The 144,179-nt window shown below is 37.5% G+C and overlaps 3 protein-coding genes and 1 pseudogene across 12 annotated transcripts; 2 read left to right on the top strand and 2 right to left on the bottom strand.

Annotated features, from left to right (window-relative positions):
• The first annotated feature begins 8,687 nt into the window (after positions 1–8,687).
• Positions 8,688–9,230, top strand: LOC145822130 (uncharacterized). Its single transcript, XM_082918729.1, has one exon. It carries the CDS (start codon positions 8,688–8,690, stop codon positions 9,228–9,230), a length of 543 nt encoding a protein of 180 aa, XP_082774855.1.
• A 33,478-nt stretch (positions 9,231–42,708) lies between these two features.
• On the bottom strand, positions 42,709–140,988 carry LOC114261624 (vesicle-fusing ATPase). Of its 10 annotated transcripts, none has more exons than XM_028201914.2 (12): positions 51,493–51,762; positions 51,049–51,224; positions 48,789–48,897; positions 48,604–48,703; positions 48,464–48,519; positions 45,986–46,051; positions 45,813–45,895; positions 45,431–45,564; positions 45,146–45,344; positions 43,347–43,371; positions 43,052–43,195; positions 42,709–42,963 (listed from the first exon to the last, which is right to left on the bottom strand). In XM_028201914.2, the coding sequence occupies exons 2-12, from the start codon at positions 51,165–51,167 to the stop codon at positions 42,931–42,933; spliced, it is 1,068 nt and encodes a 355-aa protein (XP_028057715.2). In that variant the 5' UTR covers positions 51,168–51,224; positions 51,493–51,762; the 3' UTR covers positions 42,709–42,930. The 10 variants fall into 10 exon arrangements, with proteins under 10 accessions (XP_028057715.2, XP_082777909.1, XP_028057716.2 ...); XM_082921783.1 differs by having other exon boundaries at positions 43,347–43,365; XM_028201915.2 differs by having other exon boundaries at positions 51,456–51,707.
• Positions 59,501–61,114, bottom strand: LOC145821234 (uncharacterized). The gene is made up of 5 exons (XM_082917754.1): positions 60,615–61,114; positions 60,418–60,513; positions 60,247–60,334; positions 59,888–59,938; positions 59,501–59,793 (listed from the first exon to the last, which is right to left on the bottom strand). The coding sequence occupies exons 1-5, from the start codon at positions 60,947–60,949 to the stop codon at positions 59,599–59,601; spliced, it is 765 nt and encodes a 254-aa protein (XP_082773880.1). The 5' UTR covers positions 60,950–61,114; the 3' UTR covers positions 59,501–59,598.
• On the top strand, positions 111,258–127,014 carry LOC114289799 (CBL-interacting serine/threonine-protein kinase 8-like; annotated as a pseudogene).
• Positions 140,989–144,179: the final 3,191 nt, after the last annotated feature.

Genomic DNA, 144,179 nt, shown 5'->3' with positions numbered 1-144,179 from the left:
AACAGACAAGTTAAGAGATCCGAAGGCGAGACCCTCCACCAAGACCTTCAGGTACTCAAAACGAACACGAATATGGATAATCATCGAGTGTTCAAACGATGACATCCAAGTCTTGAGGACGGTCAAAAATGGGGTGTCTACAGTCACCCTGTTGGAGAATAGGGAAAGTTACAAACATTGTTAGGGAGAAAAGTAGTACCCGTGGTTTTCGCGTGAAGATTATACCTTTGTTGAGCATTTAGATGTTTTCATTGTGCTATATTTATTTCGAATGTGAAATAAAGGTAGAAATGGTTTGAAATGTTTTGGGTGGTACTCATGTTAAGAAATGGTTTAATTTCTAGGGGAAAAAAAAAATCCCACACGTGTGGCGCAACCCGCCGCACGTGCGGAACAATTTTCAGTCCACAACTTGGACACTACTTTATATGCAAGTGCGTGGGGTGGTGTGGCCCAGTCACCGCACATGCGGCCTGGGTCCCGCACGTGCAGGAATTTTGCCTAATAGCATTGCATTGCTTGCTTTATATGCAAGTGCGTGACCTAGTGCGGGTGTTCCACCGCACGTGCGGGGCACTATCCCACACGTGCAGAATGAGGTTAAAAATTAAATTTAAAAAAAAAAAATCAGATTTCAAAAAAAAAAAAAAAAGAATCATATTTCTTTGTTCATTTTTTTTTATTATTTTTGTTTTTGAAAACAAAAAGGGGGTTATACAACCCTAGACCCACTTCAATCACTCTCACAGATTCTCTCTCTCTCTCTCTCTCTCTCTCTCTCATTTTCTTCCCTCACTGTCTTTCTTTCTCTCTCTCTCTACACTCCATAACCCCACAAACCTATCACACCCCACCATCACTAACCCTTCAAGTCACAACCTTTCCTCTTTCTTCCTCACCACCATCAGCCCTTTTCTTTCCGTCCATCGAATCTCTGGCGACCACAATTTTTTCCGGCAGAGCTTTTTTTATTCTCTCTTTCTCTTTCACTAATTCAAGGTAAATCCTTATTTTTGTTTAAACTTTATATTTCTTCTTTCAATCTTCCATTGTAGTGAGGTTTAGGGATAGTTTAATAGAGATCTATTGTTCATCCTTCAAAAATAAATAAATAAATAAATCTGGGTAGTAAGAAGATGACCATCGCACGTGCAGCCATCTCCGGTGCACGTGCAGTCCTTCAAAAAAAAAAAAAAACCAATGCTTAGCTTTTCTAATTCTTTTTATTTCATAGGTTGTTTATTTATTTATTTAGTTGTTTATTTTATTATTATTATTTTTATTTATTTAGTTTAATTCATTCCTTGTTAGTGTAGTTTGTTTTTATTTGTTTAGTCATTAGTTATTTAAATAAAATGTTAATGTGTTTAATTATACCATAGTTAAGTAAATTTACATGCATATGTCTAGTTTAGTTCGTTTTTTTATTTTATTTTAGGTTACCTTTATAACAAAAAAAAAAAAAGGAAAAGGAAAGAGGACAAGAAAAAGAAAAATGATGAGACTTGCATGTGGTACATCAATGGGCAGACTTGTGCTTTAATATCTTACTTTATTCTCATACTGGTTCTACAGGTATATGTGTATGTTTTTGGTGTGTGTAGGATATGAGTCGACGAATATCCACTCGGACCTCCAAAAAGACCAGAGGTTCGTTCCACCGCCACCACCGTCACCATCATCGTTGCCACCACCACCGGTTGAGTTGCCACGACCGGAGTGGGCTTCACGCCCTCTTCACAAGCTTACACAATTGAACATCAACTATTTTCAAAATGACCCAGTCACCTCTTGGACCATTGAGCAGCTCCACCTCTGGCAACAATTGGGTCTTTACATTGTTACGGCGCCCACTTATCCTCATCTAGTACGGCTCTTCTACCAGAACATGTACGACTCGCTCACTGATGTAGGACTTCTGTCCATTATTGATGGCCACATCGTCAGTATCCATGATTGCCCAAATGTTAGGGTTCTTTTCCAAGCCGGACCACTAGCCCTTCCCAGAAGTTGAGGGTCGACAACCCATACACCACCTCATCCAAGAGTACTTCCCGGGGGCCTACGGTGATGTAAGTTACACATGCTTGTGATAAAGTAAGTTGCCTGGCCGTTTGTTATTCATTGACTCGGTGATACATAAGAATGCCCTTCCACTTGGGCATAAAGCTGAGCGCCGCATGGAGTTTGTCTAGGTCCTACATGGTTATCAACATGGCTATCAGGTACCGCTTGTGCACATGATTTGGATACATATGCGCAAATTTCTATAGGAGGTCGTTCAACCTCAACCTATGCAGAACCTGACTTGGCCCCTACCATTTGCCAACTTGCTCACACTTCTCTTCGAGCTGAATAGCCTCCCAATTTATCTGACTGAGGAGATTGACACTACTTGTCTAAATTTCAGGCAGCAGGAATGGAAACATAGCCTATCTCGCATCCCACAACAAGTTGGCGCCCCGATTAATGAGGCTAATGATCCCATGCCCGACCAACCACATCTTCCTGCCTCTCTTGTGCCTCCCTAAGGGGATCCATTATACATGACTCACGAGGAGTATTTAGAGCTTCAGCACTCTGTGAATCAGGTCCACAGTACTCTTCACGATCACCACTAGATCCTTATAAGGTTGTGCACAAATTTTCAAGCGCATTGGGACTATGCTCAGGCGGCTTTCAACTAGCTCAACGCCCGCCCGCTCGACATTTAGTAGTCAGTTACCTCACTGCACACTGAATTTTATACATATCAAGAGTCGAGCCAGCAGCGTTTTGACTAGCTCGGCGCCTGGGTTCAGGATGAAGCATTTGAGACGCGGTCATTGATGAATGCCTTGTTTGCCCAGCATTTCCCCCACCGTCGCCACCAGATTCTCAATAGTCCCAGACTATCTTTTTCTCTGTCTCTTTTATTTCGGTATGTACTTTTCTTTTTTTCTCTTTCTCTTTTCAAAAAAAAAAAAAAAGTGTGTGTGCATGTGTTACTCTATGCCTACCTGGATGTGCACCTACAATCTCAAGTAATATTCTCTCTGTTCTATTTACTTAGCATTTGGTTCCATTGAGGACAATGCCATATTCAAGTTGGGGAATGCGGATATTTTCTTTTGTGCATTTCTATTTGGCTCATAATTTATGCTTATACCTGCTTCATTTGATTGCACTACTTCACTTGATGTTGACTTGTGTGTAGTAGGGTGATGATATTTGCATATGTTAATTGGGGAGTATAGTAGACTTGTATGAAAAGGGTTTATTGGGTAAACACTCGCATGTGATGTTTGCACTAGGATAATTATTTTTGGTTGTGGTATTAGTACACTTATCATAAGTATGCCTTGATTCCCATGAACACACTATCATCGCGGTGACCTCTTTATTATAATCCCTAGTATACATCATTGATAATTGCTAGTGTTGCAGAAAAGAATAAATGACTAGCCTTAATTCTCAAAATAAAAAAAAATAAAAAACGCTTGACTTGTTTGGGTTCGTAACCTCTTTAACTTGAGTTATTAAGCCTGTAGGGGTGTCTCTACACCTAGTGTCCTAAAACCATTTGGTTTGGGAGTCATTGGCCCAATACTTGCTACATAAGTAAATTAGAAAATTTAAGGGACCTAGACGTTGCACAGTTAAGGAAAAATAAGGAAAATGACTTGCTCAGATTCGTAGCCTTTTCAGCTCGAGTTATTAAGCCCGTAAGGATGTCTTCACACCTAGTGTCCTAAAACTGTCTAGTTTAGGAGTCATTGGCCCAATTCTTGTTACATGGGTTGATTAGAAAACTTAATGGATTAGGACATTGCACAGTCTTTTCATCTGAAGAAAAAAAAAAAAAAAACATTTTGAGAATCTTGGTTACAAAAGTTTAATCTTGTCTGTATATGTTTGAGGTGGTTAGTTAACTAGTTATGGAGATTGCATGTTACACCGAGGTTATTGATGATGTGTTCTACTAGCATTCACAAGTACATAGAACTTTATTTGTGTAATACTAATATGCGGTCTCTACTCAATAGATTTCTTCATGCTTGTCTACTGTGCCTTCAATGACTTATCGTGTCTTAATATTGCACTATAGTGGAACATAAGTTAATTCTTGAGTGGTGTGGTGTGATTGATTATTGCTGGATAGATATGAATATGTTAATGTTTGTGAGTATCATTTCTGGAAACCCTCACGAGACTTTACTCGTCCACTTGGGGCAATTTTGTGGTTTAAAAGCTTGTTGCATATGTTAAATGCAACTATTCTTGTAACAACCCCGACCTGTGATTAGTTGATAATCTATGATTAAGTATGCTTAATACGTAATTAAGAAGAAATTTAGGGGTAATTACATGTGCATAGCGTTATTTGTGTTTATATCTGTCTGTTGTAGGAATATCTGTATGTGTTTTTGTTTTGTTCTACAAATTAACAACCTTATTGGCATCCGATTACGAAATTGACTTGATTTTTGTGTTAGAATTTTTAGAATTTTAAGGCAGGTTTAATTGAAATTCAATTTGGAACTGAATAATTAGACTAATTAAAGCTCATTTGTTTAGTGGTAAACTTAATTAATTAAGTTTCTTAATCAAGCCTATAAAAGGCTTATACACCACTTGAATCACTTTTCCTTCATCATTTTTGAGCTCAAAACATGAGAGAGAAAAAGAGAGCTAGAGATTGAGATCAAGGAGGAAGAGTAAGGAATTAGCTTGGATTTGGCTATAAATTGAGGAATTGACTTGAAAGCTCAAAGACATAGCAATTTAGAACTCAGTCAAGGATCTTAGGTGAGTAATTGATTCCTAATCTTTGTATTCAATACATAAATGGTTGAACTTAATAGGGTTAAGTGTTTAAGTTTGAGAATGAAGCTTATGTAGATGAATTTCATGCATGCAAGCATGTATCATAGCATTTTGAGTTTGCATTTCAAACTAATCCCACATGCATGTGTCTATCTTGACTTTGTTTTAAGAATCCATCACATTTCCTATCAATTGACCTTAATTGATTATGTTTTGGAAGGTTAGAATACATATCAATGTATACATGTTACGTTCTTTACACTTTAAGCTTGAATTTGCACAAATGACTTACTCTTAGACCTTGATTTTGCGAAATGGTTTTGAATTCATGGTATTTTCCAAGTTTACACAAGTTTCCTTGAGCATAAAATTCATGCTCCCAAAAGTTGACACATTTTGCAGGCCGCTCGAGCGACAAGAGTTGCACTTGAGCGGAGACCTCAGTTACGCGCTCGAGCAACCGTCGAGCGACCATAAAATGGAAAATTCACACAACTACTACTTTTGTAGAATTTACAGACTGCTCGAGCGAAGGAAGTTACGCTCAAGCGACCACTCACATTTTGACCCTTTGCTCGAGCGAAGGAAGTTACGCTCGAGCGAGGCCCTGTTTTCAACATTAATGCCTAAGTGTTCTCAAGTGCACTTTTTGTTTCCTCACTGCATCCTAGACATTCTTAGGCCATGATTAAGACATAATAAGGAGGATAAAGACTTAGAAACACACTACGAACGAAATGAAATAAGTTAAGTATTATCCGAGTGCGTGTTTCATTCTGTGTATCTGTTATGTTTATGTAGGTCACGCGCCATAAACCATTTGATTAGTTTGCTCTGTCTGTTTGCAACCGGAGCCATCTGTTAGTAACGACTTTGTAAAGCTATGTTTGATTATAAGTGTTTTCTGACTGAAATGATACGATCTGTTTTCTGAAATGCTATTTTATAAATCATGAATGAATGTCCATTTTTTTGAAATATATTGGTGGCATTCTTAGTTCACGCGGTCCTCGCCCGGGGTAATAATATCGTGGCCAATATGCATGTGGCCCACTCCCAGGGGTAACAATACTGTGGCTTATATTCATGTGGCCCTTGCCTAGGGGTAACAATATCGAGGCCTATGTTCACCTGACCCTCACCTGGGGATAACAATACCATGGCTACTTGTACACAAGATGTGGAGCTATGTGGTCGTCGGTACCGATTATGCAAATTTGATATGATATGACAGCTAAATGGATGTACCACATATAACTGCTAAGATTTCTGGTCAAGTATGTGAATCTGAATTTGTTTTTGATAGGGTTGAGCAACGAATCCACCGACCCGCCAAATCCATCTAGCCCAACCCGACCCGATGCCAAATGGGTGGATGCGTGGAACTTGGCGGACGGATGTGGGCCAAGATTTTACATTCTGGCGGATTTGGGTCGGGTGGCGGGTGGTCCACCATTATATCCATGTAACCTGACCTGCCGTTGTCTCCAAATTTTTTTTTGTACGCCCTCCCTCTTTTCTGATCTCATCATCAAAAGACCTAACCCTTTCTTCTTCTTCAACAGTACTCTCTCTCTTCTCTCTCTCTCTCCCTCCCAAAACTCTACCCATCTACCGACGACGACTTTCTCATCATCCGACGATCTTCTCCATTGGTGATCGAAGATCTGCTCTTTTTCTTTTTTGCTCCATTTTCTGAGAATCTCATATTAAAACCCTAACGGTTAGGGCCTACCCCTTTCTTCGACTGAAAGAGGATCGCTGATCATGGTGGTGGTGAGTTCTGTTTTGTCTCCATCTTTCCTCTTCTTGTCTTCTTCTCCTAAATCTCTAATTGTTTTTATTTTTTTTATTATTTTTTTTTTGTTTTGTTATAGTTCTGAAAGCAAAGGGATGGTGAGATTAGAGTGAGGGTTCTACACACACAGAGAGAGAAGCTTACAGAGAGAAGAAGCTTACAAAGAGTTCGAAAACCAGAGGTTTGTGATTTTGATTTTATATATGTGTTTGTGATTTTATATCTGTGTCTGTGTGTTTCTATCTGTGTCTATCTGTGATTTTATATCTGTGTTTGCTCTTCTTCTCTCATCTTCTTCTCTTCTCCTTATTCTTTTCTCCTGTTCTCTAGTATGTCACTCCATACTCTGGTTTGTCTCTTGTTCTCTGGTATTCATTGGGTAATGTTTATTGGTTGATACTCCACACAAATTGTTGATTACAAACTGGTTGAAACACAAATGGTTAGGCCATGCTCTGTTGCATACTCTGTAATTTATGGCCAAGCTATGAAACACAATACCCAATTTTTTGTTGAATATTTTGCTCTGGATCTATTAATTGGCAGTGATGGTATGTTAATGTATATGCATTCTCATTTACCTCGTAAAATGATTTATGGTATGTTAATGACTTGAGCAATTTGTGTTATAAACTGATTTAGAACTGCTTGGGAAATGAATGCTTTAGGAACTACTTGGGAAATGAATGATTTAGGATCATATTTATCAATTTGTGTTACCCAATTTCTTACTTTTTCATATTTGTCATCTTTTTTATGTATTAGTCCTTCATGTATTAGCCTTTCTCTCTGTTTTCAAATTTGATTTGTATTACTTTTTCATGTATTACTACTGTAGACCATGGATTGAAATAGACCATGATGTAGTCCTTCATGTATTTTTAGTCCTTGCTATAGTCCTTCATGTATCAATTTGGTGTTAGGGAAAAATAGCAGGTTTCATAGATGTTGAATTATGCACAATGTTTTCCAAGTTTCATAGACGTGAATGAATAAATATTTTGAATTATGCCCATCGTAATGAATTTTGCATTGCTCAGGTTACACTGTCCAAGTTGTTTCATAGATGTGAATGAATAAATATTGCATTGTCTAGGGTTTTTTTTTTTTTTTGTATGTTGAAAATTTGTAAAATTTCAAATCGCCAAACCGATTCGCATCCATCCGCCAATTCGCCAAATCTGCATCCGCCGGATTGGCGGACGGATGTGGATTGATTTTCTCTAATTTGCCAATTCGGCGGACAGATGGCAGATTGGAGGTTTTGTGGCCACAACCGATCCGCGCCCACCCCTAGTTTTTGATTTGAAATCTGCTATAAGACATCATTCATTAAAATTTTTACTCCGTTATTATTCATTGGCCTTCCGCTCACTATTTCTATTATGTATGTAGGTGAGCAGATGCGTGACCAGGCTTAAGCTACTGCCTGGAGAGTTTTATTTTGTCAACCAGCCACCGTGCCTCTCGGGGAGGTTCCTGTTTGTCAAGTCAAGTTTTGTGAATCATGTAAATGATGTTTTTGTTTTGTTTTTGTCTATCCGTACTTTGAGCTAAGTTCCCTATGACTCAATCTATATATATATAGTGATACATGACGTGTGGAAGTTTGATATTATATATATATAAGTTTCAAATCTTTTCTGTCCCATGTATGTCTACACAGCTCTATGGACATTGTATTTTGTATATTTGCTTCCACAACCCCTCATATTTTTTTATCCTGTTCAAAGGCCTTTAGTAATCCCAAGATTACTGGCTGGTTACGATGCTAAACCTATAGGGGCAGGTTTGGGTTGTGATAGAGTGGTATCAGAGCACATGTTATACCGCACACACAAGTCCATATGAGTTATAGGATGTCCTAGAAAAAGATTTAGGGACATCCCAGCTGCATGTGTGAGTGTGTGTGTTAATTTTCTATAAATGTGAAAACTGAACCTAACCATGAACACATGAAATTGAAATGAATGAACTGAATGGACTATTTGCCTATTTTTGTAAGTGCTCTATTTACCTATAGCAAAAGGAAAATACAAGAAGTGACGGTACAACTGAATCCTCAGAGGCTCGCATGAGCCGAATGGAACAAATGCTTACAGCCCTAACTGAAGCAATGATACAACAACAAAGACAACAACCTCTGCCGCCTCCGCCCCCTCTAGTCCAAGTGGAGCCGGATAACAATGACATTATAAATCTAACGCAGAAGTTTATGAAGATGAAGCCGCCGACTTTCCTAGGTGGTATTGAACCCTTAAAGGTAGAGAGATGGTTACTTGAACTGGAGAAACTATTTGAAGTATTCCCTTGCTCTGAGACACAGAAGGTTTTATTGGCCACGTATACTTTGAAGGATGAAGCCCGAAGATGGTGGTTGTTAATCCAAAATAGTAATGGGAGCATGACATGGGCTCAGTTCAACGAGATCTTTGATGATAAGTACTTTCCTCGGTACTTCTGGGATCGAAAGGTTACTGAATTCCAGGAACTTAAACAAGGGAAGATGTCCATAGCTGAGTATGAAGCTAAGTTTACTGAGTTAGCCAGATTTGCTCCTCATGTGGTTGATAGATTACAAGAAGGCTCGAAAATTCGAGGGGGGATTAGATCTGGATGTGTATGACCAAGTGGGCGTATTGAAGTTGCCTACATACGTAAAAGTGCTTGATAGAACATTGATGGTAGAGGCCATTTTGGAAGCAAAGAAACAAGCTCCAGCTCTAATAACTGAATGGAAAAGGAAAAAGATTCGGATTCAATTTGAAGAAGGTTCGGTCATTTTCAAAAAGGCAGAACACGGGATCCTCTAGTAGCTCGAGTCAGAATAGTGGATCTATTCCAAATTGTCCCAATTGCGGAAGAAAGCATAAAGGCACATGTTACCGTGCATCAGGTGCTTGTTTTCGGTATGGCAAGACTGGCCACATGGTTAGAGATTGTCCACTAAGATCCGACGATGCTAATTGTCCTACAACAAGTTCAGCAGGATCTGCTTCTGGATCAAGAACAAATGTGAGAGCTAATGTGGGGAGAGAACCTTTGAGACAAGGTCGAGTATTTGCACTAGTGCCTGGTGATGTACAGAACACCGAGCCAGTGGTGTCAGGTATGATCTCTATTTATGCTCAACGTGCCTACGTGTTGATAGATTTTGGTTCCATACATTCCTTTGTATCGCATGCTTTTTCCTAGAAATTAACTAGACCACTAGAGCCTAAGAATTATTTTTTATCTGTCTTTACATCATCTGGAGGTTTTATGGTATGCGCGTAGGTATATTTGGCATGTGACATTGTGATTGGTGATATGACATTATATGTTGATTTATTGCCATTGGGTCTTGATTATTTTGACTATATACTTGGTATGGATTGGTTGACAAAGTATTGTGTAACTATTGATTGTGTGAATAAAACTGTTGTGTTTCGACCGCTTGGCATGCCTGAGTTTGTGTTCGTTGGAAATGGGATAGTTCCTTCGCCATACTTGATTTCATTTATGAAAGCCATGAAGATGTTGAGAAAAGGGTGTCGGGGCTACTTATGTTGTGTATTGACTGTATCTTCTGATAGTACTAGTGTGGAAACCATCCCTGTTGTTTGTGAATTTCCTGATGTGTTTCTGAATGAATTGCTTGGGGATTTAATTAATAGAGAAATCGAATTCACTATTGACATAATACCCGGGACACAACCAATTTCTAAAACCCCATACCACATGTCAACCTCTGAATTGAAAGAATTGAAAACTCAATTACAAGATTTGTTAGACAAGAAATTCATCCGCCCGAGCACTTCACCTTGGGGTGCTCTAGTCCTATTTGTTAAGAAGAAAGACGGGTCCTTGAAATTATGTATAGATTATCAGGAATTGAATAGAGCAACTATCAAAAATAAATATTCGTTACCTCGAATAGATGATCTGTTTGACCAACTCCAGGGAGCCCAAGTCTTTTAAAAAATTGACCTTAGATCCGAATACCACCAATTGAAAGTTAAAACAAAAGACATTGAGAAAACTGCCTTCCAGATTAGATATGGGCACTATGAGTTTTTGGTAATGCCCTTCGGGGCAACTAATGCACCAGCGGCTTTCATGGACCTGATGAATAGGGTTTTCAAACAATTTTTGGATGAGTTTGTAGTTGTGTTTATTGATGATATTCTGATTTACTCCAAAAGTAGAGAAGAACATGAGAACCATCTGAGAATTGCTCTACAGATTTTGAGAGAAAAGAAGTTATACGCAAAATTGTCCACATGCGAATTCTGGCTTGATAATGTAGCATTTCTGGGGCATGTAATCAACAAGGAGGGTATTTCTGTTGACCCACAGAAAATTGAAGCTATTGTGGACTAGCCTAGACCGACCAATGTATCAGAAGTTAGAAGTTTTCTGGGCTTGCTGGCTATTATAGAAGATTTGTGAAAGACTTCTCCAAACTTTCCATGTCATTGACACAGTTGACGCAGAAAAATGTGCCATTTGATTGGACTGATCACGTTGGTCTTTCAAGAACTAAAGACCAGGTTAGTAACTGCACCAATTTTGACTTTGCCTAATGGTACTGATGGGTTTCAAATTTACAGTGACGCTTCATATAAAGGTTTGGGATGTGTACTAATGCAAAATGGTAAGGTGATTGCTTATGCCTCATGACAACTCCGACCACATGAAAAGAACTATCCGACCCATGACCTTGAACTTGCAACTATGATTTTTGCACTAAAGATTTGGCGCCATTATCTGTATGGAGTGATTTGTGAAGTGTGTACTGATTATAAAAGCCTCAAATACTTTTTCACCAAAAAGAACTGAACATAAGACAGAAAAGATGGTTAAAGTTGATTAAAGACTATGATCTGCAAATTTTGTATCATCCAAGGAAGGCAAATAGAGTCGTAGATGCCTTGAGCCGAAAATCTATTGGAAATTTATCATGTTTGCTCACTGGCCAAAGAAGATTGTTATGAGACCTAAAGAGGAATGAAATTGAGATAGTCTTGCGTGAGCAAGGTGGAATCCTAGCTGCCATTTCTGCTCAGCCTGCAATCATTGAAGAAATTAGACAGAAACAACTTGAAGATGAGTGCTTGAAGAAAATTGTTGAGGAGATTGACTCAAAACCAAGGCCAGGATTTGTGCTTGACAATAAAGTGTTGAAATTCCATAATAGACTTTGTGTGCCGGATTGTTCTGACTTGAGGAAATGTGTTATGATTGAAGCACACAATTCTAAATTTTCTATGCATCCAGGGAATACGAAGATGTATCATGAATTGAAACAGAATTTTTTGTGGCTTGGAATGAAGAAAAACATTGCTGATTTTGTGGCTAGTTGTTTGCATTGTCAACAAGTTAAAGCTGAACATCAACGACCTGCCGGATTGCTTCAGCCACTTCCAATATCGGAATGGAAATGGCAACATATCACAATGGACTCATTGTGGGATTACCTCACTTTTTTCAAGGTATGGATTCTATTTGGGTCATAGTTGATTGTTTAACTAAGTCTGCCCATTTTCTGCCTGTTAAAACCTTTTATAATGCGGATAAGTTGACTAATATTTATGTGAATGAGATTGTAAAATTACACGATGTGCCAGTATCTATTATATCTAACAGAGATCCTAAGACCACTTCAAGATTCTGGCAGAGTTTACAGCAAGCTTTGGGAACTGAGTTGTGACTGAGCAATGCATATCACCTATAAACAGATGGTTAATCAGAAAGAACAATACAAACTCTAGAGGATATGTTTAGAATGTGTACCCTGGATTTCCAAGGCAATTGGGAAACCTACTTACCATTGGCCGAATTTGTGTATAACGATAGCTATCACTCAAGTATTGGGATGGCTTCATATGAAGCTCTGTACGGTAGAAAATGTCATTCATTGATCTGTTGGGCCGAGGTAGGTGATAAGTCCTTGTTGGGCCCAGAACTTGTACAAGAAATCACTGAAAACGTGAAATTGATTCAACAACGATTGAAAACTGCACAAAGTCGCCAAAAGAATTATGCGGATGTCCGAAGGCGAGATAGAGAATATGAAGTCGGGGATCACGTGTTCATAAAGTGACTCCAATGAAAGGTCAGACACAGTTTGGTGTAAAGGGCAAGCTAGCACCGAGATATGTTAGGCCATATGAAATTCTTGAGAAGATTAATCCGGTGATGTATTGGGTAGCCTTACTGCCAATCATGGAACATATGTATAATATTTTTCATGTCTCAATGCTTCGGGACCTTCTGCGAGACCTGTTACATGTTATTGAACCAACACATGTGCTTTTGAAGGACGACTACACCTATGAGGAGCGGCCAATTCAGATTGTGAACCACCAGATCCAAACATTAAGGAATAAAGAAATCCCTTTGGTGAAAGTGGATTGGAAAAACCATGGAGGGACATATGCAACATGGGAAATGGAAGAGAATATGATGAAGAGATACCTTGATTTGTTCCATTTGGACCTGATATTCTTCCGAAATAAAGGTAATTCGAGTTTGAAGGACCAAACTCTTTAAGAGAGGAAGACTGTAACAACCCCAACCTGTGATTAGCTGATAATCTATGATTAAGTATGCTTAATATGTAATTAAGAAGAAATTTCAGGGTAATTACATGTGCATTGCATTATTTACGTTTATATCTGTTTGTTGTAAGAATATCTGTTTGTGTTTCTGTTTTATTCTGTGAATTGACGGCCTTATCGGCATCCGATTACGAAATTGACTTGATTTTTGTGTTGGTTAGAATTTTTAGAATTTTATGGTAAGTTTAATTGAAATTTGATTCTGAACTAAATAATTAGACTAATTAAAGCTCATTTGTTTAGTGGTAAGCTTAATTAATTAAGTTTCTTAATCAAGCCTATGAAAGGCTTATACACCACTTGAATCACCTTTCCTTCATCATTTTTGAGCTCAACATAATGTGAGAGAGAAAGAGAGAGCTAGAGATTGAGATCAAGGAGAAAGAGTAAGGAATTAGCTTGGATTTGGCTAGAAATTGAGGAATTGACTTGGAGGCTCAAAGACATAGCAATTTAGAACTCAATCAAGGATCTTAGGTGAGTAATTGATTCCTTATCTTTGTATTCAAGACATAAGTGGTTGAACTTAAGAGGGTTAAGTGTTTAAGTTTGAGAATTAAGCTTATGTAGATGAATTTCATGCATGCAAGCATGTATCATAGCATTTTGAGTTTGCATTTCAAACAAATCCCACATGCATGTGTCTATCTTGACTTCGTTTTAAGAATTCATCACATTTGCTATCAATTGACCTTAATTGATCATGTTTTGGAAGGTTAGAATGCATATCAATGTATACATGTTATGTTCTTTATACTTTAACCTTGAATTTGCACAAATGACTTACTATTGGACCTTGATTTTGTGAAATAGTTTTGAATTCATGATATTTTCCAAGTTTACACAAGTTTCCTTGAGTTTTTGGCACAACAGAGCATGATTTGCAGCATTGAATTTGAGTTTTGAGCTTGGAAGAGCAATCTGGAAATTCCAAAATTCTGCTGTCCGATCGAACGCACTTGAGCGACAGAACCTGCGCTCGAGCGACAGAACTTACGCGCGAGCGACCACTGTGCGTTTTGAACCTTCGCTCAAGCGACCAAACGTTGGCTCAAGCGTAAAATTCATACTCCCATAAGTTGACACATTTTGCAAATTGCTCGAGCGACAAGAGTTATGCTCCAGCGACAAGAGTTATGTTCGAGCGAAGACCTCAGTCACGTGCTCGAGTGACCGTTGAGCGACCATCGAGCGGAATATTCACACAACCAGTACTTTTGTAGAATTTACAGACCGCTCGAGCAAAAGAAGTTGCGCTCGAGTGACCACTCACATCTTTGACCTTTCGCTCGGGCGAAGTAAGTTACGCTTGAGCGATGCCCTGTTTTAAGTGTTCTCAAGTACACTTTTTGCATCCTCACTGCATCCTAGGCATTCTTGGGCTATGATTAAGACATAATAAGGAGGATAAAAACTTAAAAACACACTAAGAACAAAATGAAACAAGTTAAGTATTATCCGAGTGTGTGTTTCATTATGTGTATCTGTTATGTTTATGTAGGTCACGCGCCATAAACCATTTGATTAGTTTGCTCTATCTATCTACAACCAGAGCCATCTGTGAGTAACAACTCTGTAAAGCTATGTTTGATTTTAAGTGTTTTCTGACTGAAATGATATGATCTGTTTTCTGAAATGCTATTTTATAAATCATAAACGAATGTCCATTTTTCTGAAATATATTTGTGGCATCCTTAGTTCACATGGCCCTTGCTTGGGGGTAACAAAACCGTGGCCAATATGTATGTGGCCAACGCCCAAGGGTAACAATACTGTGGCTTATATTCATATAGCCCTTGCTCAGAGGTAACAATACCGAGGCCTATGTTCACGTGGCCCTCGCTTGGGGGTAACAATACCATGGCTACTTGTGCACAAGATGTGGAGCTATGTGGTCATTGGTACCGATTATGCAAATTTGATATGATATGACAGCTAAATGGATGTACCACGTATAACTGCTAAGATTTCTAGTCAAGTATGTGAATTTGAATTTGTTTTTGATTTGAAATCTGCTATAGGACATCATTCATTGAATTTTTTACTCTATTATTATTCACTGGGCTTCCGCTCACTATTTCTATTATGTATGTAGGTGAGCAAGCACGTGACCAGGCCTAAGCTGCTGCCTGGAGAGTTTTGTTTTGTCAGCCAGCCTCTGTGCCTTTCAGGGAGGTTCCCGTTTGTCAAGTCAAGTTTTGTGCATCATGTAAAGGATGTTTTTGTTTTGTTTTTGTCTATCCGTACTTTGGGCTAAGTTCCCTATGACTTAATCTATATCTGTTAGTGATACATGACGTATAGAAGTTTAATATTATATATATATATATATATATAAGTTTTAAATCTTTTCTGTCCCATGTATGTCTATATAGCTCTCTGGATATTGTATTTTGTATATTTGCTTCCGCAACCCCTCATATTTTTTTATTCTGTTCAGAGGCCTTTGGTAATCTTAGGATTATTGGCCAGTTACGTCGCTAAACCTATAGGGGCAGGTTTGGGTTGTGACAGTTTTTCCTACGAAAGAAGAGATAGTTAGATTTTGTTTAACTTTATTTTTCTTTCTTTATTCCTTGCTTGAGGACTAGCTAGTTATAAGTTAAGGGGATGTGATTAAGGCCGAATTATGCAACACTGAGGCCGTTAATAAGGATCTCTTAACTTTACTTGTTTGTCAAACTATACATTTTATGCTTGTTTAATGTCAATCAGGTTTGTACACAGTGGAAGCATAAAATGAGCAAAAATACAGAGAAAATTGCGTCCCGCACGTGCGGAGGCCCATTCCCGCACTTGCGGCCTTTACCTCGCAACCAAACAAGGCCTAATCTTCCATGCACGTGCGGAGGGTTTTTTCCGCACGTGCGGCACCCTTCCCGCACATGCGGCTCTACCTCGGAATCTGTGCCGTTATTTTAAACCTATTTGAAAGGCAAAAGAGATTAAAAAAAATTTAAAAAAAAGAGAGAGAGAGAGAGAAAATGGGCTGAATTAGGGTTCTGATATTTTTCCAAGAAGAGAGAGGCTAGGTTTAGGGAAAAATAACTTAAAGCTTGAAGAAGGTCCCCCATGATGGCTTCTTCCTCTTCCATCTCTTCTCACTCCTCTATGAGTGACTAGGCTAATCTTTCTAGGGTTTTGATGAAACCCTAGCCATGTAAATATGTTTTCTTTTATGTAATGGTTTGAACAATTGTATAGTGTTTAAGAAGTTTCAAATATATTTTTTCTATTATTTCTTTGAGTATTTGACTTTCTATGATTGTTGAATGCTTTCCATACAATGGTTTTCTTTTTTCTCATATTCAAGGTCTGAGACGAACCATACTACAAGGGGCGAGTCGTTTTGCCACCCTAGTTTAGAGCAAACGACTCGTACTACTTGAGATGGTTTGTGCCTATACATTGAACGTGATAACTCTCTTGATCAATGCTTCGAACTTGTAGTTACGAAGTATTATTTAGTTCGAACCGTAGTTGAATTGAATTTCAAATTAAAACCTTATTTATGTAATTAGTGGTGAATTCATTACCCTAGATTTTTCCACAATCAGTAATTCTAATTTCAATTTTAATCGCTAGTTTAATCGCTTTGTTTAATTTAATTATTATTAGGTTATAAACAACCATTTTTTCGTCAAAATTAATTTAGGAATTTAGCATTTAAATTAGTCTAATTTCACAATTGTCCATGTGAATCGATACATAGACTTACCATTATTTTAAGGAATTTGGTACAATTTAGTTTTATTTTTGGTGTGTGAAACGACCCGTCACGCAAAATTCAAACGCTCCTCGGCAGAAAACGAAATGTAGAAGACGAAACGTGAAAGAAAAATATGTTTTGAAACTTCCATCCAAACACGAAAGAGAAAATTGTTTTGAAATGTTAATGGAATCACATTTTCAAGATTCCATCCAAACGGAGGGATGGAATCATAATTTCAAAACCACACCAAACACAGCCTTTTGTCACTTTCAATTTCCATAGGCGATATAATTACGGAATTTGCAACTTTGAAACAAAAAAATTTAATTGCATGGGGAACTTTATCCAAAAGTTCAGACATTCTACAAAGGGTATTTACATGTAGGTCTTAATACGTGGATTTATTATTTAATAAGTCCTATGAAAAAAAAAAATTGTCACAAAAAAAGTCACTAATCATAAGTTTTAGTGCAAATTTATAAAAATCATGACAAAAAAAGTCACTAATTATCAATTTTTAGCGACATATAAAAAATTGTCAAAAAAAATTATTTTTAGCGACAATTTTACTAAAATTTATTTTCCATAGGACTTGATGAGAATTAAATCCAACTATTAAGACCTATTGATAGTTTATCCTCTACCCCCTACTTCTACCCTTACAAATTGACTACTATCGAATAATTTTAAAAAAAATAATATTTACAATTTTGTAAATTAACATAATAGAATTAGGGGGGAAAATCCTACAATAAATTATTGAATATTTTACCAACCATGATTAGAGACGTAAGCAATTCTGTTCAAAAGGAATTGAAAAAAATTTAAAACCGAACCGCATTTTTCGATTTTGTTAGTTAAATAAAAAAGATAAGTCCAGTATAGAGAAAGAGGGGATGAGTTGAAATATGCATTACTGTATTATTGTCATAAAGAATTTTTTTTGTTTAATACAAACAGTGTCCCAATGTCTCGTTCTTCATAAGTTGCCACATGTCCATCAATAGATGTTAATTTCATACCGTTTAACCTCTGTCAACAAAATCACTCCGGCAAAACGGTCTTCCTTCTCTTTCTCCCAATTTCTATTTTCTTTCACCTTCATGTCTGATCACACTACACAATCAACAATTTCTATTTTCTTTTACCTTCGTCTTTTGACCACGCAACAGAATCAAATCGACCACCTCTTTACTTTCTTCTAAAAGCTCATCTGTCTCCTCTGCCTTCCCCTCTCTTTTCTCCTCTCTTATAATTTAAACCCAAAAGTAAATCCAATGAAGTGGTCGGATTTATGCTTTGTATTGCATGATAATCCAATTGAAAACATTGCATCTCATACCCAGCGACCAAGATTCCCAATAATGGATGCATTCAATACCCATAGAAGCGTAAGTCCAGCCAATAGCCAAGATTACCCGAGAGCCTAGCAATGTTGTCGTCAACATCTTTATCCATGCTTTCTTCGAAGAACAACTATCGCTGTCTAGAAACCCCCTAATCTGTCTATCCATCTTCTTATTTATTTATTTATTTATTTTTAAAAAATTTGATTTTATTGATATGGATCATTCAAAAAAGACAAAAAATATTAATAAAAAGTGTACATATATATAGTATTTCAAATTAAGTTTCTTTTTCTTTTTCTTTATTAAAAAAAAAAAGGTTTATGTTTTCGGTCTTATTTGGGTTTGAAAAAGAGCCAGAGAGCGTGGCTGTGACGGCAGAGTGAAAACTAGAGTTGAAGGGGAAAATAAGTCATTCGTCGACGATGATTTGTGGGGTGGAAATGAAAGTAGATGAAACAATAGTAAGGGGTTGTTTGGGATGAGCTAAATAAGTGCACTTTTTATCTTTTTATGAAAAGATGTGCAGAAAAGTAGAGAAGGGATGTGATGAAAAAAAGATAAAAAGATAAAAAAATGAATTATTTTAAGGATGCCAAACTTGGCCTAAGAAGAAGAAAGGAGGAGAGAGCGAGAATCCCTTACAGTGGTTTAACAGAGGTGGGCAGGGGTGATATTTTTTTGAGTAATGCTAGGGACACCAAATTTTCTACCAAACAAATGACCAAATGTCTCACATGGGTGTGGGGTCCGCAATTTTGTGGGCCCCACACCCATGTGAGACATTTGGTCATTTATTTGGTAGAAAATTTGGGACCTCTAGCATTTTCCTATTTTTTTTTTAATTAATGGACACATGGCAGCTTAGGAATCACGGGACAGTAAGTTGGGACAGAAAATAGGTACAGGTGATCTCAACCCGTTAAACAGAACTCAACAACTCTACCGCGCTGCGCTACCTCAACGTCATCACATTTTGCATCCAAAAAATAAAAACAAAGGCCTCTTTTAGGGAAAAAAAATAAAAATAAGAAAGAAGAAAGTTAAAAGTGAATTTTTAATTTATTTTAAATTATATCATTCTTTCTATTTTTTTTATACATTTTTTAAAGGGAAAATTAGTCTAAGGTCCTTCTCCCACTTTTAGTAATGGAAGATATCCATAATGTTATTTTATGATTTCTAAAGTCCTTCAAGCCCAAACTCATATATCACGGAGAAATTTAAGAAGAAACGAAAGGCTTCAAAACTAAGTTTGGTCTCTCCCTCTCTCTCTCCCCTACATCAATGGCAGCTGGGTTAGTATCCAACAACGATTTCTTTGTTGCAAAGTCTTCGGCCGTTAACCAGCCGTGTTGTCTCTGTTTACAGCGAGATTCAAGGTCGTCCATGGCCTCCTAGCTTCGCTGGCGGTGACCCCAACTCTTTCGTCTGCTCCGTCTGCTTCACCGCCACTGCTTCTATCTCCTCTCACCTCACCAAACCTCCCTTTACTTCCATCATCAAGCCCTTTGTTGAATCTCTTTTTACTGAACAAGATCACAGTTCACAGATCACAGTTCACAACTGTTTGAGCATGTCACCTTGTGTTCTTGTGTCTGGGAAGTTTGGTTGGTCTGCAAATATAGAGAGGTGAAGTGGATTATTCATGCTTCATAGGTGTTATAGTTTTAACAGTTTCTTCTGACATTCTTGACACATAATTGAATTCCTTGCAGGCTGATGAAGGCTCAAACAGTTGGTGACACCACTAGCCTGGAATTCATGAGAGGAAGAAGGGTGTTTGAGATCAATCCTCAACACCCAATCATTAACACCTTGAATGTATGACGATTTGATCAATAATTAGAAATTTTCCATTTTCATTCTTCGTTGTACCAATATAACCCCAGCAGAATTTCTCTAGAGAGAAATTTCGAAGTGCAGAGAAAATTGGTCAAACACAGAATCCAAAGAAATTTAGAATTTCTCTGGAGAGAAATTCCGAAGTGTAGAGAAAATTGGTCAAACACAAAGAATCCAGAGAAATTTGTTTAAAACACAGAGAATCTAGAATTTCTCTGGAGAGAAATTCCGAAGTCCAGAGAAATTTGAATTTCTCTGGACTAAAATTTCTTTGAAGAGAAATTCTCTGGATTGAATTTTCTCTAGATCAATGTTGAGAGACCTTAGACATTATGAAAATATTTAGTATCCTTTACGCTATAAAATCTTAATACCAGGGACCTTAAAAAAAATTCATTTTTTAAAACAAATCAAATCAATTTTTAATCAATTTTTCAAAACGACCCAAAATCATCACATCAACAACACCAGCAAGCATGGTCCTCTCCCATGTTTTTCTACCAAAAATGTTTAAGAGCACTAAAAATTGAATTTTAATGAGAGCTTTATTTATGTGATAGTGGGTCCCACTCATGAATGATTTTTGAGTAATGTTACGTATCATGAAAAAAATATGGGAAATGATTTGGAGCCCTAAAAACATCCCCCTAATCCCCTTAATTTCCATTTTAGGCAACTTTTTCCTTTCTTTTTTTTTTTTTTTTACTTGATATGGAAATTAGGGGATTAAGGGGATGTTTTTAGGGGATGTAGCATGACCCAAAAAATATTATGAAAATGATCATGAAAGATTTTCCACCGTTAGATTACACATACAAGAAAACACTATATACTAATCAAGGGATGAAAAATTTTCATGAAACATTTTATGATATTTTTTTCATAATCCTTATGATTATTCATCTTGTTTTTTTTTTTTTTTTTTGTTCTATACCACATCATTAGTGTCATTGTTAAATTTTTAAATTAGAACAATGAATCAGGGTGATTATTCAGTACTCTCGGAGTATGGACACATGGTATTCTATAAAGTTTTAATTGGTGAAGAGACACAAAGATCCACAATTTATATTAAAAATAAGAGAACAACATAAGATTAATTAATTGATAATTAATTTAAAATATGGACACGTAATGTCCTATTGAATAATTTGCCAATGAATCATTGCTCCGTTTTCTACCCCTTACGGTCCTGCCTTATTATCCACCTCATACTCAGTAGGTCCTGTCCGGTGAGACATGGACGCTAATTTTTTTTTTTTTTTTTGTTTTTAAGTAGAGAGGAATTGGGCAATGCTCAAGACATAAATAAATTTGATGGAGTTTTTTTTTTTTTTCAATCTATTTAATTTAATTTTATTTTATTTTTTACAAATTAATTAGGTAAAAAAATAAAACTCATTATTTCACATTGTTCTATTTTTTTTAGGGCAAAAATAATTTTAAAAAATTTAAAATTATCTTTATTGGTGTTTATTTTTGTTAAACTAAATATATTTTTAAAAAATGGGGGAAAAAAGTTTTTAAAATTAAACAAACAAGTAGCGTTTGGTAACGTTTATGTTTTTTGTTTATGTTTACAAAAATTTTATAAACTGGTGTATGTTTATTTTAGAAAAACATAAATTATAAACGCATTTGGTTTGAATAAAATGTTTAAAAAATTTTAAAAACATAAACTAAAAAATATGTTTGTTCATATCTAAAATATTTAAATTTATTTTTATTATTTATGACAATGGGATCACACACATTATAATTGAAAAAAATTAATTAAAAAAATAATTGAAAAAAAAATTAATTGGAAAAAAAATTAATTGAAAAAAATTTATTTGAAAAAAATGAAAAAAATTAATTAAAAAATAATTGAAAAAAAATTAATTGGGAAAAAAATGAAAAAAAAATTATTTGAAAAAAAAATAATTGAAAAAAAATTATTTGAAAAAAATTGTTTGAAAAGAAATGAAAAAAATTTAATTAAAAAAATAATTGAGAAAAAAAATATTTGAAAAAAAAATTAATTGAAAAAAAAAATTTGAAAACTGAAAACGTAAACTCATTTTTTGAGTTTACGTTTTTTCTTCAAATTTATAAACTAAGACAACTATTTATAAACAAAAAAAAAATTATCAAACAAGTTTTTATGATAATTTTTAAATTTTTTGTAAATATAAATTGAAAACTAAAAACGAAATGGATACCAAACAGACACTATGCCGTTTACAAATCCAGTCCCGGTAGAGAGCCCGAAAAGGGCAAAGGCTCGAATGGCTCGAATTTGAGAAGGAAGGAGGAAGAAGAAGAAGAAGAAGAAGAGGAGGATGAAGAAGGAGGTGAAGAGGAACTGGAGGGGCCATTAAAATCGGGCGGAGGCAGAGGCGGCAGAGGCGGGCGGAGGCGGGCGGGGGCAGAGCAGAGGTGGGCGGAGGCAGAGGCGGAGGCGGAGGCGGAGGCGGCGATGCGAAGATCGGCCAACGAGCGACGATCGGCCGCCGAGCTATGACGCCGACGATGACTTGCGTTCTCTCTCTCGCCTCTATGTTCTCTCTCTCTCTCTCTCGCTTCTGTGCTCAACTCAACGAAGAAGAAGAAAGAAAAGGAAGAAAAGAAAAAAAAAAAAAAAAAAAATTCGAAGCCCAAAACGACGTCGTTTTGGGCTTCGAGCCGGATTCGAGCCAAGCATTTCGGGCCCTCAAACATTATTCTTACAAATCTTATAACGATCAGATGTATTAAGCTATGAACCAAAAACACCAACATCACTCTCCAATCACATGCTGTCTTGGTTTTAAAATATTAGTTTTTTATTTTATTTTTTATTGTTTTAAAATATTAATTTCTTTTTAAAAATTAAGAACTAAAATAATATAAATTTCTTATTTTGTCATTCTTTTAAATTTATTAACAATACAAAAAATATAATTATGACAATTGATATTTTCAAAAAAATATACTCTAGAGGATAATTTTAAAAAATTAATATTTTTAAAATATAATAATTGCACTATTAAAAAAATTTAAATTTCTCAAAAAAGTTTAACACGGAAGAAGTATTTGAAGTTTAAATGGACATGATTCACCAGATGAAAACGACAAGAATGATCTGAGCTACTTCACTATGATGTGCTTGACCATGAAAATTGCAGTGAGGGAAAACTATGGGTTCGAGGATGATTTAGCTTGGCTAAATTAGTTTTATTTGGAAAGAATTTTTTGATTTTTTTATAAAATAAAAAAATAAAATGATTATAATTTGGATGTAACATTTTGTTTTCTTAACTTATTTAGCCTATTTTATCTTTTTATAATTTTTTAATCTCAATCCACCGCCAACCCACTTGCCAACCGGCAACAATGTATATTTTGATTTTTTTTTTTAAAATAGTGAAATTTGGTTAAAATTCTTTTATAATAAAATTTTAATGTATTAAGGATAAACATAAAAAAAAATTCTTGAAAAGTCCAACACATATTATTATTACCAAAATACTAAATATTACAATAATATAAGTTTTGATCTAAATGTATAGTTTTAATAAAATTAGTATTTTTATAATTCTGTTGTCACGATCTAACTCCGGTACCCAGAGGTTAGATGTCGCAACAAGTCAATAACTCAGGTCATCAAAGGTCAAATCAAAATTAAATAAATTTATAACATAGCAGAATAAAATAAAAGCATACCTACATATTTATTTTATTAAAAATATACATTAGAATTTTTATTTATTTACATTCCCAGAGTTAGACTATGATTACAAAGTATCGTGTGCTTACCTCATGCACTGGTCCTGCTACTTCCAACTTATGAACAAGGGATTAACACTCCTCCCTAGGTCACATCACTTGAAAGTGTTTAACAGTTATAAACGCATAACAGAGTGAGAAATATTATAGAGAGTATAAAGATATAAAAATCACTATGGGTAATACAGTAAATAGTTTGGTTCGAATAATTAAATTGTTTTAAATAGCAAAACAAAATGCAGAAATCATATAGTAAAATAATCATAAACACGGTACAGAACAAAACGGGAGTCAATGGATCTATAACAAACAGAGGATCACTAAAGCAACTAATCAGAAGGCCAATGATTATTTAAGTCCCCAAAACATAGGACCTCTATGGTGGTACTTATAAAATAATGGCTCAAAAACACGTTTAATAAACATTTATATCAATGAATTTCTTTTTTTAAGAAAATATAATTTATTTAACAAATAATATACCCTAAAAACTAATATAATTTACAAATCATAATTTATAGTAAGTCAAAATATAATAAAACTCATCTAAATATCGATTTCTAATTTATCCTTTTTTTTTTTTGGTAAACTAGAACTAATAGATAAATTAAATAGAATAGTACAAAGTTCTGGGATAACTAATCCCGCGAGCATCATCATACAGTTGATTAGCAATACATGGGGGAGCAAAGTCAAAAATATGTAAGCTATCGACTATAGGGGAGGCCTGATTTGCTAAAATATCCGCATAGCTATTCCCTTCGCGGTAGATATGATTAAGCATTTGGACGCCCGGTTGTTTTAAGAGGAACTTGCAATTATGAATTAAATTACTCAAGTGGTGATTAGCATTTTCTTTACCCATGATGAGTTGTTTGACAAGCAAGGAGTCGGTTTCCATTTCAATGTTTCTGTAGCCTTTATCAAGAGCCAAATTTGGGCCATCTCGGAGAGCCCAAAATTTGGCTTCGAGACTTGAAGCAATACCAATGTTTCTGCAAAAACCCATAACCCATTGGCCCCATTTATCTCAGATAATTCCTCCTCTAGAGGCAGGCCTAGGACAGCCCTTGGCTGAACCATCAGTGTTCAATTTGTAGTTCAAAGATGGGGAGGGTGCCAAGAGATATGTTCGATGGATTGAGTTCGAGTAGTTACCAATGGGTTAAAAGTGTGCTGCCATTCAAGAGCTAAGGCAGTGACAAGTGAAGGGTTGAAAGGGGTGGGGTTGGTTGGAAAAAAGCAATGGGAATTTCTAGCTTTCCAAAGAGACCAACTGACAATAGGGAAAATAATGGACCAAGCAACATTGGTGGGATGGGGTTCTACAGAATGACAATTGGTGCGGATCCAATCCGTGAAGGCAAGGTTGAAAGAGTCCTTGAGAGGTGGAGATATCCCAATGGAGTTCCAGTGATCTTATGAGATTGGGCAATCTCGAAGAAGATGGCAAGTGGTTTCGGGTGCAAGCGAACAAAAGGGGCAGGTATCGTCGATAGTGATGTTTCAACAAAAAAAAGGAGGGATTTAGTGATGATACGTTGATGAAGACAAAGCCAAAGGAAGTGGGTTATTTCGGGACTAGCATGGATGTGCCAGATCCAATCTCAATTAGACAAAGGGGGGGATGTGATGAAATTTTTTGTAAGAAGGTAGGTAGATTTAGATTGAAAATCGCCATTCATAGAAAAGTTCCAAACAGCTTGATCGACATCTGAAGAAAACCAAGGAAGAGTGATACTTTTGACCTTGTTACCAATGGAGGGGGAGAGAACAAAAGAGATGGTGGAGAGGTCCCATGAATTATTGCACCAACAGTCACTAATTTTCAAAGACTCTTCGTCCATAGTGAGAGGACCGGAAATAAGATTCCTAAGTATACCAATTCCCGACCAGTTATGCAACCAAAAAGAAGTGTTCAAGCCATTCCTAAGAAGGATTTCGATTCCTTTTTCGATAATCCTGTTACCTTTTTGGATACCTCTCCAAGTCGGTGAAGCTATTGGTTCTAAGGTTGGGATTGTTGTACTTTGCACCAAGAACTTTGACCCACAAGGCTACTTTATTGCGTTGCAAGCACCAACTTAATTTAGCCATCGCAACATAGTTAAGGAGGTTAGTTCCTTTACTGATTGACTATATTTTTCGTTTGCTGTTTATTTTAGTTTTCCTTGCTTTCATTCCCAGCACAAACTCACATATTTACAAGTGATCCTTCTACAACTTCTTGGTGCCAAAACTTTACCCAAGGCATATCCCCTAGGTAACTCTTTATATCTATTTTCACTTGGGCCATATCCTAAAATAATTATATTAACATCTCTCTTGGTAGCATATAATTTCTAATTAAATTATACTTTATCACATATAATCATAATATTAAATATTTTATTATTATTATTATTATTATTATTATTAGTTGATATTAACGTGGTGTTTAATTAAATATTTACGGTGTCACATTTCTCTCCTTTTAAATAAAAGTTTATTCCCAAAACTTATTAATTATATTCTTTTCCAAGCATTAATTTAACTATTTTATATAATAAAATAACTAATTTGACTTAAGGCATTCAAAAATAGATAATAGTATGATTTTTGTAAATAGTATTATTCAGGGTGTTATATCTCCCGTCAAGATATGTTAAATAAGATCCATGTTGACCATGAAATTCTTAAAAAAAAAAATATTACCGTCGAAATTGATATAAACAATAACATGTTACTTTGATTCGCAGTAACATGTTACTCTGATAATATTGTCAAAATATATATATATATATATATATATTTTAGTTTATCCTTACTCAATTATGTGTTTCCTCCTTAGGGGCTTTATGAAACAAAATAAATTAGACTGTCTTTTTCACTAAATAAGGATCCAATATAGGGATTTTGACTAAATTTTTCTTTTAAAATATTGCTCCACGTCTATCTTAAAATGAGACAAAGAAAGGTAGTAAGTCCCACTAATTCAATCAATCAAATCAAAATTTAGGGTAAAATATAAATAAACTCTTAATATTTGTTTAAAATATGAATGGCCTTATGTAATTTTAGAAATTACAAATACCCGCATATCATAATTTTTTATTTAACAAAATTAATAAAAATAAAATAAAATTTCTAATTACTCTCCTATATTATAATAAAATTATTTGAATTGTTAATTGAAATATATTTATCACATTATTTAAAACAGTTAATTACCTTGATAATTTATTAATAAAACATGTCATTTATTTTGCGATTAAAAATTTTAAGAAGTAAAATGTAACTTTTAGATAAATAATCCATATTTTAAACAAATCTCAAAAAATATATTTATAATTTATCTTAAAAAAAATTAACTTGCTAAAAAAACACCAAATGATTTTCCGTATATTTCACTCACTGCGAATGATTCACAACCCCATGTCCTGTGCATGGGCAGTAGGAATGGCAACGGGCCAGGTCGGGGATTACACTCCCCATCTCCAATCCCTGAAGGCAAAAAAATCCATGTCCTCACTCCTGATCCCCGGCTGGGAAACCATTACCTCCCGCTCTTGCCCCCTAACGGGATCGGGTTTCCAAGACCTCGAAATATCCCCAACTTTTTTTTTTCTTTTTTGAATTTTGTTCAACACAAGAATAAAAAAAAAAAATTTAATCTGTTTTATGTTTCATCATCATTGTACGAGCACGAAATAATCTTCTCGTATAATCTTGTTGATCAAATTTGCACTCCTCCAAACGTTGTCACTTTGAGCTAGCCGGCGGGTGTGTGCCGGATACCTCTCCGATGCCTAAGTCAGCCAATAGACAATAGACAAAAAGCTCTGTGTGTTAGAGAGTAAGAATTGTGATACTTGTACATAGGTCCTATCATCAGCTTTTATAGATTTTGCCTGGCACAATCCTAGTAGGACTTCAACTCTTTTTAGTAGAGCCCTCCTAGGAATTCCAAAGATAATGCTTATCTTTCTATACCATTCTAGTGAAGAGTGTCTGTCCTGATAACACTCTACTTACTACCAACCAAGTAAGATGGTTTTCTCCTTTGTCTAAGCCGGTGCAACCTAACCGAGCTAGATTATTTCGGTTATGCTTTCAACTAAACAATGATGTAGATGGCATTCGACCGAGCTACACCTAGCTCGGCCTTCTTTCTTACAAACACCTCGGCTAGCCACCAAGCCTAGTTTTTAGGTAGCTCGGTCAAACCCCTCTGCCCAGTTTGGTACCCAGACAACATGGGACCGAGCTACTCGAAGCCTATACCTCGGCCCTTAGTCCGGCCCAAAATAGAGATTAAAGGATCGTAGCTCGACCCAATTTTTCTTTATAAATTACCCTCTCAATTGCCCATTAATTCCATCTGCAAAGCATGTTTGGGATTATCTTTCTCCACCCGAGCTAAAACACTCACGCAACCGAACTAAAATAAGCAACAACACCGAGATTAAAATATTCAATCCCACCAAGCTGGGTTAGCTCGGTCCTTAGTACCGTGCCTGTTACAGCCTGTCATTTCACATACATGATATCATGTCCTATCTGTCACACGTGGCACCTATCCATTGTGTCTCTATTCTGTGACAGCCGTCACACACTTACCAAAAAATATTTGAAAAGTCCTGCCGTTTTTGTGCCTCCTCAAAACCCATTACTTGAATCAAACCCTCACTGTTCACCTTCTTTCCTTCTGCACTTTTGAAACTTGCTATTGTGCCTCCTGCACTCCAGTCCTTTCCTCTTCACTTGCTCTCTTGTTGGTTGGATTTTGCTCTCACGCTTTAACCTGTAAGTTGCTTTAATACTTCTTTCTAATGTTCATTTGTACTCATTTCTATATTTGTAGTATTTGACCTCTATATACGCGTGTTTAAAATGAACAAACACCATGAACTCAAAAACCTTACTCCCAAGCTTAAAGGCTCACCAACTAGTTTTCAAAAACATGTTTTTTGATCCAAAGTCGCTCTGAGACCGAACTAGGTACTTGTTTGCGACTTCTAGGTTTATTCTTAACCGAGCCATAAACCTTGAGTCGGTCCCGATTTACGACCGAACTGAAAACTGACCATAACCCAGATGTAGCCGAGCTAGGTTTACTTTACTCTGCCTGTTTACTTAGCTCGGTCCAGTTATCTGGGCATAACACTTTATTGTCACTTTGCAAACTCAACTAGGTTGGTCAGGCACACCTTTGCACCCTGCCCCTAGATGGCTTTGCTCAACCGAGCCAACCAAAGCGTCAGCCACGTCGAGCTAGGCTACTGTGAACAATTTGACAAATATTAAGTTAACATACGTAAATATCGGTTTCTAGTGGACTCCCCTGTGGCCATAGCTGAATTCCGAAGGGACTACCAAATTCCTGACGGCGTCTACCTCTCCTTAGTCGAACTAGAAACAACACCCTGGGCAAACCAGGCTTCGTCCTGTTTGTCATGATATCGATCGTAGAAGCCGGCCTTCGGTTTCCCGTTCAACCACTCATATGTGAATTCCTTAGGCAAACAAGAATCTGCCCAACCCAACTCTCCACAAATACTTATAGGATAATAAACGGCATCGCCGAGCTAAACCGCCGGCTTGGCCTCAACCTCAAATTGGCCAAACTATTCCACCAATATTCACTCGGCCAAAATGACGACAGTTGGGTGTACTATTTAAGGGTAAGAAGAGGCCGAGAAAAAATTATAAAAAACACACCGGATAAAGACTTAAATGATGACGACTTCCTTTGGGTTTCTGGAAATTTTGAAGACCAAGAAGCCCATATATTGGGCTACAATATAAACTGGAATAAAGGGGCTACTGGTAAGAATACCTCAGTTTAATTTTCTATTTTTGCTTTGTTGTTCCAGGCTATAGTTTTACGTCGTGCTAACCGTTTCGCCTTTCTTTTGTGCAGACTTAAACTAGCTTAAATCACATTACCTATACGCCAACTAAGACGCTCTTCGTGCCGCGCTTCGGTACCGTTATCGTGGTTGGACCGAGCTGCTTAACTTTGAACCAACCTACCGGTATAATGGAAGGAGGAAGACCAGGGTGACTGACTTTCTCCTGGAACCATCACCTGAATCGGACCCAAACTTGTCCCAAATCAACCTTATTCCCCTCACTGAAGAACAGAAAATGGCCAAGCGCTGTGCTGTTCGAGCCCTGATCACCGAACAAACCACAACTCCAACAGCCGAAGTTCAAACAGAGGCACCGCAGGCCGGTTAGGCACACGAGGTAGTGGTGGCCCTCCCTACAACCCGAGCTTCGTCATCTCGGCCAAGCAAGCGACCACGCACACAACGCTTGAGGGATGAGGATGATACCGAGCCATTCAAAATCGGGCTTCAAGAAGCAACTCACTCCTAAGGTCGCGACCGACCTAGCCCTTCAAATCCTCCCACACTGCTGGTGTGGGCACTATCTGTCACTTTCTGGGGTCGCGCCATAACGGCCCCTGATTCCGTTAGCGCCGAGAAGGATCACCTGTTGGCCTTCAATTTAGCGAAGAGTGTCTGCCTGTCTGTCGACATAGAGCGGCATGATGGTTTGACCTAGATGAAGGCCATTCGCTCGACCTCTAAATCGATGATACTGTAAGCCCCAAAATCCCTAAAACTTCAACAAACGACATTTGTTACGGTCCCAGTGCATTGGTTGTCCACTAACCATTCTGAGCTATGCAGGCCCTGTAAAAGAGCCAAGTGGCTTATAAACGAGTACTTGAGCTTAGGAAGATGGCGCGGTTAGCCGTCACCGAAGTAGAATCCAAGGGAGCTGAGCTAAAAGAAGCTCAGGCCAAACTAGCCGAACTAGAGACCGAAAACCTGAGGCTAGCCGAACTGGTCAGTACGGTAGAGGCTGACAAGCAGAAGGCCTTAGCCGAGAAAAAAGACCGCTATCTACGTGAGCTGGCCAAGCTGGAGAAGAAAAAGAATGCCAAGCTGGAGGACGTAAAGAAAAAAATGCAAGACGCAGAGGACCGAGGCTTTAAGAAATGAGAGGAGACTTATGTCCAACAGTCCGAAGCCATCAAGGATATTTTCTTCAAGTGCGGTTGGAAAGCCGCTGCTGCAAAGCTCAGTTACGAACATGACTCTGAGGTCTTCTTGAATCCCCCTCTCCACTTCATACCGGGCTATATGGCGGACTATGCTAACGCGGTCCAACAAAAGTTCCTTCAAAAGGGGGAGGAGGATAAGGTCCCTGCTCCACAAAATGCTTCCAACACTCAGCTCGGCCGCCAGTCTGCCTCACCTACTCCAGTGGACTCCAGCCCATCCTTGCACAGGGCAATTAACGAGGCTCCTGTGATCGAGCCCAACCAAGGGGCTGATACTGTAGCCGAGCTACCTTTGGGCAAAGTCCGGGTTGAATTGGATGCTAACTTGGATGATCGTTTTGCTTGATTTTTTTTTTCTTTTGATGTTTGCTTTCAGTGAAATTGTAACCGGGCTCAAGCCCCTTCTCTCGTAATGAACGTTTCAAAATGGAATGAAATCTGCTATTTTTCCCAACTTTTTGTTCGATTCATACCCCACTTTTTATGATTATCTTCCAATTTTAATTGCAAAAAGTTTGAACTCTTTGCTCGGTTGTTACGTTTTAATGTTTTTGCATCATGCCAAGCCAGACCAATTTAGCTAGGTCTTACCTAATCCTGCCAACCTTTTTTTGGCTGAGATAGTTATCCCGGTCCAAGAGCCAGGTAAAATGTTGGTCATACCTGCCTACTTTCTTCAGCCTAGATCCTTATCTCGGTTAAAGAAGAGAACTAAATGTTTGGTTAATCCTGCCAACCTTCTTCAGCCTAGATCCTTATCTCGATTGAAGAAGAAAACTAAATGTTGGTCAATCCTGCCAACTTTCTTTAGCTAGATCCTTATCTCGGTTGAAGAAGAGAACTATGTGTTGGTCAATCCTACCAACCTTCTTCAGCCTAGATCCTTATCTCGGCTAAAGCGAGCTAAATGTTGGTTATACCTGCCAACCTTCTTCAGCCTAGATCCTTATCTCGGCTAAAGAGAGCTAAATATTGGTCATACCTGCCAACTTTCTTCAGCCTAGATCCTTGTCTCGGCTGAAGAAGAGAACTAAATGTTGGTTAATCCTGCCAACCTTCTTTAGCCTAGATCCTTATCTTGGCTGAAGAAGAGAACTAAATGTTGGTCAATCCTGCCAACTTTCTTCAGCCTAGATCCTTATCTCGACTGAAGAAGAGAACTATGTGTTGGTCAATCCTGCTAACTTTCTTTAGCCTAGATCCTTATCTCGGCTAAAGTGAGCTAAATGTTGGTTAAACTTGCCAACCTCCTTCAGCCTAGATCCTTATCTCGGCTGAAGAGAGCTAAATGTTGGTCATACCTGCCAACTTTCTTCAGCCTAGATCCTTATCTCGGCTGAATAGAGCTAAATGTTGGTCATACCTGCCAATTTTCTTCAGCCTAGATCCTTATCTCGGCTGAAGAGAGCTAAATATTGGTCATATCTGCCAACTTTCTTCAGCCTAGATCCTTATCTCGGCTGAAGAGAGCTAAATGTTGGTCATTCCTGCCAACTTTCTTCAACCTAGATCCTTATCTCGACTAAAGAAGATAACTAAATGTTGGTTAATCTTGCCAACCTTCTTCGGCCTAGATCCTTATCTCGGCTGAAGTAAGCTAAATGTTGGTCAAACCTACCAACCTTCTTCAGCCTAGATCCTTATCTTGGCTGAAGAAGAGGACTGAATGTTAGTCAAACCTGCCAACCTTCTTAATTGCTCCTAGCTAGCAATGACTAAGAACAACTTTTACAGTAGAAAAAATTATGTTGGAAAAACTACTTGTTTTATTTGAAAAAAGAAAAATTACAAGTATTTTGAGAAAATAGTTTGAGATTAGCAGTGTTCTATGGCCTAGGAATAGCTTTGTTGTCTCCATCTTCCAAGTGATATGCCTATTTTCTTGCTAAACCGACCACTTTGTATGGTCCTTCCCAGTTAAGTCCTAACTTGCCATCTTAGGGCACCAAAGTGTTGCCCATTACTTTGCGCAGTACCCAATCTCCATTCTTGAATTGCCTCAGATGCACTGTTTTGTTATATTTTCTGGATAACTCTTGCTGGTATGAGGCAATAAAACTAGTGCTCTTTCCCTTCTCTTTTCTACAAGGTCGAGTTCTAAGGTTATGGCTTCTTCATTCAAGTTTGGGTCAAATTTTTCACTTCTAATAGTGGGGAGGCCTACTTCTAGTGGGATTACTGCCTCCATGCCATAGGCTAAGGAAAAAGGCATTTCTCCAGTTGATCGCTGAGGTGTGGTACGATAAGCCCATAAAACATGAGGAAGCTCCTCAGCCCACTTGTCTTTTGCTCTCTCTAACCTCTTCTTCAAACCGTCTAAGACGACTTTGTTGGAAGCTTCTGCCTGGCTATTTGCTTGGGGGTATGCTGGTGTAGAGTTGTAGAATTCTATTTTGTATTCTTCACAAAAGCTCCTAAAGATTTTGCCATCGAACTGAGTGTCGTTGTCGAATATTAGATCCTTGGGTATGCCGAATCGAGTGATGATGTTTTGCCAGATGAACTTCTTAACGTTTTTCTCTTTTATAGATGTGAGTGCTTTTGTCTCCACCCACTTTGTGAAATAGTCTGTTGCTGCGAGAAAGAACTTTCTGTTGTCGGACGCAATTAGAAGTGGTCCCACTATGTCCAGGCCCCACATTGCAAAGGGCCATAGGCTAGTCAATGGTATAAGTTTTCTGGCTGGTTGATGTATTTGGTGTGCGAACTTCTGACATTTCTCACAGTTCTTGACATATTTCTCTTAATCTGCTTGCATGTATGGCCACTAATAACCTTATGAAGTTGCTCTGTAAGCTAATGATCTTCCCCTTTGGTGGCTTCAACAAACGCCTTCGTGTATCTCGAACAAAAATGCCTCGACCTTGCTGGGATAGACGCATTTCAGGTAAAGTCCTATGAAGGATTTTTTGTACAATGCTAGTGATGGAGAGAGCCAAAATTGCTATAATGTTGCTCTAATTTTTTTGGCTTCTTTTTTTTCTTCAGGCAAGATGCCGTCTTTGAAAAATACTATGATGGGATCCATCTAGGATGGTCCTAGTTCGGCACAACATGCCTCGGCTGCTTTGGGTTCTTCAATACTTGGTCTAGGTGGGAAATCGATCAGTAATGGGTGTGGGATAGATGTATCTGCCATTAAAGCAAAACCTGCCAGCTCGTCTGCTCTACTATTTTTCTCTCGGCTGATTTGCTCTATCCAGACTGCTTCGAACTTCATGATCTCCTTTCTGACTAACTCTTGGCACTTAGCCATCCTATCATCTTTTGCCTCGTAGTCGCCTCAAATCTGGTTGACTACCAGCTGGGAGTTACTCTATACCATCAGCTCAGTGGCCTTCATGTAAAGTGCTGATTTTAAGCCTGCTAATAGTGCTTCATATTCCGCCTCGTTGTTGGATGCTGGGAAACCAAGGTTGACTGCCTATTCAATTGTTAGGCCATCCGGTGAGATGAAAACTATGCCAAGTCCTGCACCGTGCCTGTTGGATGCTCCATCCACGAAGAGTTTCCACATCTCTCCGACGAATAGCTTCCAACAAGTAGAGGGATCGAATGATGTCTAGGGATCATGGGTGTTGCTGATATTTTTTTCCAAGTCAATGTTCGCTGTTGGGTTTTGATCTTCATTGTCTGACTGCTTCAAGTCTTTACTCTTTGGTGAGTCCCCACTGGGAATAGCATGGTCTGTTCCTTCTTCCCTGTCCTCAAACCTGTATGGCTTGCTATGTAGTTAGGCATTTTGCTTTGGGGGCTGTGCAGTTCCCGCGGCACTTTCCCCCATTCTTTCGGTTGTATCGGTCAAATCGATTGGGCAGACATGATGACTTCCTGGCGTGAACACGGCCACAAAGTCTGCTAAAGCTTGGGCTTTTATTGCGGTTTTTGGTTGAAACTTGATATCGAACTGCCCCAACTCCACTGCCCATTTCAAGATTCATCCAGAAAAATCTACCCTCTCAAACAAGGCCTTTAAGGGGAAAACCGTTATGACGATCACGATGTGAGCATGGAAATAGTGTGACAACTTTCTTAAGGCCATCATCAAAGATAAGGCCAGCTTTTCCAATGGTAGGTACCTTGTTTCAGCGCCCAACAAGGTCTTGCTAACATAAAAGATAGGTAGGTGTTGGATTCCTTCCGCTCTGACCAACACTGCGCTGACTGCATGCTGTGAAACTACTAAGTACAAAAAGAGCTCTTCTCCTGGTACCGGGGTTACTAACAATGGAGGAGAGGTCATGTAGTCTTTCAAGCTTTCTAGGACGCGGTCACACTCCTCATCCCACTCAAATTTGGCCTTCAGTGCCTGGAAGAATGGTCGACATCTATCTGACGACCGACTTATGAACCAGTTAAGTACGGCTACTAGGCCAATGAGATGTTGTACCTCTTTCACTGTGTTGGGCCTTTCAAGATCTTGGATGGCTTTGATTTGAGAGGGATCAGCTTTTATACCCCGGTTGGTCACTAGAAAGCCCAAGAATTTTCTTGACCCTACGCCGAATGCGCACTTAGATGCGTTTAGACGTAACTTGTGGGACTTCAAAATTTGAAACATTTCATCTAGGTCCTTGAGATGGTCCTTCTCATCTCTGCTTTTGACCGCCATTTCATCTATGTAAGCCTTCATTGTTCTGCCTAACAATGGTTCAAACATTTTAGTGACCATTCATTGGAATGTAGCGCTTGCGTTTTTCGGCCAAAGAGCATGATCTTGTAACAATATAGTCCTTTGGGTGTTGTAAATGACGTGACCTCCTAGTCCGGTTCGTACATAGAGATTTGATGGTAACCCCGATACACATCCAAGAAGCTAAGTCAGTTATGCCCTGCTGTTAGGTCCACCAGTTGGTCTATCCGTGGTAGGGAAAAATTGTCTTTTGGGCATGCCTTGTTGACTGTTTTGTAGTCCACGCAAACGCGCCATTTGCCGTTCTTCTTTGGCATTATTACAATGTTGTAGATCCACCCGGGATAGTGCACTTCTCTAATGGCTCCTGCCTCCAGCAAATTTCCCACTTCCTTTGCCACTATCTCCGTGTGGTGGAGTGACGATCGGCGAGTGCACTGTATAATTGGTCTGGCAGTTGGATGGACATTAAGTTGATGGCAGATGAAATTAGGGTCAACACCAGGCATGTCGTACGGTGTCCACGCTAACACTTCGATGTTAGAGGTTAAAAATTCCATGACCTCTACTCTCTCAGTGCTGGACAAAGACGAGCCGAGCAAAAAGAACTTTTTTGGGTTCTTTTCATCTATCCTTACCTTAACCAAGTCTTCCACTGCCTTCTGTCCTACTGCTTTGCCAACATCTGCAAACAGTTTGATTCTTTCTGGCTCCTCTATCATTTGTACAAACCCTTTTGCAGCACGGCTACCGTTTACCGTGACGAAACACTGTTTCGACATGATTTAGTCTCCTAAGACTTCTTCAATCACTCCGATTTCGTTAGGGAACCGTAATGCCTGATGGTAGGTTGAAGCCACCGAACGCATGGCGTGCAGCCATGCTCTTCCCAAGATTATGTTGTAAGTGGAAGGAACCTTCAATACCCAAAACTCCACCTGTTTTGTCATTGTTCCTGCCTTGACTAGCAGAATTATCTTACCCACTGGCCATTCCGGCATTAAGTTGAAACCGGCGAGAGGAGATGCTGCAGGCGCCAAGTCTTTGTCCTCCAATTTTAGTTGCTTGAAGGTCTCGTAGTACATTATCAGAATCCGTTTGATGTCGAAATTCTTGATGTGCAAAGTGACCACCAGTGCGTCATTATGTGGGCAATGTAGCCTTGTTAGATCCCTGTCTGAGAAGGATATAACGTTTGTAGCCTCCGTTTTTTCCCTTTTGATGGTAGGTTGTGCACTTAGTACCTCCCTCAAGTGCTCAGCCTTGTTGATCATCCCTTTGAGCTCACATACTCGCTCAGGTTCGATGATCCCATGTATAACGTTGATTATGCCTTGGGGTGGACCGTCGACCGGCATCCCGCTTGGCCTGCTGGGGTCCGGGGGGCCTAGTTGTGTTCCCCCTTCTATATGTTGGTCCAGGTGACCAGGGACTACTAACTCCTCCAGACGTTGCCTCAATGGTGTACAATTTTCAGTTCGGTGCCCCTTTTCATCATGGAAGGTGCAGCGGTACCTCTCATTATAACCTCTTTGTGCTTCTCCTAACTTGGTTGGCCGCTGAATGAAGGGTTCATCGCGTATCTCGCTGAGAATCCGGTATATAAGTTTATTGAATACTATGGTAATGGCATTGCGGACTCTTAACTTCCTTGTTTGGGGATCCTTTCTGTTGGTTCGCCTGCCTCGCCCATTCTTGCTTGGTTGTTCTACCATGTTAACTTTTGCTGCAGTCTTTTTATCCGGCATCGCTGTTGTGCCAGATTTTACTTTAGCGCGGGCACTATCTTCTTCTACCCAAATATATTGATGCACTCTCTCCATTAGGGCCTCCATCGTGAGGGGTGGCATCATTGTCATTGAATCCCTCAACTTGTTACCGACCGGTAAACCTTGTTTATACTATGTGATGGTGAGATTTGTAGGGCAATCCCCTATCTGATTGAAAGTCTCCCAATATTGACTATTGTAAGACCTCAATGTTTCCTTCCCGCCCTTGTCAATGGAGAGTAGCTTGTCAATCTCCACTGGTGTCTTGGTATTCATTCTGAATCTAGTCATAAACGCCTCTGCCAACTACGCCCATGAGGCTATGCTTTTTCAAACCATGTTAGACCCAGGTCACCAAGGCTGGAAGGAAACAGGATACACATAAAAGCCTTGTTTCGCCGGTATACCGCTACAACCTGGCGAAAGTGGCTTAAGTGCATGTAGGGATCTGACTTCCCCTCATAAGTGGTGAATTTGGGCTGGTGGAAACCTGAGGGTAGCGGTGCGTTCTCAATTGTCGGAATGAACGGCGAGCTTTATAACCTTGCTAGTACTTTATCTGCTAGTTCGTACGCAAGGCGTAGTATTGGCATCCCTACCTCGACACTCCCATACGTCCTAGGAGCCAATCGTTGTAGGGTTGAAACCCTATGAGGGTCGCAAGCCCTGGTGTCCTCCTTCCATCGAACTCTCTCCTCTAGTACTGTTCGTAGGTCTGCTGACCTAAGCAAAGTCTGTGTGCCTGGATGTCGTTTGGTGCGTGTGCGAGGGCTGATAGCTACTTCCTTCGGTATACGACCTTTCAGTCCTCGTTCTCTCAGACCTGGAGTAACGAGTCCTGGAGGTCCTTGATTGAGTGTTGCCTATTCTGAGGTCCCTACTTTCCGCTTGTGATGGTGTGACTTGTCTATCACGATCTTCCGAGTGGTAAGAGAGCATATTGCCTTTGTGCCCCTCTTCCGTCGCCACCTTTTTTTCTTTTATCTGGCGCTTCATTGTCTCCATGTCTGCCGCTATCCTCCTTATTAACTCGTCTTGCTCCTTCACGCGATCCTCCAGAACTTGAGGATCTAACCTTTGCCTCTGCCTTTCAGGACTTTGAGAGTGACGGGGACTGGTGCCCCATCTCTCCCGTGTGTCCCTCCCGGAGTTCCGTCGCTGGGGTTCTAATTCTACCATGGATGGGATAGAAAGCAAACCTTCGCGCCTCCTGGCCCCCTCCAGGGTTTGCCTATCAATAGCAGATTACGACAAATCTTCATTGTGCGCCATTGATTTCGACTAAAGAGGAAAACTCGATCAAAAGGTTTTGTTCTTTGTGTTTTCCCATAGATGGCGCCAATTGTACGAGCACGAAATAATCTTCTCGTATAATCTTGTTGATCAAGCTTGCACTCCTTCAAACGTTGTCGCTTCGCTTCTTAAAAACACAAACGTGAGCTAGCCGGCGAGTGTGTGCCGGATATCTCTCTAATGCCTAAGTCAACCAATAGACAATAGACAAAAAGCTTTGTGTGTTAGAGAGTAAGAATTGTGATACCTGTACATAGGTCCTATCATCAACTTTTATAGATTCCGCCTGGCACAATCCTAGTAAGACTTCAACTCTCTTTAGTAGAGTCCTCCTAGGAATCCCAAAGATAATGCTTATCTTTCTATACCCTCCTAGTGAAGAGTGTCTATCCTGATAACACTCTATTTACTACCAACCAAGTAAGATGGTTTTCTCCTTTGTCTAAGCTAGTGCAACCTAACCGAGCTAGATTATTTCGGTCATGCTCTCAACTAAACAATGATGTAGATGTCATTCGACCGAGCTACACCTAGCTCGGTCTTCTTTCTTACAAACACCTCGGCCAACCACCAAGCCTAGTTTTTAAGTAGATTGGTCAAACCCCTCTGCCCAGTTTGGTACCCAGACAACATGGGACCGAGCTACTTGAAGCCCATATCCCGGCCCTTAGTTCGGCCCAAAATAGAGATTAAAGGATTGCAGCTCAGCCTAATTTTTCTTTATAAATTACCCTCTCAATCATCATCAACAACAATTTGAGCATGATATATATATATATATATATCTGAGCATGATGGTGGAAGAAAAAATAAATCTGTGTTCTTATCTATTCAATTTGAACATAAATTGATCTGTGTTATTATCTATATGATATATATACAAATAAAATTAAAATATATATACATTTTTACCCATTTCCTCAAATTGCACCCCTAGATTTCATCTACAAGAAACCCAACAGTAATGGAAACAAAAACATACAAGAAACCCATCTCATCACAGTTACAGAGATAAATCGAGGTATAAAGAAACAACGACAATCATCAAAAAAAATATATATATATACAAGAAGCCAGATCCCCTCCTCCCAAAAGAAATAATACAATATTTGAGAAAGAGAGAGAGAGATTCATTTCTTTCAATTTCTATAAGCAACCAGACACAAAATCAATTAGCTTCTACGACCAGTATTATGTAGATTGGAGAGATATGAAGGAGATTGGAGAGATCCAAAGAGATTGGAGAGGTCGGAGAGAAATGAAGGAAATCGAGGATCTAGCGGCACTAAAGGCATGAGGAGTGAGATCCAAGCCGTGTGAGGCAGATCAGAGATGAGCACACTACGACAAGGAGAGAGATGAAGAAGATCGACGGTAAGGAACTGGTGATGCGGTGGTTAGCGGTATAGATCTGTGCGATTCACCAATAGAGATCGAAAGAGAGGGGGAGACAACAACCCTAAAATAAGTCAACAAAATAGAGAAACATATATATATATATAGGGATAAAATAGTAATTTTACTTTGGGGACAAACGGGGACGGAGACAAGGACGAGGACGGGGATGAGGATAGGGATAGGGACAGGGACAGAGACCGGGAGCGGGGTCGGGGCTTGGGCTTGGACACTTATCACCATCCCCGGCCCGAAACTGATCGGGGATTGATTTTCAAATACCATTCCCGTCCCGTCGGGGGTATTTTTTGAAAAAAAATCGCTTAAATTAAAGTCAGGGGACGGGCCTATCGAATCGGTTTTAAATTGTCATCCCTAAAAGGCAGAGGCAAAACAGTGAAGGGACCACATGGTTTTGAAAATTTAAACTTGTCATTTGACCCTGTAACGGGATCCTCTATCATATTACCTCAGTTACAATACGAATATGCATAATATTTTCCTTCACATGTGCACCTATACATTGTTATATGAATTATTTATTTTTTTATTTTTTTAGTTGAAATTATAGGTTAACATGTTATGAGAAAGACAAACAGATAAACAATCACATGACATGATAATACCCCCCCAAAAAAAAAGAAAAAGAAAGTTCGGTTAATATTTAGATGTATTTGTAATTTATTTTAAAATTTATCATTATCAAATGCGGTAAAGAATTTCAATCAAGAGTAATAGGAACGAATGATAATTATTCCTAATAAAGGATTATTTGGGATGTCCTGTATAAGTGTATTTTTTAACTTTTTAGATTAAAAAGTTTAAAACACCAAAAATGATGATTGTTTGGGTTAAGTTTTTGATTTTTTGCGAAAAAATGTGTATTAAAAAATTGTATAAATTAGTGTATAGGAAAAGTTTGTGCATTGTAAGCTGTACGGCAGGCAACAAGGTTTGCAGATGGTAGTATAGGAGATGCTTGCTTCTTTTTCGGGCATCGAATTGGACGATATTGTTCGGCTCAGGGGCCCACCATGGGTCCCGTTTTTCTAATCGGAGCCGTGCAATGTGTAGAACTCGTTGAGTACTATATGCTTGTAAAAAATTACGTTAATCGGATATCAATAGCTATCTGATCGGATTAATTTTTTGTCAACCATTAACTATAACACCATCCATTTTTTATACAAAATTGATTTGATTATGTAGTTAGAGATATCCGATCAACGTGATTTTGTATAAGTATATAGTATTCGACAAATTCTACACATTGAACGATTCAAATTATCAAAACGGTACCCATGATGAGCCCCCATGGACCGAACATCACCTTTCCGGGTTAATTTTTTTTGCACCCCGCGTTGTAAATTTATACCACTGACCAACACTTCAATATGTATAACTTGTACTTGGTGCATATGTATGCTTGTACTTTGTTCCTGTGTAATTTATTTTTTTTATATATATTTTTTTAATGAATAGTAATAACTTTTTAAAAAATAATGGTGCTGGGACCCGTAGCACCCCAGTAGCCCAATTTTTTTTTTTTTTTTCTTTCCATTCACGCGGTGTCACGTGACACTGGGGGAGGGAGGGGTCTTAAGCTTTATTCTATAAATAATTTTTTAATTATTTATCTTTTTCAGTGTCTGTCCCGCCTAAATAATGGACAGGCTTGGGTGGGCTTCAAGGCCTATGTCCAGCCTAAGTTGGCACCCAAGCAATGTCCGTTAATCACATCAGAAAGGGAATGTACTTCTTTCAGGCTTTGTAAAGCAAACATTCTTACCACCATTATCCCTCTAATGCTCCAAACGCTAGAAAGGGAATGTACTTCTTGCAGGCTTTGTAAAGCAAACATTCTTGCCACCATTATCCCTCTAATGCCCCCAAACCCTTTTGGGGAGCGTTTGTTTAAAAGGATTCAAGTATAAGATAAAGATAGGATTAATAATTTATTGTTTGATTTAAAATTTTTACACCTAAATTCATCTGGATTATGAATCTTAAATTTATAAAATTGTTCTATCCTATGGAGGGTGGGACACAATTCATAAGATAATTCATCCTATGAGATTAGTTAGTGAAAATATATTTTTGACCATCTATTATTTAATATCTTTTTAAAAATAAAATTGATTTATTAATTTTTTTATTACATTATTTAATAAATTATTTATTAATTTTTTTTACTTAATAAATTTTATTTATTAAATTATTTATTTTAATAATCATATGGTATTAATTATACTTAGTAAAGAAAAATAAAATTTAAAAATCTCAATTACAAATTAAAATAAATTTATGTAATTTTTATTAATATTCTATTTATTTAATTTTTTAAAAGTTCTACTAAAAATATTAAATAAAATTTATAATTCAAATTTAATATTCCTATTATTAAGTAAATAATTCAAAAGGACAAAATAGTCTTTTGAACATTTATCATTCATGACAAACATAAGATTCAATAGAATAGTCCAATTCAAAAATCTAATTCTATGATTAAACAAACATAAGATACAAATTCAATCCAATCAAATAGTCCGGAAATAATGTATCCTAGGACTAACAGTACGTTGGATTACAAATCCCCTTATCCAATTTGCCCAAACAAACATGCTGTTTGGGTCTTGGGAAGCCTAAAAAAAAAGTCCCCCCCCCCCAATAATGGTCAAAAGTATTTTCTTTTTTAAACAAAAAAGAGAAAGAAAATCAAAATGACTGAACATTAAATAGTCTGATCATTTTACAACACTGAACATACACTGTTAAACAGAGTTTACATAACAAATTCATACACAACCAAACAGAGTTTTCGAATTCAAACATAGTTTCTAAAACAGTAAGCAAACAAAAATGCCAAACCGAAGTGTCTCCTACACAAAGAAATCATACATGCACTGACATCGACGACCACTTGAAACTCATATATGGTCAAGTGCACAGCGAAGTGTCTCCTGCCATACCGCATCCAAAATGTTAAAAGCCTTGATGAAAAAGAAAAACGAATGAGAACCGATATAATTTACAAAGAAGAGGACTTACAAGTTCCTTCTCAAGTTTGACCGTATCCTCTTTGTAAGAAGCAAGTGTAGCCTGAACATATGCACTGTCCTTCTTGAGCCTTGCAATGTCTTGCTGAATGTGTAAAACTTCAGTCAAATTACTGGAGCTGAACTGCTGTAGAATCTGTAAAACAAAATATAAAATGAGGAGGATTATAGAGCAGGTGATAGAGGTAGTTTTGAGAGTAATATTCAGCAATGTTACCAATTAAAATTATGATTCTATAAAGTTCAGACACTTTTACTGATCAAAATAACAGAATCAAGAACCTTACCATTTCCTCCTTTTCCATCCTGAAACTACCAGAAGAAAGCAAGAAAATTAATCAGAAAACAAAAATAAGAACAATTTTCTTCTACCTAACAAAGTTACAAAATCTCTCTCAAAGAATGAATGATTACTTGTAATTATATCAAGCAATTATAAAGTCTTATTTGTTTAAAGAGGAAATTATACTTATCTTCCCGATAATTTGCCTCCCATGTCAATTTGGTTCCTATAATTTCATTTGTATCAATTTTGACTCGTAAATTTTCACATTATATCAATTTGGTTCAATTGATAACATCGTTTAAGAAATTGGACAGAAATTAAGGGCTACAAGGTCCATTCAAACGGGAATGAACTATTTTAAATTGGATGTCAACCCCTTAATCACTCTGAAAAAAATGAATTGAGTATTTTGCCCTTCATTTCAGTCAAACTTTTTAATTAACGTTATCAATTGGATTAAACTAACACTACGTGAAAAATTCAAGGGTAAAATTGATGCAATTAGAACTACATGGAACAAATTGACACAAGAGGCAAACTACAAGACTACCAACATTTGCCATTGTTCAAAGAATGTAAATGAAGAGGGAACAAAAACCAATAAACTAGGTTTTCACTTGCGCATACTTATTCTTTGGATCATCTAGATTCATAAATACTAATAAATAAAGATAGTTACATCAGATTAAGAATTAAGTTGACAATTTGTGCTCATCCCAACGTTTTGCACCATGAACATATAATAACATCAAATCAAATCCATGAACTCGAGGAATAATTTGAGTCAGCGCTTAGTGTATATCTTTTTTGCACCAAATCACAAAACAAACCTACAATAATGTCTTCATTAATATCAAAAACCAAATGAATGCTGGTAAAATGAGAACAACCTTAATAAGGGTTCTTTTGTAAAGGCAAACACTATTGCCACCATCACCCCCCATAATGATCCAAAATTCTTTTGTGTCTCGTCAAGCCAGTGGCCACAAAAAAATCTGTTATAAGTTGAGCTTTACCTTGATAATCTAGTGATCTAGGAGTTGTAAAGGTTGAGTCTGGGACAAGGGAATACATTGCAAATAATGCTTCTATAAAAGTAGATTGCAACTCTTTGAAGATTCTCAAATTTTGAGGTTACCATTATTGAAATGAATCTAATAATAAGCATATTTATTTGAGGAAGCATGATTTTATTGGATGGGAAATCTATGATGTGCACCCCTAAAGTGGAAGATATACTTTCTGTGGTGAGCAAAACCTTGTAATACTTTTCTTGATGAGAAAAGTTATGTCATTTTCTGGTTTATGTCACAAAATCTGTGGGGTTGTTATGAAGGGCATACCATATGCACCCTTTTAGGGGTGCACACAGTAGTGTCTCCCTTATTGGAGAACACTTCATAACTTGAATAAAATTTATAGGATATTGTTCAAGTTGAAAAAATAGAAAGGCCTGGAAAAAATTTTGACAATATAAACTTCTATCTGTGTAAACACACTTGTTTGAAGTATTCTTGCAGCTATAATGTATATGACCTTTAAGCAGAAAACAAATCTTTAACAGGTGGTTGGAAGTGGATTTTGTTTTCCATTGTTGAGAAGTCAATTTTGACAAAGTTAGAAGAAAACAATAGGTATCCAGTTTTAAATAATTAAGGTTGTCGGGACTCAGATCAAGAAAGAATAAAGGAAGATTTCATGCTAAAATATAGGAAACATGATGTTTTAATTGAAATAAAAATTTCTATGATATGAACAATATGTCATTCAGTTACAAGAATTAATTTTGATGTGTATTACCTGCTTGGTTCAAGGCTAGATTCCTTAAGTCTAGACTTAATATCTTCTATAGCATAGAGGAAGTGGTTCATTGTTACTTTGACATCCTTCTGGACATGCTTCACCAGTCCCCTCTCCCCTGCATGGACCACAGCATATGAATGTGCACGGTTGACTAGAGATGCAAGGGCAGAGCCACTACAGCCATCCGTCATGCAAGCTGTGCAAACAAACACATGCACAATCTCATTTCATAATGATGAATTGATGTTTCCACTGCACAACATTCTTGTTCAAACAATTTACCAATGTCTTGAAGATTCACATCTTCATCGAGTACAAATGCTTGTCTCATGTTCCTTGTGCTGATGTCCAAAATTTGCAAGCGCCCTCGCTCATCTGGGTACTGTAATTTGACATGTAGTTCGATTCTACCTTCCCTACAAACAAATACGATAAACTACATTTCTTTTTTTCATTGAGTTAGAAAAATGATAAGTTAATAAATAGCGATTTATATATATTTGTTTGGTTACCCATAAAAGATGAATGTGTATACATAATTTAACTTTTCTTTACTTTGATAAATTCAAATTTTGAACATACCATTCGAGTTCAAAAAATGTAAGATATTGTTGAAAAAGAACAAAGAAATCAGCAAAGAACAACACAAGGGAGGGAATGTTACCTCAGTAGTGCTTCATCGATGAGCTCCTTTCGATTTGTAGTAGCAATAATAAATATGTTGTTCAATACTTTCATGCCATCAATCTGAAAGGCATGCAAATTTTCAAGTATTGCCTAGACAAAGAGAAATAATAAAAGGAACAAATTGAAAAAAGAAATATGAGAGATATAGACCATGGTAAGTAGTTGGTTTACAAGCCTATCATCCATATGGTATTGTCCCATAGCTACCCCTCTTTTCTGCAAAAAACCAAAAACATATTGAAGACATGATTTGCAATATAGATATGGAACCAAAAAATACCATTCTCACTCCCTCTTAATGCTTATTATTAATATTCTCATTGTTGTGACCTCTGCCCTTTATTTATGTCGCAAACATGTCCTAAATCGCCTTTCTAAGCCACTCAAGCTTGGTTCATATAGTCTAAAGGGTTCTTCCACCTATTGTCAATCAGTTTTTGTTTGGATGCCTCCAGTATTTTTAACATGGTGTTAGAATTGAGTCTTGAGTAATTTATTGCGGGCCAAGTCTCCACTCCAGGTGTCTTTCTTTGGTTTCTCTCATCTCCACTTGCAGTTGGACCGCATGTTCAAGAAATGTTAAAATTCGGCCTCGTGTTCGAGAAGTTGTCCCAAATTGCCTCTCTAAATCACCAAAGCTTGATTCATATTGTCAAGAGGGCCCCTTCACCTATTGCCAATTGATGTTGGGATGGATGCCTCCAATATTCTAACAGTCTACAAGAAGATTGTGCTTAATAAAGAATCTTAGGGCTTGCACAAAACTCTTAAATTTTATTTTTTTTACCTCCATGAGACTATGTCGCATGTGCAAGAGTGTTCGGGACTTGTCCCACATCACCTCTCTAAGTCACCCAAGCTTAGTTCGTATAGTCTATAGGGCCCTTTCACCTATTACCAATCGATTTTGGGTTAAATGCTTCCAATAATATAACAATATACAACAAGATTGTGCTTAATAAAGAATCCTAGGGATTGCACGAACTCTTTAATTCTTTTTAGTCTAATATTGTTTCATGCTTTATTTTGTTAAGGATCTTTCTTACCTAGTATTAGGAAGAAAATTGAAGTTCTATATGTGGTTGTGTGGGTGATTTGAGGCTACATGAGCTAGTAAAGGAGCTTTCTAGGTGAAAGCAAAGACAGCCTTCGGAAGAGAAAGAGTGAGTGAGTTGTTATAGAGGTCTAAAAGTGAAGAGCCAAAACTATAAGCAAGAGGTGGAGATAGTTAGATCATCTTCATGCATGGAGGTGGAGGCTATATTTATAGATTGATTGGGCTTATATGGGCCAACTCACCTAGTGGCTGGAATGGTGGTCACGCATGCTTGGATATGAAGCACTCACTTGTCTTTATCATGTTCTAGAGTTGACTTCATGTTGAGATCTCTCTAAGGTTGGTCAAGTGTAGATCCCTCCAACAAGAATAGGGTGCGACATCTTGACAAATATTCAATGCCAATAAACCAAGTCCAAAATCCCTATGAGCTCATGCGATAGTCATGAGGTTGCTCGGATGCCTCGTAACTGTGGCACCAAACCCAAAGGTGTCCCTATGCCCTTCTATCGATCTAGACTGGCATGAGTGTATTAGAGTGATGGGAAAACAAGTGTAGAATCATATAAGAGATGCACGTTTAGATGCAAACTTGGCTTGCCCAAGGGGGCCCAAGTGGATATGAGAGTGCCTAGGTGAAGAGCCCTTAATCTTTGGAAGGAAGGCCAAGTGCACCCACAAGGCTCTTTGGAGATAGCCTCCTTTAATTTTGATATTAGAGATGCCACATTGTGCAGTGCATAGAGGTTTTGGGATAAAGGGATCACATGCTCAATACCACTATCTTGGTGAAGTTATGAAGTACATGTAGATGTGATGATCACCTAAGGTCAGTCAAATGCTTCCTATATGACAAGTTACTTTTTATGTGCAAAACAATTGAGTGCCTATTGTTTGGGAACCACTTTCTAAAAAAATGGTTTTTGGGTGACCATTACCTTTGGGGACTTCAGATAAGATATAGTGCCCTTCTTACCTGTTATTTCTGAATTCAAGACTTTTAACAATGACCAACCTTTTTCATATAGAATAGCATTTCTATGTTGACTGTCCACACTGATTAAAGCATAGTTTGTATAAGCCAATAAAAAATTTAGAAGTGGATGACAAGGTGAATTGCAAATCATAGGGCATAGAAAATAATGTGAAAACAATGCTGATTAATCTGGATTACACACTCAACGGTGAATGCTTGTCTCAGAAAAGCATATTGATGTAGAATCATGAAACTCAAGCCCTGTATCTTATCTTATTCTCAATGTTTCAAAAGATGAGTAACATTACAATTGGTAAGTCTGCAGTACAGATCACTACTACCAAGAAGGAATAACAAGACATCCCACAAGCAACAAATTGACCAGGTTATGACATGGGAATGGAATGGAGGAACAGAACATATAATACATGTGAATACAAGGAAACCAATATGACGTAAAAGCTTAACAGGGAAAAAAAACTAGAATTATGTAGAAAACCTAGGTCTGATATTGTGAAATTCACATACGTGTAACACAAATTGCAGGTTCCACAACTAACAGCACTAAAGGAGCAAATGTTGTATATGTGCTCACCTTAGCAATCGAATCAATTTCATCAAATATGATGATATGCAGGTCACTTTTAGCTCCTGAAAGAAAAGATTAAAATGATCTCACTATTAAATGCACAATGAAGTGAATTTACAATTATGATATGAACTATGCAACTTTACCATATCTATTTTCATCCTCAATGGCTGCTTTAAAGAGTGACCTTATTTTCCTCTCTGATACACCTTGGAATGCATTTAACACATCTGGTCCATTTATAATCTGCATGAATGAGAGGAGAAAAAGAAGTGTCAGAATAAGATAAACAAGTGGAGAGAGAGAGAGAGAGAGAGAGAGAGGGAGAGACCACGGGCTCTTTTGTGTTTAGTAATTTGCAAATGCTTCGTGCTATCAAGGTTTTTCCAGAACCTGGTGGACCATATAGTAGCATGCCTCTTACATGCTTCAAATTCAACCTAGCACAAGAAAGTCAATAGTTAATAACTAAAAGCTAAGAAGCATAGAAACGGACACAAGACACGCTGACACATAAATTTGTAAGAATTGTAAGACATGACCCGTGGGGACACACACAAGATATATGATTTTATATATTATGTCAAATATATTTCATTCAAATTTATAATAAAAAAATGCAGCATAACACTAATATCTAAAGTTTAAAAGAGGGATTAGTAATATGTATCCTCTAGGTTATTTTGTTCAAATGTGTATCCACCCAAGTGTCCAAAGCGTCTTTTGAGCCTAAAAAATAAAAATAAATAATAGGACACAATAGGACACTTTCCACAAGTATCCCTTCACAACTTTATATTGATTTCAATACACTTGCACTACAATTCTACTACAGCCTACTAATAACCAAGTTAACAATTACTAATCATTCTTTTATAGGAGCTGCTACAGTGTGCACTTTTAAAAAGAGACATACTGTATGCACCCTACCCCAACATACGTAACATAACCATAACATTTTGTGACAAACACCAGAAAATGTGTAACTTTTCTCATCAAAATGATTTGTAACATTTCTCACCAAAAATATTTCATAATATTTTCAACACACCGTTCATAACATAATCACAACATTCCTAACATATCGACAACGGTTTGCAACTTTCACTTTAGGAGTATACATGATACATTCGCTATTCCTAACTTTTACCACAAAGTAGTTTATGATAGAGAGTGTGACTATGAAGCACGAACACCTCTCCGAGGGCTCCGTACCAGTGTCAGACACGGACACACGGTGGACACGTGTCCGACACGCAGCAGAGAGTGTCCCTTTTTTTTCTTTTTTCTTTTTTTCACATCCGGACACGTTATAGACACTTTCGGGGGGTAATTTCACAATTTACAAAAAAAATTTGGGGTCGATTTGTAAATAAGTAAAAACAGATCAGTCCTAATCTACTTCGATTAGAACAGAAACAGCAGAGAAAGGGTGAGAAAGAGAGGAAAAGAGAGGACCTGATCGATTCGTCGTTCATCGTTCGTCTTCTCTTCTCGTCGGTCGTCAGTCGTCTCTCGCCCTTCGTCGTTAAGGTACACGCTGCTATTCTTCTTCTTCTTCGATCTTCATTCTTCTTCGTCTCTTGTCGATTGTCAGTCGCTCTCTCTCTCTCTCTCTCTCTCTCTCTCTCTCTCAGCCTCTAATTTCATTTTATTTTTTCTTTTATTTTATTTTCTCTAATTTTATTCTGATTTTATTTTATTTTTTCTTTTCTTTTATTTTTTTCTTTTATATTCTGATTTAATTTTTTCTTTTCTATTATTTGAGTATATAATTTTAATAATGTATGTTTATTAATTTTATTATAGGAACCAATTTTTAATTCTGAAACAATGGCTACGGGTGGTAGTTCTAATGATATGTTATGTATTGATGGAATGCAATTTTATGTTATTTGTGAATGATATATATGATGTTAAATCAGTTAAATGTTTATTTTTTATAATTTTAATAGTGTTATTTTGTATATTTTATTACATTTTAATAATTTTTTTTAATAATTTTATGACATATGATAAATAAAATTAATTATATATATTGAACGTGTCCCCAGCGTGTCGTGTCCCTTATTTTTTGAAAATTTACGTTTTTGCGTGTCCGCATCGTGTCGCGTGTCCGTGCTTCATAAGAGTGTGCCTAGTAGCATTTTCCTTCTTTTATAGCAATACAATTTCTATACATTTCAAAACCTCGTACAAACAAACTTTTTGCAAGGAACTACTAACCGGTAATGCTAGTGAGTTTGAAAAAATAATTTAAAAAATTGTCAAAAAAATGAAATATGTGAACTAGAGACCACATCACACAAAGTTTGTATCTGCACCACGCATTTATTTATTTATTTATTTATTGTTTTGTACAATGTTTAAAAAAAAAAAGAAAAGGTAATTATATAATTCTCTTTTGCTAGAACTTTACTCTCTCGAGTAAGGCAGGCAGGCAGCCTCTGTTTTAGGGCAACCGGATGAATATTGATTTGGATTATAATTTGAATGAATATTCGAATTACCAAAGAAATCAGACAACTATACTATATATACCATAAATAAAATTAGAAAAGAAACTCAGAAGTGGTCAGATTATATTATACCTCTTTGCTAGAGAAGGAGGAACCATCCGTGAGCCAAATGCTGACTGCAGTATTTGAACAACTTGGGAAGCCATACCTCCAATACCAAGTGATATCAGTACTTCGTCCAGTGATTCCATATTGAAGCCTTCCCTAAATATATTTTTAAATGTTTCAGCTCCATGGATTAGGGTACCCTGTGATCAAACATGGCAACAACTTTTAAAATTCACAAATCACATTGATAGATACTAGATAGATACCAGATAGATACATATGGAATCTTTATATATCACTGGTAAGAAATAGATACGTATGGAATCTTCATGTATCACTGGTAAGAAAGTAGCTAATAATCATCATATTGGTTGGAGTTTTCAAAATTTATTATAAAAATAAAAAATAAAAAAAGGGCCAACAGACTCGACAAACGCTCCCAAAGAGGCAAAGATCAGCAAACCATACACTCCATCACCCAGCCGTTAGGGCACACTGTTGAAACTCAGATCGGACCGTTGGCAGGCAGACGAGGAAGACGGAACGGACGGAGCAATCTTCATCCATTCTATCCTCAAAATCCCCGACGTCCAATCCTTCCAGGTTGACGCCTCCGGCTAAGCACATTTTGCCGCCGCACCCACAGCAGATCCGAACTAGAAGAACACACATCACATTGGGGGAATTTTCTATGGTACACAAAAATGGTTTTTATGTATCATACATAAATTAATTTTAGGAAAATGCTAGAGGTCCCAAATTTTCTACCAAATAAATGACCAAATGTCTCACATGGGTGTGGGGCCCACAAAATTGCGGACCCCACACCCATGTGAGACATTTGGTCATTTGTTTGGTAGAAAATTTGGTGTCCCTAGCATTACTCTTAATTTTAGCCATTAGATTCAAGTCAGCAGAAACCCAGACCATTCATTGGTAATGATTAAAGTCAAATTCAAAAAACAAGATAGTTTGGTGAAAAACGAGATGATTTTTAGAAGAAAAATGCTCCGGACCCATTGGAGGTCGACCCTCAGTGAGGTAGCGCGTTTTGATTAGATAAAAAAGAACTATTTTACTTTTTTTTTTTTTTTTTAGTTTCAATCAGTGGAGGCTCGCCACCTCACTGGGGGTGCGACCGCCACTAAAGGTCTACAGCATGGTTGTTTTTAGAAAAACAAGTAAACGGTAATTTATATGGGATGTGAATATTATTTGTGAACCATAAGAATAATAAATAAAAAAGCGTATAAATAAATTAAATTTTATTAAAAATTTATAAAAATAAATTAGTTAATAAGTTAAATATGTATTATCCACTAATTGTGAAACAAAAATGTGATTTTTCAACTTACCACAATAATTAAGCAAACTTATCACTTATATGATCATACTTACTATTCCACAAAATTCGCTCATGTATTAGCAAAATTCACCCAACTTACTTTTTAGGTAGTTGGTAAACTAGTAGTATTAAATTATAAAAATTTTTGAAAACTTCTAAAATAAATATGAAATTTATAAAGTAGAATGTAAAAAAAATGTGAATAATAAATATAAAATTTTACATTTTTGTTTAATAATTTGAGTTCCTTAATTTTATTTTATTACTTATAAATTCTGTATACTTTATATAATTTATATGAATTTCATATCAAATTTTTTTTTTGAAATTGTAATTATTTCACAATTTTTTATGAATTTACTGTGCACAATTAGATATCTCTATTTTATTTTGACCTTCTATGATGTTTTTAATTCAATTTTAAGATTTTGTTATAATAGCATTTCATCTAATTAAAGAAAAATTATGAGGTTTTACTAAGTCATAAGAAAAAGAAAATATGATGGAATAATTAGCAGAGTGTGATTGAGTAGTAAAGTATAGTTTAAATGAGTAATAAATCTAGTATGATAGAAGAGTAAGTCATGTTTAATTGAGTAGTTAGTGGATTTTTTTTTTTTTTTTTTTAATAACTTTAAAACCAATTGTAACATTACTTACCACTTATTATAATAATACTTACAACTTATTGAGACAATACTTACTATCTATAAACACAATACTTACCATCTATTCTTATTGTACTTACCATTCATTCAGACTTACCAGTTGTTTTACTTAGAGCATCTCCAACGGTTTAGTATTTTTTTCATCAAATTTGAGTAAAAAAGGAAGATTTCCTCAATCTGATATGAGTGGCTCTAACGGTGCAATGTAGCTTTCATCAAATCTAAGTGGACGTCCGGGGGAACGACTGGGCAGTCAACCGGAAAGTGAAAATGAAAGACACATACATAACAGAGAGAGTTGCGTTTGGTTTCTATAAATTCTTCTTCCTTTCTCATGGATCTGAACCTGGTAAACTTCAATCACCTCCACTACTCTCTCTCTCTCTCTCTACACTATCGTGTTATTTATATCAATGCACGAATTCGTGTGATTTCATTTTCTGCAAATTCATTGGATATGTATCGATCGGTGATAATTGATGGTAAATCTGGTTATGTATGTCATTTCTTATATATTTCGATCTTCGTTTGTGATTAATTCAACTTTGTATATTACAAATGGTGTTGGTTTTCCACTATGAATAGCTCCAACTGAGGTATACTGTCTTTCTCTCTTCCTCTATTTTTTTTTTTTTTATTGAGAAACCAAAGAGGTGGTCGACCGAGGGGTCAACCGGGTGGTCGACCAGGGGGTCGACCTCCCAGTGTAAAATTTTCACAAAATTTTGCTTGAGGTTGTCATTCGCGAGGATGTCCGGCCGATCGTGTAGTGGGTCCACAAAACAACAGCTATGCACAGTAATTTGCTTAAAGCTGTAGCACATTTTCAGTTTGGTGAAATTTTTGGGCAATTCTCATTTTGATATCAGTTTGATGAAACTATTGGAGCCAAAAAAAGTTACTTTTTTAACAAAATTCAAATTTGGTGATGGTTTTGCTTAATCGTTGGAGATGGTCTTACCACTCAATAGTAAGTGGAATCTTATTAAGTAATTATTCGAGTCTAATAGAGTAGTAAGTAGACATTTTAATTTACTTTAAAACCAATTGTGACATTACTTTTCACTTATTATAACAATACTTACAACCTATTAAGATAATACTTACAATCTATAAACATAGTACTTGCTATTTGTTCTCATTTTACTTACCACTCATTGTGACTTTACTTTCTACTTATCTCTTAATAATAAGTGAAATCTCATTAAGTAATAAGTTAAGTCTAATAAAATAGTAAGTAGACATTTTAATTACTTACAACTAATTATGACATTATTTACCACTTATTATAGCAATACATACAATTCATTGATATAATACTTATTATTCATAAATACAATATTTACCATTAGTTTAATTGCATTAACCATCCATTGTGACTCTATTTACCATTCGTTCTTGTCACAACCCCACCTCACCCCAGTACTCAGAGATTAGACATCATAACCAATTGATAACTGAGGTTAACAAATGCCATTTCTTAAATTAACAAATTAATAACACATTGGAGTAAAATAAAATGGTATCTAACTAAGTAGTAAGCCAAGTTTAATAGAGTAATAAGTGGAGTCTCATTGAGTAGTAAATGTCATTTAATTGAGTAGTAAGTCAATTCTAATTGTATGTGGGGTTTGATTGAAAACTAAGTCAACTTAATGAAGTAGTAAATCAAGTATCATTGAATAGATAAATAAAAACCTTTGATTAGTTTTTATAAATTCAAATCATTTTAAAAATACCTAACATATCCAAAACAAAATGTTTGATTATTTGACAGAGTAATAAATGGGGCATTATTAAGTAATAAGTGGACTCATATTTAATCATTATCGCTACCAAGATAGATTGTAAAACTCAATGTCGAAATCATACTTATCATTCAAAAATATATAATATTTACTATTTGCTGTGATTCGATTTATCAATCAATAGTAAAGAGAGTTTTATTGAGTAGTAAGTGAGTTTCATTGAATAATAAATCAAGTCTGATGTAGTAATAAATGGAGTCTGATTGAATAGTAAGTAAAGTATCATTGATTAGTAAGTAATGTATGATTAAGTAATAGTAAAATATCATTAAATAGTCAGCATTTATAAACGCAACACTTACAATTGGTTTTGATTCTATTTACCACTAATTGTGACTTTACTTGCCATTTAGTATTTTACATTTTTACAAATTTTAAATACTTACAATTGGTTAGCAATCTACGTACTATTTATCTTTAGAACGTGTACCATATACAAGTTATGACATAATCACTTTCAGTTATAACTAAAAACAAAATATAATGGGTCATAATTAAACATCAATTAAGGTATAACCAAAGACTTTTTCGGTTATAATCAAAATAATAATCACAATATATCATATCATCATATCTAACATCACAATGAGTCATGACCAAATGTAATAACTAAACACCACTTTAGACATAATCAAAAACCTTTTAGTTATAATCAAAATAAAAATTAAAAGAGGTCATAATTAAAAACCACAGGAGATTAGTCATAACTAACATCACAATGTGTCATAATCAGCACCTCAATGAATTATAATTAAATATTATAAAGGTCATAACTGGGTATACGGTATAGACCAAAAAAAGTATTTATTATAAAATTTTCCGGTAAACACAAGCATAAATAACAATAAAATATATATTTTAATATTAAAGAAATAACATCAGTTTTATTTAACATAATTTTGTCAATTTTATGATATTCATATTTTTTAAATCTTAAAAAACATTAGTGTAACTTTTTTTTTTTTTTTTTTTTTGATAGGGGAAATAAACAATCAACATGTAGTTAAAATTTTTTTTCAAATTCATGATAAAATTTACAAAATTCAATTATGAAAGTCATGAGTTTTTTTTTTATAAATATATAAATACTTTTGAAAACTACAACTAATTTGTATATATATATATATATATATATCTATTTTTATAAATAATTTAATGAGAAATATTGCATAATAAGGTCACATGGCTTTTAGTTTAAAAAAAAAAAGATAAATTATAAATATACACCCTGAAGTTTGATTAAAATAGAAATTATTCCTTGTGATTCTGGAAATTAAGGCCTATTTTGGGAAGTGGGTTAAAAGCCACGTCCCAGCTTTTAACCCACTTCCCTCTCTCACAAAGAACTAAAAAAATGTTAAAAATTAGCTTTTAACCATCTTCTCAAAACATCCATATATTTCACCATCTGAAGTTTCTAATTTCATAACAAATCACCCATTTTATTAATAAATTATCAAATCAATTAACAGTTTTTAATGATGTTAGAAATATATTTTAATTAATAATTTAAGTAATTTTATTATTGTATAAGAAAGTAATTATGAATTTTATTTATTTTTAATTAATTCTATTAAATAAAAAATTATAACAAAGAGATATTCGTAATTTTTTAAATCACAAGAAATAATTTATATTTAAAAAAAATCTCATGAATGTATTTATAATTTACCAACCAAATAACGTCACCGCACAACCGGTTACTACCGGTGACCCAAGTTGTTAGGGTAGTATTTGACTTTTTCAATCACTATCTTTACCCCCATTCCTTACAAACACGTGACGAGTGATAATTGGAGGAGAAGGAAAATAAAAAAAATAAAAAAAAAATCTAACAAGGGGAGTGGATTGGGGGGAGGGTTTTCTAAGTCTTTTGCCGTACAAAAAAATCATTTTATGTACTATATATAGTTTGACCCCACATTGGTAGGGCACATCATTAATAAGGATGATGCGTGTTTCCGGCCATGAGAGATATGATAAGTTGATGTGAGGGTAAAACTGTCATTTGGGTGGCATAAATAAACGCGGCTTCCGTCTAAGGGAGCTTCTATTTACACCTCCACCTTCCCCTCTTTGCACACATTTCATAAAAATTATTTTTATTATAAATTTTTTTTCAAGTGAAATTATTATTATAGACATCAAATAAACACATTCGGAAGTTGAATATCGAAAAAATAATAAAAATTCAGAAATCTACTTCCGAACCAATTACTCCCTCCGTCCCAAAATATTAGTCCCTTATTCCATTTTTCATTGTCCTAAAATATTAGTCCCTCTTTATAAATCAAGTACAAAAATAATGTAAATTTCCTATTTTGCCATTCTTTTAAATTAATAAACAATTTAAAAAGTACAATTTGATATTGATATTCCCAAAAAATGTACTATCTAAAGGGTAATTTTAGAAAATCAACTTTTTCCAAATGCAATAAGTGTACTAGCAAAAAAAGTTGGATTCCCCAAAAGGGACCAATATTTTGGGACGGAGGGAGTATTTATTTTCGGAAAACAACTTTCGAACCAATTACTTATTTTCAAAAATCTACTTCCAAACTAATTATTTATTGAAAAAGATATGTAAAGAAAGGAATAAGTGTGTGTAAATAGAAGCTCCCCCGTCTAACGTTGAGATTAGGAGTTTTGTTCCAATTAAACATAATTTTTTGGGCGGTTATGCTACAGACCCCCACTGGGGGTCGACCCCCAGTGAGGTGGCAGCCCCTCATTCGTCCAAAACACAAAAAAAAAAAAAAAACACAAATTTTTTTTTAACCAATGGAAAGAGCCTATGGAATTACTTTAGTCCGATTCTATGGCCTTTGACTAAAACTAACGTTATAGAAAATATATATATACACAATAATATAATTTATTGTAAAACTTTTGCTTCAAAATAAAATATAATTAAAAATTAAATTATTTACAATAATGGTTAATGTCATATTATTTGTGTCAAGTTTTATTTTATGAATTTTATATATCAATAAACAATTTCCTCAACAACTAGCAGGTGTATGTTCATCAATATCAATAGCTGTGCATTAAATTTATAAAATATAAAGTTAATTTTGATTTAAAAATATATATGTTATGTATTACTCAAGTGATAAAAGATGAGACTCTTGTATGGTGTACACCCCTCGTGCAGTGCATACCATACACATTCTTATCACAAAATGTTTAATTTTACCATAAAATTTCATAACACCAACTATAACAAATTAGTGTAAAAAAAAATATCCTACCTAAGTCACAAATTTTTGCAGCATTAACCACAAAGTTGTGGATATTTTTTAATGCTAATTTGTGACAATATTATATATTTTGTGATTAATATTACAAAATTCTATAACAAAATTATATATTTTGTAATAGGATGCGGACCGTAACATTTTTTAAAAAGATGTTTATCAAACCAAATTCTTGGTTCCCATTTAGAGGTGGTTTGGAATGATTTAAATAAGTGTACTTTTTGAATTTTTATGAAATATGAGTTGGGTATGGGTTGAATTTGAAGTGATGTGGTAGAGAGGTGATATGACTTAAATGATGTGACTTAAATAGGATAGTGACTTTTTAATTTTTTGATTTTTTTAAGTTATGACAAATAAGGCCTTACTATTGTGTCAATATCATAGAAAGTTTTCATTTTATAATTATATAGATAAGGGAAATGTTTTGGTGTGCACACCATATGTACTCTTAGGCCTTGTTTGGCGAGTGGTGATTTTAGTCAAAAAGTTAAAAAGTTATTAAAAAATTAAAAAAACCAACAATCTATATTAAAAAGTCAAAGATTCCATTTTCTTTCTACTTTTTGTACATCTTTTCGTAACAAATTAAAAAGTCATCCCAAACATATTAATTTTTTTTACATCATATTTTAGCCCAAAAATAAAAAAATTATTAAAAAAATATGTTTCCAAACGAGGCCTTAATATAAAATTATATAATTTTGCACGAGTTTGTATTCAATAATTTTTTGTTACGATCACATATGATATTCATTAAATACCCAAAAAAATTCTGTATAGATAGATATTGATGTTTACCAAAAAAGAAAAGAAAAGAAAAGATAGACATAGATAATATAATATTAAAGAATAAATCAGAGACACGACACACACGGGCAATACTAAGGCCCCGTTTGGGGACTTACCTTTTTAACCAATTAGTTAAAAGGTTACTAAGGCTCCGTTTGGGGACTTACATTTTTAGCCAATTAGCCAAAAAGTTACTAAATTAGCCAAAAAGTCAACAACTCATACCAAAAAGTCAAAGATTCTCTTTTCTCTCTACTTTTTGCACATCTTTTCGTAATTAGCCAAAAAGTCATCCCAAACATACAAGTTTTTTTTACCTACCTTTTTAGCCAAATAGCCAAAAAGTTACTAAATTAGCCTGTTCCCAAACGAGGCCTAAATTAGCCAAAAAACCAACAACTCATACTAAAAAGTCAAAGATTTTCTTTTTTCTCTACTTTTTGCACATCTTTTCGTAATTAGCCAAAAAGTTATCCCAAACATACAAATTTTTTTACCTACCTTTTTAGCCAAATAACCAAAAAGTTACTAAATTAGCATGTTTCCAAACGAGGCCTAAGAATACAAAAACAAAAAACAAAAAAAAGCAAAACAAAAAAAAATCTATTATACACTAGTATAAGTATTTGATAAATATTTTAATAAAATATTTGGGACGTAGCATTTTCACACACATAACCATTGAGAATGATTGAATGTGAGATTTATTTAGGATTCATCATTACCAGTGATTGTGGTGGGACTTCAACTATCACTTTTGTGCGCTTTCGGATCATCCCCTGCTTTGGGCTTCTCAGAGATTCACTCTCCTCATTCTCACCGAGAGAAATTTCCACAACACTGCATGCATATGAGCTTCCTTTATATGCAAATAGTACCCTCTGATATTCAGTAAAAACCTGCACAGCCAAAAAAGTGCTCACTTTTAGTAAAAGCCAGTGATTCTGCATTAACTAATTACTACTACTAAAAAAAATTTCCCTCAAACAGCACCTGGTGATAGAATGTTTTTATAAATTCTCTTCCCAGGGTGGAAGCCATTATCTGAAGAAGAATGAAATTTGATCAGTGATAATAACTTAAAAATTTCGCTGTTAAACTAGATTCATTTTAGATGCTGGTTATATATGTAGGGACAAATTCAGGATTATAACTTTAGGAGAGTTACTCTATAGTTTAAAAAATTTGGAGGCTATTCTCTATAATTTTGAAATTATCTAAAAATAATTTGAGAGTGCGAACTCATATAATTTTAAATTATTTTAAATTTTTTAATATAATATATGGTATTTTTCAAATTTTTGAGAGTGCGGCCCCCCTAGATCCATCATTGTATATATGGAATTGCATACCATTTGAGTTGGACTTGAACTTTCAGGAAGTAATTCTACCATGATTCTCAATACATCCACATCAAACCCATTAGAAGGTGGAGCAAACCTATAAAAATAAAATAAAAACAATTGCAGAATTCATTATATATGGAGCAGAAACACAACACAACAACAGTAGATTGAACTTACACTTGCAAAAGGACGGTGTCTCCCAAAGAAACATCAAGAGATTTGCAATTCTCTGGATTTAGAGATATGTGGCCCTTTGCTACTTTCTCATCTTCTGTATTCTTTATTAGTTAAGGGGTATACTAGCAACATTACCCAAATTTAAAACAAAAACAGAGGAAAACTAATCAAACAAAACTTCACTATTTTAAGGATATTGAATGCTAAGTACATTCTTGCCATTGAGGGTAGCAAGATAGAGCTTCTTCTTCTTCTTCTTCTGGATTATAGTGAGAGGCCATGGAGGTACTCGTCGAAGGCTCACAGCAAATTGGCTCCGATCGTCTGGACAACAGTAACATAAATTGGTGGAACAAAGCTCCGAACTAGTATGCTCTTCAACAACAAATGGAGCACTACTACTCGAAGCCATTGAGGATGAAGAATATGGCCACTGCCCGTTATATACATAATTTTGTTGACACATTGGAATTAACGAGGAAAGGTTGTCACCACGTGGATGGCTCAGATCCGATTTCGATTTTTCCTTCATCTGGATTTATTATTATCTTATTTTTATTGTGTGCGGTAATGGATCGAAGACCGCATGCATGACAGTCGTAGTTGGCAAGTCATATATGTACTTTCCACCCCACGCATCGAGTGTTTCTGTGACAAATCTGAGCCCTTGATCTTCAAAATTGTTAGAATGGAAACAAATCTGGGCCATCCATTTAAAATCGCTAAGTTGGAAGCAAATCTGAGCCACCTTTCTAACATGTTGACGTAGATTCCTCGTCCACCCCAGACCGGGCGGCCAAGATCACATCAGATCATTTGTTTATTCACATTTCTTGCTCCATCTTCTCTAACATTTTCTAATAATATTTATTTCTTTTGAAAAATGTTATATATATATATATACGATTTAACTCTCACAATTTATTTACAAGTAGTAGTTAACACATATGATTTGTGTGTAATTTAAAATATTTATTATATATATGAAAAATTATTGTATGCTATTCAAATAGTAAAGCCTCGTTTGGGAAGTGGCTATTTTAGTAGGCTATTTTAGTTTTTGGCTATTTTAAGTAGGCTAAATTTTTTGTGTTTGGGAAGATGATTGGATTTTTTTATGGTTGGATGTGATGTTTGTGAGAGAAAAAATGAAATGATTATGAGTTTGATGTGATATTTTGTCTTATTAGCTATTTTAGCCTATTTTGTCTTTTTGTAATTTTTAGCCTAAATTTAGCTATTTTTTTTCTTCCCAAACGAATTTTTTTTAATAAATCGAAAGTTAAAAGTTCAAGTCTCATTCCTCCTATAGATAATATGACAATGTGACAAGAGAGTTAAGTCTAAAATAATTAAGTTTGTAACAAATTAGAAGTTAATATATAATTTGTCATGTCATTGTAAATAAAATTTTAAATTTAAAAAAATAAAAAATAAAAAATTTAGCCTGTGTTTGGCAAGGGCTTTTTCAGGCTTTTTTAGCTATTTTAGCCACAAAAAACAAAATAGGCTATTTTAGCTATAACAAACAAAACATCACATCCAACCTATAATCATTACATTCTTCTCTCACAAAAAAAGTCAAAAAAGCCAAAAAGTCAAAAAGTCCTTCCCAAACCAAGCTTTTTAGCCCAGGCTAAAATAGCCAAAAAAGCCAAAAAGCCAAAAAGCCAACCCACTTCCCAAACGGAGGCTTATTTTGTTTTAAAAAATAAACTATTTAAAAAACTAAATTCTTAACTGACCATGTATTGGGGTTGAGAAAAAATAAAATAAAAAAAAAAATCTGAATATAGAGCATAATTAATTGTCAACTTAGATAAACTTCTTTGACTTGGTTCGAAGGATAGAGCAATTCGTGTAAACAAAAAACAGAAGGAATATTCGGTACCCCATGCCATTCAACTCTTCATTATAAATGGATGGCTCAGATTTGTTACCATTCTAATGATTTTAACATAGATCCCTCGTTAAGCCAACCAGACGCCAAGATCATCTCTGGCCCTCTGGCCAACAACTAACCCCTACCCTACCCACCCCTCGACATTACATCAGATCATTTGACATTACATCATACATCAGACCCCCCCCCCCCCCCCCCAAACAGCATCTTCTCTAACATTTACTAATATTATTTATTTCTTCTGCAATATGTTACCTATCAACAATTTTACTCTCACAATTTATTTACTAGGCTATGTTTATTTGGCTGTTTTGGATTGGATTAATAATTTGTGAAATTTATTCAAAAAGCGTTTGATTGGGGATATAAGTGAGAGGATTAATTATCTTCTTAGACTAATAGTCCCCTATATGGTAGGACTAACAAATTCATAAGAGGGTGGAGATTAGAAATTGATTGAGGAAATTAGTAAAATTTTAAATAATTTTTAAGCAAAAACTATATTTTTTAGAATAAAAAATAATTATATTATTAAAAAGATACTAAAATTTAAAAAATATTAATACTATTTATAATATTACTAATTTGATAGTATACAAACAAACAACATTTATCTTACATGTCCAATTTAATATTGCTACACTAATAATAATTTTTTCGCTCAATTTACTTTTAGGGTTGGTTTGGCATAAACTAAATAATACAAAAAGTCAAAAAGTCTCATCTTATTTAAATTATATCACCTCTCTAATACATCACATCAAACCCAACCCATATAAGCCAATAAGTCAAAAAGTACATTTTTTTAGAACATCCCAAACCAACCCTTAATCTCTTTCACTCTATGAAACCAAATAAACATGAACATATGATTCGTGTGCAATTTAAAATATTTATTATATAAGAAAAATTATTGTATGTTACTCAAATTGTAAGATTTTTTTTTAATAAATCGAAAGTTAAAAATTCGAAACTCACTTCTCTTATAAATTATATAATAAGAGAGTTTATAATTAATTAAAAATTAATATATAATTTGTTATGTTATTATAAATACAACTCAATCTATTCACTATACTCAAATGGTAAGTCTCACTTCTTGGAAAAATTCTTGATATGTGCTACGAGAGTAGGGTGGTTTGCACTACACGCATATTCACGTCACAAATTCGTATATATGATCCGTAAGTGTCACGTGGACCCACACACACATATTCACAAATCTATTTATATTCACAAATTCGCAAGTGTGCCGCCATATTCACAAATCTGTCATATACGATCCGTAGGTGTGCCGCCATATTCACGAATCCCACAAATATTTTTAAAAATAAAAATAAAAATTGACAATTTTAATTTTTAAATTTTAAAAAGAGTTTGAATAATATATTAAAGGGCGGTGATTGAGGGCCCGAAATGGAGAGCCCTGAATGGCTCGAAATTTCATTTCGGGTAAAAAGAAAGAAAAAAAAAAAGAAAAAAGAAAGAAAAAAAAAAAACAGTTTCCAAAATTGGAAATTAGGGGTATTAGGGGCAACTTTTTTAGGGCTCTCAATCATTTTCCTATATTAAAATGTAAAATTCACATGTAATGCGATACATATATCTATATATATAGAAATTTTTATTGATAAATTTTAATTAGAAGTGTTTTAATTTAAGAAGGTTATGAAAGAATTTTTTAACCCATTTAATCCCATGTATGTATAGTTTTATTTCATAAAATTCTTTTTCTTGATTTACATTATTTTCTTGGACACTTACGCCCTTATATTTAATTTTGATACCCTTATAAATATTTTTTGAACGGTTAGCAATTTTATAATGTGAACATTCATATTTTAAAATCACATTGGTAGGAATGTAAAATTAGCTCGTGGGCGGCCCGAAACCCGCCCGCGAGCTGAGGCGGGCCCGATCCGTTGGCAATGTGAATATTCACATTGACATGTTAACATTCACATTAATAGGAGTGTAAAATTGGGACGCGTCCCGTGGCAGCGCGAAACCCGCCCACGACCCATGGGCAACCCGGGGCGGGCCCGGTCCGGTCCGTTGACAATATGAATATTCACATTGACATGTTAACATTCACATTGATAAGAGTATAAAATTGGCCCGCGGCCCATGGGCGGCCAAAAGCCCGTCCGCCGCTACGGGGCGGGCCCGGCCCGGCCTGTTGACAATGTAAATATTCACATTGACATGTTAACATTCACATTGATAGGAGTGTAAAATTAGCCCGCGCCTCGTGGCTGCCCGAAACCCGCCCACAGACCATGGGCAGGCCGGGGCGGGGCCGGCCCGGCTTGTTGACAATGTGAATATTCACATTGACATGTTAACATTCACATTGATAGGAGTGTAAAATTGGCCAGCGGCCCAGGGCGGGCCCAACTCGGCCCGTTGACAATGTGAATATCCACATTGACATGTTAACATTCACATTGATAAGAGTGTAAAATTGGCTCGCAGCCCGTGGAGGGCCCGAAGCCCGACCGCAGCCCGAAGTGAGCTTGGCCCGACCCGTGACAATGTGAATATTCACATTGACATGTTAACATTAACATTGATAAGAGTGTAAAATTTGCCCGCTGCCCGAAACTTGCCCGCGGCCCGGGGTTAGCCCGGCCCGGCCCGTTGACAATGTGAATATTCACATTGACAATAATGCACATTGATAAGAATGTAGAATTGGCCCGCGGCCCGTGGGTTGCCCGAAGCCCGCCCACGGCCCGGGGCAGGCTTGTTTCGGTCCGGAGCCGAGCATGTCCGAGACCCTAGGTTAGGGCCTAGGTCATCACTTTGAAGCTCGGCCCTGCCCATCGGCCCGCTTAAGGCCCATTCAAGGCTCGGTCCGAGACCCAGCTCGTCCGAGGCGCAATGTATTTTTTTGTGAAAAATAATAAAATTTTGGTAGAAAAAATTAAAAAGAATTAAAAAAAAATAGCTAGACCCGCCCAAGCCTGACCTAAGCTCGAGGCTAGGCCTAGGCCCATCGGCCCGACCCGAGGCTCGATCCATCGGCCCGTCCAAAGCTCGAATACCCTTGTGCCAGGGTTAGGGCTTGGGCCTAATTTTTTGGCCCATGGGCCGGGCCGACCCGGCCCGGGAAAGGTTCGTTTGGGCCCAGGCTCGAGCCTAGCCCGAGACCCTAGGCTAGGGCTTGGGCCATCACTTTGAAGCCCGGCCCGACCCATCGGCCCGTTAAGGCCCATTCAAGGCTCGGTCTGAGACCCGACCCGCGGCGAGGCCTAGTGTATTTTTTTGTGGAAAATAATAAAATTTTGATAGAAAAAATTAAAAAGAATTAAAAAAAAATGGCCTGGCCAGGCCCGCCCCGGGCCGCCCACGGGCCGTGGGTGGGTTTCGGGCAACCACAAGGCACGGGCTAATTTTACACTCCTATCAATGTGAATGTTAACATGTCAATGTGAATATTCACATCGTCAACGGGCCGGGCCGGGCCCGCCGTAGGCCGCTGGCCAATTTTATACTCTTATCAATGTGAATGTTAATATGTCAATGTGAATATTCACATTGTCAACAGGCCGAGTCCCAGGCCGCCCACAGGCCGTGGGCGGGTTTTGGGCAGCCACGAGGGACGAGTTAATTTTACACTCCTATCAATGTGAATGTTAACATGTCAATGTGAATATTCACATTGTCAACGGACCGGACCGGGCCCGCCCCGGGCCGTGGGCGGGCTTTTGGCCGCCCATGAGCTGCGGGCCAATTTTATACTCTTATCAATGTGAATGTTAACATGTCAATGTGAATATTCATATTGTCAACGGGCCGGACCGGGCTCGCTCCGGGCCGCCCATGGGCCGCGGGAGGGTTTCGCGCCGCCACGGGACGTGGGCCAATTTTACACTCCTATTAATGTGAATATTAACATGTCAATGTGAATATTTACATTGTCAATGGGCCGGGCCCGTCCCGGCTCGACTCAAATTTTTCCGGGCATCCACGAGGATCGACATGGGCCGGGCCCCTACACATTGACGATATGAACATTCACATTGACAGTGTGAATATTCACATTAAGGGTATTTTGGTAATTATGTCACCCATAGGACTTATTGAAACATAAAAAAATAATAGGAATTTAAATGGAACATAAGTAGATGAAAAAAGTATTTTGGTCTTCTTATCTCAAATAGGACATAATGGAATAGTAAAAAAGAATATAGGTTGGATGCAATAAAGCTTTTAGAAAGTGGATTTATCAAAAAAGCTACCATATATACATATATATATTTTTTCTTATCACATTATTAAAACTTTTTTTAAAATTTTAAAATTAGAACTCTCTTGATTTACAAATTTGTATGAAAAATGTTTTAGAATTCTAAAGCAAGGGCCTTAGTGATGTAACAGTTATGTAACAGTTATGTACGGTCCACCTTAATGTGATATTTTGATTTAAACTTCATTTTACTTTTTTTTATTTTTTTTATTTTTATAAAACCTGCCAACTCAATAAAGTTCTGTAGATTATCACTGAATTCGTAAATATAATCCGTAAGTGCGCCGGGCGGGACATAGCGTCATCAACACAATTATTATTATTAGATATTGTAGTTGAATATGAAAAACTACAAATAGAAAATTACAAGAAGGAAACATCTTTTATTAAGGGTTGGTTTGAGATGTTCTAAAAAAGTGTATTTTTTGATTTATTGACTTATATGAGTTGGGTTTGGGTTAGATTTGATGTGATGTGTTAAAGAGGTGATGTGATTTAAATAAGATAATGTGACTTAAATAAGATAGTGACTTTTTAACTTTTTATATTATTTAGTGTACCCCAAACCAAGCCTAAATAAACGACTTGGATGATTAATAGAATATATCAAAGTAATCCACGACACGCTTGCTTGGTTTAGTGGAACTTACTAAATTGAAAATTATAAAATATTAGTTTGTGTCCGTATTTAAAGACACTATAAATAAATTGAAATAAAAACGTAATTTATCCTAAAATATACCAAAAATTGAGATATTGAAAAATATAAGGAAGGATAAAATCGTGCGTGCTCCTGTTTTTAGTGAAGGAAGAACAAAATTATAAGTGTCTCGTGATACAAAGTGAATTATATCTTGATGCGTACTAAGACAATTGGGATGATCTGCACATTAACTGTAGGAAAAATATATTTAAACTAAATAGTAAATTGTGTGTATTTAATTAAAACGTGACTGGAAATAAAATTTTAAAGCTAAATTTCATAATGTAAATTTTAATTTCCAAAACTCAAAAAATTGTGTTTGGTAACGTTTACGTTTTCAGTTTATATTTACAAAAATTTTATAAACTGGCTTTTGTTTATTTTCTGTTTATTTTTAGAAAAACATAAACTACAAACGCGTTTGGTAATTGACAAAATGTTTAAAAAACTTTAAAAATATAAAAAAGAGTGAAAAATGACAAGTGGTGGCAAGTGGCGGCGAAAGACGGTGGTGGAAAGTGGTGACGGTGGGTGGTGGGTAGCTGGTGGTGGGTGGCGGTGGCAGGTGGGTGGGTGACGGTGATGGGTGGTGGATGGTAGCGAATGGGTGGTGGTAGTGGCGGCGGCGGTGGTGGTGGTGGCGGGTGATGGTGGCAGGTGGGTGGCGGATGGCGGGTGGTGGTGGGTGGTGGTGGGTGGTGGTAGGTAGGTGGCAGGTGGTGGTAGTAGGTGAATGGGTGACGGTGGCGAGTGGTGGGTGGTGGGTGGTGGTGAGTGGGTGGTGGTGGTGGTGGTGGCGGATGGTGGGTGGTGGTGGTAGGTAGGTGGCGGATGGCAGGTGATGGTGGGTGGTGGCGGGTGGGTGGTGGGTAGTGATGGTGGTTGGGTAGGTGACGGTGGCGGGTGGTAGCAAGTGGGTAGTGGTGGTGGTGGTAGCAGCGGCGGCGGGGGGTGGTGGTGGCAAGTGGGTGGCGTGTAGGTGGTGGGTGGTAGTGGTGGGTGGGTGGGTGGGTGGGTGCCGGTGGCGGGTGGGTGATGGTGGTGGTGATGGGTGGCGGTTGGTGGTGCTGGCGGGTGGGTGGATGACAGGTGGCTGGTGGTGGTGGGTGGCTGGTGGTGGCAGGTGGGTGGTGAGTGGTGATGGCAAGTAGGTGGCGGGTGGTGGCGGAAGGCAGTGGATTGTAGTGGCGGGTGGTGGGTGGTGGATGGCGGGTGGGTGGGTGGTGGGTGGTGGGTAGTGGTGGTGGTAGTAGTGGCAGGGGGTGGGTGGAGGTGGCGAGTGGATGGCAGATGGGTGGTGGTGGCGGGTGGCGGGTGGTTGGTGGTGGTGGCAGTTGGGTGGTGAGTGGTGGATGGTGGTGGCAGTTGGGTGGCGAGTGTTGGCGGCAGGTGGTGGTGGAAAATGGTGGCGGGTGGTTGCTAGTGTTGAGTGGTAAAAAAAAAAAAAAAACTGAAAACTCAAAATGGAAACACATTTTTTGTGTTTTTATTTTTTGGCTAAATTTATAAACTGAGACCACTGATTTATAAATCAAAAATTTTATCAAACAAGTTTTTATTTGAGTTTTTTAAATTTTTGTAAATATAAACAGAAAATTGAAAACGTAAGTGTTACCAAACAGCACCTAAATGTTTCTGAAAACGAAGGAAGGAAATAAATTTCTTGTTCAAGTCTGAAACTAGAATAAGAACACACACTGAAATAATACATAATCAATTTACATACAAAACAACTTACAGATTATTGCAATATAGAAATGTAGAAAAAAAGACAGTCAAGGCGTGTGTTGGACACACTTTTCTCAAAATCATTACGTTCTCGCTACGGTGCTAAAAAACAGATAGCACCGACCTCCTAAGACGCAACGACTATGTCTCAGAATTACAGCACTACAATCTGGGTCTGGTGAACAAACTGCGTTGTATCTCTCTCTTACAGAAAATATAATAATTATATGCAGAAGAGCAATATAGAGAAATGGAGAAAAAACAAATGAGATAATTGGTTGGAGAAGATCTGAATTTATAAGCAAGAATGTGACTGTTCGAATAGGTTTGGAACCTGAAAATAGCCGGAGAGAAGAGAGGTGACTGGAGAAGGAAGGAATACCACTGCTTAGTTTTGAATTTTAAAATTTGGTGCAAATGTTTGAATTTTACCCATTAGGAATTCAAATTTTCTCGCAAAAATTGTGGGAAAAAAAATTAAAAAATAAAAAAAAAACTCAAACAAATTTTGTCCAAAAATTAAAAGTTAGGACCGGACCCAACCCACAACCCGCGCTCGGTCGGGCGGACGGCGGTGAGCGTGTGGTGGTTTTGGGCCAAGCCCACTTTGTTCATAACTCCCCTCCTTACAAAACTTGAGGTGTCCCTTGGGGTCCAACCCAAGTGTGTCCACCTAGAATTTATATACTCACACTAACTAAAGTTTCAATGTGGGACAACTAAATTAAGAAAACTCACATTTGACTCTTAAACTTTTCATTTCATGAATTCAAAAAACGACGTCAACTTCTCATTTACTTATAAATAATTTTGATGAACTGTCTTCACCATGTGACTTGTCACACACGGTAAGAAACACGTCACTTTTTTAAACCTATCTCAAAAGATATGTGAATCCCACTCAAATTTAAGCTCAAAAGTAACCTAAAAATAAACCTAAGAAAAACCATAATATCCACCATTATCTATCTCATTGAACTGAGCCTAAGGGAAATTATCTGTTTGTAATCCTTGACCCAAAGGACGGCAGCGGGGCAGGTAGGCACGGCACGGTGTCCACTAGGGGTGGGCGCGGGTCGGTTGCGGCCACGGAACCTCCAATCCGCCATCCGTCCGCCAGATTGGCGGATTGGAGAAAATCAATCCGCATCCGTCCGCCAATCCGGCGGATGTGGATTGAGCGGATTGGCGGTTTGGCGGATGGATGCGAATCGGTTTGGCGGTTTAAAATTTTACAAATTTTCAACATAATTCAACTTGTGCACTTTCTCAAAAAAAAAAAAAAAGAAGATAATATTACAGTCAATGACTTAAAAAAATATTACAATTACTGTATGCCTTATCTAAAGAAAGAAAGTTTAAAACTTTAGAATATCACGATCACTGCATGCCTTATCCACATATTATAATCACAGCATGATTCATCCACATAAAGTATTACAATCTGTGGTTCTTAAAATATAATAACAATTCAAACCACCAAAACCATGAACAGAGAAGTAGTAGAGATTGTATGTCTCTGTATTGTTACATCTATATATGTTTTTGAAAACAAAAACCAACCAGCATATATCATATTTTCTATTTATTATTTTTAGATTTAGATTTAAAAACAAAAAAATATAGATAAATAATATGTTTATTTTTTTCAACTAAATATTTAAACTCTTTTTCAATTGAAAACACAAACATAATATTTAAACAAATTGAAAACACAAAATCTTATAAATTACTAGGAGTGCTCGTGATTTGGCGGTTTGGCGGTTCGGTTGCGGCCAAATAAATTTCAAATCCGCCATCCGTCCGCCAAATTGGCGGATTGGAGAAAATCAATCCGCAACCGTCCGCTCATCATCACGCATCCGTCCAAAATGCGGCGGATCGGTTCGGTTCGGTCGGTTTTGGCGGATCGGTATATCCGCTGCTCACCCCTAGTGTCCACGACACTTGCTCGGATTTGTGTTGTATGTTTCTTTTCTTCTTCTTTTTTTCATGGGAGAGATTTTTTTTTTTTTTAATTGGAGAGAGAGAGCGCTTAAAGTCTTTTTTATTTTTATTTTATTTTTATTTTATTTTTATTGATCAGAGCTTAAATCAAAATTTGTTTTGACTAAACTTAAATCAAAGTTTTGTAGGATAATTTTTACTGTATTTAAATTAATTAAATTCTGTTGTGTACTAAACAACAATCAGAATATAAAGAAATAAAGGAAAGGAGATAATTTGTTTGATTACAAAAATCAAACTCGAAATAAAAATAAAAATAAAAAAATAAAAATAGATTTTATTTTGTTGCAAAAACAAAATTAAAATCTGATTTAAATAAATAATAATAACATTGAAAATAAATTAAATAACTTACTTGATTTAATTTCTTCGAATTATAATCTGATCAAGTCTAGTGTTTGACACTGTGTCCTTAAAACAGATTCGTTCTCTCCACGGTGCTTTCAGAATTTGGATGTCTATCTCCCAGGATGAAATGATCTACTACAAACAATAGCAGCACTACAAATTGTTTGCCTTACGAACACACTACGTGTTTACACTCTTTCTTTCAGAAAATAAATGCAGCAAAATACAGAGATTTATAGCAGCGGATGAAGTACGAAAATTGGAGTTAAATCCAAATAGGAGGCTAGTCTATTTATAGATGTAAAGGTGGTTGAATTGAACAGGTATGAAACCTGTTGGTTTTGAATTCAAACAGATTTGAATCTGTTGGGTTCATAAATTAAACAGATACAAAAACGGGAATAGCCCTGTTTGGATGTATGTTAAAAACCAGACTAGTTTATTTCGGGAAAGGCCCTGTTTGGATGTGCAGTAAATAAAATAAAATAAAATTCAAATGTTTTTGGCCCAAAAAGATTAGTATTGGGCCGAACAAGCCCAACCCAACCTCACACCACGCACCCGCGCCCAAGCCCAGGCCCAGCCCAGCCCAGCCCAGCCCGCCCGCCCGCCCGCCCGACCGGACGGACGGCGGCGGTGGTGCGCGCGTGTGTGGTGATTTTTGAGTTCAACGGGTCTAGCCCATTTTGCCCATAACCTCTTCCTCTAAAACACTTGGGTACCCCTTGGGGTATACCCCAAGTACCAAACCCAAGTCTTATAAACTCATTCAAAACCTCCCACCAAATCAATGTGGGACAAGCCATTTTACAACCTTAAGGAATTTCCACCAAAACTTCATTTCCATGGAGCACACTATGGCTTCAATTTTCCATTCACTCGGTAATGGTTTTGATTAACCAAATATACCACGTGAATCACAACGCGGCATAGAACGCGTTATCACTTTGACCCGCGTAAATCTACGCACAGGGCCCACCTAAAAAATAGACCAAATTTAGGAAAAAATTCTGGTTTTACCCAGAATTTTATAACAATTTCCAACAATCCCCCACATGAATGGAATTTGATGACAACGGAAATACAACAATATGCAGACTTTATCGAAAGAGTATAAGTCGAAAATATTTTGCATCAGGATAGGTAGCTTTCGGCCTTGAACCTTCTCTAGTGAGAACCTATAGGTGATTCTTATAGCCTTTTGCATTCTCATAGAACCGGCCCCAGTTCGACACTCATATAGGTGATTCTTATTGTGAATATCTTTTCATACTCGTCTTGAGTTTATGCCTTAATCAAGATATAAGTTATCATTAAAAGCAAAGCTTATCCTTATACCCTTGCATACAACATATGTTGCAGATATCACTCTTACCATAAGAATGGGTAGGAACTTAATCCTTTGGTGATTTCTGGCGAGCTATACATAACTTAGTTATCCCTTTGAACTTAGTTCTTGGGATCTCCAGTTATATAAGTAAGGTTACCATTATGACGACTCTTATGTAATAGGCTTTAATCCCATCCCCTCCGATGAACTATACACTAGCTCTTTTGTCAAACATTTTGTTAACGGATCCGCAATATTCTCTTTAGATTTTATATAATCTATTGAGATTATTTCGTTTGACAACAACTGCCTAACGGTATTATGTCGACGACGAATATGTTGTGACTTACCGTTATACATATGATTCTGTGCCATGACTATTGCAGATTGACTATCACAATGAATGCAAATAGCTGGCACAGGTTTTGGCCACATTGGAATGTCTTCTAAGAAGTGACGAAGCCATTCTGCTTCTTCTCCTGCTTTGTCCAAAGCAATGAACTCGGATTCCATTGTGGATCGTGCGATGCATGTTTGTTTTGTGGATTTCCAAGAAACAGCAGCGCCTCATAGAGTAAAGACATATCCACTTGTGGATTTTGAATCTTTAGTATCCGATATCCAATTTGCATCACAATAACCTTCAAGTACTGCTGGATATTGAGTAAAGTTCAAACCATGATCACGGGTGAATCTTAGATATCTAAGAACCCAAATGATCGCTTTCCAATGGTCTTCTCCGGGGTTACTAGTGTACCTACTCAATTTACTGATAGCATAAGCTATATCAGGACGAGTACAATTCATTAGGTACATTAGGCTTCCAATGATTTGGGAGTATTTTAACTGAGACACTGCATCACCTTTATTTTTCGATAAATAAAGGTTGACGTCTACAGGTGTTCTAGCTAAATTCATATCATCCTTGATAAATTTACCAAAAATTTTCTCAATATAATGTGATTGAGATAATGCATATCCGTTAGATGTTTAAGTAATTTTCATTCCTAATATAACATCTGCGACCCCCATATCTTTCATAGCAAATCTTTTGTTAAGCATTTGCTTAGTTGATTTGATCATGTTTTGACTGCTTTCAATGATAAGCATGTCATCCACATAAAGACAAACTATGACATATCCTTGGTCAGTGTTTTTAACATAGATGCATTTGTCACATTCGTTTATCTTAAACCCATTAATAAGCATTGCATGATCAAATTTTTCATACCGTTGCTTAGGTGCTTGTTTTAATCCATAAAAAAGATTTTACAAGTCGACAAACTTTCTTTTCTTGTCCTGATACTACAAACCCTTCGGGTTGCTCCATATAGATCTCTTCATTTAGATCACCGTTTAAGAAAGCTGTCTTAACATCCATTTGATGTATTTCTAAATTAAACAACGCTGCTATAGAAATAAGCATGCAAATGGATATTATTCTTGTCACAGGGGAATATGTGTCAAAATAGTCCAAACCTTCCTTTTGCCTGTAACCTTTAACTACAAGTCTTGCTTTATACTTGTCAATTGAACCATCTGCTTTCATTTTTTTCTTGAATATCCATTTATATCCAAGAGGTTTAGAACCTGGTGGAAGATCCACCAATTCCCAAGTATGATTTTGCATAATGGATTCAATTTCATTATTGACAGCCTCTTTCCACAAAAGTGCTTCAGTACCTGTCATTGCTGCCTTAAAGCTTTGAGGTTCATTTTCTAACAAGTATGTCAGAAAATCTGGACCAAAGGATTTTGATGTTCTCGCTCTCTTACTTCGTCTTGGTTCATCATCAATTAAATCCTGTTGGTCGAGACCATTACTAGTCTCTTGTGTTTGATTGTCATTAGTTTCGTGACTTTGTGTACAATCATAAGTTCTTTTCTATGAACTTAATTCCTGTCCTTTCTTGTAAGGAAAGACATGTTCAAAAAACACAGCATTCCTTGACTCTATAATAGTGTTCACATTTATATCAGGTATTTCTGATTTATAAGTCAGAAACCGATATGCACTACTATTCTGAGCATAATCAATAAACACACAATCTACTATTTTTGGTCCAATCTTAGCCTTTTTAGGAACAGGAACTTCAACTTTTGCTAAACACCCCCACACTTTTAAGTATTTGTAGGAGGTGGTCGACATTTCCACAATTCATAAGGAATGCTTTTGGTTTTCTTGTGGGGTATTCTATTAAGAACATAATTAGCAGACAATATTGCTTCCCCCCACAAGTTCTGTGGTAAGCCTGAACTTAGTAACATGGCATTCATCATTTCTTTTAGGGTTCTATTCTTCCTTTCAGCAATTCCATTTTGCTGTGGAGAATAAGGGGCTGTAGTTTGGTGAATAATGCCATGTTGTGCACAAAATTCATTTAATGGTGCATCATATTCACCACCCCTATCACTTTTAACCATTTTAATGGTTTTACCAAGTTGATTTTCAACTTCTGTTTTGTAGAGTTTAAACATTCTAAGGCTTCATCTTTACTTCTAAGTAAATAAACATAACAATACCTTGTGCAATCATCGATAAATGTTATGAAATACTTTTTGCCTCCTCTAGTTTGAATAAATTTTAGATCACATACATCAGTATGAATTAATTCTAGAGGTTCGGTTTTTCTTTCAACCGATTTAAACGGAGCTTTAGTTAGTTTCGCTCCTACACAAATTTCCCATTTACGATTAGGATTAATTTCAAACTTTGGTATATAATCTAAACCAATTAATCTACGCAAAGCATCAAAATTCACATGTCCTAATCTACCATGCCATAAATTTGACTCAAGAATATAAACAAAAGATGTTATTCTTATTCATAGCAACTTTCGGTACAACTGTCATTACATTCAACTTAAAGAGACCATCACTCTCATGTATCCCTTACCAACATACATACCACTCTTTGTTAATACAAATTTATTAGACTAAAAAACAAGCTTAAAACCATTTTTACTTAATAAAGACCCCGAAACTAAATTCTTCCGGATGTCAGGTACATGCAGTACATTGTTGAGGGTCAGTTCTTTTCCTGATGTCATCTTCAAGATCACTTTCCCTTGTCCAGCCACAGTAGAAGTAGAAGAATTTCCCATAAAAAGTTGTTCACCATTTGCGGCCTCATTGTAAGTAGTGAACATCTTCTTGTCCGCACAAATGTGACGAGTTGCTCCAGTGTCAACCCACCATTCTTTGGGATTTCCAACCAAGTTCATGATCCTTCTTAGGGCGGCGGCAGCCAGAAGCTCGATGTCCAGTCTTGCCACAGTTATAGCATTTTTCTTTGAACTTTTTGTTGCCATTGTTGTCGCCTTGTTTAGGACCATCTCCAGTAAACTTCCTCTTTTTGTTATGTGGTTTATGAACTTGTTCAACCACATTAGCCTTGGACTCAATGGGATTTTTCCATTCCTCTTTTCAGCCTTTCGGTTATCTTCCTCAATTCTTAATCTTACAATCAACTCATCCATGGTCATCTCTTTGCGTTTATGTTTTAAATAATTTTTGAAATCTTTCCAAGCCGGTGGTAACTTTTCTACTAAAGCAGCAACTTGGAAAGACTCGCTAAGAGACATACCTTCTGAATGAATATCATGCAAAATTATCTGAAAACTTTGAACTTGAGATATTACCGTTTGGGAGTCTACCATAACAAAGTCCAGAAATTTGTTACCGACGATAAATTTCTTCGTGCCGGCATCCTCTGTCTTGTATTTCTTCTCCAAAGAATCCCACAATTCTTTTGCTGACTTCAAAGGACTGTATACATTATACAGCATGTTGTCAAGGCCATTGAGGATGTAGTTTCTGCACAGGAAATCTGAATGTTTCCAAGCATCTACAGTGGCAACAACTTGCCGATCACTTTCACCCTCTTTAAGTGCTGGAGCCTTTTCATGGAGAAACCAGGCCATATTAAAAATTGTAAGATAGAACAGCATTTTCTGCTGCCATCTCTTAAACTCGGTACCGTTAAATTTTTTCGGTTTTTCTCCATGATTGATTGGTACATGAACATGGTTCTGGATAGGGACCGGTGTTAGTGTAACAATAGGAGTACCACTACCAGATGTAGTTTCAGTTGCAACAGCCATAATCTCTAATTACAAAAATCAGAAAAAATTAAAACACAAATTAATTTTCTAGTTACTAAAACCAGAAAATACATTTATAAAACAAAATAATTTTATTTCCCTTGTTACTAAAACTAGAAAAATAAAATATCACAATAATTTTCTGTAACACAATTAATATTCTGCAATTGTTAATGACACCAGTATATTACTACTAGTTGTCAAAGAAAAGAGATAGTATATTACTACTATCTGTCAAATAGCATAAACACTATTTGTTTTTCCAACCAGAATATGTCTTTATGAAATCAGAAAATTAAATACAATGAAGATACCAAAAAAAAAAAAACGAATCTGTCTTAAGATTGTAGGACAATCTTCACTGTATTTAAATTAATTAAATTCTGTTGTGTACTAAACAACAACCAGAATATAAAGAAATAAAGGAAAGGAGAGAATTTGTTTGATTACAAAAATCAAACTCGAAATAAAAATAAAAATAAATAAATAAAAAAAGATTTTATTTTGTTACGAAAATAAAATTGAAATCTGATTTAAATAAATAATAATAACACTGAAAATAAATTAAATAACTTACTTGATTTAATTTCTTCGAATTATAATATGATCAAGTCCAGTGTTTGACACTGTGTTCTTAAGACAGATTCGTCCTCTCCACGGTGCTTTCAGAATTTGGACGTCTATCTCCCAGGATGAAATGATCTACTACAAACAATAGCAGTACTACAAATTGTTTGCCTTACGAACACACTAAGTGTTTACACTCTTTCTTTCAGAAAATAAATGCAGAAAAATGCAGAGATTTATAGCAGAGGATGGAGTACGAAAATTGGAGTTAAATCCAAATGGGAGGCTAGTCTATTTATAGATGTAAAGGTGGTTGAATTGAACAGGTATGAAACCTATTGGTTTTGAATTCAAACAGATTTGAATCTGTTGGGTTCATAAATTAAACAGATACATAAAGGGGAAACAGATACAAAAAGGGGAAGGGCCTTGTTTGGATGTATGTTAAAAACCAGACTAGACTAGTTTATTTTATACAAAATAAAATTAAATTCAAATGTTTTTGGCCCAAAAAGATTAGTAGCGCGTGTGGTGATTTTTGGGTCCAATGGGTCTAGCCCATTTTGCCCATAACCTCTCCCTCTAAAACACTTGGGTACCCCTTGGGGCACACCCCAAGTACCAAACCCAAGCCTTATAAATCCATTCAAAACCTCCCACAAAATCAATGTGGGACAAGCCATTTTACAACATTAAGGAATTTTCACTAAAACTCTATTTCCATGGAACACACTTTGGTTTCAATTTTCTATTCACTCGGTAATGGTTTTGAGCAACCAAATATACCACGTGAATCACAACGCGGCATAGAACGCGTTACCACTTTGACCCGGGTAAATCGACGCACGGGGCCCACTTAAAAAATAGACCAAACTTAAAAAAAAATTCTGATTTTATCCAAAATTTTATAACCATTTCCAACAAGTTTGAGAGCTCAAATTTTGATTCTCCAACTCAGGGCAACATCTCCACCTGCTTCCTTAAACATCAACATCATTTGTCCCTGGTGCCCTTAAAGAAATGGTTAATTATATTTTTAGGCCTAGTTTGGGAAGATTGAAAAAAGACAAAAAGTCAAAAAGTCACTATCCTATTTAAGTCACATCATCTTATTTAAGTCACATCACCTCTCTAACACATCACTTCAAACCCAACCCAAACCCAACCCATATTTCATAAAAAGTCAAAAAGTGCACTTATTTAGTCTTCCCAAACTAAGCCTTAGTCTCAAAATATGTTATGTGTCAATGTCGTCTTCCATGTATAAAAAGTGCTACAATTTAGTCATCCCAAACTAATTCTATCAATATACTCTGTTAAAATTAAGGATGAATTTGTAATTTTAGAGAATAAATGATAGAAATCATATATTTTGAAGACTAAAAAAGTAATTTTCGTAGTGAATTTTTACCTTAATGATGCATAACATATATTTTTGAAAAGTGAAAGTGCAATTTTTTAAGTGAATTTTCACAAGAAGTCACATATTTTAATAACTAAATGTGTAATTTTGTAAGTGAATTTTTACATTTATCGTTGTTTTTAATGATAGCTATTAACACAATATGCTTGAGGACCAAATTAAAAATATTTTTTTATATATCAAGAATTAAATTAACACAATTTAAATATTATATATTAAAATAACACAAATAACATAATTTAGAGATTAAAAATACAATTAATCTTACAAAAAATTATTTGTTCCTGCCACCCTCTCCACCTCACTGCAACATTTCATTTTAGAGAGAGGCTTGTGTTGTTGGGTCCTGTGCACCTTGTTATGAGTTGTATTTGAATAATCTTAATTATTTATTTTATAATTAATACACTAGTCATATAAATAAATAATGTTATCTATTTTTTTTTTTATACAAAAATATATATGTTATCTTGTTTGTAGGCGTCTTCATATTGTCAATGTTAATTTTGATCAATTTAACTTTGTTAAAATAAAAATAATTGTAATTATGTCAAAATATAAGATTTTTTCTTTTAAGTCTCAAGGAAGGTCATACGTATGTATGGGATAGGGTGGACAAACGTCGGTCTAGGTTGGGTTCGAGTTAGGCAGACATTACATAATAAGAGATTTTATGTTAATCCAAGCCCGATTGGATTGTAATATTTGGTCTTTATATCTATCCAAGCCCGGTTAAAAAAATAATTATAAATCTCAAACTCACTCATCGGGCTATATGTTGAAAAAAATTAAAACATTTCTTAATTAAATTTAATCACACATTATATTTTTTAAATAAATATATTGATATCATTATAAATTCAAAGATTTTGTGTATAAATTGAAGGATTTCTTAAATAAATTCAATCATGCATCACCACAAATGTGAGTTTCAATAAAATCAACAAAGATAAAATCTAGATCCTAACAAAAAATATATATTTTAATATGTTATAATTAATTAATTAATTTAATAGATGGTCGAGCTAGGTTGAAAGAATAAATCCCAAGCACATCTCATTAATATTTTGGGCTGAAAATGTTAGTCTAGCCTGATCCTATGGGCTAAAATAACCTTTCCAAGCCCTAGAAAAAATAAGACTCGATCAGGTGGGTTGAGCGAGCCAACGGGTCGATGCCCATCCCTGGGATTGTATTCACCTTTCTTGAGATTTAAAGAAAATGCAATAAATCTTACAAGTTTAGCATAATTACATTAGATTCTCTTAAGGAATGTGCATATCAACTGTTTGATGAAATCATTAAATGACCATTTCAATTTTTTTTTTCCCTTTTTTGGTAGGCCCGTTTGAAGTAGGTGGGTTATGAGGTGGTGGGATGGAAGAGGAATGTGTGACAGTGGTTATTGGTGAAGGGTGGCTAGGTGAGAGCTAAGTGGGTGGGATAAGGTACAACTATTTGGTGTGGTTTGAGCGTTGGATATAGTGGCTTTGGCTAGTGGCATGGCAATGGGGCAATGGGGCAATGAGAATTGAGGAATGACTGTTTAGATGTTGGGGCATTGATGAATGGATGTTGTTTGCTGTTGTTGTTGTGAGAGTTGTGAGAGGTGCTCTATAAAGGTGGCTGTTGTGATGGTATATGCATGTGCGTATCAACTGTTTGAAGAAATGATTATAAGACATGGGTAAATATTGTGTTAGATAATAGAGGAATCTGTTAAGGGTATTTATGGCATTTTAAGAAAATTACATGATGACATAAGTAAAATCTGTTAGTTGACTTAACTATCAACTAATGAAGGGAGGCTTTTGTACTGTGAGTATAAACCTCAGGGAGGGGGATGTATTTTCTAAAATCACAAGGGTACTAATGTATTTGCTTGAAACCTTAGGAGATGTAGGTGTAATTTATCTTTCTTTTTATTATTTTGATAATATCAAAAAAAAGAGAAAACAATTATATATTACAAGATTAATTTATACATGTTAAAAAAAATTCAACATGTTTAATAAAAATATTTTTAAAAAAATAAAAGAAAGAAATATTATAGTTGAGGGTCAATTTCGTCATTTAAGTAGCCAATTCGGAGGTTGTCTCAATCTGTCCATTTCTAGCGCACACCTCCCGTGAAATAAAGTTATCCCACATATGGGGAACTATTAATCCGACCTTCGTTTTTCTATCCAAATGTTGGACTAATTATTCCATTGGAGATGGAGTCCAATCCCATGTTCTATGCCACCAAACAAACACCTATATGAATGAATAAATGAGATTATTATCTCTTTTATATTGAAATATATATTTTATAATATTTATTTTTGTATCTTCAAATCATTTATATTAGTTTCGGTCTTCTTAACCCTACTAAAAGAGTTATCAATGTAATTATAACAAAATTAAAATACATTTTCTTCGAACTTCAGGAAGATCTATAGCGATCCCGGTTGTCCCTTTACTGTTCTGTTGTATTCCGGACTCGGTTCCGTGAAGTTGGTAGTTGTATCTATCTTGCTGTCTTCCTTTAATTCCGCTTGATTGAGTTTTAGGATGTTTTGGGCAGGGTTGTTACAGGTTGGTTAGGCCTTGGTTTCAATTCCTTGTTGCCCAGTTTTTAGGCGGTCCGCTCGAGCGGGTCTTATTGCGCTCGAGCGGGGTTTACACACTTCCAGTATTTCGTGGACCTGCAAAACTTCTGCAGGTGTGTTTTCTACGCTCGAGCGGGTTTATTGCGCTCGAGCGTGTCGCACTCGAGCGGTATTGTTGGCGCTCGAGCGGGTAGTCCTTTTTCCTGTAAAGTTCTGGGAGATGAAAATCTGCGCTCGAGCAGACTGGTTTTCACACTCGAGCGGATGTGTTTTGCTTTTTTTTCTTGGTGCTCGAGTAGTTATCTGTGCGCTCGAGCGGGACCAGATGTTTGCGCTTTACGCTCGAGCACTCTATTCTACGCTCGAGCGGGTCATGCGTATATGAGTTATCCACTGGGTCATTTTAAATCACTTTTTCCCTTTTCTTCTCTCTTTTACTTTCCCAAAAACCCCATTGTTGAGCTTCTCACTCTAGAACTCTACCTTCTCTCTAGGTATTGATCTAGTAGGAGTGATTTCCTCACCTTTGGCCTTTACAAAAAGGTTGTTGATCGTCGAGGGCTATCTTTTGATCCGAGAAATTCGTGGTTTGGAGCATTTTCGTTTTCTTCACCTTCTTGGTTGGGAGTCATCTTCTGAGGTAGGGATAACCTACTCCTCACTATGGGCTTTGTCTTTAAATTTTAGTGTTTTGAGATGTTAGGTTCAGTTTGGTAATTTTGTGAAAGTTTGGGGCTTTTGTGTAAATTTAAAAAAGTTGGGGTTTTAACTATATAAAACCTAGATGCATGTTTGGCATGGAAAAGTGAAATTAATGTTAAAACATTAATGAAAATGAAACCTAAGGGTTGTAATGTTAATTATGGAAAATACCCTAATTACGTTGGTTACTTAATTCGCATAATTAATTATGAGAAATGAGGAATTGATTTGGAAAGATATGGGATTAAAGGGTGTGGTTGGATTATTTATCGTTCACCTAGTTGAAATGTTGATTATATATCCATTGTTGCATCTATTTTCTGTGTAGAAATAATTGCTTTGGGCTATCGGTGGAGGATAGTCTTGATTGTTGTAGACAATGCATGATGATTAGGCAAATTGAAACTAATCACTGGAATGTGTCATTGAGTATGATGGTCGAAAGAATACATTAAATTTATGTATTGTGTGATGATGTGTATAATTATTGTTTATATGCATTGTGTCGTGTTGGAGGAGATAGGAGATGTACTCCACGGTTTAGGGGAAGATAGGGGATGGACCTCTAAACCGGATATTGTTGGGAGAAGATAGGGGATGGACTCCATAGATAGAGCTCATATGCTTATCTAGTAATGTGTTGGCACAGCTCATATGCTTGTCCTTGGAAGCGTGATAGTGCTCTTATGAATATATATGGAAGTAAGGATATAGCTTGTATGCTTATCTGTTGGTGTGTGATATAGCTAGTGTAACGCCCTCAAAATAATAACATTAAACCCATCAAATGAGACATTCATTAACATATGAAATAACCACATTCTTCTATTCATCAGAGTTTGATTACAAAAGTATTACATGTTAACAACAAAAGCAAAATGCCCTACGGGCTTACAGCTTTCCAAGTTAACACTTGGTTACAACAAAAGAGTACTAACTCATTTACACCTTAAGCCCTTGGCTTGGATTTACATGTAATACATCAAAAAGTAAAACGACAAAAGTATGTCCGCCTCTAGCCTCCCAAGCTATGTCCTTGGAGGTGGCATGCTACCTGTACCTGAAAATGATGTTCCCATATAGGGTGAGCCACAGCCCAGTAGAAATACACTAAACCAAATATGAACAATGACTAAAATATTAGCAGTTGATAGTTGGTCCACACTGATTCTTTCCTTTATCACACTTTACATTTTCATGACATACAAGTCCATGGAACAACTCATTTTCCAATTTCTTTCAATTCTCAAATTTCAACCATGGCTCAGAACCTGGCCAAACAACTCATATGAGACAATAACTCATATCAAACACTTCCCATATCATATTAGATAAGCATACGAGCCATATCACACAATAACAGATAAGCATACAAGCTATATCATCACTTCCACAGATATGCATATGAGCACTATCACACTTCCAATGACAAGCATATGAGCTCTGTCAACACAATAATAGATAAGCATATGAGCTCTATCTATGGAGTCCATCCCCTATCTCCTCCCAACACATCCGGTTTAGAGGTCCATCCCCTATCTTCCCCTAAACCGTGGAGTACATCCCCTATCTCCTCCAACACAACACAATGCATATAAACAACAATTATACACATCATCACACAATACATAAATTTAATGTATTCTTTCAATCGTCAATCTCAATGACACATTCGAGTGATTAGTTTCAGTTTGCCTAATCATCATGCATTGTCTACAACAATCACGGCTATCCTCCACCGATAGCCCAAAGCAGTTATTTCTAAACAGAAAATAAATGCACAAATGGATATTTAATTAACATTTTCACTTCATTTCCTTATTTCTCACAATTAATTATCCCAATTAATCAAACGGTGTAATTAGGTCATTTTCCATAATTACCATTTCAACCCTTAGGTCCCATTTTTACCAATGATTCAACATTTATTTCACTTCTCTACGACAAACATGCATTTAGGTTTATTATAAATAAAACCCCAACTTTTGTAAAAATAACACAAGAGCCCCAAACTTTCACAAAATTACCAAACCAACCCCAACATCTCAAAATACCAAAATTTAAAGACAAAATCCATAGAGAGGAGTAGGATATCCCTACCTCAAATTCGGAGCCTCAAAGGAGAAGATGACAAAACCCAACGTGCTCCAAAACTCGAAATTTTCAGATTAAAATGTAGCCCTCGACGATCAACAACCTTTTTGTAAAGGCCAAAGATGAGCAAATCACTCCTACTAGATCAAAACCTAGAGAGAAGGTAGTATCTAGAGAGAGAGGCTCACCAATGGTGTTTTTGGAAAAGTAGGAGAGAGAAGAGAAAGTGAAAAAGTGATTTGAAAAGTCAAACCACGGAACTTAAACCCAGTCGCCCCGCTCGAGCGTAAAACACCCCGCTCGAGCGTCACTCACAGACTCCCGCTCGAGCGCCAACAATCCCGCTCGAGCGGCGAATGCACACTCCCAGAACTTTTACAGAACCAGGTCTCTGCTCGAGCTTCCAACTCCCCGCTCGAGCGTCACTCACACAACCCCGCTCGAGCGTCCAACACTGCACAGGAGAAACTGGATGGGTGCAATTTCCGCTCGAGCGCCAAAACCCCCGCTCGAGCGGACAGGTTAAAATTTGGGCAGCTAGTTTTGGTTTCTAAACTCAACCAACCTGTAACAAACCTGCCCAACACATCCCATAACTCAAATACCAAATAAGAAAGGATGTAAACAAGATAATAAACAACTACCAACATCCACGGACACATGTCCGGATCACTGTATAACAAGGGTAAACCCGGGATCGCTATAACCTCCCCCCCTTAAAGAATTTCGTCCCCGAAATTAAGCACAAGTTTTCAAAAACAGGTTTCTCCTCCATTTTAAACAATGTCACACTTTAACATTCAACAATTCGACCCATTACCGGTCATCCCATCCCTTCAATAAGGGGCATTTCACAGTATGTAAACAACATATGTACTTTCAACATGCACCAACATTACGCATTCCCTTTCCAATTTCAACAATATATTCAACATATATAATGTTACATTCAACTTCCATATGAGGCAAGTTCCAAAACATACTTCCGATAAACCAAAACATTTTCAATGTTTCACAACTTAAGACATATATATAAAAAGCTCTTAAGTTCAACCATAGTTCAAAATCTAAATACAAGATTACATATCAACAAACAAGTCCGGATATTTCTCACGGACTTCCAACTCACGTTCCCAAGTGGCCTCCTCCACTCCGTGATGTTTCCACAAGACTTTTACCAAAGGAATGGTCTTGCCACGCCGGACCTGATCCCGCCTATCCAAGACCCGAACCGGTCTCTCCTCATACGAGGCATCCTCATCTACCTCTAAATCGGTCCAATCCAACACATGTGATGGATCTGGCTCATACTTCCGAAGCATACTCACATGAAACACGTCATGAACTCCGGACAACTGCGGCGGTAAGGCTAACCTATAAGCAACCTCGCCAATCCTCTCAAGGATCTCAAAAGGCCCAATAAACCGAGGGGATAACTTCCCACTCTTCCCAAACCTCATCAGGCCTCGTCTAGGTGATATCTTCAGAAAGACATGATCACCTACCTCAAACGCCAAAGGCCTCCTCCTACGGTCAGCATAAGATTTCTGACGACTCTGGGCTGTAACAAGCCTCCTACGGATAAGCTCAACTTTCTCCGTCGTCTCCCTAACCAACTCCAAACCCAACAAAGGTGCATCACCCACCTCGGCCCAACACACTGGAGACCTACACGGTCGGCCATACAAGGCCTCAAATGGTGCCATACCGATACTAGACTGAAAACTGTTGTTGTAGGCAAACTCTACCAAGGGTAAGTGCCTCTCCCACGTCCCACTGAAGTCCAGGACACAACCCCGAAGCATATCTTCAAGGATCTGAATAGTACGCTCGGACTGCCCGTCAGTCTGAGGATGATAAGCCGTACTAAAGGTCAACTTAGTGCCCAAGGCACTCTGCAAACTCTGCCACAACCTAGCAGTAAAACGAGGATCTCTATCTGAGACGATCGTCACTGGGACCCCGTGCAATCTCACTATGTCCCGAATATATAAGTCGACAAGATGATCTACCGAATCTCTCACGCGCATAGGAATAAAGTGCGCCGACTTAGTCAACCGGTCTACAACCACCCAAATAGCATCACTACCCCGTTGAGTCCTCGGAAGACCTACAACGAAGTCCATAGTGACATGCTCCCACTTCCACTCGGCAACAAGCAAGGGTTGCAACAAACCCGCTGGCCTCTGATGCTCGGCCTTCACTTGCTGGCAAGTAAGGCACTTCGATACGAAAACAGCCACATCTCTCTTCATACCCCGCCACCAGAACTGGCGACCCAAATCCCGATACATCTTAGTGCCTCCCGGATGCACCGCAAGGCGCGAATGGTGGAACTCTCGGAGTACTTCCTCTCGGCAAGACTCCGGTACAAACAAACGGTCTCGGTATCTCACACTCAGGTCGGGATACGCAGTCAAACCCTTTTCAACCTTCCCACTGGAGATCTTCTCTCGGAGGGACTCTACCTCAAGGTCACCTCTCTGTGCCTCTAACACTCTAGTCACAAGTGTAGGCTGCGCAACAACAGAAAACAAGGCCGCAGCCTCAACAGATTCGCCCAGTAGCAAATCAAACTCGCTAAGTGCTCCCAACATCTCCCATTCCCGGATGGCTATACAAGCTACATCACTAATGGACTTCCTACTAAGGGCATCGGCCACAACGTTGGCCTTTCCCGGATGATAATGCAACTCAAAATCATAATCCTCGATGAATTCCATCCATCTCCTCTGTCTCAGATTCAAGTCTCTCTGTGTAAACAGATACTTCAAACTCTTGTGGTCCGAGAACACCTCGAACTTCTCACCATAAAGGTAGTGCCTCTAGATTTTCAAGGCAAAGATCACAGCCGCTAATTCTAGGTCGTGTGTAGGGTAATTCTTCTCGTGTATTTTCAACTGACGTGAGCCATAAGCTACCACTTTTCCCTCTTGCATCAACACACAACCCAAACCCTCTCGTGAGGCATCACAATAAACCGCATAACCCAACCCTCTCTCCGGAATAATCAACACCGGAGCGGTGGTCAATCTAACTTTCAACTCTTGGAACGACTTTTCACAAGTCTCACCCCACACAAACTTGACTCCCTTCCGAGTCAGTCGGGTCAACGGTGACGCTAACCTAGAGAAATCTTTCACAAACCGACGGTAATACCCAGCTAATCCCAGGAAACTGCGGATCTCAAACACACTCTTAGGCTGTGTCCAATCTTGCACTGCCTCAACCTTGGATGCATCAACAGACACCCCTTTTCCGGATACCACATGGCCTAAGAATTTTACCTCTCCTAGCCAGAACTCACACTTCCCAAACTTGGCATACAGCCTATGGGCTCTAAGTAACTCAAGCACCACTCTCAAGTGTGCCTCGTGCTCCTTCTCAGAGGGTGAATAAATAAGGATGTCGTCTACGAAGACGACCACAAACCGATCCAAGAACTCCCGGAAGATCCGGTTCATCAAGTCCATAAAGACTGCCGGTGCATTGGTAAGCCTGAATGGCATCACCAGAAACTCGTAATGGCCATATCGCGTACGGAATGCCGTCTTAGGAATATCCTCTTCCCTGACCCTCAACTGGTGGTAACCCGATCTCAAGTCTATTTTAGAGAAACAACGGGAACCCTTCAACTGGTCAAACAAATCATCTATACGGGGCATAGGGTACTTATTCTTAACTGTAGCCCGATTCAACTTCCTGTAGTCTATACACAATCTTAAGGCACCATCTTTCTTTTTAGCAAAGAGGGCCGGTGCTCCCCACGGTGAAACACTAGGGCGAACAAAACCCTTATCTAGCAATTCCTGGAGCTGAACTTTCAACTCAACCAACTCTGCTGGAGCAAAACGGTAAGGTGCCATAGAAATCGGCGTCGTGCCGGACACTAGATCAATAGAGAACTCTATCTCTCAGTGAGGTGGCAAACTAACAAGGTCTTCGGGAAAGACATCCGAATACTCACAAACCACCCTCGGCAACACAAGCTGGGTCTCACCACTCTCACCGCTCTCAAAGCTGGCAAGTAGACTACTAAGCTCACTTCGCCCTCGCGAATCATACCCTGGTGGCAAAACACAACCAACCTGGTCTCCCAAGAAATGGAACCACTCCCCGCTCAAGGTACATAACGTGACCCTCTGGCGGTAACAATCGATAACAGCCCGGTATGACGATAGCCAGTCCATACCCAAAATAACATCAAAGCCCTTCATAGGCATGACAACAAACGGAAAAGGAAGCCTATAGTCGGCGACCTCTATATCACAGCCTCTAACACCCTGTTTCAGAATCAACTCACCGCCAAGAGGTGACACCACACAAATAGGAGATGCTAACTGTGCTAACTCCAATTCCAAAACAGATGCAAATGTAGCAGATACAAAAGAATGAGATGCACCCGTGTCTATCAACACATTAGCAACCGAGTTGCAAAACAGAAAAGTACCTCTCACTACTGATGGAGCCGGTACTAAATCCTGCGCGGTAACAGCATACACGCGCCCCGTAGGCCCCTGGTCTACCTGCTCACCTCTCGGAGCAAAAGACTGTTGCACAGACTGGGATGACGAAGCTCCCGGATTGGCCCTCGAGGCCTGCACAGACTAAGCTGGCTGAAAACCCTGCGTCTGCCTAGAACCAGACGCTCCCGAAGTAGCACTCAACTGCGGGCAATACCTCTTCAGGTGCCCAGGCTGACCACACTGATAACAAGACAAAGGTTGGCCTCTGCCCTGACTCTGGCCCTGAGGTCTAGCTGAAGAAGAAGCAGCTCGCTGGCCCCCTCCCTTCTGCGGGCAAACTGAAGACTTGTGACCCAGCTGGCCACACGTAAAACAAGTCAGGCCTCCCTGACCACCTCTCCCCGATCCTGCACTCGGTACCGGAAAGGTCGATCTGGCAACTCCTCCCTGAGACTGCTGAGGGTTAGGACCCCTCTGGCTCCTGCCATCACCCTGGCTATCTTGGCTCCTCTTGGAGCCTCTCTGTCCCTCATCCTCCTCCTGCATCATGAGCTCCATATGAGCTGCAGCATCCACTAGGTGTCTATACTCTCGGATGTAAGACCCACCAACTCTCAGCTTGAGGCCCCGCCTCAACTTCCGCTCAAACTCGTAGCAATGGCGTTCTTCGGACGCCACCAACTCAGGTGCAAACCTGGACAAACTAGTAAAAGTGGCCTCAAACTCTGCCACAGACATGCCCTGCTGATTAAGCCGGCTAAACTGATCCCTCAGCTTCTCCCTAGCCACTGCAGATAAAAACCTCTCCTGGAAAGCATTTACAAACGCTTCCCATGTACCACCAACACGAGCCTTCTCGTACTTCCACCATTGACCCGCATCTCCCTTCATCTGGAAAGATGCCAAGGTCACTTTCAATGCTCCGTCCTCGATGCCAAGCATCTCGAACGTCTTACTCATCTGTTCTAGCCACTCGTCAGCCTTCAGTGGCTCCTTTGGATCCCCAACAAACTCCTCTGGGCTAGACCGGAAAAACTCTCTCTTCAAGAAAGAGGGCCCTACCTCAGCTGCCTGATTTCTAGCTCTGAGAATACCCAAAGCTCCTGCTATCTCTCGTGCCAAAGCACTCATAGCCTGCTGACCCGCTGGCTCGGCCACGTTGGCCTGACCAACACCCTCCTGCACTGCCGGAATCTCATCCGGTAAAGGTACTTCCTGCCTCGTAGGTCTACCACGCCTAGCACCTCTTCCTCGTCCTGACATCCTAATAAAGGTAACACAGAACGTTAGCACATTCACAAATGTGCCAAAACTAAACATTCACGTCCTAATGCATGGACAACTGTAATTCACTCCATGTAAGCACATAAACACATAAGCACTTACGAATTTTCATTTCCGGATAATGACAGTCCCGAGGCGTTACTAGAGTTCCGGTTAGAAACAGCATTGATCAAGTGCTTTTCCAACAAGACTCCCAGAAACCCAAGGATCCAATCAACATCCTAGAAATTAAATCCCATACCCACATAGTCACATAAGCATGTTATCAATTAAACACATAGCATATGACACCACATCTAAGTCTCTATCAAGCGAGACAAACCCATTGTGATCCTAATCATTTCCCACGTACCCAAAGTATTCGAACCCAGTACGCTCTGATACCAAGTTGTAACGCCCTCAAAATAATAACATTAAACCCATCAAATGAGACATTCATTAACATATGAAATAACCACATTCTTCTATTCATCAGAGTTTGATTACAAAAGTATTACATGTTAACAACAAAAGCAAAATGCCCTACGGGCTTACAGCTTTCCAAGTTAACACTTGGTTACAACAAAAGAGTACTAACTCATTTACACTTTAAGCCCTTGGCTTGGATTTACATGTAATACATCAAAAAGTAAAACGACAAAAGTATGTCCGCCTCTAGCCTCCCAAGCTATGTCCTTGGAGGTGGCATGCTACCTGTACCTGAAAATGATGTTCCCATATAGGGTGAGCCACAGCCCAGTAGAAATACACTAAACCAAATATGAACAATGACTAAAATATTAGCAGTTGATAGTTGGTCCACACTGATTCTTTCCTTTATCACACTTTACATTTTCATGACACACAAGTCCATGGAACAACTCATTTTCCAATTTCTTTCAATTCTCAAATTTCAACCATGGCTCAGAACCTGGCCAAACAACTCATATGAGACAATAACTCATATCAAACACTTCCCATATCATATTAGATAAGCATACGAGCTATATCACACAATAACAGATAAGCATACAAGCTATATCATCACTTCCACAGATATGCATATGAGCACTATCACACTTCCAATGACAAGCATATGAGCTCTGTCAACACAATAATAGATAAGCATATGAGCTCTATCTATGGAGTCCATCCCCTATCTCCTCCCAACACATCCGGTTTAGAGGTCCATCCCCTATCTTCCCCTAAACCGTGGAGTACATCCCCTATCTCCTCCAACACAACACAATGCATATAAACAACAATTATACACATCATCACACAATACATAAATTTAATGTATTCTTTCAATCGTCAATCTCAATGACACATTTGAGTGATTAGTTTCAGTTTGCCTAATCATCATGCATTGTCTACAACAATCACGACTATCCTCCACCGATAGCCCAAAGCAGTTATTTCTAAACAGAAAATAAATGCACAAATGGATATTTAATTAACATTTTCACTTCATTTCCTTATTTCTCACAATTAATTATCCCAATTAATCAAACGGTGTAATTAGGTCATTTTCCATAATTACCATTTCAACCCTTAGGTCCCATTTTCACCAATGATTCAACATTTATTTCACTTCTCTACGACAAACATGCATTTAGGTTTATTATAAATAAAACCCCAACTTTTGTAAAAATAACACAAGAGCCCCAAACTTTCACAAAATTACCAAACCAACCCCAACATCTCAAAATACCAAAATTTAAAGACAAAATCCATAGAGAGGAGTAGGATATCCCTACCTCAAATTCGGAGCCTCAAAGGAGAAGATGACAAAACCCAACGTGCTCCAAAACTCGAAATTTTCAGATTAAAATGTAGCCCTCGACGATCAACAACCTTTTTGTAAAGGCCAAAGATGAGCAAATCACTCCTACTAGATCAAAACCTAGAGAGAAGGTAGTATCTAGAGAGAGAGGCTCACCAATGGTGTTTTTGGAAAAGTAGGAGAGAGAAGAGAAAGTGAAAAAGTGATTTGAAAAGTCAAACCACGGAACTTAAACCCAGTCGCCCCGCTCGAGCGTAAAACACCCCGCTCGAGCGTCACTCACAGACTCCCGCTCGAGCGCCAACAATCCCGCTCGAGCGGCGAATGCACACTCCCAGAACTTTTACAGAACCAGGTCTCTGCTCGAGCTTCCAACTCCCCGCTCGAGCGTCACTCACACAACCCCGCTCGAGCGTCCAACACTGCACAGGAGAAACTGGATGGGTGCAATTTCCACTCGAGCGCCAAAACCCCCGCTCGAGCGGACAGGTTGAAATCTGGGCAACTAGTTTTGGTTTCTAAACTCAACCAACCTGTAACAAACCTGCCCAACACATCCCATAACTCAAATACCAAATAAGAAAGGATGTAAACAAGATAATAAACAACTACCAACATCCACGGACACATGTCCGGATCACTGTATAACAAGGGTAAACCCGGGATCGCTATAGCTAGTATGCTTATCTATTATGAAATGGGAAAGTGTTTAATATGAGTTACTATCCCATATAAGTTGTTTGGCCAGGTTCTGAGCCATGGTTATAAATTGAGAATTTAAAAGAATTGGAAAATGGACTGTAACATGGACTTGTATGTCATGAAACTGTAAAGTGTTATAAGTGAAAGTATCAGTGTTGGCCTTCTAACAACTGCTAATCTTTTAGTCATTGTTCTTATTTGGTTTAGTGTATTTCTACTGGGCTGTGGCTCACTCTATATGGGAACATCATTTTCAGGTACAGGTAGTACGCCACCTCCAAGGACATAGCTTGGGAGGCTAGAGGCGGACATACTTTGGTTGTCTAATTTCTTTTGATGTATTACATGTAAATTCAAGCCAAGGGCTTAATGTGTAATTGAGTTAATACTCTCTTTTGTAACCAAGTGTTAACTTGGAAAGCTGTAAGCCCGTAGGGCATTTGTTTTTGTCGTTAACATGTAATACTTTTGTAATGAAGTACTCTGATGAATTGAACATGTGGATCTTTTGTATATAAATGTATGTTTATATTGATGGGTTTAATGTTATTATTTTGAGGGCGTTACAAGATCAATATAATTTACCATATACATGTATATATTGGAGGCATAACTTATTTCATTTTATATTTTTATTTTTTGCTATATAAAAAAAAAAAGAAAGAAAACTTACTTTTGAAGTTTATTTTAATGTATCAATTTGGAGGACACGATTAAGACCTTATTTGGAAATATACTATTTTAGTAATTTTTTAACCGTTTACAAAAAATGTGCAAAATAGTAGAGAGGGTGATATGATAATTTATAATATTTTTTTAACTTTTTAACTAAAATATGTAATTTCGAAACGAGGGCTAAATAGTTTTTATATATTATTTTAAAGTTCCACTTTTGAGGGCATGGTTAGCTCTGAAGGGGATACCAACTTATTTTTTAAGATTATTCTAATGTATCAATTGGGAGGACATGACTAAGAAGTTTATGTAGTTTGATTTAATGTACCACTTTTGAGGGATGCCAAACTTATTTTTTAAGTTTATTTTAATGTATCAATTGGGAGGACATGACTAAGTAGTTTATATAGTTTGATTTAATGTACCGCTTTTGAGGGCTGCCAAACTTATTTTTTAAGACCAGCGAGGGTGGTGGCCCAGTGGTGAAGGCATTTCCTTCCCACAGCTATGAGTCAAGTTCGACTCTTGGGGAGCGTGAAAATCTTGGATTTTTCAGGAGCTCTCTTCTGAGACCTCGCGCTGTATTCCGATCGAAATTTGGCCATGGCTGGAGCGGTTGATGAGCTCCACTGGTGCCTCGGTGGTGAGTCCCTTCCTTTGAGTTGGGTTAAATCAGGCCGGCAACCGGTTACCCCGGGGCCTGGGCCTATGGATGTAGTGATGCCCCCACAGAACATCCTTTTCTCCAAGTTCAAAAAAAAAAAAAGAAAAAACTTATTTTTTAAGTTTATTTTAATGTATCAATTGGGAGGACATGACTAAGCAGTTTATTTTAAGTTTATTTTGATGTACCACTTTTGAGGGCATGATTTGCGTTTTTTTTTCTTCTTTGAACTAGAGGGCATGATGAGGTTATTTAAATATTTGGTAATTTTATTTATATACCACTAATCTTCTTAGTACACATCATTACTTAGTACATATGTAAAATAATTTTTTGAGTTTAAAAATATCTTAATTCACTTCTTAACTTTCTATTACTACCCTATGGTAACACACCACTTGTTTGTTTCAATACACACTATTACACACATCAAAAACTCTTCATCTTCACCATTACACAAACCAAAAACTCTCAATCTTCAAAATAGAGGCCATCATCATCAATATTGATCTCTATTGTCGCTATTGAACTCTATCACTGGCAGGGGGTTTTATTCAGCCTCCATCGTTGCCGGTGTTGAACTCTCGTCATGTCTTGTCTCGTCATTTCAAATCGCTAACGGAGAGTTTCATTCGGCCTTTATCTTTACCGGTGTTGATCTTCATTGTTGGTGTTAAACTCTTGTCATCGTTTCAGATTGTCATTCTCACCCTTGACTCACTTGTGTAGTCAACAACACAATCAATTTAACATTACTATATTGTGTGGGTATAAAATTTCATAAAAAATTTAACCAAAAAAAAAAAAAAAGATTAGTCTTGTTCATGAATACGGAGTTGAACAAACTTAATGTTTTCAAAAAACAAAGAATAAAAGTTTAATTTATTTTAACTGAGCTAAGTTAAAATATTCAATTTTTTATGTATGAATGTTTAATATTTGGTTAATCTTAATAATTTGAACAAAATTATTTTGTACAGTTTGGGGTACACTAAATAATATAAAAAGTCAAAAAGTCACTATCCTATTTAAGTCACATCATCTTATTTAAATCACATCACCTCTCTAACATATCACATCAAACCCAACCCAAACCCAACCCATATAAGCCAATAAGTCAAAGAGTGCACTTTTTTAGAACATCTCAAACCAACCCTAAATAATCGAACATTGTGCAAAAATTCAATTATGGTTATCCGAACATATGATGAACAAATTCATCTTCCCAACATACGAATGAGATAAACAAAAAAACAAAAAGCTAAGTCATAATAACTAACCTTTTTAATGTTCAAATAAACCTTTTCAATATTTATAATCAACAATCTCAGTGTCATGCATGGTGTGCAAATCTTCAAAACTAATTAATTTCAATATTCTTAAACCCTAAATCTTCAAAGGCAATAATGTTTTGAGTTTGGAAAACAAGTATAACAGGAAAGAGAATGAAGTAAACTTATTGATAATAGTAAATGATATCATGAGTGTTGTGTGTTAATGGTGAAGATGATGAAGAAATACAGTATTTATATGTTTAAACCCTAACCCCATAAGTGATGATGGTGTATGAATAGTATTTTGTGTTTTTAAATATATATTTTTTGAATAGATAGAATACACCCTCATATTGTCCTTAATGATCTTTTCATTTGAGAATATCATTAAAATATAAATTTAATTTGTTGATGGTGTGTATTAAGAAAATTAGTGATGTGCAAATAGAACCGCCCTTAAGTATTATGCACACAACATCAATTTGGGGGTGTGACCTTGTAGTCCGATGATCTCATCATTGATGCGTAGACTCGTTCGAGTCACATTTGTTAGAAAATTAGTAAGATTTTTTTTAAAAGAAATTGTTGTTGGCTAGAAATAATAGCCAATGGAGAGGTGGCATATATTTAAGATTTATGTAATTTAATAAGTACTTTTTTTTATACAAATTTTATTCCAATCTCATTAGATACTTTGATGAATTTTGACCATGATACTATAAGATGTTCAAAAAGTTTAAGTAGGCAAAGATGAAATACAAAACACTACACATTAGTTGAGATAGAGCACAAGAAGGTCGATCTCCAAAAAAAAAAAAAAAGTGTAAGGCATATTTTCATAATTCAAATGCATACAAGTATCTTTGATTTTTCCCAGCATCACGTAGAACCACCAAAATAAGTTCTACATAATTTATGTTTGCATCTAATCTCAAACATTGAACAAAACTCAATGTAGAAAAAATACTTGCTGATCAGAGTTCAACATACCACCCATTCTGAGCTTGAAATAGAAATAGTATGCTGCTTTTCTCAATCCGATTGGAGATTTTAAAATTTTCAAAGTCTCATCAATGATTCGAAAATGCAATATGAAGTGAATGGCAAGAGTTTACATACAACATTTGGAACAGTTCCTCGCAAACCATTGATATCAATGTAGAGAAGAAGAAAAGAATAGCTTGAGTTTACTCAAATATTAAGAACAATTCCTTATGAACCATGTGAAATTGTCAATGCTGAAACTAAAAATTGTATGGAAACGTTGACATTTTGTCTCACACCATTGACATTTTGATATCAATACTGAAACAAAAAATACATGGGGGCCTTATCTCTTTTGAATACATTGCTAATCATCAAAGTCGTGAGCAAGCTAATAATACAAATTTACTAAAGAGTAACATTGTCTCAAAGACCAACATAGAATTCACTAATGAAGTGTGCACCATGTATTTGGGTGTCATAGAATGGGCAGGCGCGCGCGCGCACACACATATACACAAAGTTCAAATATAGCACAAAGATGAGGTTTGGCATGCATTTATATGTTTTTAATTTAAGTGGAAAATTTTTTGTTGATTATGTGGTTTTCAACTGGAGTGAAGATTTTATAATTCCCTTGGCTATGGCAACAATTCGTGGCCTCATTGTACCCACTTTTTTTCTTCTAACTAAATGGTTAATCTGTTCAAATCCCAACTTACCTGGGATTAAAAAACATTGCACAATCAACTGCTTTTTAAAGCATTATACTTCAGGAAAGGAAATGACTTCTATTGATCAAGATTGTAATGCCCTCAAAAATATACCCATTGTATATATCATTGACATGCATTATTTAAAGAAAAACACTTTAATAATTCATTATAATATCCATCAGAGTCTTACTAAACAAAAGCATTACATGTAACATCAAAGTAAATGCCCTACCGGCTTACATCTTTCCAAGCCAACACTTGGTCACAAAGTATGAGTTCTAACTCAAATATAAATAAAGCCCTACGCTTGAGTGTTTACATGTACTAACAAAGAAAAACAAACAACTAAAAATAGTCTTCAAAATCCAAGTCCTTCCAAGCTAAGTCCTTGGAGGTAGCTTATCACCTGAACCTGAAAATGATGTTCCCATAAAGGGTGAGTCACGGCCCAGTAGAAATATACTAGACCACATATAAGCTGTAACGTCCTCAAAATAAACCCATTATATACATTTCATTGACATGCATTATTCAAAGAAAACAATTTATTAATTCATTCATCAGAGTATTACTAAACGAAAACATAACATATAACATCAAATTAAATGCCCTACAGGCTTACATCTTTCCAAGCCAACACTTGGATACAAAAATATGAGTTCTAACTCAATACAAGGAAAGCCCTAGGCTTGAATGTTTACATGTACTAATAAATAAAGACAATTAACTAAGATAGTCTTCTTCAAAATCCAGAAGCCAAGCCCTCCCAAGCTAAGTCCTTGGAGGTAGCTTTTCACCTGAACCTGAAAATGATGTTCCCATAAAGGGTGAGCCACAGCCCAGTAGAAATATACTAAACCAAATATAAGCATTGAATAAAGCAATGGCATTCAATAGATGGTTAACCAAGATAATCAATTACATCATTATTCCGTTTCATGATATTAATGTCTAAGATACGTATTACTTTCCAACATTATCAATATGGCTCAGAACCTGGCCAGACTTACAACAGTGAACTATATATATCAAATTCACATTCTTCCAATGTCAACAAACAAATGAAACTCAGACTCAAATCAAAACACTTCATACTTCCAGTTTGATACACATTTTAGTGCTGTATCAATAAAACACTTCAATATAGATAAGCACACATAAAAGTAATGCTAATGGAGTCCATCCCCTATCTCCTCCCAAACAAAATCCGGTTTAGAGGTCCATCCCCTATCTTTCCCTAAACCGTGGAGTACATCCCCTATCTCCTCCCACACAAAATAATGTATGTAAACACATAACATATACAACACACAATCAATACACATAATGGCTGTATTAATTTAACTGTCAAAAGTGATAACTTAATCAATGATTAGTTTCAGTTCTCCCTAATCCACATGCAGTATCTACAACAATCATGACTATCCTCACCCGATAGCCCAAAACAGTTATTTCTAAACAGGAAATAAATGAATCAACTAATATAATTCCAACATTTTCATAGGTGAGTGATTTAAATTATCCAACTACACCATTTAGTCAATGAATTCCTCAATTTCATGAATTTAACCCAATTCCCCAATTTCCTTAAATTAATTATACAAATTAATTTATTAATACAACTAGGGTTTTTCCCACAATTATCAAAGTAACCCCCAACATATCAAAATACCAAAACTTAGAACAAAACTTATAAAATGGAGTAGGAAATCCCTACCTCAAAGAAAATAACCCAAATGGAGAAGATAGAGATGAATACCTAAATACCAATGTGCTCTAAATCTCCAAATGTTCAGATTAGAATGAAGCCCAAGCCGCCCTCTATCTTTCTTACAAAGAACTAAGGATGGATTCACACTAGAAGTAGATGAACACCTAGAGAAAAGAGGAGTTTTGAGAGAGAGAAGTCGGACCTAGGGTTTGGATACTAGAAGTGGATGAAAAACTGATCAAATACCCGCTGCTGCTTATTAAAACTGGAAAGGCTCGCTCGAGCGACGAATTGGTCGCTTGAGCGACCAGACACAAGAAGTACTCGCTCGAGCAAAGAAAATCTCGCTTGAGCCAAGAATGCAATACTACAGGTCTAAACTAGACGCAAACTCTCGCTCGAGCGACCAAACCCCGGCTAGAGCGAATAACCAAAAACAACAGCTTGCTCAAGCGACCAACTCCTCGCTCGAGCGAAGAACCAAAATTCTGGACAGCAACACTTGGTTTCTAAACCTAACCAACCTGAAACAAACCTGCCCAACACACTATAACTCCAAATAAAAAAATAAGGGACAACAACAACAATTATACAATGACAGATTCTACAGAACCTAAGTCCGGATACAATAATCAAATGGGAAAAGACCGGGGTCGCTATATAAGCAATGAATAAAGCAATAGCATTCAACAGATGGTTAACCAAGATAATCAATTACTTCATTTTACAGTCTCATGACACTATCGTCTAAGACACATTTTACTTTCCAATTTTATCAACATGGCTCAGAACCTGGCCAAACTTACAACAGTGAATTACATACATCATATTCACATCCTTCCTATATCAACAAACAAATGAGACTCAAGCTCAAATCAAAACACTTCATACTTCCAGATTGATACACATTTTAGTGCTGTATCAATGAAACACTTCTATATAGATAAGCACACATAAAAGTGATGCTAATGGAGTCCATCCCCTATCTCCTCCCAAACAAAATCCGGTTTAGAGGTCCATCCCCTATCTTCCCCTAAACCGTGGAGTACATCCCCTATCTCCTCCCACACAAAACAATGTATGCAAATGCAATGCTCAATCAATACACGTATTTTCTGTATCAATGCAATAGTCAAAATTAATGACTTAACCAATGTGATTAGTTTCAGTTATTCCTAATCCACATGCAATGTCTACAACAATCACGACTATCCTCCACCGACAGTCCAAAACAGTTATTTCTAAACTGAAAATAACTATGTCAACAATTCAATAGACAAATGATTCAAATTATCCAACTACGCCATTTAATCAATGAATTCCATGAATTTAACCATCTTTTCCCAATTCCATGAATTAATTATACAAATTAATTTAATAATACAACTAGGGTTTTTTCTCAAAATTTACCAAAGTATCCCCAACATATCAAAATACCAAAGCTTAGAACAAAACCTATAAAATGGAGTAGGAAATCCCTACCTCGAAGAAAACAACCCAAATGGTGAAGACAGAGATGAGTGCCCAAATACCAATGTGCTCCAAATCGCCAAATGTTCAGATTAAATGAAAGCGCTCGACTCCCTCTATATTTTTAATAAAGCAACTAGGGTAGAAACACCCTCTAAATAGATCAAATCTAAGAAAGAAGGTGAGTAGGGAGAGAGAGAAGTCGGACCTAGGGTTTGGAATCAAAAGAAGATGAAAAAGACTGATCAAAACCCGCTGCTGTGTATATAAACTGGACAGGCTCGCTCGAGCGAAGACTTGGTCGCTCGAGCGACCAGACACAGAGAAGCTACGCTCGAGCCAAGGAAGCCTTGCTCGAGCCAACAACCCAAAAGCTCGCTCGAGCGAAAGAAAACTCGATCGAGAGAAGAACTCAAACCCTCAGGTCTGTAACCAGACACACGTTCGAGCGAAGGAACTATCGCTTGAGCGAAGAACGAACTAACTCGCTTGAGCGAAGAAAAGCTCGCTTGAGCCAACAATGCACAGCTACAGGTCCAAATCAGACGCAACCTCTCGCTCGAGCTACCAAACCCCGGCTCGAGCGAAGAACCAAAAATAACAGCTCGCTCGAGCGACAAACTCCTCGCTCGAGCGAAGATCCAAAATTCTGGACAGCAACACTTGGTTTCTAAACCCAACCAACCTGAAACAAACCTGCCCAACACATCCTATAAGTCCAAATGAGAAAATAAGGGACAACAACAACAATTATACAATGACAGAATCTACGGAACCTAAGTCCGGATACAATAATCAAATGGGAGAAGACCGGGGTCGCTATAACCTCCCCCCCTTCAAAGAATTTCGTCCCCGAAATTAAGCATAAGTTTTTGAAAACAGTTTTTTTTTTTTTTTTTTTTTTTGACAATTCATTAGTAAACATCTTGACCCAAAACTGGTCATTTCATCTCTTTATCAAGAGGCATCTCACATTAAATATATAACACAACATATATCTCAACTTGTATCATTATTATGCATTATTCCTTTCAATGTTAACAATTCCCATATCATATTCAATCGCATGATATATACAACCCATTCAACAATGTACTCAACAGATGCAATATTACACTAAACTTCTATAATGAAGCAAGTTTCAAGATACACCCATTTACCAATACAAACTCAATGTTTTACAACTTAAGACATATATAAAGCTCTTAAGTTCAACAATATAACAGAATCTAATTATAAGATTACAAATCAACAAACATGTCCGGATATTTTTGGCGGACTTCCAACTCACGTTCCCAAGTGGCTTCCTCCACTCCGTGGTATTTCCACAAAACTTTGACCAAAGGGATGGTTTTGCCTCGCAAAACTTGATCCCGCCTATCCAAGACCTGAACCGGTCTCTCCTCATACGAAACATCCTCATCAATCACTAAATCAGTCCAATCCAACACATGTGATGGATCCGGCTCATACTTCCGAAGCATACTCACATGAAACACGTCATGTACTCCGGACAACTGCGGTGGTAAAGCTAAACGATAAGCAGCCTCGCCAATTCTCTCAAGGATCTCAAACGGACCAATGAACCGAGGGGACAACTTCCCGCTCTTCCCAAATCTCATCAAACCCCGTCTAGGTGATATCTTCAGAAAGACATGATCACCCACCTCAAACACCAAGGTTCTCCTCCTACGGTCGGCATAAGATTTCTGACGACTCTGTGCTGTAACAAGTCTCTTACGGATAAGCTCAACTTTCTCTGTTGTTTCCCTCACCAACTCCGGACCCAACAGAGGTGCATCACCCACCTCGGCCCAACAAACAGGAGATCTACACGGTCGGCCATACAAGGCCTCAAATGGTGCCATATCGATACTAGACTGGAAGCTGTTGTTGTAGGCAAACTCCACCAACGGCAAGTGCCTCTCCCACGACCCACTAAAGTCTAGAACACAACCCCGCAACATATCCTCAAGGATCTGAATAGTACGCTCGGACTGCCCGTCGGTCTGAGGATGGTAAGCCGTGCTAAAGGTCAACTTAGTGCCTAAGGCACTCTGCAAACTCTGTCACAACCTGGCAGTAAAACGAGGATCTCTATCTGAGACGATCGTCACTGGAACCCCGTGTAACCTCACTATGTCCCGAATGTACAAGTCGGCAAGATGATCCACCGAATCTCTCACGCGCATAGGAATGAAGTGCGCCGACTTAGTCAACCGGTCTACAACCACCCAAATAGCATCACTACCCCGCTGAGTCCTCGGAAGACCCACAACGAAGTCCATAGTGACGTGTTCCCACTTCCACTCGGTAATAGGCAAGGGTTGCAACAAACCCGCTGGCCTCTGATGTTCGGCCTTCACTTGCTGACAAGTAAGGCACTTAGATACGAAAGCTGCCACATCTCTCTTCATACCCCGCCACCAGAACTGGCGACCCAAATCCCGATACATCTTAGTGCCTCCCGGATGCACCGCAAGGCGTGAATGATGAAAATCTCGGAGTACCTCCTCCCGACAAGACTCCGGCACAAACAGACGGTCTCAGTATCTCACACTGAGGTCGGGATACACTGCCAAACCCTTCTCAACCTTCCCACCAGAAATCTTCTCACGGAGGGTTTCTACCTCAAGGTCACCCCTCTGAGCCTCTAACACTTGAGTCACGAGTGTAGGCTGTACAACAACAGAAAACAAGGCCGCAGCCCCTACGGATTTGCCCAGAAGTAAGTCAAACTCCCCAAGTGTACCCAACATCTCCCATTCTCGGATGGCTATACTAGCTATGACACCAACAGGTTTTCTGCTAAGGGCATCGGCCACCACATTGGCCTTTCCCGGATGATAATGCAACTCAAAGTCATAATCCTCTATAAATTCCATCAACCTCCTCTGCCTCAAGTTCAAATCTTTCTGTGTAAACAAATATTTCAGACTCTTATGATCCGAGAACACCTCGAACCTCTCACCATAAAGATAATGCCTCCAAATCTTCAAGGCAAATATCACAGCTGCTAACTCTAGATCATGCGTAGGGTAATTCTGCTCGTGAATTTTCAACTGACGTGAGCCATAGGCAACTACTTTCCCTTTTTGCATTAACACGCAACCCAGACCCTCTCGTGAGGCATCACAATAGACTGCATAACCGAACCCTCTCTCTGGAATAATCAATACTGGAGCGGTGGTCAGTCTAACTTTTAACTCCTGGAACGACTTTTCACAAGTCTCACCCCATACAAATTTGACTCCCTTCCGAGTCAGTCTAGTCAACGGTGACGCTAACCTGGAGAAATCTTTCACAAACCGACGGTAATACCCAGCTAATCCCAGAAAACTGCGGATCTCAAACACACTCTTAGGCTGTGCCCAATCCTGCACTGCCTCAACCTTGGATGCATCAACAGACACCCCTTCCCCGGATACCACGTGGCCTAAGAATTTGACTTCCCTCAGCCAGAACTCACACTTCCCAAACTTGGCATACAGCCTATGGGCTCTAAGTAACTCAAGCACCACTCTCAAGTGTTCCTCGTGCTCCTCCTCAGAAGGCGAATAGATAAGGATATCATCCACAAAAATGACTACAAACCGATCCAAGAATTTCCGGAAGATCTGGTTCATCAAATCCATAAAAACTGCCGGTGCATTGGTAAGCCCAAATGGCATCACCAGAAACTCATAGTGGCCATACCGTGTACGGAATGCCGTCTTCGGAATATCCTTCTCCCTGACCCTCAACTGGTGGTAACCCGATCTCAAGTCTATCTTAGAGAAACAACGGGAACCCTTCAACTGGTCAAACAGATCATCTATACGAGGCATAAGGTACTTATTCTTAACCGTAGCCCGATTCAATTTCCGGTAATCTATACAAAGTCTCAAAGCACCACCTTTCTTTTTAACAAAGAGGGCCGGTGCTCCCCACGGCGAAACACTAGGACGTATAAAGCCCTTATCTAGCAACTCCTGGAGCTGAATCTTCAACTCAACTAACTCGGCTGGGGCAAAACGATAAGGTGCCATAGAAATCGGCGCCGTGCCGGGCACTAGGTCAATAGAGAACTCAATCTCTCAATGCGGTGGCAAACCAACAAGATCCTCGGGAAAGACGTCCGAGTACTCACAAACCACCCTTGGCAACACAATCTGAGACTCATCATCCTCACTAATCGAAAGGTTAGCAAGTAGACCACTAAGCTCACTCCGTCCTCGTGGAACATACCCCGATGGCAACACATTACCCACCCGGTCCCCCAGAAAATAAAAATACTCTCCGCTCACGGTACAACAAGTGACCCTCTGGCGGTAGCAATCAATAATTGCCCGGTATGACGATAACCAGTCCATACCCAAAATAACATCGAAACCTCTCATAGGCATAACTACAAAGGAAAATGGGATTCTATGGTAATCAATCTCTATATCACAACCCCTAACACCGTGTTTCAAAATCAATTCACCCCCAAGAGGTGACACTACACAAATAGGAGATGCTAACTGTGCTAACTCCAACTCCAAAACAGATGCAAATGTAGCAGACACAAAGCAATGAGATGCACCCGTATCAATCAAAACATTAGCAACCGAGTTGCAAAACAAGAAGGTACCTCTCACAACTGATGGTGCCGGTACAAGATCCTGCGCGGTAACAGCGTACACGCGCCCAGACGACCTCTGATCAACCTGCTCACCCCTAGGAGCATAAGATTGCTGCACTGACTGGGACGATGAAGCCCCCTGATTGGCCCTCGAGGCCTGACCCGACTGAGCTGGCTGCTGACCCTGAATCTGCCTCAAACCAGATGCACCAGGTGTGCCACCCAACTGCGGGCAATACCTCTTCATATGCCCTGGCTGACCACATTGATAACACGAGAGTGGCTGGCCTCTACCCTGACTCTGGCTCTGAGATCGAGCCGAAGATGATACTGCTCTCTGCACTCCTCCCCTCTGAGGACAAACTGGAGACTTGTGGCCCAGCTGGCCACACTTGAAACAGGTAATGTCTCCCTGACTGCCTTTTCCCGAACTGGCACTCGGCACAGGAAAAGTCGATCTAGAAAAAATACCCTGAGACTGCTGAGGATTAAAACCCTTCTGTCTCCTACCATCACTCTGACCAGCCTGACTCCTTTTGGAGCCCTTCTGTCCTTCCTCCTCCTCCTGCATCATAATTTCCATGTGGGCTGCAGCATCAACCATATGCCCATAATCCCGAATCATAGTTCCCCCAACTCTCAACTTGAGGCCACGCCTCAACTTCTTCTCAAACTCAATACAACGGCGTTCCTCAGACGCCACCATCTCAGGTGCAAACCTGGACAAACTAGTAAATGCAGCCTCAAACTCGGCCACTGAAGAACTCGACTGCTTAAGCTGACAAAATTGGTCTCTCAGCTTCTCCCTGACTGCTGGAGATAAGAACTTCTCCTGGAAAGCATTCACAAAAGCCTCCCATGTACCTCCTATACGACCCTTAGTAAACTTCCACCACTGACCCGCATCCCCCTTCAACTGGAAAGATGCCAAGGTCATTTTCAACCCCTCGTCTTCGATGCCAAGCATCTCAAACGTCTTCGTTGTCTGTTCGAGCCATTCATCTGCCTTAAGCGGCTCTTTAGGATCACCCACAAATTCATCCGGGTTAGACCGGAAGAACTCCCTTTTCAGAAAGGAAGGTCTTGCATCCGCAACAACAACCTGAGCTTGATTCTCAGCTCTGAGAATGCCTACTGACTCCCTGAATGCCCCTGCTATCTCTCGGGCTAGAGCGCCCATAGCCTGCTGGCCTACTGGCTCGGCCACATTGGCCTGGCCAATTCCCTCCTGAACTGCCGGAATCTCCTCTGGCACAGGCACCTCCTGCCTACCCGGCCTACCACGCCTACCGCGTCCTCGTCCTCGTCCTGACATCCTAATAAAGGAAACAAAGACATTAGCACATTAATAAATGTGCTGAAGCTAAACACTCACGTCCTAATGCATTGGACAACAATAATTCATTCCACGTAAGCACATAATCACATAAGCACCTACGAATTTCATTCCCGGATAATGATAGTCCCAATGCGTTACTATAGTTCCGGTTGGAAGCAGCAGTGATCAAGTGCCTTTCCAACAAGACTACTAGAAACTCAAGGGTCCAATCATCATCCCAGAAACTACATTCCATACCCACATAATCACATAAACATGTTATCACATAAGCATATAACGTTACACTAAGTCTCTATCAAACGAGACGAACCCATTGTGATACTAATCACTTCCCACGTACCCAAAGTATTCAAACCCGGTACGCTCTGATACCAAGTTGTAACGCCCTCAAAAATATACCCATTGTATATATCATTGACATGCATTATTTAAAGAAAAACACTTTAATAATTCATTATAATATCCATCAGAGTCTTACTAAACAAAAGCATTACATGTAACATCAAAGTAAATGCCCTACCGGCTTACATCTTTCCAAGCCAACACTTGGTCACAAAGTATGAGTTCTAACTCAAATATAAATAAAGCCCTAGGCTTAAGTGTTTACATGTACTAACAAAGAAAAACAAACAACTAAAAATAGTCTTCAAAATCTAAGTCCTTCCAAGTTAAGTCCTTGGAGGTAGCTTATCACCTGAACCTGAAAATGATGTTCCCATAAAGGGTGAGCCACAGCCCAGTAGAAATATACTAGACCACATATAAGCAATGAATAAAGCAATAGCATTCAACAGATGGTTAACCAAGATAATCAATTACTTCATTTTACAGTCTCATGACACTATCGTCTAAGACACGTTTTACTTTCCAATTTTATCAACATGGCTCAGAACCTGGCCAAACTTACAACAGTGAATTACATACATCATATTCACATCCTTCCTATATCAACAAACAAATGAGACTCAAGCTCAAATCAAAACACTTCATACTTCCAGATTGATACACATTTTAGTGCTGTATCAATAAAACACTTCTATATAGATAAGCACACATAAAAGTGATGCTAATGGAGTCCATCCCCTATCTCCTCCCAAACAAAATCCGGTTTAGAGGTCCATCCCCTATCTTCCCCTAAACCGTGGAGTACATCCCCTATCTCCTCCCACACAAAACAATGTATGCAAATGCAATGCTCAATCAATACACGTATTTTCTGTATCAATGCAATAGTCAAAATTAATGACTTAACCAATGTGATTAGTTTCAGTTATTCCTAATCCACATGCAATGTCTACAACAATCACGACTATCCTCCACCGATAGCCCAAAACAGTTATTTCTAAACTGAAAATAACTATGTCAACAATTCAATAGACAAATGATTCAAATTATCCAACTACGCCATTTAATCAATGAATTCCATGAATTTAACCATCTTTTCCCAATTCCATGAATTAATTATACAAATTAATTTAATAATACAACTAGGGTTTTTTCCCAAAATTTACCAAAGTATCCCCAACATATCAAAATACCAAAGCTTAGAACAAAACCCATAAAATGAAGTAGGAAATCCCTACCTCGAAGAAAACAACCCAAATGGTGAAGACAGAGATGAGTGCCTAAATACCAATGTGCTCCAAATCGCCAAATGTTTAGATTAAATGAAAGCCCTCGACTCCCTCTATATTTTTAATAAAGCAACTAGGGTAGAAACACCCTCTAAATAGATCAAATCTAAGAAAGAAGGTGAGTAGGGAGAGAGAGAAGTCGGACCTAGGGTTTGGAATCAAAAGAAGATGAAAAAGACTGATCAAAACCCGCTGCTGTGTATATAAACTGGACAGGCTCGCTCGAGCGAAGACTTGGTCGCTCGAGTGACCAGACACAGAGAAGCTACGCTCGAGCCAAGGAAGCCTTGCTCGAGCCAACAACCCAAAAGCTTGCTCGAGCGAAAGAAAACTCGATCGAGCGAAGAACTCAAACCCTCAGGTCTGTAACCTGACACACGCTTGAGCGAAGGAACTATCGCTCGAGCGAAGAATGAACTAACTCGCTCGAGCGAAGAAAAGCTCGCTTAAGCCAAGAATGCACAGCTACAGGTCCAAATCAGACGCAACCTCTCGCTCGAGCTACCAAACCCCAGCTCGAGCGAAGAACCAAAAATAACAGCTCGCTCGAGCGACAAACTCCTCGCTCGAGCGAAGATCCAAAATTCTGGACAGCAACACTTGGTTTCTAAACCCAACCAACCTGAAACAAACCTGCCCAACACATCCTATAAGTCCAAATGAGAAAATAAGGGACAACAACAACAATTATACAATGACAGAATCTACGGAACCTAAGTCCGGATACAATAATCAAATGGGAGAAGACCGGGGTCGCTATAATCAACTAGTGAATCATTTGAAGAAGAATTAGTACTGTCTAACTCAATTAACAATTCTTTTTCCATTTCATGATTATTAGCATCTTTAATAGTCAAATGTTCATAATAAATTGCATGAGAAACAAAATAGATTTTATAGCCTTACTACCCTTCATAGCTTTACTATTCATGGGATATCCGACATAAACAGATTTTATAGCTTTACTACCTAACTTAGGCCTTTTATGTGAAACATCTAAAACATAAGCAATGCAACCCTAAACCTTAAAATAATTAATATTTTGTTTATGATTTTCCAGAATTCATAAGGAGATTTAATTTTATTTTTATGTATGATTCCATTAGAAATATGGCAAGTTGTATATAAAGCCTCACCCCAAAAGCTATTAGCACTAACCATTTCTAACAAGGTTCTATTTTTTCGTTCTGCAACACCATTTTGTGGAGGAGAATGAGGGCCTGTTTCTTCTCTAACTATTCCATGTGTTTACAAAATTGAATATAATCATTAAGTCGATATTCACCACCCCTATCGGATTTAATTTTTAAATTTTCTTTTCAAGTTTATTTTCAACTTTTGCCTTAAATATTTTAAAATTTTCAAAAGCTTCATCTATTGTTCTGAACAAATAAACATAAGTAAATTTAGAAAAATTATAAAAAGTTATGAAATATCTTTTTCCTCCTCTAGTAATATATCTTTATTATCACATATGTCACTATGAATTAATTCTAACAAAGTAGTAGATCTATTAACAGATTTAAAAGATTTTTTAACAATTTTTACTTGAGCACAACATTCACAATTATGTGTAGTTAAAACATGACTATTTTTAGGACCATAACCGTGTGAAATCATGCGAGTCATAGAATTGCTACCAATATGTCCTAATCTATAATGCCAAACAGAATTAACATGTGAATCAAGCATATAAGCAAAAATAGAAACGTCTTTATTAAGACTAATAGAATACATATTGTCTTTAGCATAACCCTTCCCAACAAAGGATCCTTTCTTAGGGTTGATCACTTTTTGGGAATCACATACAACTCTAAAACCATGATCATCAAGCCTCTTAACAGACACAAGACTCTTCCTAAGTCCAAGAATGTGATACACATCTTGCAAAGTAAGGACTTTGCCGGAAGAGAGAGGAAGTTTCACCGTTCCTTTGCCCAAGATAGCACTTGTAGAAGAATTTCCCATGAAGACATCTTTTTCACCACTAACTTCATTATAGGAATGAAAAGCATCCTTATAGGGAGCAGCATGATAGGTTGCACCGGAATCAATCCACCAACCATCTTCCATGTTGACCATGTTGATTTCAGTAAGCATGGCTATCATGTCTTCATTAGCGCTCATCATGTTGGTCTCATTTTTGTGTCCCTTGTGGTGGCGACAATCTTTAGCATAATGTCCCTTTTTACCACACAAAAGAAGAACCAAAACTTTTATTTTTGACAAACTCCTTTTTAGTGTAGTTGCCTTTCTTCCTCTTAAAAGATTTTTTCTTGTTAGGAAACTTGACAGCATGTTTATTAGAGGTAGATGCTGGTTCTTCAACATTATGAACTTTTTCAGTCTTCCCCGGATTTTCAAGATTATCATGTAATCTTGCTTGATTTTCTATTTGAATGTGTTGAAGCAACTCATCCAAATTTAGAGATTTTTTCTTTTGTTTTAAAATTGTTTGGTAATCTTTCCACATAAATGGAAGCTTACCAATAATAGTTGAAACTTGAAAAGTCTCTGAAATTGGTTCTCCAGCATCAACACATTCAGTATCAATGTCATTTAGATCATTAACTTGATCTATAATAGACCGAGTATCATCCATTTTAAAATCAATATTTTTTGAAATTAAGAAAGACCGATTATTGGCATCTTCATTAACATACTTGCGTTGTATCGCATGCTAGAGTTCCAATGCTGTTGTATACTTGTGCAAGATGTTGAACAGTGCATTTGTCAGTGCATTGAGAATGGTAAAACGACACACATAATCATCCTTCATCCATTTCTTCTGAGTTTCTGTCAAGGCTCCTTCGGATGTATTAGTACCATCAGTAGCATTGATTTCATTAGTTATAGGAGACACTTTTGTTTGAGGGTAAGCAACCAAAAGCACATAAGCAACCTTTGCAACAGTAAGTTGGAAAAAGATCTTCATACTCCAACGTTTGTAATTAAGTCCATTGAAACATTCAAGCCTTTCAACTTCATGAATCTATGTCTTGATCACCGTTTGTGGGATTCATAATTACTATCTTAAAATTGTTGTATAAAACTAAATGAACTATGTATAAAAGAAAAAACATATTTAGTAAAGAAGAAAAGTAGAACACTCAAAGGCAAGGCACATCCAGGATGCTTTCTTTAAGATAGTAATTTGTTCTCTATTACACAGAAAGGTCTCTTGGAAATTATATCTCCAGGATACAATGCCTTATTCTAGAAAATAATACTAAGGCTATATGCCTTAATTGTTTTCTAAACTAGAACCTTAACCTAGAAAACTCAGAATGAAAACAGTGAAGAAAACTTGCAGGGAAAAACTAAGTATGGGCTGTTGAAGAGAGTTCCTTATATAGAACTCGAACAGACACCAACTTAGAGAATTCAAAAGTTGAAACTGTTTCCCAACGTTCGTAAACCAACTAGTGGTTAGGATCTTTGAATTTGAAATCTTAAATTGATTTATTCAAATGGTCCCAAACTATTTGTTTGAATATTTTATTTATTTCTTTATTTCTTTCTTTCTATATATATATATATAAAAGAACTAGAAGTTCCATCTCATGGATATCTTCAACGGAAGACCTCCAATGGAAACTTGAAGGAATATAGAAAGTTCTTCCTCTATTTATGGTAGATGAGAGCACACTTATTTGCTCAAGATTTCTATATGGGAACCAAGCTAAAAAATTTAAATTCCAAGTGAATGGAGGGAGAAATATTGAATTCCCTCCAAATGAAAGTGTAGAGATTCCTTTGGATTCCGATGTGGGAATCAAGAAAGGAAACAAAACAAAAAAACATGGAGATTATTATTGTTATTAGTAAATAATATATAACATAGTATACCACTTATCCATATTAACATTCTTGTTTCAATTGCACTCTTTTTTTCAGCATGTTTTTTCAACCACCCAACTTTCTGAACCATATTAAAGAAGGGAAATGAAAATGTTGGTGCTATAAAATTAGGGTTTACCTACATTTAAAAAAAAAACACACTAAAAACTAACAAGACAAAATAGGCCACTCTGTAATTTGTTATTATGGTTACTCATCTTAATGTTATATGTATACAGTCCTGCTTCTGACTACTGTTTCAGTCATTAACTATGAGGGCTCAAGGTTGTTGTTCACTATGTATTTGGTTAGCATGTTGCTCATCTTCAAGTTTTATTTCTTGCAACTATTGTTTGCAGATAGAGAAAGCGGAGTTTTCATGTTCATCATGGTTTCCATCAGGAGTAAAATCTTCAATACATCGAATTTTGGATCCAAATCCTGAAACTGTAAGTATTTGCTTTTTGACTGACATTAGTTGTTGGATGTCATTTTGCACACTGCCCTGGTTGCTTTATTATCACATAAAGCAGGACAGAAAATGAAATTTGTGGTCTTGGTATCCAGTGTTTTAAAAGGCACGCACGCGAGGTGCAATAAGGCACAGATTTGTGCCTTGAACAGGTCAAGGTGAGGCGCAATACGCAAGGTGGAGCTTATAGCGATCCCATTTTTCCCTCCATTGGTTATTGTATTCCGGACTCGGTTCTGTGGATGTCTGTTGTTGTTTATGTTGTATTTCCATCCTTTAATTCCTTGTATTTGAGTTTTGGGATGTGTTAGTGTAGACGCGCCCGTGGGGGCCTCATGCTACAGTTCGGACTCGATTTGTGTCACGGTTCTTAATCTGAACCAAAGAGTCCAAATCTGGCAAATCGTTTTGAGAAACAGATTTTTGAAAAAGTAGTGCCAAACATGGACTGCTTTGCCAGATACAGAGTCGCCACCTAAATATTTTTTATGGGAGAATTTAGGAAACCCTGACTCGGTGCCGAAGGCCGCATGTCCGTCATCACCGGAGTTGTCTCGGCTCGGGAGCTTGGGTACGATCGGGGAAGGTCAGCTATGAGCACCCCCTTTCGCCCGGTCCGAAGACCGGCCTCTACTAACCGTGATATCCGTTTTTGAAAACTTTATGTATTCTTAAACCAATTATTAGCCTAGAATTACTATGTTATGCGCGCAGCAAACAAGTGTAGACCAAATCGCCCAAATTGGAACAAAACATTTCATGTTTGTTTTGAAAATGGTTTGCTACTCGCAAGTAGGCTAAAATACAGAATTTGCCACCCTCAAGTGGGCTTTTAGAGAAGATGATTTTGCCACTATCTAGTGGGCTTAAAACTCACAGTTTTAATGCATTATTCCAATTTAGGTAATTCAACCTCCATCCACAGGCATTCAAGCAGTTATATCACATAAGCAGCTAGCCTCATGGTAATCGTACTGTCATGGCAACACTCACACGCATGCGATATGCTAAAGCACGAAAGCTTACCTAGTACTCCGAGCCAAAACAGAAACTAGTCAGTAATCATATGCATGATCCTAGTTCATGTTGAAAATGGCTAATGCAACACATGCAAAGATGCAATCTAAACAGGCTCGGCTAACCCTAAAATGGCATATGAAATGCTGCAAGTAACATGTATTCAATTTGGAATTGAAAAGTACAATGTAGTTTGTATGATGTACCGAGCCCGGTGCATGTCAACAAATGCATGAATGCACGCATGCATAGCATAAGGTATGCTAAAATAAATGTGCCCTAATCTACCATCATAAGCAGGTAAATAAAAGGGAAGAAAGAAGTGGGGTTGGAAGACATACATCACACGCACGCACACTTATTACAGACACGCCCTCACTCGGAGGGACCAAAATAATAATACAAATTAATTAACTACGCAAGCTAATTAAATATTACAAATTGCTTAATTAATTAACAAATTAACTAAACTAAAGAAAAACAGTAAACCGCCTCGGGGCGAGGGCCAGATGCAACACATGCTCGGGACTGGCTCGGAATCGCACTGCCATGCGTAGTTTGCCTCTGTTTTCCCTGCTCTGCTCTTCTGAAAACTGCCAAAGTCTCAGGGATGCCTCTCAGGACACTGGGGGATATCATCGGCTGACCAGAATTTCCACCGGCAGTAGCATTTAGTCACCGGCACAAAATAGATCCACCGGCCATCTATTGACTGCCGGTCGGCACTAAATACTGCCGGCCGGCAATCAATTCCTGCAGAACCTTCAACTCACAGCAGCAGAGGGCAAAATCTTGCATGGCAATGCAATTCAAACAATTTATGCACCAATCACATTCCTTATCATGTTAATGACTCAAAGGAGGATGTGCCCCGATTCTCGGACCACCAATCACGCATTTTCATGCATGATGGCCCAAAGAATCAAGTGTGCAACTTCAATTTCAAAATGCATGCAAGCCAAATAAACACACAAGGGGGCCTAACCTCTATCATACTCATCTCAAGAGGCAAGGTGATGCATGCAAGATGCAATGCAACTTAGGCATACGAGCTAAGGATGCAACATGCCGATACAAGCAAACATGCAAGGTGAGCATGCAAATAAGCAAAGGATGGTCTTAAACATGTATTAGGCAGCTCTAGTTAGGCCCAAAACAGTGGCCAAAATGCTAAGTGCATGGAGGCAAATGACATGCAAACATGCATAGATACATGGTCCAAGACTTAAGCATAATGAAGCAACTTTTCGACGCATTTGAAAGGCACAAACATGGACAATTCGCATGCAAATTTCAGAGGCGATAGGTGATGCAAAACAGCCCCGAAACATAACGAAACAACACTCACCGCATGGAATGAATCCCGAAATGCAAAATTAGGCACATGAAATGGCTTACAGCTATACAAAGCATGCATAATATGGACATGGAGCATGAAGACAGAAGCAAGGAAGCCTTGAGATAAGCATTTTTACAGTTTATGGCATGACCAAACAGCAAGCAAAGATGGGGCTAAAATGGCATACAAAAACGGGGCTACCACATGGATTTCAAAGCAAGTAGCACATAGAGTATCCAAACAGTGTTGAGCCCTTCTTTAATGTTGAAGAAGGGCTCAAAATAAGCAACTTCACAGTTTATAACATGCCTCAAAACAGATCACACACAAGCCAAAAATATTATGCAAATTATGGCATAAAGAGGGCTAATGAAGGAAGTGCTAGCTACTGTCCTCAAACAGCAAGAGGTCCTCAATCAAACATGAAGAGGACCTCAAAATATGATGATTTGAAGTTTGGGTCGGAGCCCAAAGATGTAACCACAAGGGGCTAAGATATAGGCCAAGAAAATGCACAAAAGAGGGAAAGTGGGACTCACCCTTGTAGAACCAATCTTTAGCAACCTTTGGACCGGGTTTGGGAGCTTTTAACCTCTGGAGGAAAGCCTCAAGCTGCTGGAATGGGCGTTGGATGCCTTGTGCTATGAGTTGATGAAGAAATGGCCCAAGAACAAGGGTGTTTGATGGTTGAATGGGAGAGATATAGAGAGAGATCAAGGGTTGTGTGTATGTATATCAGATATATCTATATATCTCTGGTTTTTTGTTCCAAAAATCCAACCTAAACAAAGGAGGAGGAGAGGTGCTTATATAAGGCAAGGAAAGCACTTAACTTACAAGCTAAGTAAAGGGAAAGGGGTCAAAGGGGTTCAAGGCTTATTGGAGAAGCTTGGACAGCTGGTAGGCTTCTTGAGGAAGCCAAGATAAGGGGTCAAGGCTTCCTCAAGAAGCCTTGAGCAAAGGGTGCAAAAGAGGGGTCCAAAGGTGGTCAAGGGTTCAAAATAGCAACATATATGCACGGGGGAGTGTGCTGGTGCATTCCAACTGGCACAGCTGGGATGCACCAAGCTTGGAGAGTGCAAATGGTGCAAACCGGCCAGAAAATTTGGTCGTCGGCCAAAATAAAGTGCCGGTCGGCATAATATTTTGCCGGTCGGCAAAATAGATTGCCGATAGATGATTCCAATGTCAAAAAATGGCCGGTGGGTATGCAAATTGAAGCCCCGGAAGTTAGCTTTCCAATGGCGCAAACCTTGCATCAAAATTCCTCCTATGCAAAAAGTTATGCCCTTTTTTCGTGAAGCCGCGCAGATTCGATCCAACCGGGATGATGCCCGACTTCAACTGATCATATCTCCCCCACCCGGACTTGGCTCTAGGAGATTCTTGAGTGCAAAATGAATCCCCGGAAGTAAGATTTCCGATGGTGGTGGCCCCATAGCTAAACTCCAAGTGTATAGACAGATAAGCCCGATTCAGCGAGGGCTGCTCGACTCGCTTCTACCCGGATTCATGCCGAACTTCTCCCAAACTAGTTTTCTCCTCTCCTTTCCTCTTTTCTTCAACTCCAAAACCCTAAACAAAGTGTTTTGAAAGATTTGCCTCTCTTCTAGCCGAAGAAACTGATTCTTTGCCCTGTACATCTCTCAACACCGAGCAAACCATCAGTGGTGCCCAAGTCTTAAGGGCGGTCAAAAATGGGGTGTCTACAGTTAGGCAGGTTTGTAACAGGTTGGGTGTGTTTTGAAACAAATGGTTGCTGCCCAGTTTTTGGTATCTTCGCTCGAACGAGCTCTGTGTTTTAGTTCCTTCGCTCGAGCCAGGGTTCCTTCGCTCGAGCGTACGTCTACGTCTAAGTTTGGACCTGAAGGTTGTGTTTCTTGGCTCGAGTGAGCTTTCCTTCGCTCGAGCGAGCGAGCTGTATGTTTTGGGTTTCTTCGCTCAAGCGAGGACTCCTGCGCTTGAGCGTGCTTCTGGGTTGCAGACCTGAAGCTTCATGTTGTTGGCTCGAGTGAGGCTTTCTGCACTCGAGTGAGGTTTCTTTGTGTCTGGTCGATCGAGCGACCACTCCTTCGCTCGAGCGAGGATCGATTATATCAGTTCGCAGTGGCAGCTTCTTCCTCACTTTTGATTATCTTTTATCTTCAAACCCTAGATCTGACTACTCTCTCTCTCTACATACATCTTCTCTCTACAAATACATCTAGTTCTAGTGGTCTTCTACCTTAGCCTCTTTGTAAGAAAGGTAGAGCTTGGTGTGGGCTTCATTTCAATCCGAAAAAGTTGGTGTTTGGAGCATCTTGGGTTTCCACCTCCATCTCCCTTGAGTCTCTTCTCTTGAGGTAGGGATAACCTACTCCTCTCTATGAGTTTTGACATAAATGTTGGGTATTTTGTATAGATGGTGTTGTTTGAGAATTTTGGAAAAGTTAGGATTTGATTTGAAGTTATAAAAAGAGGGGGTTTCAATTGTTAAACTCCATGTGTATGTGAGACCTTAGAAAATGGAATTATTGTTGTTAAATTGATGAAATTGAGTCTTAGGGTTGATATTTGAAAAAGGAGGAAAATGCCCTAATTATACTTGAATAATTAATTTGGGGAAATATGAAATTGAGTTGAAAATCATGAAATTGGGAAATTATGAGATTGAATGGTGTAGTTGGATTGATTAATCACTCACCCATGAAAATGTTGATAATTTATCTGGTTGATGAATTTATTATCTGTCTAGAGATAACTGCTTTGGGCTATTGGTGGAGGATAGTCTTGATTGTTGTAGACACTGTATGTTGATTAGGGAAAACAGAAACTAATCAAATGGTTAAGTCATTGAATATGACGGTTGAATTAACACATTAAATATGTGCCTTGATTGATCATTGTATATGATAAACTATTTAAATACGTTGCATATGTATCTTGTTTTGGAGGAGATAGGGGATGTACTCCACAGTTTGGGAGGAGATAGGGGATGTACCCTCAAACCTGTTTGGAAGGAGATAGGGGATGAACTCCATTGATAACTAAGTTGACCGAAGTGTCCAGGGTGAAAGTCCCGAAATCCTAATTACGTTTGCATAACGTAGATAATTGAAGTATTGAAATGTTTTAATATGAGTTGTAGTCTCATTTAATTGTTTGGCTAGATAATGACCCATGTTTATGAATTTGAATTGGAAAAATAAATGAGAGTAGGATGAAACACGGATGTATTTGTCATGGAATTGGAAAGTGTTGTAAATTGGTTTATAGGTGTTAATCATTTATCAAATGCTAATGTTTTAGTTATTTCTCATATTTGGTTTAGTATATCTTTACTAGGCTTTGGCTCACCCTTTATGGGACATCATTTTCAGGTGCAGGTGATATGCCACCTCCAAGGACGTAGCTTGGGAGGCTTAGAGGCTGAAAGATCTTTTTGTTGTTATCTTTTTGTATTACATGTAAATCAAGCCAAGGGTTTATTTTGTATAAAGAGTTAGAACTCTTCTTTTGTTGAACCCGAGTGTTGACTTGGAAAGTTGTAAGCCCGTAGGGCATTTACTTTTGTTGTCAACATGTAATACTTTTGTACTTAATACTCCGATGGATGGAATATGATATCTCTTTCTTGTATCATGAATATATGATTTATGGGTTTATTTTGAGGGCGTTACAGAGCTTAGGCGCTGAGGTGCAAGGTGTGGGCTTTATGGCACTACAAGAAAATACATTTTTGGCGACTAAAAAAAATTTAGTCACCAAAAGTTACGGAATTGGCTACCAAAAATAAAATTAGTCGGGAAAAGTCAAATATTTAGCTAGTAATTTTTTTTAGTCGGGGAATATTGATTATTGGCGACTAAAAAAAATTTAGTAGCTAAAAATATTACAATTGGCGACTAAAAAAAATTTAGTAGCTAAAAATATCACAATTGGCGACTAAAAGAAATTTAGTCAGCAAAAATGCCAGAAATTGGCGACGAAAAGTAAATTTAGTCACCGTAGGTATAGATTTGGCTACTAAAACCTTTAGTCGGCAAATGTAAAATAAAATATTAGTCGCCAAAAGTTGATTATTGGCTACAAAAAGTAAATTTAGTCGTCGAAGGTATAGATTTGGCTACTAAAACCTTTAGTCGGCAAATGTAAAACAAAAAATTAATTTTTATCTAAGGCGACTAATATTTTAGTTGCCAAAAGTTGATTTTCAGAGACGAAAAATAAATTTAGTCGCCGTAGGTATAGATTTGGCTACTAAAACCTTTAGTCGGCAAATGTAAAATAAAAAATTAATTATTATCTTTAGCGACTAATATTTTAGTCGCCAAAAGTTAAAATATTTGGAGGGAGCTATTTTAAATTGTAGAGGGATTTGAAAAATTAATTGGCGACTGAAAAGTTTTAGTCGCTAATGGTGTGTTATATATAAATATATATAGCATTCGCTCCTGTTCTCTATTTATTCTCCTTCACCACACGAAACCTCACCCCACTTCACATAACCATAAACCACCGCCACCGCCTCAGATGGCAACGGCCACTGCCGCAGATCGCCGTCGCCGCCACCACCTCTGCAGATCGCCATCGCCATTGCAGCAGAGCACAGGTTCTCTCTCTCTCTCTCTCTCTCTCTCTCTCTCTCTCTCTGCGCGCTCGCTCTCGCTCTCTTGCTCTCTCTTTCGATCGAGCTGTGTCTCTGTGGTATAACTTAAATTCTTAATTTCTCAAAAACAAAATATAAGAACTTGGGTCAATTGAAACCCCGATCAATTTATATGACAATGTTATTTTCACAGTTTGCCCTAATTTATATGATAATGCTGTTTACACAGGTTGGCCTCACTAATATATATATATATATATTATTGAACTTTGTAAATAAATTACTTATAAGAATATATGCATGAGTAGCTAAGAGTGTGGAAAGACTAAAATGTGACACATTGGTAGCCTGGTAGGCCAATAAAGCTCACAATCAATAAATTAGTGAAATAGAAATTGATATCTTGTAGTGATTCTTAACATAATAAAAAGTAAAAAAAAAAATAGATTTTAAACTTGTTTGTGGAGTGTTACCATTGCACCTTGTTCACTCATCCTTGCTTCTTTCTCATTTCTCCGAAAAGGGTCAAAATTTTTGTTCTTTTGTTTTCTTTTTTCTTTTTCTTTTTCTTTTTAAAATCTCTTTTTGGTAATCTGATTTGAAGTTCTTGAATTTGTGGATATATTATGATGGATAAGGTGTAAAATTAATAGTATTGTGTATGAAAATACATGCATCACATGGAAAACATGTGTCCAACAGTGAAAACTTAGATGTACCAATTATCTAAAGCTAAGATTGGTGCAGAATATGGTGAATCAAAATGTTTTTCCTATTTTGGATATTCAAAATTAAATGAAATAAAAGTGACATTGATTTTAAAAACCAATCTATATTCCATTTGGCCCAAACCTGTTTGCATGTTCTCTACCTGCCAATCTACTTGGATTCATTTAAAGGCTTAACACTTGAGCAAGCAGCTAGGTTTTTGTGTTGAGCAAGAAATCAAGATTACTAAAATCAAACAAACCATCTCTCTTTTCTGTTGGGAATGTGTAAATATCATCTCTTTCAAATTAGAAGTTAGGTATAGTATTGATAAGACTATATGAGGCTCAAGCCAAAATGAAGATTAAAAGGTAAAGCAGTGTTTGGTTTACTGAAATGATTATAAATAGGAATAGAATATATGAGGCTCGAGCTGTGTCTCTGTGTCTCTATCTCCCTTCCTCTATTTCTTTCAATCTTGACAGGCCAGATTTCTTCAAGTTGTTTTTTGTTCACATCTACATTTTTTTTGCTCACCAACTGTTCGACATTTGGTCTGTGACATGTAGAAATGAATTGTTTAAGTATATATGGACCCCAAAGCATCTCTAGTTTGCTCACCAACTGTTTGACAATTTATTTATGATACATAGGAATGATCTGTTGGAGCAATTTTAATTATGTAGTTTTGTGGATTTTTGTTAATTGTTTCTATTGATACTAATGTACTCAATAGTAATCTGCTAGAGCAATTTTTTGCTGGCAAGATTGATGCAGATGGTTGAGCAATTTTTTGCTGGCAATTTTAATCTGCTTGATAGTAATCTGTTGGAGCAATCTATTGATACTAATGCTCTGTTTGAAAATTGGTTTGTGATGCATAGTAATCTGCTGAATTTTTGTGATGCATAGGATTTTTTTTTAAGATGAACAAGTTCTGTACTTTTAATCAGCAGATTCGACCTTCATTTCATTACACTTTTGGACACAAGAGATGAAGGAGATGAAGGTCAAAAATAAAGAGAAGGCTGGAGGAGATGAACAAGTTCACATCTTCATGTCATTATTGTGTTTGGTATGCAATTAGGTGCTAAGCTTTCCTCTGTTCTTTCTTTACACTACCATTGAGAATATGCTCATTTTTCTTTCAATTCCTAGATAATGAAGAACAAGAAACCAGCTAAGCTCCCAATGAGGCTACTAGGCACTGTTTTTTTCTTTTTCTTTTTTCTCTATGCAAAAACCTATGACCTTTGAGAATCTGTATCAGATTCTCTCATATTTAGAGGGAAAAGTGGAATTTATCTAGATTTATCTAATAACTGTATTAATGTGTTTTCTATCCAAACTCGGATCGGATAGATGTTAGTTGTTGCTGTAAAGTGAGAAAATTAGAAAGATTAAGAAAGACAAAATACTTAAACTTAAGAAGGACAAAGTGTAATTTACTCTTTTAAATATTATATGCTGACATAAACATTTAGTAAGAAAGTCTAATAACATATTAATATATGCATACAACAAACTGTTTAAGAGTACATTTTAAACTCATCCTAATAATCTAAACACAACTGTGCTTGAAATAGGGTCTAATCTACACTCCAACCATAAAACAGTGGTGGAAAACTTACTTCTTACGTATCATTATATTTAACAATAAGCACTTGAAAATTGTTAGCCGGCCTAGAGTAGTAGACTTCTTCAATTCTATGCTTCCGCTGATTGGGAAATACTTGAGGTGTTTTGGGTTATCATGCTTGCCCCGAGAATGATCCTTACCTTTATCTGTTAAAGCCAATAAAATATGTAGGCATTGAAGTTTGGCAAGTAAGAATTGTGCCTCACATTTGAATAGAAATCAGAATTCTATTATTTAGATGGTTTTATATATATTCTATCAACATAATTGTTGAATTAATCATTGAGAAATGAGTTATAATTGATAATGTAAATAGAGTCTTAATGCTCAAATGACTAATGACATTCATGGCAAGGTAATATGCGAAGTGCTTTATGTATCATTCAATTTGGATTTACCTGTGGAATGGAGTCCATGTTTTGATCTGTACAAGGAGTGTTATTATGTATTATAATACTAGTGAACTAATCAAGGAGGAAAAGGATTTTTATTTTTTAATAGAAAAAAAACTTACTGATGCATAGTCTCCTCCTAACTATTAATGCTTACTGTTAATTTTCTAGTCAGATACATTATATGTTTGGTTCCAGTTGGCTTGCATTGCTTGATTGAATTTTGAATGTCATTAAATTTTGCAACAATCTCTATTCATGGTTTCATGCCACTACTATTCATGGAGATAGGACACAGCAGGTGAGTTGGAAAGAATTTTGTGTATATTACTATCTTGTTTAATTTTTTAATTTTCAGCATGCTTGTTAACATAATCATCATGCTGCCTAAATATGCCATTGCAGCTGTGTGCTACTATGTGATAGTTTATCTTCTTGTCTTCCCTCAATTATGTTCATAGGAACTAATTTAGTGACAATTGGTTGGTTACAAGTTAAAACTGGAGATGTGAAAGGCAATGCAGAGCTACGGGTGGAACTTCAAGAACGTCGAATTGCTTGTGAACATCTCACACAATGCGCTCTAGATGCTCAGGTTTATTTCATTTAGTAGTTATACACTATTTGACTAACTTCTTAATACTTTTGCACTTTTAGATACTTATTATCAGATGTATGTGTGGAATTAATATTACAGGTTGAAAAAGATACAGACAAGAGTATTAAGGGGAAATTAGTCTAGAGTGTGCCATATGTGCAATAAGCATGGAGCATGCACATGCACTTGATCAAAATGAATGAATGATGGAACTGTTGGGTCAGGGAAGCCTAGATTAATGATAGGTAAATGATCTGTGAATTGTTTGTGTGACATCTTGATCTAATATGTCTTGCAGGAGATCTCTACCCCAGTTGTTGACTCAAACGATACAGTAACTGGTCACATTATTTCCACGACCATTGGTGGCAAAAATGGAGAACCCAAACAGGTAATACCACCTTCTTGAATACCCTTTTGACTTGCTCTGAACAAGTTGTGTTATTGATTCATGCATACATACATATATAATTTTGTGCATGGTGCACACATTTAATAAAATTAAAATTTTCACTAGAATGACATGAAACCATGGCTTCTCATTTGATCGGGTCGTGAAATCAACTGGAATTCAGTCTATACATATTTGCATTTCTTTTTTCTTTTCTATATATATAAATTTTGTGACATGTATTTGTGAATTGTTAATCATAACACAATCATTAACTATTCAATAAGATGTAAATGTTTTAAATGCTTACCTGTTAATATCCCTTATGTTTTGACTTGATGATATTTTCTCGCAAGTGGAGTGTAAGGCTAAAAGTGTTGTGTGAATATCATTATTTTTCTATTGTTTCTTTGAGACATTTAATTTTATAAATTGTTTCTCTCTCCTTATTTTAACTAAAATGTAGAGTTAATTTGTGGAACTGATATCTCAACATAGAAGTGTTATAGGTAAGAATATCTATGTCATTAACAGGGAAAGCTTTTAAGCCTTCTTAACATTTTATAGGCACCAAACTAATGAATTTTTTTCTTTTTTTTTTCTTTTTTTTTTTTTTGCAGATGATTTTGGACATACAAATGTGGATATACAATTTTTTGACAATTACGGGAGGGCATTGTTTTTATACCTCTATCCGTATATATAGTGGTTCGAACAAATTAATTTGGTTATTCATGTATTATGTATGGATTTAAATTATTGACGTTGGATTAGACTTTGAGTGTATGAAATTTGTATTAGATATAGAATTGGACATTCAAGATTAATTTTTTGGATGCTTGGAACTGAAATGTGTGCACGTTGTTGAATGCTTTAATGATTGATAATATATTTTAGTGTTGATGGATTATATTGTTTATACATGGTACATGTTGTAATATAAATGAATACAGGTTGTTTACAATTTTTTTTTTTTTTTTAAAAACAAAAAATTATTTGGCCACCAAATGTTTTGGTAGCCAAATAGGTAATCAAAAGTTTTGGCTACTAATAATTTAGTAGCAAAAACATAACCCAAAACGTTTTTGCCACAAAATAATTAGTAGCTAAAAAATTTAAAAAAGAGAGAAAGAAACTATTGGCCACTAAATTTTTTAGTCACGGAAAAAACGGTATCATTTGGCGACTAAAACTTTTGGTGGCAAAAGTAAAGAAATGAATCTTAATAGGTTTTTGGCTACGAACAGTTTTAGTCGGCAAAAGTCACCACGCCTAAGGTAGAACTTTTAGTGACTAAAAATTTAGTAGCAAAAAGGTCACATTTGCCGACTAACGAAGGATTAGTAGCTAAATGTTCACTTTCAGTGACCAACGGTTTTAGTGGCGAAAAGATACCATTTGCCTACCAAAAGAAATTTAGTAGGGAAATGTTTCATTTTTTGGCGACCAAATGAAGTTTAGTCGCCAATACTATCGCCGACGGGGTATGGGCGACGAACTTGGCGACAAAAATATTTGGTCGGTAAATAGTTTCAGCGACCAAATTTATGCCTTTTGCCGACCAATAGTTTAGTAGCCAAAAGTGACATTTTTTGTAGTGTGGGTTTTACCTATTTTTCTACTTCAACTGTTGATTAAATGCTTTTTTTGTGGACATAGCCATAGGGATTCAAAACTCTTCAATATAACATGATCAAACGTGGTCAAAAGAGAGAAAAAAGTGATAAAAGATTGAATATTATGCTCTATATCTTTTGTTGGATTGAATATTATGCTCTATATCTTTTGTTGGATATTGTATTTCTAGTTTTTAGAAGATTGAATGTTATGTTTAAAGATTATCGGAAATTGTTATGATTTTTGAAATTTATATATATTTGTTATGCTAAAAAGTTTATTTTATAATTTTGCTTTTCTTCTACTACTTGCACTTTGCTTTGGTGAGGCTCGCACCTCGCAACTCGTGCCTCGTGCTTAGGCTATAGGAGACTTTATCACCACAGTGCGTCTAGAGCCTTTTAAAACACTGTTGGTATCTGATGCCAACATGATTTGTGTGCCTTTCGAATACTGTTGAAAATCGAAATGCAATATAACTACGCAAACAAACACGTTATATTACTTAATATGTATGATATGGAAAAGATTACTCATGTTGGTTATTGTAAAATATAATGGCTCAAATATAGTTGCTTTGATTACGGTTGTCACTGAGAACTCCTTCCCTCTCTGTGCAGCGTATTCAAATTGAAGATATTAGGAATGATGAGTGGTTTATAAGGGGTTATGTTCCTGTCAAACTTATTGAATATGAAGATGTTAACATGGATGACGTTAATGCAGTTTTTGATGGTCTTGAGGTTCGTGTTACTTTTAATTTCTGCTTCTCTTACATATCATTTGGAATTCTACTAAATAATTGAAAGGGTTCCATAATTTGTGCTTTAAGGAAAAATTAGTGCCAGCAGTAATTTGCTCCTAGTAATGAATCTTCCTTCTCTAGGTTGCTTCTGCCCTGAATCCACAAATTGGCTAATTAGGTGTTAAACATTCTCCAATCTAGGTCTTCTCTGTTCAGTGTAATGTTTTAAAACTTGAAAGATAGTGTGTTGCCTATCAACTTCAATACTTCTGAACAATCTGTAGGATGTGGTTGTCTGCATAGAATTCTCTCACAATACAACAGCTTCAATGACCACCCACAACCCTTCACAACGCTAAGTTTTTGCTTTGCAATGCAGACTAAGTTTTCATTTATTGACAACTGTGCATAAGCACATATGAGATAATATATATGTGAGAATATATATATATATATATATACAAATTTGACCATTAGAAATGCGCCAAAATTTAAAATATTGATATACCTGTTTGCATGCATACAAATGGCTTTTAGAAGTCCAAGTACTTTAGAGAACAGTTATCTCATGTTTACACCATCACTCTGGATCTTTCTCCCTTTACACAGGTCATATTGTTTTATATAATCTAGATGTCAAATTATTTTAGGCTGGTGATTTTATGCCTTCTTGTATAAAATAAAGGAGGACAACTGTGCTGCAGGTTTTTTGTTGAAAGTCGCTAGTATTTACTATGGGTTTGCCTAACATTTACCATGCATTCATGGCTTTTTTTGTAGGAAGAACCAATTGATGAGCCATGCAGGAATGAGGATGTGCGCCCTTTGGCTCTTAATGCCTTCGACCTAATTATTCTTTCTCAAGGCTTAAACCATTCAGCACTTTTTGACCGTCGACAGGTATGAGTTATAAGTCTGTTAATTCCATTTGAGTCATTTGTATTTGATTACCAAGCAATCTCACCTTTTCATTTCATTGATGACCAAACTTGTGGTTTGTTGTTTTCTACATCTAATGTTCCACTAGTTGTCAACTGCCAATATTTTTCAAACTTGCGTACTCTTGGTACTGCCATTAGGAGTGTGTTGCCGTCTCATCTCACTTTTGTCACGTTAAACACTCATGAGCCCAATTTTCAATGTCATCCTGTATTCCTTTCATGATTTCATTTTATACAGATTCATAATTAGTTCATATGTTTGAATTTCTTGCCCTTCTTGGCAGGACTATACGCAGCATCAAACACGCTTTGTTTCCCAAAAACCAGCAAAAGTGGTTTGTTAAGTATGGAAGTTGTTGCACAATTGATAGGTTTTAAGAAACATTCATAATTACAAGGTGGACCACTTGGGAGTTACCTATGGTAATCTTGTTTAGAACTTTGGTAAACTTGACCAATTTCATGCTAATTGCCTCTTATTTTGATGCCTCAAGGAATTGATTTACTGTCTAATTAACATTTGGAGAGGAGTCCATGCTATATTTTATTGTCTTATTTCTTCTTCATTCCATGGGTAGCAATCTCACCAAAGTAGTCCTAAAAATATTGAACAGAAGCTCCTTTTTTTTTAAAAAAAAAAAAATTAAGATGAGGGTGGAAGGCCTTTCAGCAAACAAAACTTTACATTTTTCAGTCATTCTCGAAGTACGTTCTCACTGCCGAACCTCTGTAATCATTTTTTCCCTAACATTTTATAGTTTCTAATTTTTTTTAAACAGGTATTTCAAGTCGCTCCTACATTCTTCATGGTTGATATTCAAAAAGCATTGGGAGATGCTAGTGAATACCTCAAGGTCAGTTGCTCCATTTGTTCCTGTTTCTAGATGTGATTCACCACCAAAAACTGAATATATTTTGCACATAAATATAGCTCACATTTTTTAGCTTGTCCTTGCTCAACATGATTATCATGAAAAATGAAAGAGTAGGTTATTTTAGTCTCGGAGATTCAGATAATTGAGTTTTACAATCTTCCGTGTTCAGTTTTACAAGAATTTTTGTGAAAAATCTCAAGGATATCATCGGGAAGCCGCCTAACGAATCCTGTAAATCAAGGATTACCAAGACTAAGAGAAAAAAGGCGTTAACTTAGTTTTCTACCACATTAACGAGTAAATTATGTTTGATGTTATACAGGGTGATCTATGTCTTCCAAAAACTACCATCGGGTGTTTCAACCTTGAGGTTGCAGCGTCGATTAGGATTACATAGCCTCATTGGCCACGATCTCCACCCTCTGAAAGAAAAAAGAGAAATAGTATCTTAATCTTTCTATATTAGGGTTGTAAATCCCTTTTGAGCTGAGTTTTCCCAATTCTTACCATTGTAATACAATTTTGTAGTTTGACATGTATGACTGAACTGTTCTGCCTACGGTGTTTCCAATTCTTACAATCATAATACCATTTTATAGTTTGAAATGCACGAGTTTACAATATTGCTATTTTGCTATTGTTTAGATGAAATTAAGCTTTTACTTTAAATTCTTCTACCAATGTCTGTTATAATTTATTTTTTATTTTTTTATTTTTGAATGTTACCTTAGTAGTTTCATCGAAATATATGTTGAATGTTTGTTTGTTTTTTTGTTTTTTTTTTGTTGATAAATAAGCACACTTTATTGAGAAAGCATCATGACGATACAAAGAATTACAAAAACGAGCCTAACAATCTGAAAACTGCCAAAATAGAAATTGCATGAAATAACACGACAAGAACAAAAGACGTATTGAGTCAAGTCCTCTACAAAATCAACAAAAGACAAAACATCTAGGTCCACTGTCAAAGTTATCCAACTGTATAACACAATGAACAAACGCCGCTCCAAACAAGCCGTGGAACGCATCTCCCAAAAAAAACCCCGCCTATTACACTCCAACCAAACTAGCCACATAAGACAATGGCCAGTCAATATCCAAGCCTTCCATTGTCTCTTCCCAACCCTCTCCCCAACCCAACTTTGTAACACCACCCTTACTATCCCCGGTTGAACCCAAGCCAAATCGAAGATAGCAACTATAGACATCCAAAGGCGTGAAACAACCGGACAGGAAATAAGCAAATGGGCCACTGTCTCTGCAACTCCACAACACAACAACACCAATTGGCCAAAATATGCCCACAATGAATCAAGTTATCAATCTTCAAAATATGTCCTAACACTGCTGTCCACACAAAGAAAGCGACTTTTGACAGATAACCCACCACCCAAACACTCTTCCATGGGAATGGCACCCCATCCCCTCTCAAAAGCCTATGATAAAAAGAAGATACAGAAAAAACCCCTTTGGACTTGGGGCATTCCCACCTCATAGTATCCTCTCCAAATCTGCCAAACCAAAGCCCATACAAAAAACCCAACAGATCCAGTAACTGTCCAACCTCCCAATCCTGCATTTCACGTCACAACCCAACATTCCACACCACCATCGGGCCTTGCACTTGTGCATAAGAATCCATTGTCACCTCCCGGTCAATCACAATGCGAAAAATCAATGGAAACATCACCTCCAATGGGACCTCTCCACACCACCTATCTCTTCAAAATCGAACCCGGTCCCCCACCCCTACCCTAAAACTCACACTCTTCCAAAACCTCTCCCAACCTAACCAAATTCCTTTCTACAAACTTCGCCCATGCGACTATATAAGCTCCTTTGTACACCAATCCCCCCAACCTAACCCAACCCATATTTTGCCCATACCACCTTTCTCCACAACCGCTCACTCTCTACTCCAAACCTTTACAACCACTTCCCCAAAAGAGCCAAATTGAAAGAAACCAAACTCCGAACCCCCAACCCCCCATCGCCTTAGGAGAACAAATCTGATCCCATGCTACTAGATGATAATGAAAAGATTTAGACCATCCACCCCATAAAAAACCCCTCTGTAACTTCTCTAACCTCCAAGCGACAGACACAGGAATAATATGAAGTGACATGAAATAAATCGAAATGCTGGAGAGGACACTCTTTATTAGTGTGACGCGTCCCCCTTTCGATAAATATTCCCGCTTCCACCCTGCCAAAGATGCTGCATCTTGTTCACCACCCTACCCCACACCCTAGTTTCCTTAAAAGAAGCACCCAAAGGTAACCCCAAATAAGTTGTGGGCAAAGCCACTATCTTGCACCCCAAAATAGCCGCCAATGTGGAAATATGCGCTACGTGACCTATCAAAATCATCTCTGACTTTCCCAGGTTCACCAGAAGCCCCAAAACTGCCTCAAAACAGAGAAGAACACACCTCAACTAGCCAACCAAACCATCCGCCGCTCTGTAAAAAATAAGAGCATCATCTGCATAAAACAAATAAGACACCACTAAGCTAGTATTCCGATCCCTACCCACCTCGAAGCCTGTCAACAAACCCCTCTGAACTGCATTAGATAACAGTCGCCCCAAAGCCTCCATAATCAAAATAAACAATAATGGAGACAAAGGATCTCCCCGCCGCAAACCCCTATGAGTCGGGAAAAAACCTGCCGACACCCCATTCACTAGGATAGACATCTGAACCGTTGAGATACAAAACTGAATCCACTGTTGCCAACGAGCCCCAAACCCCATTCGCTCCAACATATACATCAAAAACCGCCAATCCACATTATCATACACTTTCTCAATGTCTAAATTACACATAAGGCCAGCTTTCCCCTGGCGAATACGTAAGTAAACACACTCATTTGCTACCAGCATAACATCCAAAATCTGATGCCTACCCATAAAGGCATTCTGGGACTCGGACACCAGCCCCTCCAAGACACCTTGCAGTCTATTAGCCAAAACTTTCGCTAGAAGCTTGTACACACTTCCTACAAGCTAATGGGATGAAAATCCCTTATATCGGCCCCGTTTGGTGTAGCTGTTAAAACAGCTTATAGATTATAGCTTAACAGATTATAGATTATGACTTTAATCAGAAGTTGTTAATCTGTTTGGTGTAGCTGTTGGATTATAGATTTAAGTTGCTGAGTAGTGTTTGTTAAATAAGCTGTGAAATAGCTTTTTTAATTAATTTTTATTTTTTGTTTGTCTACATTTCTCATAAAAAATAATAATAATAATCTATAGTCAATTTGAGTCTTTTTCTATTTTTAAAAAAATAAAAAATAAAAAAATTTAAGAGTATAACCATAAATTAACATGTCCACAGCAGAAGCTGATAATCAGAAGCAAGGGGTGAGCAGCTTCTCAGAATCAGTTTTTTTGAGTTAAAATAAGCTGTTAGAATCAGAAGCTGTTTGAAATAAGTTTAATCAAACAGTCCAAAATAACTTTTTCAAAATTAAAAGTCATAAGTTGGCTCTAAAAAACTGAAACAAACACCCCAATCCTCCGCCCATCCTTTCTTAGGAATTAACGCTATGAAAGTTGCATTAAGACTCCTTTCAAATTGCCCTGTCTAATAAAAATGAGCAAACAAGGCTAACACATCCGTCTTTACCACTTCCCAACACCGTTGGAAGCTAGGAAGCACGAGTGCGGGTACTAGTATGGTACGGGTACAAGTGTGGGTACACCGATACGGTAAAACCCCAAAAAAGTATGATATGGGTACGGCTGCGGTACGTCGATATATTTTTTTATAATTATGGTTAAAGGATCCAACCTACAAATTAAAATTAAATATCAAAACTAAAAAGAGAACTATAAAACTAAAAGACAAATATTAATATATTTCAATTCAACATAACCAACACCAAAGGAAAAATTAACATTCTTGTATTGAGGAATAATTTTGTTCTAATTAATTTTTTTTATTATTAACATTATGTAAGTATGATTGATTATTAATTTTTTTGTTCTATTTTTTTTTTTGTTCCAAATATGATTGAATAACTTGGTTCTACCTCTCTAATTTTTTTTTGGTTCTACCTCTCTGACCAAGTTCTACCTCTCTTAAGAAGAAACAAGAAACAAGAAGAAAAAAATAAAAATAAATACAGATGAAGACAAAGAGATGAAAAAATAAGGAGATGAAGAAACAAAATCTAACCAGCTGTTTGTTGTTTGCTGATATGCAGGGGCACCCAAAAATTCTGACCAGTTTCTCACTGGAAGGAAGACAAAGAGATGCAACAAGGGACAAAACCAAATGCCTGCTGATCTCTACAAAACAAAAAAATATATGAGATGAAGAAGAAGAAACGAAGAAGACGATGGTGGAAGATGTAACAAAGAAGAAGAAGGCGAAGAAGAAAGCGAAGAAGAAGATAAAGAGCACTCACCGGAACTCCTTGCGTCGCTGTCGCCGGAGGCCTTCGAAGGGAATGGATGGGTCGTCGTCGCCTCTTGCTGCTGTGTTACTGAAGTGATGAGATTAGGGCAAAACAAACATCATTTGTGTATATTCCTTTTTTTTTTTTTTTGAATTTTTTCTTAATATTGCTCCGGTACCCCTCAATTCTCCTGAAAATTTGATTTCTGCCCCGACGTACCCAAAACGCACCAAAGGCGTACCCATGTCGTACCCGATTGAACCAAATGTACTGGACTCCTTTTTACTGTACTCGGTACGCATGCAGCCGTACCGGTTCACGTTCTCGCACTTGGTAAGTACCCAGTATGTGTACGACACTATTTTTGGAGTACCTGTGCTTCATAGGTTGGAAAAAAAGCAAAGTAAAACCATCCGGGGCTGCGCCATGTCCCCAAACATTTTTTGAACAGCCCTAGAAACCTCCTCACATGAGAATGGCCTCTTGAGTAGCTGCCTATCCGCTGTTGAAATAGTCTCAAACTGAACACCATCCAACCCTGGCCTCTAAGACTCATCATTTCCCCAAAACAAATATTGATAGAAGCGCACTATGCCCTACCTCACCTCCGCCTCGGATGATAACAACACACCATTAAGCCACAGCTTCCCAATCTGATTAACACGGCGATGAGCATTCGCCATATGGTGAAAATATTTTGTATTCTGATCCCCATCTTTCAACCATAAACATCTCGATCTCTGTCGATAACTAACCTCCTCCATGTGAGCCGCCTGGCCATACTTCTTTCTTACCCCCTCACGGGCCACCAAATCCTCAGTAGGCAACCTACCCTCAACTTCCTTTTCATCCAACTCTTGCAACACTTCCAAAAGATTAGTCTTCTGAGTTTCTAACTGACCAAACACCTCCTTATTCCACCTCCGCAAATCTCCCTTAAGAAGTTTTAATTTCTGAACGAACCGGCAGCTTGGATCTCCTTACACATTATAACCTACCCATCACGACCAAACTGTATCCACAAACCCTTCTGATTGCAACCACATATTTTCAAGTCGAAATGGCACTGGACCACTTCTAATCCCACCACTATCCAATAACACTGGCCAATGATCTAAAACAGGACGATCCAATCTTTCCTGAACCACTTTAGAAAAGTGCTCCTCCGGATCCCCAGAAATCAAAAATCGGTCCAAACACAAACATACCTAGCCTCTAGACCAAGTAAAGCTGCCTTCTTGCATCGGCAAATAAATTAACTCTAGATCATCAATCAACGACAAAAAATCCCGCATAGATCCCACTACTAGGCCCAATCCTAACTTCTCATTTGCACAACACACCACATTAAAATCTCTCCTACACACCATGGCGCCGACCACCAAAAAGCAATACTCTGTAATTTGGCCCAAAATAAAGACCGCTCTGACCTTCTCACAGGCCTATAAACTCCCGTAAACACTCATCGGAAATCATCTCCAACACAACGAAAAAGACATGACAGGGAGAAACTACCAACCTCCTGTCCTCTTTTTCAACCACCCTCCGATCCCAGCACACTGGAATCCCCCCAGCCACCCCAACAGCTAGCAAGTATGTCCAATCCCCATACCGACCCCCCCCACACCTCCCTAACCACCTCCCGGTCTATGTCTTCCAGCTTGGTCTCCCCATACCGACCCCCCCCCCCCCCACACCTCCCTAACCACCTCCCGGTCTATGTCTTCCAGCTTGGTCTCCTAAAAACATACAACATCCCCTTTCACCTTCCTCAAAACTGCTTGGACCGTCACCCTCTTTCCTCTATCATTAAGATCACACACATTCCAAGATAAGATTTTTAACCGCATGGCAACAGTGATTGGCTTATACGTTCCTTCCTCATAGCCCTACCCCCTTCTTGAGACTGCCGATCATAATTAATAGTGCATTGTAAATTCTGCAACTCTCTAGCACTCTTCCCTATTTGCCCAACAACATGTATTTGTTTCCCCATCGGAGCACTCCCCCTCCATGATGCCTCTATGGCTGAAAATAGTCTCATTGCCTAATCCTCATGCCCAACAAAAGAAACCCCAAGCAAAGAACTGACCTCCTGGATCTGTGACAACACCCAAGTAGACAACTCCCCTAGAGTTGGAGGAGCATCGCTTGCAAAATTAGATGTTGTTGTGTCTCTATCAACCCCAACCCCACCGGTATCAAACTCCATAGGCTCCATTGCCAACAGTTGCAAAACTAGAGGTGAAACTACACCCTCATTAGGTGTTGTTATCTCGCTGTTAGCCCCAACCCCGACAGTATCAGACTCCATTGTCTTCATTGCCAATGGATGCAGAACCAAAGGCAAAAGTTCACCCTTATCAGCCCATCGATCGGCGTTAGTGCCAGCGTCCAAGCCAATGCCAGAGTTGACGTGATAGCCCAACCAATCTCCTTCCTCTTCGCAAACTTCAGACCTCAGAACCAGCGACTGACTGAGTGCCGAAGATAACCTCGGCTCGTCTCTACCCTTTGACGAACCGGCCTTGGACTGACATCGCGAAGGCCCAGTCTCCGTCGTCTAGTGACACATCGATGACCGCCGTTGTTCCTCCCTCGCTGTGGAAATCCCCTCTATTGATTGCAAAACCACAGTCTAACGTAGTAGCTGAAGAACCCGTTGCACAGGTGGATCCTCCAATTGACCTGTCAACTACACCTTTGACCCCTTAGAAAATGGGTCCACCCCATCCCCAAAACCATGGGCCAAAGAAGGCTCTCCCAAGGCACACCCTTTAGTCATACTCGAAGCCCATCTGCATCGCTCTCTGTATAGGCCACAGATTGGGCCTGACGCATTTTCGGGCGATTCGGTTGGCCCACCTCGTGCTGGGTCTGTGGCTACCAGGCCTACCTAAGCCCATTTCCTATAAGACCATGCCTCTGTTGATCCCCACCCCTATTTTCCCCAAATCTCTAAGAATTAGGTTGAAATCTCCTCCACCCTCCGAATCTCTGCAGCTGAACTATTCCTCGAGATCCTTGCCACACCTTCCGTGCTTGATTTGCGCCTTCCATATCCGACAGATTCGCAGCCCAGGAACCACCCGTCACCGAAGCACCCACCACCACCGGTCTAGTTTCCAACCAGATAGGAAGCATATAATGCCGCAAACCTTCAACCGAACACACCCCAGCATCTCCATCAACTCATCAGTTGTCTCAAATCCACCGCATCTATTGCCAATCTCACGATACACCCTAGTGCTTTGAAGGTGGATCGAAAGACCCAATATCTATATCCAGTTATGGCATGCCAAGGCTGGTGCCCTTCCATCCACACACAACGAATTCGGTGACCACCAATTGAGAACTAGATCATGGTCAGCGATCGTCCACCTCCGACGTACCACACTCTCCGTCTCACGCCTCGATCGGAAGACAAATAAGTAAAATTGGCCTCCAATTCCATGAACCTCCACTTCCCCCGACAATTGCGACCATTGATGCACCCAATTTGTGACAACCATTGTGTCCAAACCTTTTGCCTCCCATATCCCCATTCTCCCTACTACTGCTCTGTCCAACTTCTGAAACCACCATCCTTCAGTTCTTTCCTGTACCACAACATCCCCCCCATCCCCATCCCGAGGTACTGCCACAACCGCCAGCGGTGGTCCCCCTAATGCAACCACCTGGGTGGGCTTTGCTTGCGTTTGGCCCACCTATCGCCAAAGGGAAAACCCTCTAGGACCAAAGCAAACGCCTTTCATCTATCACCAAAGTCAAATTCTGGCACGAAAATCTATTCCCGTCTTCCACTCGTCATGGCCACCAACTGAAATGAGGACCTGTCATCCTCCTTTCTTCGAATCCACACTCCCACACTCCGATATCCCCGGGTCACGTAGCCCAAGTAAGCCAGGCAGCCAGGTTCCCGCAAGGCCCTTTGAAGCTTCTGACAACACCAACTGACCTCATGCCCGCAAAGAACAATCACTCTACGAAGGCCCTGCCCGCACTCTACAATCGCCAAACACTGTCATTCGATCTGATCAACCCCTTCTTCTTCAATCTCAAAAGAACGACCTCCTAAGAAAACAATCCTCTGGCGAGGAACGTCCCTTCAACTTCATAGATCTCACCTTTCATATGCATGTTAATTTGAAATCGATGAGAGGATTTTGAAAAATAAATTTTATTTCAAATGTACATCTAAAAAAATTCATTATATGAAAGTTCTGAAACAATTTTAAATCAAAAAGTTGTGTAAAACACTCGACTCTGAATATATACAAGGACATTTATGCCATTTGAACTATGTTTCTCTTTTTTGAGAACCATGTTTATTTAAGGAACCTTCCATGTAAAACTTATATTTGTATAAATCAATAAAATCTTATAATGAGGGAGTTTGACACTCTCATAGATTAACTCCCATGGTACAACTGATAACGGTCAATTAATTTTTTTTTTTTCCTTTTCAAAAACAAATAAATAAAGAAATCAAAATGAAACAGTGAACAGAGTTGTAAATTTACATATTTGACCAATCAAATGTACAGTATATATCCCAATCATCTTACAACACTACACTCAATATACATATGTGGGAACACCATTAAACAGACTCATATACAATCAAATAGAGATTAGAATTCAAACACAGTTTTTAAAACACCAAGCAAATAGAAACCTGTAACATGTTCTAATAGAACCAAATATAAACTAGATACTTCCATGACTTTGAACACCACTTGAAACCCAATCCAGGCCCTTACTTTAAAAGTTCACAGCGAAGTGTCTCCTGCCATAGTGCACCAAAAATGTTAAAGCTTTGCCTATGATGGGGGGGGGGGGGAGGGGGAAAGAAAAAGAAATGAGAACCAACATAATTTACATAGGACTTACGAGTTTCGTCTCAACTGTAGCCTGAAAATGTGCAGTGTTCTCCTTGAGCCTTGCAATTTCTTGTTGTGTGCGTAAAACTTCAGTGCTGAACTGCTGTAGAATCCACAAAAATGAAATTCAAAGTGATAACGATTATAGAGCAGGTGATAAAGATTCAGCCAGGTAAGACCTTTTATTAATTAAAATTAAGGTTCTAAAAGTTTAGACACTTTTACTGACTAAAATAACAGAATCAAGATCCTTACCATTTCCTTCGTTCCCATCCTGAGACGACTAGAAGAAAACAAGAAAACTAATCAGAAAACAAAAATAAGAATAATTTTCATCTCTAATAATAACTAAAACCAGTGAATGTTGGTAAAATGAAAATTGCCTCAAGGGTTCTTTTGTGAAGGCAAACACTCTTGCCACCATTGCCCCTTGTAATGCTCCAAACCCTTTTGTGTCTCAGCAAGCCAGTGGCCACAAAAGAATCTGTTATAAGTTGAACTTTACCTTTCTAATCTAGTGATCTAGGAGTTATAAAGGTTGAGCCTGGGAGGGAATACATTGCAAATAATGCTTCTATAAAAGAAGTTGGCAACTCTTCGAAAATTCTCAAGTTTGGAAATACCATTACTAAAATAAATCTAATAATTAACATACGTATTTTGTTGAAGAATGATTTTATTAGAAAGCACTTAATAATTTGAATAAAATTTATACAATATTGTTCAAGTAGAAAAAATTGGAAGTCGTGGACGAAATTTTGACCATATAGTACTTTTATCTGTGTAAACGCAATCTAATATAATCTCTACACCACTTTAAACAAGTGGTTGGAAGTGGATTTTGTTCTTATTGTTGAGGACTAAATTTTGACAAAGTTAATAGGACACATGTGATGGGACTTAAGGCTTGGTTGGTTTGGTTTTTAATAGGACACATGTATCTTGTTTTAAATAATTGAGGGTGTAGGGAACAAGAAAGAATAATGATAGATTTCCTGCTAAAATATAGGAAACATGTTTTAATTGAAATCACATTTTCTATTAAATAAATCTACAATATGTAGTTTATGTCATTCAGTTACAAAAATAAATGTTGATGTGTATTACTTGCTTAGCTCCAAGTCAGATTCTTGAAGTCTAAACTTAACATCTTCTATAGCACGGAGAAAGTGGTTCATTGTTACCTTGAAATCATTCTTGACATGCTGTAGTAATCCATTCTCCCCTGTGTGGACCACAACATATGAATGTGCACGAGTGACTAGAGATGCAAGGGTAGAGCCACTACAGCCATTTGTCCTGCAAGCTGTGCAAACAAGTACACGCACAATCTCATTTCATAAATGATGATTTGATGTTTCCACTTACACAACAATATTGCTCAAACAACTTACCAATTTCATGAAGATTCACATCTTTATCGAGTACAAAATTTTGTCTCATGTTCCTTGTGTAGATGCCCAAAATTTGTAGGCGCCCTTTCTCATCTAGGTAATCTACTTTGACATGTAGTTTGATTCTACCTTCCCTACAAACAAATACAATAAATAAAGTACTTTTTAAATTTTTTTTTCTTGAGTTAGGAGAATGAGAATAAAATAAATAGCTATTTTTAAATATATATATATATATATATATTTGTTTGGTTACCCATAAAAGATAAATATGTTTAAATAATTTCATTTTTCTTTACTTGATAAACTCAAAATTTCAACATACCATTCGAGTTCAAAAAATGTGGGACATTGTTCAAAAAGAATCAAGAAATCAGCAAAGAACAACACAAAGGAGAGAAGGTTACCTCAGCAGGGCTTCATCGATGAGCTCCTTTCAATTTGTAGTACCAATAATAAAAATGTTGTTCAATGCTTTCAGGCCATCAATCTAAAAGGCATGCAAATTTTCAAGTATTGCCTAGACAAGGAGAAACAATAAAAATAAAAAATTGAAAAATGAAATCTGAAAGATATTAACCATTGCAAGTAGTTGGCTTACAAGCCTATCATCCATATGGTGTAATCCCATAGCTGCCCCTCTTTTCTGCAAAAAAAACCAAGAACATATTTAAGACATGATTTGCAATATACATATGGAACCAAAGAATACCACGCTCACTCTCTCTTAATGCTTATGATTACTTTCTCATTGTTGCCTCCTTTACATTGTTAGGATTTTTTATCCTAAAGAAATTTAAGATTTATGTTTTGGCAATACCTCTCTTGACAAAATTTAATATGATGATTTTTTATTCAAAGTGTTTTTGTTTTTATTATTTTCTTGTTCATTATCTTCCTATACATTAACATGATTCATGATGCTTCTCAAGATATGGAGATAATGTTGTTGAATTTTCGAGTTTGAAAATGGCAACTTTGGGATACTCAGATTGGCTGTTTGTCTCAGCTTTTTGGTGTCAACACATGTGTGAAAGGATAAAGCTTCACATGTGTGGACATTTTGTGGATTTTGTTGGATCTTCATTGATAACAAGCATGAGGATAAGACTTTGACAAAGGGATGGACTTTACAGAGCTAAATGGTGGCTTAGGGAGGCTGTTTGTCTGTGGGATAGGCTAACAAAGCGTGGAGCAAAACGTGCAAGAAATATGAAGCAAAGAGTCAGAAAAAGCTGCTCAACCGCATGCATCATCACGCCCGTGAGAAGCACCATCGCGCCCGCAAGAAGCACACAGGACAGTTGCGCCCGTAACCAGGCTTTGCCCAAACGACCAGCTCCCAAAAGTTTGCTCTGCAACCCACGAAAGGGACACGACAGCCATGACCAAGGCTGACCACGCCCACAAAAGTGCCCTGCCTCAAGTCTATTTAAAGGACCCTTTGCTCATTTGTTGAGTCAACTCTCCAAGACCATTTTGGCATCTATCCAAAACATTTTCTATATCTCCCAACACTCTCTAGAGCTCAACATTTCCAAACTTAGAGAGAGTTTATTTTGAGAGAAATATATTTTGAGAGAGATCATGCTTTATTTTGTTAAGGATCTTTCTTGCCTCCTTGTATTAGGAAAAAAATTGAAGTTCTATATGTGGTTGTGTGTGATTTGAGGCTACATGACCTAGTAAGGGAGCTATCTAGGAACTATGGAGGATGCTGAGATGACACTACATCATCATATACTAGCTAGGTCAAAGCAAAGATGGCTTTGGGAAAAGAAAGAGTGAGGAGTTGTTTTAGAGGTCTAGAAGTGAATAACCAAAAAGCAAGGGATGGAGATGGTTAGATCTTCTTTATGTATGACGATGGAGGCTATATTTACAAGCATTGGGTTACATAGGCCAACTCACCTAGTGACCTCAATAGATAGAATGGTGGTCAAGTGTGCTCAGATATGAACAAGTCACTTGTTTTTGTCACACTCTAGAGTTGTCTTCCTGTCGAGATCTCTCCAAGGTCGGTCAGGTGCAGATCCCCTCAACGAGAATAGTACAAGGCATCTCGACAAATCTTCATTTCCAATGTACCAAGTCCAAAATTTGTACGATCTCATGTAGAGTCATGAGGTCTCTTGGGTGCCCTGTAATCGTGGCACCAAGCCCAAAGGTGTCCTGAGGCTCTTCTATCTGATGTAGAATGGCATGAGTGTATTAGGGTGATTAGAAAACAAGTGTAGAATCATATAAGAGGTGGAAACTCGACTTGCCCAAGGGGGCCCAAGTGTGATGGCTCAAGTGGACACAAGCGCACACAGGTGGACAGTCCCCTTAATCTTGGAAGGAAGGCCAAATGCACCTGCAAGGCTCCCTGGATATAGCCTCCTTCAATTTTAATACGAGAGATGCTACATGTGCGGTGGGTAGAGGTTTTGGGATAATGGGATCCCATGCTCAATACAACTGTCATGGTGAAGCTATGAAGTACATGCATATGTGATGATTACCTAAGGTCAGTCAAGTGCTTTTTGTATTTATGCGCAAAACAATTGAGTGCTTATTGTTTAGGAACCACTTTCTAGAAAAATGGTTTCTTGCCTAGGTGACCATTAGCTTTGGGGTCTTCGGATAAGATGCACCGCCTGCTATTTTCAGAATTCAAAACTTTCAGCCATGAGCAACCCTTTTCATATAGAATAGAATTTCTATTTTGATTGTTCACACTGACTAAAGCATAGGTTGTTTAAATTAATAAAAACATTTAAAAGTGGATGACAAGTTGAAATCACAAATCATAGGACATAGAAATAATGTGAAAGCAATGCTAATTAATCTGGACTACACACTCAATAGTGAATGTTTGTCTTACAAAAGCATATTGATATAGAAGCATGAAACTCAAGCCATAGAAGCATGAAACTCAAGCCTTGTATCTTATTGTCAATGTTTTAAAAGATGAGTTACAATTACTAATCTGGAGTACATATCACTACTACCAATAAGGAATAAAGAGATATCACACAAGCAACAAATTGGCCACGTATGACATGGGAATGAAATGGGAGAAACAGAACATATAACCATGGGAATACAAAAACACCAAAATGATGTCAAACCCAAATAGGGAAAAAAAATACTTGAATTATGTCAAAAACCTTAAGTCTGATATCGTGAAATTGACACACGCACATATATATAACATGAATTGTAGGTAGCACAACTAACAGCATTTAGAAGGAGCAAATGTTGCATCTGTGCTCACCTTAGCAATGGAGTCAATTTCATCAAATATGATGAGGTATAGGTCACTTTTAGCTCCTGAAAGAAAAGATTAAATGATCTCACTATAAAAGCACAATGAAGTGAATTTAGAATGAACATGTGTACACATCTTTACCAAATTTATTTTCATCCTCAACGGCTGCATTAAAGAGTGACCTTATTTTCCTCTCTGATTCACCTTGGAATGCATCTAACACATCTGGTCCATTTACAATCTGCATGAATGTGAGGAGAAAAAGAACTGTCAAAATAAGATTAAAAAAAGTAGGGAGAGAGAGAGAGAGAGAGAGAGAGAGAGAGAGAGACCAGGGGCTCTTTTGCATTTAGAAATTTGCAAATGCTTCGTGCTATCAAGGTTTTTCCAGAACCTGGTGGCCCATATAGAAGCATTCCTCTTACATGCTTCAAATTCAGCCTAGCACAAGAAAGTCAATAGTTAATAACTTATAGTAACTAGATTTGGGGAGGGGCGGGGGGGCATGTATCATATGTTAAATAGGCTGGCCACCAAAAAAAGGGAAGCCCACCAAGACTAGTTCAAATTCCTGCAAGCATATGGAAGTAGATTTGGTCATGAAAGGACATTACAAGCTTGAGATGTCCCCATGAAAATGAGTCTTGGGTATATTTCTAGTGCGTAACATTCTAAAGGTAAAAGAGATACCTTTCTATGGATTCTTGCACCTTGTGGCAAAGAGGTTGAAACAGTAGACCACTTCATGTTGCTCTTTGTCCATGTACAAAGAGTGTGGCCTGCATGCCTTTTAGTTCTTGCATTTTTTTTAGGAACTATTGTCTGTCTTGCAACTAAACATGGCAAATATCTAAATGGCCTAAGGATGTTCTTTGGAATCTGCTAGTATAGTTGGCAGCAGTAGGTGGCATATTTGAAAGGCGTGTAATACAAGTAGTGTTTGAGGAGCGAGCTAGAGAGTTCAAATTACATAAATCCTAACCCGACTGTTCAACCCATTTATCCTGTTAGTTTATATTTAAATAAAATTTAGACTAAAATTACCCTCCAAAAATGGAATGAGTTCGCAATTACTACCACAAGAAAGTTACCCCGTCATCACTTATTGTTATCTATTCTTGGATTCTTGGGGGAATTCACAACATTTTTTTTCTAGTGTTCTTTTCTATTGATTGAGAGGTGACCTCATTATTTATCCCAAAAAAAGAAAAGAAAAGAAGAGGTGACCTTGTTCTTTTCATTCATTTGTGGGAATTTGATAATCTATCGCCTTTGCATCCTAATACTTCACTGCAGCTATTATCAAATCCTTCACCTCTATCTTTTATACCAAACAACTTCAACCTATTTTACTACACTTTGTTGTACTTTTCAGTAATAAACTTGCTATAATAAATTTAGAAATATTAAAATAATTATGTAACTAGTTAGTATTCATGTTATTGAGTAATCACAAGACAATAATATATTTAAAGGTTATAATGTCTTTTAATTATAAAAATACCACCACTACATACGGTAGTTGATGAAAAGATTATGCATAAGAATTCATAATAATTATTATTTTTTTAATATCAAAATCCTATCGAAGTAAGGGATCCACCTGGGGTTTATGGCTTAGAGCTAAACAATTCCTTTCCATACAAAAAACTAGCAAAGGTTTCACAATAAGCTCCAATGGGGTATATCGAAACTACTCTTTTTCTTTCACTTGTTAGCATACAAAACTATTTTCAAAGCATTTTACATATATACATATATTTTAAATTTAAAAACATTTTCACCCACCTCTATACTCCTATACAGATACCAAGATTATTGACAGCTCAAATGGCGTTAGCATTTTCCTTATCGAAAATATGTAGTAATTTGAATGAATAGCTAAATTACCAAAGGAACCAACTATACTGTAAGAGCCTGTTTGATTGGGCAGATTATAACATATGATTAAGATTATTAATCCATGGGACACACATTGCATTGTTTGGTTGCGATTGTGTTATCTGGACGATGAACACTTTATCCAATAAAATTGATAGATTAATCCTACAACTAATAATGCAAAACAAATATATATTGCAAAATAAACGTGAATAAGAAGGAATTATTTATCTCAATAATTCAGCAGAATAACCAATCTTACAATAATTCTGAATACCTTTTTGCTACAGAAGGAGGAACCATCTGCGAGCCGAATGCAGACTGCAGTATTTGAGCAAATTGGGATGTCATGCCTCCAATACCAAGTTGTAACCCAAAAGACAACCTAAGAGGGGGGGGGTGAATTAGGTTTTTACAATTAAAATTAATAATACCCTAATAAAAATTATGACTAGCACAATAGATAAATATAATTAATGAAATAAAAATAATTAAAACAAGTGTCTTAACAACTAGGTCAGTTAATAATTTTAGCACAGTAAAAATGTGAAATATAGCTATGGCAATTTAAAATAAAATAAAGAGATAAGGGAGAGAGAGGCAAACAAATTTATAGTGGTTCGGCTTCAACTCGGCCTACGTCCACTCCTCAAGCTTCACTTGAGATTTTCCACTATCTTCTAACTTCAAAGGGTGCTAGCAACCTCTTTACAGATGGAGCAATCCTCCACGGATTTTATACAAACTTCACAAGCCCAAACCCTTGCAAATCTTAGGTGATTCACAATCACTCTCAAGATTTCAAGAGCAAAGTGTTTGCAACACTTTTACAAGATGAAATGGTATTTTTGCTTTCAAAGAAAACTTACAATAAATATCTCTCAAAGATAGATATATAAAATGAAGTTTTGATTTTTCTGTAAATCTCACACAGGAAAGATGGGCGTAAAGCTATAAGGCTCAATGTATAATTTCTAATAATAGATGTGAGTGGTTATAGATTAAAGAATATTTTTAGATTTTTTTTGTAACTTGTTTACATTAGAGGCTTTGGTATATATAATGAAAGTTATAGCCGTTTATAGCCATTGTATTCATTTGAATTTATAGCCGTTTATAGCCGTTGTAGTCATTTGAATTTATAGCCGTTGCATTTCCATCATTACCAATTTGAATATCTTCCACTCCATCATTACAAATTTGAATATCTTTCACTTGAACCTTTTGAACCTTTTGGCCTTTTGAACCTTTATAGTCGTTGTACTTCTATCATTACTAATTTGAATATCTTCCACTTGAACCTTTTGGCCTGTTGTTGTGCTAAGCTATTTGAACCTTTGTTTTGGGCTGTTTAAACTCCTGATTTATTCTAATATTAAATATATTCTAACAACATTTAGGATAAAGGTTTAGGTGAGAAATAATGGGACAAAATAAATTTTGATTCTATTTTTCTCTTTCAAATAAATCATCAAAATAAATTTTGGATTCTATTTTTCTCTTTCAAATAAATTAAAACATAATTAAATAAATCATCAAAATAAATAAGTCTAATAATCTCTCCCTTTTTTATGATGGCACGTAATGATGTTTTGATTTGATTTGATTTGGGAGTAACAAGGGCTCCCCCTCAAGTCATGCTCCCTGAATTCATTTCTAAATACATAGGTTAACACATGTGTAATAAATAAGTTTTAATCAATAACATGATATAAGATTAAGATATTAAACTATAAATACA

The sequence above is a fragment of the Camellia sinensis genome, chromosome 3 (assembly GCF_055761805.1).
Source record: "Camellia sinensis isolate YWXY chromosome 3, ASM5576180v1, whole genome shotgun sequence".
In the NCBI taxonomy this organism is placed as follows: domain Eukaryota; kingdom Viridiplantae; phylum Streptophyta; class Magnoliopsida; order Ericales; family Theaceae; genus Camellia; species Camellia sinensis.
The sequence above is the reverse complement of the archived record's forward strand: the minus strand, read 5'-3'. Positions and strand labels throughout refer to the sequence as shown.

What these genes read in the sequence shown, in the direction of transcription:
- LOC145822130 (XM_082918729.1), top strand. Translation starts at nt 8,688, where the DNA reads ATGGAACAAATGCTTACAGCCCTAACTGAAGCAATGATACAACAACAA.
- LOC114261624 (XM_028201910.2), bottom strand. An exon ending in TGTGAATCTTCAAGACATTG is followed by an intron (nt 45,345 to 45,430) that starts GTAAATTGTTTG and finishes TTGTTTGCACAG; the next exon opens with CTTGCATGACGGATGGCTGT. An exon ending in TCTAGCCTTGAACCAAGCAG is followed by an intron (nt 43,372 to 45,145) that starts GTAATACACATC and finishes TTCTTCTGGTAG; the next exon opens with TTTCAGGATGGAAAAGGAGG.
- LOC145821234 (XM_082917754.1), bottom strand. Translation starts at nt 60,949, where the DNA reads ATGAAGGAAAAATCGAAATCGGATCTGAGCCATCCACGTGGTGACAAC. An exon ending in AAGAATGTACTTAGCATTCA is followed by an intron (nt 60,514 to 60,614) that starts ATATCCTTAAAA and finishes AATAAAGAATAC; the next exon opens with AGAAGATGAGAAAGTAGCAA. An exon ending in GACACCGTCCTTTTGCAAGT is followed by an intron (nt 60,335 to 60,417) that starts GTAAGTTCAATC and finishes TTATTTTTATAG; the next exon opens with GTTTGCTCCACCTTCTAATG.